Source organism: Pyrus communis, chromosome 2 (genome assembly GCF_963583255.1).
Source record: "Pyrus communis chromosome 2, drPyrComm1.1, whole genome shotgun sequence".
In the NCBI taxonomy this organism is placed as follows: domain Eukaryota; kingdom Viridiplantae; phylum Streptophyta; class Magnoliopsida; order Rosales; family Rosaceae; genus Pyrus; species Pyrus communis.
In genome coordinates this window covers 17,834,716-17,954,095 of record NC_084804.1, presented here as the reverse complement: position 1 = coordinate 17,954,095, position 119,380 = coordinate 17,834,716, and the positions used below count along the sequence as shown (strand labels likewise).

The 119,380-nt window shown below is 38.4% G+C and overlaps 10 protein-coding genes across 12 annotated transcripts; 5 read left to right on the top strand and 5 right to left on the bottom strand.

Moving 5' to 3' along the window:
* Positions 1–14,434: 14,434 nt before the first annotated feature.
* LOC137724129 (type III polyketide synthase B) lies at positions 14,435–15,945 on the top strand. Its single transcript, XM_068463027.1, has 2 exons — positions 14,435–14,618; positions 14,951–15,945. Exons 1-2 carry the CDS (start codon positions 14,435–14,437, stop codon positions 15,943–15,945), a joined length of 1,179 nt encoding a protein of 392 aa, XP_068319128.1.
* A 1,251-nt stretch (positions 15,946–17,196) lies between these two features.
* On the bottom strand, positions 17,197–19,819 carry LOC137725546 (uncharacterized). The gene is made up of 6 exons (XM_068464272.1): positions 19,446–19,819; positions 18,809–19,008; positions 18,306–18,446; positions 18,134–18,214; positions 17,554–17,678; positions 17,197–17,453 (listed from the first exon to the last, which is right to left on the bottom strand). The coding sequence occupies exons 1-6, from the start codon at positions 19,666–19,668 to the stop codon at positions 17,405–17,407; spliced, it is 819 nt and encodes a 272-aa protein (XP_068320373.1). The 5' UTR covers positions 19,669–19,819; the 3' UTR covers positions 17,197–17,404.
* A 1,104-nt stretch (positions 19,820–20,923) lies between these two features.
* LOC137725276 (probable alkaline/neutral invertase B) lies at positions 20,924–25,612 on the bottom strand. Of its 2 annotated transcripts, XM_068463909.1 has the most exons (6): positions 25,350–25,612; positions 24,793–24,847; positions 23,977–24,471; positions 23,097–23,528; positions 21,790–22,348; positions 20,924–21,453 (listed from the first exon to the last, which is right to left on the bottom strand). In XM_068463909.1, the coding sequence occupies exons 3-6, from the start codon at positions 24,406–24,408 to the stop codon at positions 21,158–21,160; spliced, it is 1,719 nt and encodes a 572-aa protein (XP_068320010.1). In that variant the 5' UTR covers positions 24,409–24,471; positions 24,793–24,847; positions 25,350–25,612; the 3' UTR covers positions 20,924–21,157. The 2 variants fall into 2 exon arrangements, with proteins under 2 accessions (XP_068320010.1, XP_068320009.1); XM_068463908.1 differs by lacking the exon at positions 24,793–24,847.
* An 8,073-nt stretch (positions 25,613–33,685) lies between these two features.
* LOC137725346 (uncharacterized) lies at positions 33,686–44,014 on the top strand. The gene is made up of 11 exons (XM_068463999.1): positions 33,686–34,057; positions 34,632–36,243; positions 36,490–37,944; positions 38,105–38,490; positions 39,026–40,770; positions 40,968–41,415; positions 41,657–41,819; positions 41,957–42,060; positions 42,515–42,606; positions 42,693–42,840; positions 43,541–44,014. The coding sequence occupies exons 1-10, from the start codon at positions 33,792–33,794 to the stop codon at positions 42,767–42,769; spliced, it is 6,348 nt and encodes a 2,115-aa protein (XP_068320100.1). The 5' UTR covers positions 33,686–33,791; the 3' UTR covers positions 42,770–42,840; positions 43,541–44,014.
* A 2,091-nt stretch (positions 44,015–46,105) lies between these two features.
* Positions 46,106–46,706, top strand: LOC137726788 (uncharacterized). Its single transcript, XM_068465748.1, has one exon. The coding sequence runs from the start codon at positions 46,207–46,209 to the stop codon at positions 46,594–46,596; it is 390 nt and encodes a 129-aa protein (XP_068321849.1). The 5' UTR covers positions 46,106–46,206; the 3' UTR covers positions 46,597–46,706.
* Positions 46,707–48,754: 2,048 nt separating this feature from the next.
* LOC137725350 (uncharacterized) lies at positions 48,755–50,476 on the top strand. The gene has a single exon (XM_068464007.1). It carries the CDS (start codon positions 49,347–49,349, stop codon positions 50,304–50,306), a length of 960 nt encoding a protein of 319 aa, XP_068320108.1. The 5' UTR covers positions 48,755–49,346; the 3' UTR covers positions 50,307–50,476.
* Positions 50,477–50,483: 7 nt separating this feature from the next.
* On the bottom strand, positions 50,484–51,376 carry LOC137725351 (uncharacterized). The gene has a single exon (XM_068464008.1). The coding sequence runs from the start codon at positions 50,982–50,984 to the stop codon at positions 50,553–50,555; it is 432 nt and encodes a 143-aa protein (XP_068320109.1). The 5' UTR covers positions 50,985–51,376; the 3' UTR covers positions 50,484–50,552.
* A 115-nt stretch (positions 51,377–51,491) lies between these two features.
* Positions 51,492–55,077, bottom strand: LOC137725349 (triosephosphate isomerase, chloroplastic). Its single transcript, XM_068464006.1, has 9 exons — positions 54,762–55,077; positions 54,441–54,467; positions 54,027–54,096; positions 53,512–53,635; positions 52,952–53,036; positions 52,701–52,833; positions 52,441–52,614; positions 51,987–52,069; positions 51,492–51,854 (listed from the first exon to the last, which is right to left on the bottom strand). Exons 1-9 carry the CDS (start codon positions 54,978–54,980, stop codon positions 51,798–51,800), a joined length of 972 nt encoding a protein of 323 aa, XP_068320107.1. The 5' UTR covers positions 54,981–55,077; the 3' UTR covers positions 51,492–51,797.
* A 1,711-nt stretch (positions 55,078–56,788) lies between these two features.
* On the bottom strand, positions 56,789–60,272 carry LOC137725429 (transcription factor bHLH121). 2 transcript variants are annotated; one of them, XM_068464102.1, is made up of 6 exons: positions 60,000–60,272; positions 59,318–59,439; positions 58,384–58,511; positions 57,784–58,287; positions 57,452–57,633; positions 56,789–57,018 (listed from the first exon to the last, which is right to left on the bottom strand). In XM_068464102.1, the coding sequence occupies exons 1-5, from the start codon at positions 60,122–60,124 to the stop codon at positions 57,487–57,489; spliced, it is 1,026 nt and encodes a 341-aa protein (XP_068320203.1). In that variant the 5' UTR covers positions 60,125–60,272; the 3' UTR covers positions 56,789–57,018; positions 57,452–57,486. The 2 variants fall into 2 exon arrangements, with proteins under 2 accessions (XP_068320203.1, XP_068320202.1); XM_068464101.1 differs by lacking the exon at positions 56,789–57,018 and having other exon boundaries at positions 57,281–57,633.
* A 44,064-nt stretch (positions 60,273–104,336) lies between these two features.
* LOC137725886 (proline-rich protein 4-like) lies at positions 104,337–106,665 on the top strand. Its single transcript, XM_068464721.1, has 2 exons — positions 104,337–104,604; positions 105,007–106,665. The coding sequence occupies exons 1-2, from the start codon at positions 104,463–104,465 to the stop codon at positions 106,263–106,265; spliced, it is 1,401 nt and encodes a 466-aa protein (XP_068320822.1). The 5' UTR covers positions 104,337–104,462; the 3' UTR covers positions 106,266–106,665.
* The last annotated feature ends 12,715 nt before the right edge of the window (positions 106,666–119,380 follow it).

Here is a 119,380-nt window from a genome sequence, read left to right as displayed (position 1 = left end):
AATTCCAGTGACGCGAACTCGAATTGCATGAACTTCCGAGCTTCCTTCTCCTCCTCCTTGGTGCGGCAAGGGTCTAGGGACAGGTTTAGGGCCTTAGGTGTATGGATGAATGGTTATGGAGGAATGTAGTAGTGTTTAGGGGAAGGGGATGGTGCGGCAAAGCTTAAAACTAAGGAGAAAGGTGTTTGGTGGCTGTGGCAAGGGTGTGGAGAGGGTTGGACGAATTTCTGGAATTAATGAATGTGTATGAGGGGTGGTCATCTGATCTAGGGGTTAATATGAGTATATATAAGCACTTAAAACCCTAGGGTAATCAGATATGGACTTGAATAACCCAAATCCACAAGGAAATAGGCTTAGAAATCAGAAATAGAAAGGGATAATGCTTCCTAGGTGCGGCAGGTAAGGAGATAAGGTGATAAGGCTTCTAGAATGCCTTGCAAGGCAAGGGAAATCAGCTTTCTAGAAGGAATTGGGGCGCCACTTTTGTAGGAGATAAGATAAGGTTCCTAGAATCATGTTTTAAGGGCCAAATTTGTAGGGAAAAAGAGATAAGGGTGCGGCACCTTTGTAGGGATAATGTTAGGGCTTCTAGAAAGCCTAAAACTAAGGGGATTTGGATAAAACCCACGGCAAAGATAGGATAGGGCATCTAAGGCTTCTAGAAACCCTCCAAGATAAGGTAAAGTGCATGGCATCCCTATAGGATTAGGATAAGGTGTCCTAAAGTGTTTAGGACTCCTCTTTGTGGCTGAAAACCTTGTGCATTAGGATTAGGAAAGCTAATCCTTCTTCATCTTGGAATTCTTCTCCTTCTTGGACTTGGAAAACTTCTTTGTTGCTTCACTTGAGACCATTTGGATTTTGACTTTCCTTCATCAAGTAGGAAACCTTATTTGAGTAGGAAACTTTGTTCTTCTAGGAATCCTAATTCAACTAGGAAACCCATTTTAACTAGGGATCCTAATTCAACTAGGAAACCATCTTCCATCAGGGACTTTCCTACTTCAACTAGGAAACCTTGCTCAAGTAGGAATCATCATCTTCAAGTCTTCAATTTCGTCCATCCTCTTGGCTCCAAGCATATGATATCCATTCCAAGCTCTAATTTGCTCCAAAAGGCTCCAAAATGCATCCTTTTGCATACTTTGCCCTTAAAACCTGAAAATACATAAAACTAGCTTAAAAGACTACTTTAGTAAGGAAAAACACTATAAATGCACAAAAACAAGCTAAACTAAGGTGCATAAATATGCTCCTATCAGCAGCACATGCACATTCACCCTTCATTATTTCCATCCACATGCATTTATCATCATTCACCCAAGCTTTAATTCACATGCAAACACATTCATTTCAGCCACATGCATTCATCATCATAACCTAGCTGTCATTCCACTTCATTGCACATGCATCTTCAAATAAATCAGATTTCCATCATATTCACATGCATTCCATCCTTTAAAACATTGCACATGCACTCCCTTTAATTAATTAAGCCACATGCACTCCCATCCATTTCATCATTGCAGCCAACACATGCTTTCACATGCATTTTCAGATTGTCCCCTTGCACATGCAGCCACATATTCATTGCACATGCAATTCCAACCCACATGCATCCTTTAATCATTCAAACATGCAGCCACATTCCCTCCTAGCTGTCATGTTCCCCCCATTTCACCTATAAATAAGCATCCATTGCATTCATTCTCATTCACACTCATTCATACAGATTTCTGTCATTCACTCTTCCATATTCCCTCATCCATTGCAGAAATGTAGACCATCAAACTCCCTTGTGCCGTGCTCTCCCTTACAATCCAAACACCATCCTTCCATTTCCACCACTCCCCAAACCATTCACACCATCAAACTATCCCTAGACCTTGTGCTACAACGAAGAGGAAGAGAAGAGTGCCTAAACGTTCATACAATTCAAGTTTGAGTTGTTGGAATGTTTAGGTGTTTCTTTGATTTCAACGTTTAATTTCAATACTCTTTGTTTTGTACGAATGAGGAATGGAAGATAAGAAGGCCTAAACGTTCATTCAATTCAAGTTTGAGTTGTTGGAATGTTTAGGTGTTTCTTTGATTCTCTTTGTTTTGTATTGTACCATGAGGAACTAAATCCCCTTTAGCTAGGGGGTGATTCGAATATATGTTTATGCTTGCATTTTGATTTGTTTACTTCTAATTGCGTTTTATAAGTTGTGGATTCAATTTGTTTAACCGTTTGATTGATAACTTATTTATGTATGTTTATTGAGAATGCGCGCTTAATTTTCATGCATGAATATGACGCTAGAATATAAGTGAGTTTCACCTAATCGTTATGAACTTATATTCACAAGTAGTGGAGGTTGCTTATAAACAATCGCGTTAAACGAATTCTTGGCATAAGTTTCATGCGTATTCCATAGTAACGAATGCCTCGTCAACACTTATAATTTTCATAGAGCGTAATGATTCTTGCTTGTATCTCTTCTATGCATTCATGTTGAGGACTTGTGGGGAATGTTTTGAATTGTTGTATGCGCTAACCCATCCAATTCAATAACGTTAGGAAGATTTGAAGGTTAATTAGTGCATCACGGTTAACCCGGGGTGTTGAGTTTCATGGTTTATTGAAATGCAATTGGAAATCATTTTATTATGCAAGTGTAACATATGTGAAGATGAACCCCTTAGCTACCATTCTATCATCCATTCATTCCATTCCATCAAATTCGTTTTACAATCTGTTTAGTTTATTAACTTGTTTTGTTATTTCAATTTTCGTATAAATCTAAATCCCCCTTTACTTTAATGTCCAATTTAGTTAGAAATCAATTTAGTTTGTGCTTTTAAGTGTTTTGATTCATTTTATTTCCCAATTTCGTCCAAATTCACCAAAGTGCTAAAAACTGCCCAGAAAGTGATTTTAAGGCAGTTTTGAGTGTTTTGGGTGATGTTTGAGTCTTTTGGTTTGTTTTAATGTTTTAAGTGTTTAGTTTTACATTCTTTGAGTTAGTTTAGTGTTTTATATTGTGTTTTTACGTTCTTGAGTCAAGTTATTACTTAATTTCATCCAAATTTGTGTTTGTGCTCAAATCTGCCCAGAAAGTGGTTTTTAGACAGATTTGAGTGTGTTTGTGTTGTTTTGAGTCTTTTGGTTTGTCTTAGTGTTTTAAAGTTTAGTTTTGCATTCTTTGAGTCTAGTATAGTGTTTCATATTGTTATTTTACGTTTTTGAGTCAAATCCAAGTGGTTAACAATCCCTCCTAATCCCCGGTCCAGAACGATCCCGACTTATACATATACTACAATTTGACAAAAAGAGGGTTTAATTTATGCGCGTATAATTCTCGCATCAGAAGGTTTAGCCAACCCGGACCCTAACTCGTTCACACCTGAGACCCAGTTTTCCCCAGCTTTTCCGACACCTTTCACGGCGTTTTTCCGGTGAACCACCTTCATCTATCACTTGCATACAGCTCGGCGACCTTCCAACTTGTATCTCCACCCAAATTTGATGGGTTTTCGTTTTCGTTTCTCTGAGAGTGAGCTCGTCGGGTTTCTGGTGTATACAGCAGCAATTCCAACATTCATGAAGCAAATTTCTTTGACCACAACCATAGGTCAACTCCTCTTGAGGTCAGGAACAAAGCCCATACATTGGTTGGGGTGTCGAAGTTTGACTTGAGGACGGATTGAAGAACACCCAAATTCTAGGGTTTTGGCGGGTTCAAGGGAAATTGGAGCTTTTCCCAACCAAATTGGTCTTATCCACAGGTATGAAAATTACTCCCCTCATTGAGATCTACATTCCTGTAAAATTTTGTAATTTGTAGAAATAGTTGATTTTTCCGACGAGTCAGGATGGCCGACCGGCGGGTATAGTGGCGCATAGACCGAGGCATCCCCTAACCTTCCTAGGCTAAATTTGATTCTCCAATTCCGTATGTGAAGTCCGATTAACGAATTTCCGTCGTTTAAGCCTAGTTCCATTAAGGTCCGCCAATTGATTATTATAGCAATCGACGATCCGACCATTGAATCGTCACCAAATCTTGATACATTATAGTAGGTAATATTTGAGGATATTAGAAATGTACAGATCTTCCCTAATAGGATATGTAAGTTACGTGTTTTATTGATAAGAATTCTGAGACATGATTTGATAATTGTTCTAGGCGCCAATCATATATGATGCATCGATATTCGTGCTAGGGAGTTGTAGCGCGGACTCTAAGTGAGTGGGTCTTTTCCTTTTTATAGTGTGTATATATATATATATATACACACACGTATGTATATAAATGTGTTTGGACCCAAATTTACAACATTGGCCCGAGTAATTGAGGCCGAGAAGTAAGCATACCTCCACACCGTTGATAGAAAATGAAGATAATTTTATTAAAAGATAGCATTATGGTTTTTATCATAATTATCTTTTAATAATGATTTATCTTGGCATTTTTTTTATGAAAATTATATATTTCCAAGCTAGGAAACAGTGGTACAATTTAAATTGGCTTGGAATTCATGGACGTGTTGGAATGAATGGGGTTATAGCACGTGGTTTATCTTGGGATACGGTGATTATATTTCATCAATTAGAATTACATTCCAAAGTTTAGTTTGGTGAAAGAACCATCATGCATGTACATGGTCTTTGTTAGGGGAAATGTGCATAATGGATTCAATTGGTGAGGTGATTTGATGGAATTATGATGGGATAAGTCTGCCATGGATAGGCTTTTGGATGGGTGATGGGATAAGTTTTATTATCTTTGAAAAGTTAGCCATTTACCACAGATCAGTTTGAGTTCTAATTGGTTTCTATAAAATCATCAAGAGCCGCGCCAAGTAGGATCATGCATATTTGGAAGAGAATATTCTTAATTATTTTGCAACTTACGACGGCAATCTTAGGGTTACATCAGCCCTATAAATACAAAGGCAATGGCAACGAGAAGGGGACCTCAAATTCAACACACAACTGTCCTGCGGAAACCTCTCAAACATCTCGAGATTTTTTTTATTTTCTTTTTTCGCCAACACATCTTCTGTTTGGATAAACAGCACTGTGAAGGCAACCGGTGAACATCTTCAGTTTGAATAAATGGCACTGTTGTCGTAGAATCAGCTATCCCCGGAGCACCTTCAGTTTGATAAACAGCACTGCATCGAGGTCGATTGGTTATCTATCCAAGTCTCAGTCGAGAAGGATTTTCAAATCCTTATTGGCAGAGGTCATCTCATTAGCCATCTCGGCAAAGTGAGGTATTACAGGTTACTAAATTCGGCACATTGAAAACCGAATTTGATATTGAACTTCGTAGAACTAGCAGCCTTGTCTTCAGGCTCGAGAATCCAAAGGTCGAGACTTGTTCCTTCCTTCGTCGCAATCGCAAGATCAAGGAGTCAGCAACGCGCTCAACGCAACATCAACAAATTGTACTCCTCGGCCAGGCTCGGCCGACGAGTTGGCACACCCCGCATCAACCGAATAACGTAGTTAGCTCATTAGTTACTCAACCTGCGCGCCACGTAGGCTTTGTAATTTTTAGGGTCAACAAAATGATAGCTTCCACAAATGCTCTTGAATTGATTCATGCAGTTTATGCCATGTCTAAAATGTGTGATACTTTAAATGTTGCATTAGTATGAATTATATTTATATTGAATGATGCTACTTAGGCTTAGGTAAGCTCCAGGTGAGTATATTGTGATGATATTGGTTGCATTGCACATTGTTATGCATAGATACATTTAGATCTCATCATTGCTGCACCCCGGTGTTAGTGCTTCCGCCCGAGGCCAGGGCACAGTCCTTCACGTGATGTTCACCTCCCGCATCGCACGCTCATCTCGGATCCAAGTTTAGTGCTAGCCCTGTCGTACATACCACAATAGGTGGTTCCGACTCGTAGATGACCCATGATTATTCACACAGCCTTCACATGATCGTAGCATTTGAGCGTATATAGTTACACCTAGCCCTGTTGTACAGACCACAATAGGTGGTTCCAAGTCGTGTACTAGCATATATTGATGAGCTATAGGTCTAGTCATACGGGTCACATTAGGTGGCTTCGACTGACATATTATTTTATATTGATTTCACCTTGCTTACATCTTTTAGTGCTGAAACATATGACATGGTATACTTTAGTTTTTACTAACCTTGTGCATTGTTTTTCTTATGTATATACGTAGTATTATTTTCTGGAAACTATAAGGGTTTGACGAGGGGTTATAATGTTTTCAAAAGGTTTTTACTAAACTTTATTTTCAGGCCCACTCACCCTTGTTTTTGCACCCCTCTAGGTTCTACTAGCCGAGTTTTCATACCGACGAGGACTATTGGCAAATCTTGGTGTAGACAATTACCATCGATGGTATAATTCTCACTTTACTTTACTGTACTGTACTTATGCTTTGACATCACGTGTGAATTGGGCTCATTCCCACTCACAGTGCACTCTGGTATTTAGGCACTTTAGGATTAAATTTATTCATATTCTCCACATCACTACACTTTATAGCTTCATCACCTTCCAGGTGTCGGCCAGCACAGCTCGATTCGGAGTTCTAGTGGACATCCCGGATCGGGGTGTGTCACCTATGCCTTTCTAGAAATTAGTAGTAGGAAAACTGTATTGCTAGCATACTTACTTCGGATTTCTGTTATTGTATGCGTTGTTATTGAATTTTGATTTTGATAAATTGGAATTGGTGTAATAGGAATCATTATGTGATGATTTGCTTGATTATATTATTATGGATGCAAATTTCCGTTGTCTCTTAATTTGACGAAAATGCACCTACAAAATAAAAACACATTCGATTAGGGCCAAAAGCCTTACACACCCACGATGTATGGCAGGGCTTTGGTCGAAGAATCTCTGATACCAAAGTTATTATTTTGAAAAGAATACATTTTGAGGAGTTTTTGGGTAGCAAATGGCTTAGCATTTTAGTGGGATAAATGAGGTATTTATAAAAGGGTAACCGACCATTAGGGTTGAGAGTGGCCAGCCATATTTGGTGAGATTGGGTGGAGTAATTCAAGATATTATGTGAAATAATATCTTGAAATTACTATGACAATTACTCTAAATTAAATAAGGGAGTTTAAGAGTTACCTTATTCAATGAAATCAATGAGGGAATGATGAGTGGAATTTGAATAAATTCCATAATAATCACCTTTGACTCTTACATGAATGAAGGGAATTTTGAGCCGTTATTGCCCGTTGCATGCGCATGGGAATTTGGGTGTGCCTTGCTCATCTGACAAGGGCAATCTCACCTTTCTTCTCCAAAATTCCACATGTTGCCTCCAGGATTTTTGGGATTATTTTTAGCTCCACAAATGCTCCCACACCTACTGGCTGCTCACAGGATTATTTTTGTTCCTTCTCATTGAGGTTCAAATTCACTGAAAATGCCATGGCAATTGCATTTTTAACTTTCTAGTCTCATACACCTTTTTCATCAAATATAACACTCTTTGACACAAAAACCTTCTTGATTGATAAGTTATAAACTCTTCACAGCTTCCCATAACCAATAGAGATCCCTTTCACAAAAGTTTTAGCTAGTTTTTATCTCAGTTGTCCAGGAACATGATTAGAACAAATGCAGCCAAACACTGTGAGATGTTTTATTCCTGGCTTTCTACCACTAAATGCTTCAAATGGATTCTTGTCTTGCAAGGCTTTAGTTGACATCTATTTAGAAGACATACTGCAGTGTTAGAAGCTTCTCCCCAAAAATTATAAGGTAGCTTCTTATCAAGTAACATGCTTTTAGCCATTTCAATAATGGTCATGTTCTTCCTCTCAGCAACACCATTTTGTTTAAGAGAATAGGCCACTGTCAGTTGCCTTTCAAGGCCTTGATCATCAAAAAAGCTTTGAAACTCTAGAGAAGTCTATTCTCCTCCTCTATCACTTCTCAATTTTTGAATTTGATAACCACTTTGAAGCTCAACCATAGCTTTAAAGCTTTTAAATACACATAATACGCCTGACTTAAGCATCAAGAAATATAGTCAGCACATTATGGTATGGTCATCAATAAATATCAGAAAGTGTCTATTTCCTCCAAGTGTAGCAACCTGCATAGGACTACATGCATCAAAGTGTATCAACTCCAATGGTTTACTTGCTCTCCAAGTCACCTCCTTACTGAATGCCTCTCAATGATGTTTTCCTACAATACATCCTTCAAAAACAGCATTTGATTTCTTCAATTTAGACATGCACAATACCATTTCCTTATTAGCCAACATATGCAAACTCTAAAAATTCAAGTAACCAAATCTTTTGTGCCACTCTCAAAAGTCTTATTCAGCTATTACTTTCAATGCAGATGGCATTATATCCTTCATGATGAGAGGAAAACATATGTTTCCTATCATTTGTACTGCGACCACATGTCTTTCAAGGCTTCTATCTTCAAATATTTCAACTTTATCATCTCTAAACAATAAGAAATAGTCATGCTACAGCGTTTGGCCTACACTTGGCAAGTTTTTATCTAAATCAGGAACAAGCATAACCTCTTTGATATGCCTTGTACTATTTTTGGTTTCAATCACCAAGGTTCCTTTTGCAATGGCTTGTAATATCTGTTTGTTTCCCATCTTAAGTCATGCAATGCCACTTAGTACTACAGTCTAGTGGTATTTCTCTTCACTTGTAACTTTGTCAGTGACAGGTCTTAGGTTTGATTCTTGCCCAAGGTGAATTTGCACCTCATTATTGTTAGCCCATTGTGAAGCTAAGCACATCCCCTCCTCCTTAGTGTAGATAATATCGTTTGTTAAAAAAAAAAAAGTCATGTGGTCACATTTCTATCTTCGTCAATCAACATTGACTTGTGTGAAGTCATGTGATTGATGTATCCATTATCTATATACCAGACATGTTCATTCTTGACAGTTGTTGCGGAATCGCAAGAAAAGAACATACTAGTGTCTTCTTCCCCCCCCCCTCCTTGACATAATGAACCAACTAGACCATTTTACTTGTACAATCTTTGGCAATATGCCCAAACTTATCCCATTTGTGACACTTTGGATTTAAACCAACATTCACCAAAATGTAAATTGGCACAAATCTTGCAATCTCCTTGACTACCATTGTTCTTTACAATCACATTTGGCTTCTCATTTTGTTTCACAAAGTGTTTCTTCTACTTATTCTTCCAAGGCTTCTTGCCTCTATAACCACCAACTTGTGAGTTGTCCTTTGGCTGAATACTTAGGCTACTAAATGCTTTTTCATTCACCTCTCCATCTTCAGCATGTCTCATTAATCTTTGCTCAAAACCTTTGGGTGTTGTTGTAGACTCGGTTGGATCAATCTCACTGATTTTCTTTGTACCTTCAATAACAGATGCAATGTTATCATAAGTAGGAGTTAAGCTAATGTACAGCTTCTCTACCATAATTTTATTTAACAAATCCTCTACATGCATTTTCATTTGACTCACCAAAGCAAATAATCTAGTCAAATAATCAAAAAGATATTCACCATTTCTCATTCTAGAATATCTTGTAATTTCACTGCCATGATCTGAGAATTGTCTTTGTATTCCTGCTTCAACACATCCCAAGCCTTGTTAAATGTCCCCTGATTTGCAATCCTGAAAAAAAAAATTCGTCACTCACTATACTTTGAATTAACCTCAGGGCTTTTGCATCTCTGGAAATAAGATCTTGAGCAACAATCAACTGCTTCCCATCCATTTGCTTCTCATTTGAGGGAAGTTCATAGCTATTTTCAGCACAACCCAACAGGTTGTGAGACTTGAAGATAGTCTTATTCGATGCACAAAAATTCATAGTTAACACCAATGAAGACTGGAGCTCGAAGATCAGCTCTAGATCTAGACATTTTGTTCTTCAATTTACTTGAGCTCTTGGTTGAAAGCTTAAAGAAATTTCACAGATCACGCCCCTTGATTCAATTTGAACCAAGCTCTAAGGTCATGTTAGTGTGTTTAGGGGTGATAAACTCAATTTCCAATAGGATTTAACTCACGAAATCACTGAGAATGTGATCCATCAATTGCAGAGAAATGGAAGAAAGAAGAAGAAGGTCACCAATGTAATCTCTCAAGAATATATCTACATTGAATTCTCTCTCTCTCTCTCTCTCTCTCTCTCTCTCTCTCTCTCTCTCTATCTCTCTCTCTCTCTCTGTTACAAGAAAGCATAAAGACTGTGTGATATAGCTGTTTCTAGGCATAACACCTCAATAACAAGGCCACAAGTGAGTTGCACATGAGCAAATTAAATCAGTTATAAAACTAGACATGTGGCACAATCTATACCATTTAGATGTTATAATCGTGACCATCCATTAGAAACTTTGTGAACTTAAACTTCAAAAAAAACACACCTGCGTTTTTTTTTTTTTTGGTCAAACGATATATTTGTTAGATTAGGGAGCCGACAGGATTTGAACTTGTGGAAATATTTGCGATACGGATGCTACTTCTCCTACAACAAATCACATAAAATAATATTAGTATATCACAATTTTATCACCTCAATTTATTAAATAAAATAAACCAACTAAGATAAAATACTTAACTTTTGTAGGTAGAGAATGCTCTTCGTCGATCCTCGATTAGAACAGGATTTTAGGTTGAGGTGTGTAGTCACTGTCCTAAAGAGTAGATTTCGCCCCTCTAAGACAATGTCTCAATGTAACAGGTTATAGCGTCCTACCCTCCAGGATACAACAACCTATAATCATCGTAAGCGTACACTCGCAATACTTGGATCGTATGAACAACTTGATTTTCCTTTGGCATATGAGAGGTGAAATTATAATAGCATTTGAGAGAATGCAATAAATCAAGAGAGGAGAGGAAGGTGGGATTCCTTTAATTAGGTGAGGTTTGTAGGAAAGAAAATATTTGAAGTCCAATAGCAAGGGAGTAGTCTAGGTAAAGATCAACATAATCCTTACGGCTTGAAGCGTTGTTTTTATATAGAACATGAGAAAGGTAAACATGATTAAGCATGGTCTAGAAACGTTAGACTATATAATTGCCCAATTAATGGGTTAATCAAGATGGCATATTAAAAGAGAAAATGTAATTTATAGCCCCAATATTATAACCCTTTAATGCATCAGTTTTTGGTTTGCAAACAAAACTGAAATTGAGATTAAAAGAAATCATTAAGAATGATATTAACATGAAGGACTTGTATTTTGAAATACCCAATCACAAATTCCAACATAACTCATGTCGTGGTGCAAGAGCAGCATTCTTCTCTCCCACAATTGAAAAACCATCAATTCTAGTTTCTAAGAACTGAAACTTGAACTTCCAGACATCCTATTTCTTCAATCTTCCTGTAGCTACAAGACTTATACTTCAACACATTCCTGTTAGTGTTCCTTAATTTGTTCATTCGAGTATTTTTCCCTGTTCCCATTATTCGCTGTAAATTATTGCATCTTTCTGCGGTGCCCTTAGTCCTTTGTTGAGTGTAATAGCATTAACTTTGCTCAATCTGGTAGGGTGAATCGAATGAGTGATCCTATTATGTGGCCTGGAATGGCTGAAAACATCAAACATAAAAATGAATAAAAGTATGTATAACAATTTAGCGGTACCCCCTCAACTAAACCTTCGTACAATCTACTTTTTCAATACTTCAAACCTCGGATACAAAGTTGACAAGAAAGTCACTCTTGCATTGGCCAATGTAGTTGAACACACTAGATTCCCTAATCAAAGCTTAATTCATAACCCACAATAATATATGTCAAGGCTCAATAGCAGATGCGATATATATTTCCTCGACAATGGAGTAATGTTTGTTTATGGGCGACCTTCGTGCTTCATGCTGTATAGGAATAAAAGTTGAAAATAAAGGATTTATTAAAATATAAGAGTTCTGTACAATCTCTTATTTCTCAAATGACAATTTTAATACTTTATCCATCTTTGTAAGGAGGTATTTATAAGTTTATAAAGGAGCAATACTAGGAAATAAATCAAATGATCATTTGTCTACAAGATAAGGAAACCTAGACCAAATCAAATCATACCAAAACTATAATTAAATCATATAAAATTACTAATTAATTTAAATCCCTAAAATACTTTTGTTTTTATTTTCCAACACTCCTCTAAACTCATGATGTGAAATCATAAGTTTGCCAAAAAGGAAATAAGATCTAATTTGAAACTATCAGCACCTCATTCACGTGTGACCACACATTAAGGGAGCCCGCATGAAATCTTGACTGGTATGCTGAAACTAACACCAATCATTTCGAAAGCTCATCAAATCACAATCCGTCAAAACTAACGTCTCTTTTCAGATGCCCAACCCGAACTAACGCCAATTTTTTTGAAAGCCCAACTAGAACAAACGTCTCTTTTTGAAAACCTGACTACCAAATCATAATCCTCGAAACTAACTCCTATTTTCAAAAGTCCAATTGGAACTAACACTAATATTTTCAAAAGCCCAACTGAAACTAACTCTTTTCAGAATCTCCAGTGACCAAATCCCTTTTTTTCTTTTAATTTTTTATTTTTTTTTTCTTCCTCTAGTGTTTTTTTTTCCTCAAACTTAAAAACAAGTATATTGATGTGCTTACATATTTTGTAGTAAACTTTTCTCTCCGTTGTATGTCTCTACAGGTTTTTGATCTATATGCAATTCGCTTGCGACAAGCCTTTTCAACACCAGTCTTCAGAGGGAACTTAACCTCAAGGTAATAACCATGCTGAAAAATGCTTGGACACGGAAAGTTATTTGAGCAGTTTATATAACTGATATAGCTTCCAAATCATTTCATTAATTTCTGATCTGTACAAGAGACCGCCGCCACTTACGATAGAGATTTGCTTTATCATTATCGCTAATTTCTTTATATTTGATAGAATTACAAATTTATTACAATGGGATTCGCAGTTCTCCGCGTACACTTCAGGTTGGCAAACTGTCTACTGGTGACTTTAATGTCCCCGCAGGATAAAACATCAATGGTTGCAAAGGATACTACCATTAAAGGTATGGAGGTAATCTTTTCACTAAACCACGCCGTTGCTTTCTTCGTAGCATATTAGATCTTGGTATCCCTACTTTTTCATGCGAAGGTTAATGGACTGTCACCTATATGCATATTTGAAATCTGATCTATTATGTAAATAAGCTGGTAAATTGGTATGGTGATATGGATAATCATGACAGTGCTCTTGCATTTTGCAGTCGTCATTACGTTGGAACATTCTTTTCCATAACTTTGAAGGAAATAAAAATTGGATTTCAGGGCGTGGCAGTTGCCTAAGTAGCAGATATGTTGAAATTGGCATCAATATTTGTTAAAGCTGTGACTGATATAAAAAATGGTGAAAAACCAACTGCAGAAGAGTCCTTGCAACGTGTGACAGCCCTTGAACAGGCGGTCACCCAAGTTATCGACTTTGTTATTGGAAAGTGCCTCTCTGATCTTTTGACGATTTCATCCAACTCCAAGCCTTTTAGTTGCTAAATTTTATGGGGTAAAAATGTCCAGATCATTACATTTCTGCAGAGGTTAATAAGTTGTTATATATTAGAAACAATATTGGTGCTAATATAATTACAAGTTCTCTCTTTCGATCTTTCGCTCATATCCTTAGTGAATGCTACCTACTCCGAAAGCATTTGAAGGTTTATTCCTTGTTTAGCTAGATCATTTCTCAGCCAGTGGGACATGCCAAGTCCATGGCTTCAATTTTGTGATTATGTAACAAAAAATGGGGATCTCTGGACCAAAAATGCTGAGAGAGTAAGTACATATTTGATTGCTTTTAGACTTATTTGTTTGTAAGGTCCCTGCGCTTCAATGAAAATCCCACTTTGCCCCCTAAACTTGCAACTGTGTGACGTTGACCCCTATGCTTTTAATCAATTCCGCATCAAATAAACGAAATAATTTTTCTGACCAAATTGATGAGATAAGGTAAAATAAAGACACGAAACAGAAGCATAAGGGGCAAAGTCTCATAATTACAAGTTCATGGAGCAAAGTGAGATTTTCATCAAAGCACGGGGCATGTAAACTAAAAAACCTTGATTTTAAGTGAAAACACCGTACCAGTGCAATGCCCAAACTCCAAACCAAAGTATTACCTACCACCTTTAAACATAACCTACATGAACACCTTGCTTCTCAACTAAACCACTCTATTTATAAAAATTGCACCCTGCATGATATCTTACCACCCCAATTGAAAATGTTAATCCCAAAGTTCTCTTTGATTTTAATATAATGTCAAAATTTGGAGAGGAGCTGTATATATAGGGCAGCCCCAGTTCCTGCTTTACTGGTAATATCAAAAGTTATATATATCAGCATCTCTTTAGAGAGAGAGAGAGAGAGAGAGAGAGAGAGAGAGGAGAGAGATCGGAGAACTAGAAAATGGGGAGTGAACATGTTGTGCAAGGAGGTTTCCCAATGAAGGCGAACGCCGGAAATGCTACAATTCTCGCACTCGGAAAGGCCTTCCCTCACCAGCTTGTCATGCAGGATTTTCTGGTTGATGGGTATTTCAAAGATACCAACAGTGATGATCCAGAGCTTAAGCAGAAGCTGGCTCGACTCTGTAAGTCCGTCAAACTTCTCTCCTTTTTCTTTCAAATATCAACATTGACACTAATAGTTATGCAAACCCTACTCAAAAGAACCCAATTTGGGGATCATAAGAAGTTACTACGCGTATAGACTCTGCATGTGAACCATACGAAAAGAAATGTTCTCTTGCCAGACTTTTCACTTGTACCATTAACTAATCAGGTGAATTTTTTGTTTAAATTTATAAGTCCGAGTAACAGTCTTGACAACATAACACACCAAATATCTTTTAGGAAAATATGACAGTGTTAAAAGGACGGTGATATCATATTGTTTTAGTAACTCTTCAATGGCATTTCACAGGCAAAACAACAACAGTCAAAACTAGGTATGTGGTCATGTCAGAAGAGATTCTGGAAAAGTATCCAGAGCTTACAACTGAAGGCACACCAACTATAAAGCAAAGGCTACACATTTGCAATGAAGCTGTAACAAAGATGGCAATTGAAGCTTCACAAGCTTGCATCAAGAAATGGGGGAGACCTACTTCAGATATAACCCACTTAGTCTATGTCTCGTCTAGTGAAGCTCGCCTCCCGGGTGGTGACCTTTACCTAGCGAAAGGCCTTGGACTTAGTCCCCAGACTAAAAGGGTCATGCTCTACTTCTCAGGCTGCTCGGGCGGTGTGGCTGGCGTTCGTGTTGCCAAAGACATTGCCGAGAACAATCCAGGAAGTAGAGTCCTGCTTGCTACTTCTGAAACCACTATCATTGGGTACAAACCACCAAGTGCAAACAGACCATATGATCTTGTTGGTGTTGCACTTTTTGGGGATGGTGCCGGAGCCATGATGATTGGCTCAGACCCCGAATTGGTATCTGAAAACCCGCTGTTCGAAGTTCACACAGCCTTACAAGAGTTCCTGCCTGGTACTGAGAAGACCATTGATGGAAGGGTCACAGAAGAAGGGATCAGCTTCAAGCTGGAAAGAGAGCTGCCTCAAATAATTGAAGATCACATTGAAGGATTCTGTGGGAGGCTGATGGGAGTTGTTGGATACGATAACAAGGAGTACAACAAGATGTTTTGGGCTGTCCATCCAGGAGGTCCGGCAATCTTGAACCGAATGGAGAAGCGTCTTGATTTGTCGCCAGAGAAGCTGAACGCGAGCAGACGCGCTCTGGCGGATTATGGCAACGCTAGCAGTAACACCATAGTGTATGTTCTGGAGTACATCATTGAAGAGAGCAAGAAGATGAAGAGGGAAGGAGAAGGAGATGGTGAATGGGGAATGATACTGGCTTTTGGACCTGGAGTTACTTTTGAGGGAATTTTAGCAAGGAAGCTTGCTGTCTAAGTTTTTTTTTATATATACTGTCATTAAATGGATGACCAACGTTACTTAGTAACTGCCTTTCCACTGCTGTTCCAGTTGATTAATCAAAGTCTTATGTTCTTAGTTGACAATCTAGTTAACCTACAAATGAAGAAATTCTTGCTTAGAATAAGGAAACATCTCACCTTGAGGAGACAATTACCTCGTACTTGGGTACTTATATTACCCCTGTCCCAGCTCACGTGACTTACCACCTGAGGATGTGATAGGGGCACAACGGGAATAGAACCCCGTGCCGGGTCAAATTTTTGTTTGTAACCTAAGTTATATCTCTTACTTTCTATGTCTCTAGTCACATGTCAAACGATGAGAGAGAAGTGTTATACCCTCTTTGCATTATCTATTCTCTCCCCAACCTGGTAAGTTTTCCACACGAGGATGCATTTGGTGATGCCAATATAAATTCCGTTTTATGCAACAACTTTTCTTTTGTCCGTGATAGAAATAATGTTTATTGGGATGGTATTTGCTGAATTAGCACAGGACATGTGGGACTAGTAGTCTTCACCAAAGTAGGACCAGGACCAAGAAGAAAGACCAAAAAACTGTAGCAAACCCAAATCCCCTGCGACTCGGGCAATTGGCAGAAATAGAATACCAACACATATTTAACCGTTGAATTTAATTCAATACATTAATTGAATGACCAAGGACTGATGGATTAAATTCAACCACCACCGAACATGCATCGACGCTGAGTGCATGTAGATATTTGAAAAAAAATAAACACTGGTTTGATAGTGGTGGCAAACGTGGCATTTGATTGGTTATCAGAAAATCAAAAAATAAGTAGGCAGCAATGAGAATCCACTCAAGTTGGTGGGCAGATGGCGGACAAGTGTTTGAGATGTGACTTTTCAATTGGATGAAATAAACAAGTCTAACGTAGTAAACTTATAGCAAAATGTCAGCACAGACTAGAAAAAACATGAACGAATTTCTGAAAATTCATGTCTGAAGTCTTTTCAAACTACTTGGGAAGAATATAATCAACAACTTAATGAACTGAGCGAGTCGGAACAGACCATAGCTGCACGAGATAAGATATTTGATGGGATTGCAGATGAAGATGGTCATGGATATTGTCGCACCTATGGTACTGCAGAGCGCCGAAGAGGCTCGTCCTGCTCCAATTCATCTATATGCTCGAAGAAATAATCAACCGAAAGGTGTACGAGAGAGGGCATAAATTTAAAGACAAGATGGAGGAGCTAGTGATTAAGCAATTGGCACTACAAGATGAAATTGCTGTTTTGAAGTCAAATATGGAGTAATTCAACTCATCTACCCCGGTATAGTGATACGAGGAACTATAAAAAAAAGGGGAACTTAAACAACCATTCACCAGCCACATTGCCTAGCTAAGTTAAAAGTCTTTGACGGCAGTGCGCTCGCAGACAGAAGCAGAACCAGAGGTAACTCATACAACTCCGGAAGGGAGACGCAGGACAAGCTGCCCTCCGAAAACACTGCCAAAACAAAAATGTCCACATTAAGGGTTGAATGAAAGAATCTACACTTGGGAAAAGAAAAGGAAACTTGGAAATAACATAATGGATTGAGGCAAACCTTTTAATGTAGTAGTAACAGAAGTCTGCTAATATGAAAGTCTGGACAATTTCTGAAATAAGAACCATGGAAGGCCATAACCCATAGCCCAAGGCTACAAGCAAGTGCCCTCGTGTATCTAATACCTGTTAGAGCAATAGATTAAGTTTTATTAGTGGTAGAATCCTACAAGCTCATACCCTTTAGCGACAAAACAATTTATAAAGTATGATTCTTCTAAGACTTTGATCAATGCGCTCATACATTTCTATATAACTGGCACAAGTGTCCTAGCATGGACGGGTGAACTACAACTTTGAAAAGCAACTTATGACGCAACAAGGGTTTCACTCATCAATAAAAAAAATTACAGTAGGAAAGGTTTGTGAGATATTGTTAGTTTATAATTAATATGCTACTTTAAAATATGAGACTAAAGCGACCCAACAAGGTGCCTACATGGGAATTGATTCAAAGAGCATCACAAACAGCATTTAGGAATCAATTCAGAAACTCATCTAACATCATGCAAAATAAACATTTTCCCAAATGCCGCAAACAAAACAAACTAATACAAAGAAAAAATGCATAAAGATCGAACCTGTAGAACCCAATGGGCACAGCTGAGAAACCTTGCGACGCCCAGTGCAAACACGTAGTGTGCTGTGAATGGCTCAACAATCTGAAAGTAGAAATATAAAATGAATCAGGTCAGCAAGCAGTCAAAGCTGTAAAATCATAAACATTCAAGTTTCCATTCTATACAATCTGACCTTTGTGTTTTGCATGACCCGCAACTGAGGCAGTACGGAAACAGCTTCCAGATACACACAAAATGCCCAGGAAATCCTGTTCAACAAATGATGAGAAGTTGATGGATGAATAAACAGAGCTAGTAGAGCACATGGAACCACCTGCATCAAACCAGAAATTATATCACCATAAGAAAGAAAGCAACATAAAAAAGCAAGAAATAGTAAGTAATGTATTGCTTTTATTCAAGAATAAACTTCACAATGCATCAACACAGAAAGAGGTAGTCAATCGATTTTTCCCTGTAAACATGTTCCTAAAATTGTCCATGTAACAAAACAAATTAACATGACCGCACACATAAGCGAATTTTTAATTACCTCTTTGATCAGAAACTCAACCGATAAAGAAAATTAATGCTTTTGCTTAATTTTTATAATGTGAGAATTCGCCATCACATATAAGCATATAACACTTCATAGAAATAAAAAAGAAGATAACATTGATTGAGAGAGAAACTTACAACATAATATATTGCGAAGTTGTCCTTGTCCTCCATGTAACTCGACTTTAAGTTGAACCGGATCATATAAATGACCCAGAGGGTCGTCACCAGCGTAGCTAAATCTAGCAGGGTGTGTATATCATATTCCATAACTACACTACAGTATAATCTCACAGCTAAAAACATAGCTGTCAGTTCCTGCGATTTGAGTGATAGCCCTGCAAACAATTCCAATTCCAATATTTTCCAATCAAACTTTCACGAGTTTCATAGCCTAAGGGGAAAAGAAACACTGGTCTTGTTCCTAATTTCTAAACGGATAGAATTATGAAATTATTTTCTAACAATTATATTACCAATCCAATAAAGCCCAGATTTCTTTTATTTTGTTAAGTAACAAAATCAGATTTTCCCTCCATTGATAACAATTTTGCTCACAAACCAAAACAAACCCAATTCAGGAAACTTCGCATGCGAAATTCCAGTCATCCTAATATCGGAAAATACCAGATTCCCCACAACAGAGAAGCAAGTACCAAAATCGAATCAACAAGAAAAAAATCATTTGCATCAACAATCCCTAATATCCCAAATTTTGCACCCATTCAAACAAAAAAAAAAAAAAAAAAAAACCCTAAAAAGCTCGAAACTTTACCAGCGCAAGTCTTCTCCTTCATGAGCTTGTAGATAAGAACGGAGATTCCAATCGAGTGCACAGCCTCAGCTGCAACAAAGAGGTTGTCGTGATCGTGGACGATGAATCGGAGCAGAACCAGCGCCGCCATGCCCGAAACGACGGCCAGAAAGGCCTGAACTTTGGACGGCTGGCGTCGCGCCCATGTCCATACGGTGTGGATCGGCCTCTTCGGAGCCCTCATGAGGTTTGGTTTTGTTTTGATTTTTCCTTTTTTTTCCCCTTTTGTGATTTTCTCGGGCCCTTGATTTTCCCGGAAAGTTTGATGCGGTGGAGAGAAGGTGAGGTAAAACTAATTATTGTGAGTAGTTGTGGTGCGGAAACAGGTTCCCTCAGAATTTAGAGAGAGAAAGAGGGGAGAGGGAGAGACTTCCTTTCTTAATTGGACTGTTTTGTAATGGGCATGGTTCTGGTGATCTTTTCGGGTTTTCGGTACCCGTACCCGGGTAACACAATCTGATCCGGTATTTTGTCAAAGATTTATACGTCGTTTCTTTCAACGTGGCTTGTTCTCAGTGGATTGGATGTCAAGGCACCGTCTTCAGAAACAACTCTGACGATCGGTTGCTTACCAGATACCGTAACGTAATCAAACTATGGGGAGAAATTAATTCAATTATAAGTCCAAAATTTCACTGTAAGCGAGATGTATTATATTCTATCTTCATCAAAGATGAATTTGAATTACATTATTACTACTTGAGTTTAAGATTTTTAACTCAAAAACGATTTCTCAATTCACAACTTAAAAACTTATTTGGTAAGCTTGTTTTTTGTTTTGAAAGAAATCGTATTTATTTTGTTCTTTTTATTATCTTATTTCTAATAGATTTGTATATTGCAGAACATTTGTATTTGTAAGTGATAAGATATCAACCAAGGCCAAATTAGCAATCCAATTTGTTAGTGTCCATGATCATCTGGTTTCAATTGTTAAACAAAGTCATGTGTTAAGATCTCTTAAAAGCTAGTTGACTGAATTAAAATATTTAATCAGCTCACTGGCAGTAGAAGTAGCCTAGAGACAGATGCATGATTCGAAACCCTCATCCGTAACGAAATTAAAAAGTATGGTTTGAGTAAAATCCAATCCAATCCATAAATCTTAATTACTTAATTGGTTTCTTTATTTTAATTTTGATAAGTTATGTCCCCTTTAAATCTCTAAGTTGACAACAAGAATTACCAAATAAGCAACAAACTTATGTGATTCACCAATCACAACATGCCACCTTGACATTGTGATGGTGTTCATCCGTTATATTCAATGTTGTACAAAATTTGGTCAACCAAATTCTTACTTCATTTTATGCTCAAAGACTTCAAAGGGAAAACTCAAAAGCAGGCCGCAAATTGCTCAAAAAAAGTGCTTGTGCTAAAAGTGCTCATGTGGCTTAAGCATTTGTTTGGGAAAAGTCCTTGGCATCAAATCTCATCTCTTCAAGGAAGTAATGACATAATATAGGAAGGAATTAGTTAATTAGAATAGAAGGTTTTTCACTAGGAAAAGACATATTACAAGCATACTACATACAAGTAGCTTATTTAAAATTGGAGAAGCAAGAAGCCACTACTTCGTCAAGTTGTTGGCCCTCCATCAACTCCCCTAACCCCTGAACCAAACCATTGTGCCGATTAGGTCATCCTTAGGTCATAGGTTGACCGCGGTTGAATTAGCAAGTCCACGAATTTGATCTCCTCATTGCCGGCTTCATCTGTTTGTCATCCTCGAGCGCTATCATCCCCAAATGAGATGGGTCTTCCAACATCATCTTCGCTACCAAGTACCCTGCAACTGACCAGGTCTGGAATTTACGGGCTTGCTTCCCAACATAACGACCAAGTTTCCCATCGTAGTACTCGGGCCAGTTGTCTTTCAGCAACCTGCTCTCGGCAAGTTCAATGGCGCGTCTAGCTATCTGGGGCCTCCCGGTCTTGATGGATGCAGCAGTGAGAAGCCATAAGAGCACTGTACCGAACACAATGGCATGTTACTTGGCAGGAAAATTAAGATGGCACCAAATATAACTTATCATTAACGCATCATTTAATTATGGGGGTGATCAGTATAGCAGGTGTGTCTGTATATAGAGTAATTACCCTTTAAGCACAGAACACAACTACCCTTTTTATCTTAATCCATCGCTAATAACTCATAATCAAAGGAAGGGGGAAGGACGATGGGGACGATGGTAGGCGTTTTTCTTTACCACTCTATTATTAAGACCTATTGGAGGGTTTTTGATAAAAATTCAGCATTAACGCTATGACTTTGTGCAAAGGAGAGTATAGTGTGAAAGCATACCTGGCCAAGACCCCCCATTGTGGTAGCTCCATCTAGTATTTTTCGGGTCGCAGCCTGTTACAATCTTCCATTCATGATTTTCTATTGCTGGATAGCAGACCTTTAGTGGCATTTCTCCAGCCAATTCCTCCCATCGTGATTCTATTAGATCCATTATCGCCATAGCTTGTTCAGGGGTTGCCAAGGACGAAAGAATCGCTACACAATTACCCAAGCAAAACCAACGGAAATCCATTCTGGCAGGACTGACATTCCCTATAAAGTAACCACCACGAGTTGGCATAAAGTCAAAAACCCAGTCCGGAAGAGAATCTGGTATCACATTGAACTTGTTGACTGCTGTATGCGAATATTCTTCAGTTTTATAACGATATATGTCATTTAACTGCTTAAAGTCTAGCCAAAAGTAACTTCTCATGTGATAGCTCAAGGCATGAAGGCGTTTTGATATGCGCTCAATAAACTCCTTCCCCTCATCATCGTGCTTAAGAAGAAGCAAAGCACATCTTAAAGCCATGAAGAAGAGAGCCTGAATTTCGATGGGATACCCGTAAACACCCTTGCAACACATAACCAATACAGAAGTGAGTTGAAAGACTTGAAAAGATAGGCAACACATTATCTAAATCTAAATGGAAACAAATTATGCGCCTCAGAACATAAATGGCAAACAACTCGTAGTGATAAATGATAAAGATCAAGAATGATCAAGAAATACCTCTTATACAAGAAATTGTAATCCAAATAGATTTTATTTATTAAATTTCTGTAGCAATTTCATTGAGATTAATGCTCAAAATCTGATGGGTAGATAAATGATTCTCAAAGGCTAAGTGCACCAAGAATTGCTAGGGTATTAGTTGTGTGAATTGACCTGTGCTATTTTTCCTTAGTAAAGGTCATAAGAACCTAAAACAATTGGTCAGGCAGGAATATGTGGGGGCTAGCATGAGCTGCATGGCAACTAAGTTACTTAGCTGACAACCCTTTACAAGACACCTAATAGACAATATAAAATGCTGCAGTCAGCTCATGAGCAAGAAGGCAATAACCAGTAGTTTTTTATTTGTTTTGGCAGGCAAGAGAATATAAACTCGGGTTAGAAAGAGCATTACTCATGAAAGGATGATTTGAATTTACTTTAAAGAATGTTATCAACTTTACTTACAAACTCCGAAACTATTAACTTATGCATTTGCTGATATTTCAAGGGCTTGACTTACCATTCATGATATCAGACATATATGGCATATTCTATATATACCAGATGATAAATACAGGACTCAACATGATTATGAAAAACGTACCATTCTACGATCAATCATGCAGCATCCATCAGCACAAAGAAGGGTTGGAAATGTATCAAACCCCTCCGATAGGCATAAACTTAGAATAAGCCGCATACCCTTCTGGCATTCAGGCAGTTCAGCCAATGAAGAGTCTCCAGTGGATTTTGTGTATGCTCGAAGCAATATGATCCACCAAAATCCAGAATCAACAGGAGCAACTCTTCCTATCGCACTCTCACCAAAATCTGCTATTAAAGTCTCACTATTCCGGACTGGATCATGTAGTACTTTGAAACTAGCTGGCATTACTCCTTCTCCTAGATGAAACCTATCAATCTTTTTCTCCCATGACTGAAGACGAAGAGTCTTCAAGATAAAATTTTTAACTATTTCTGGTTCACCATTCATGAGAAAAGCCAATCCGCTGGGGACGAAGTCTCGAACAAACACCTTCACAGATCGATAAGAAGAAAAAATAAGAACAAAATTTGTGCTTGCCAACTTCATGTATTGGAAAGTCTGCCTAGAACTAGTGAACCTGAGTTAAAGAAAAGCACAAAGGGGGTAGCTGAATCTATACACTTTTGTTCAACAAAAATAAAAGTATGTCCTGCATAAAGCATCTCAAGGGCAACACATAGACAGCACACATCCACAGTTTGAAACATATTATTGAAACCGTAAAATCAGAATGTTAATATGGAGGTTTAGGATTCAGATTGACAAACAGAAATATGCTAATAATAAAGTTTTAGTTCCCTCTACTATTAGATTCAATACAGAGTCAATGTTCCAACCATTATGATACAGTTAATGAATAATTGAATGTAGCTACTGATTTAACAAAAACCAATAATAGCCATATCTAATCGGAAGAACAAGGATTAAGGGTCTCTACCTGATCATAGTTAAGATTTTCTTCTGTGGTATCTGAGGCAGCAATTGTCCCAACTGGCTGACCACGGAAAAACACCAATGAACGCCTCAAAGTTGCCCAAGCTTCACCAATCATTGGATGCGGCTCAAAGCCCATCTGGGACCTAGGGGTACCCATGAGTGACATTCTACTACAGGGCGAAAATACATACTCAGGAGGTTCAAAAAATCTGGAAGTGTTCTCAGCATTTCTCGATGAGGGATGTGGGGACACCGCAATAGATAGTTCACTGAGTGACCTCTCATCAAATGATCTTTTTCTCTCCATATTCAGAAGGCATGGTTTGTCTAGTAACTTTGAAAAATCAATTTCGTCTATTTCTGCCACACTACATAGTGAATCAACATGTCTCATATCTCCATTGTGGGACAAATCCGCATTGGGCGCTGACATTTCGACAGACTTTAGCAGTGGACAATAACCCAGTGGCTAGTTTTGTGCTCAACAGTCAACACCCTGCAATTCAACCACCAGAATTCAGCATTCATTGCATGCAAAAACGCACTAATCAGCTACTTTCACCCCTCCCAGGTGTGATCTATGTTACACAGACACGACACGCGACCAGGCAACACGGCAAATCTCAAAAAACAAGGACACGAACACGGCTAGGACACGGCGGTTAAAATATAATAAATTTATGATAAATATTACATATATTAAAAATAATACTTATATCACAAACAATTCCAGAATGTAATAAAAACATGCTTCCTGCATATCCATAAAAAATAATTAACAAAACAAGAAAATGCTTTATTCGCAGGGACGACGTACCTGTCTGCCTGATTGGTTGGTTGGATCAAGATACTCACTGATGATTTAAGGTTATCTATTAGGGCAAATTTTAGGTATTACAAGTTTCCAAATTTACAAACTGCCCCAAAATGATCAACAAATATGCAACAGGAAAGTTCACACAACCGATTACAATCAGTAATACATTTCTTTACAACTATGCTAAAATATAATGTGGTGATCAAATATATCATTATCTTCTCAATCCATCAAATATATCATTATCAAATATAATGTGGTAGTCCCTCGTTGATTTACCAGAAAACCAGAAAACTGGGTTTTCGATTTCTTAAAAAAAAAAAAAAAAAAACAAATAAGAAGCAATATTCAATTCATCAATCTGATCATTCACAAGAAAAATACTCAAAAATCCATTCGCCAGAAAGAACATCAATCGCCGAAAACCAAAATCCAAAAAATGATTCAAGATCCAATCAAGTGGAAATCAACGATGATCCAAACCCATATAAACATGCATGCAATGCGGAAATCCTAATTAATTAATTGGGTTTTCAAGAACAGAGAGAAGAACTAACCTCGATGGAGATTTGAAAGGCCGCCAGAGCTTTCAGTTTCAGATGTATAAAAAATGAAACCAAAGAAGAAAGCTCGGTGGTGAGAGTGTATTCTTATAGAATTTGGTTGGGTACTCCTGCCATGAGGCGGTGGTGGGGCCACTCTGCGGCAGTCGACCGGACGAGCCGGTGAAGGCTTTCGCGTAAATTGGTAGAGGTGACTGGCAGATGAGCTATTGGGGCTCGAGTTTTTGTCTACTACACATCACCTCCTTTATGAAATGAAATGAGAAATGATAGACCTCTCTCTCTCTCTCTCTCTATATATATATATATATATATCTCTTGCTTTTGGTATGCGGGGCTCTGCGATGTACGGAAGATATTTGGTAACGTGGGTGAGTCTGATTGACTGCGATGGGTAACTCCGTTATGTCCGTCAAAATGGAGATTATTGAATAATGAGTAATAAAGCTACACTAGCGTGTTAGTGATGTTACGGTCACAGTTAAAATTGTTTTGAGTATTTGTAACTAGTTATATGCCCATTATATGTGTGTAATTAAATTTGTCTATTATTTGTTATAAAATATCCATATTACTTCTTAAAAATAAAACATTTGCGCGTGGAACTTTGAAGAAGGGATGAAGGGGTGGTTCTGAAGTGGAGACGTGGATTAAAAAAATTAAAAAAAAAAACGTCAACCATTTTTTTTCAACTAGCCCACATTGATGTTCTTCGGTTGTGCAAGAGGCGACGCTAGTTGGTTACTTTTAGTGTCGAGTCTTTTTCCCTTTGCACTTCCGAGTTTGTTTTTTGGTAGCTTGCCTCGTTGTGGGCTTTCGTTGTATTTTGACATCTTTACCTTGGTTAATATATCCATTTTTTTATTTTTAAAATAGGATATGTTATGTTTACTTAGCTGTGAGGTTCGTGTAAAAGATAGAAAATTTGAGTGGTATGTAATTACTAAATTGCCATGTCTTTAATTTTATTTAGCTTTGATGAGAGGGTTAGAATAATAATTTCATAGATTTTGGTTGACAAATAGAGTTCTATTAATATATAGCTTAGATAAGTAATGAAGAGCTATGAATGTGCACTACGATTTGTGTCAAATTATACATTAAATATCATCTATAGGATACTTATAATTTGTTGAAACTCATTAATGCCATGTTGGCATTTTATTATGATCGAAGCAAAAATTGTTGTTGTCAAATGTGTAGATGAGAAATTGACATAAAAACAAAAATGTGTATATGAGAAGTGATGTTGGTATCATGATTTGGGTAGATTTTTTTTGGTAGAACATATTTTATACTAAGGGGCAAGAGAGTTCGGTTAAGTCGCTCAATGAGCAATCTAAACTAGAATCAAATTCATCATCCATGAGATTTGAATCTAAGACCTCTCCAACTTACAAGTGAAAATGAATATCATCAGACCACAGTACTAAGGACGATTTGAGTAAATTTTTGTATTTATATACATAAAAATATCAATTATCTTCTAATCTGGACATATTTTTATGCATTTTTATCATATATTTCTTTTGAATTTTGTACACTCGAACGAGTTATATGCACTAAATCATATTATTTTAATTTCGAGGCATTTAATATCCGAACTACATGATACAATTGGTGTGGAAGCTGTTTAATGTGCTTAAGGAGAATTTAATTATTAGTCTTATGATTTATCATTTTTTTAATAAGGGATATGTGACACACCCCGATCGAGATCAGGGCATGCTGGCCGTCACGTGGAAGTGACGTAGCCACGTGCACAGTGCGGAAGCTAATAAAATAAAAATGGAAATAGTAATACGAATAAATAAAAACCGATTTTACATAAAGTAATAACAAGTGCAATGTAAGTGCGACGCTAAGTTCAGAGCATAAAGCCTAAAGCAGTCCAAATGAAAATGACGCAACCACAGTACACCCAAAGGTGGCCCTACGCTGTGATCGTCTGTCAGAAATGTCGGGAAAGTCCTCTAGGAAACCACCAAACCTGCTAATCAACTAGAACCTGGAGGGGCGCAAAACAAAAGCGTGAGTGGGCAAAAACAAAGCTTTTCGAAAACCATTTAATAAATACGTTCTAACCCCTCGCCGTAAAACCTGTATACTTTCTAGAAAATAGATATAAGTATATGTATATATATACCAATCATGCTCAAGAATATGCCATGCCAAAACCTCAAAATGAAATGCAAGTGCTCAGGTATAAATCATATCAATAACATATAATCTGGCAGCCGGAGTCACCTAACGTGACCTGTACGGCTGAATCTAGAGCTCAAATCTCAATCTCACTAATTGAACCTGCACACGAGTCGGAACCACCTAAAGTGGTTTGTACGACAGGCCTGGGTGTAATACATATAAACGCTCAAGTGCTACGATCACGTGAAGAATGGGCGAATAATCGCGGGTCACCTACGAGTCGGAACCACCTAGAGTGGTCTGTACGACAGGACTGTGCACCTAACTTGGATCCAAGCTGAGCGTGTGGTGCGGGAGGTGAACATCACGTAAAGGACTGTGCCCAACTCTGGGCGGGAGCACTAACACCGGGGGTGCAGGTTATGAGCTCTCTATGTGCATCTCAATCACTACTGAATGTAAACATGAATTACACTTACCTGGCACTTACTTGTGCGTCCGCAGCACCAATACACACACATATATATAAATGCAGTAACCATGCATAACCAACGGCAATATAATATATGGCATATAACGAATAAACAATTCAAATCATTTTCTGGGAAAATATAAGTATATAGGTATATACGGAAAACCAAAAGCCCACTCACTGGTATGTGGAAGGGTCGTAGCCCCCCTGCCTCGAGTGACCACGCTCGTCCTCGAGATAGGTATCACCTATATGCGAAACAACTACAAAAACGTTAATTTTAAAGCACATAACCAACCTTTAGAAATAACTTCTCATACAATGCTCAAATGGGGTGTATGAATACACGAACGTGACCTACTCAACCTCAGGATCATCCCCATATTTTTAAAATAATTTTTCACCGCCGCACGCGCCCCCACGCGCCAGCCACGCGCAGGCACGTGCCTGGCACGCTGACGGCGTCAGTTGACGCCGTTAGGAATATTCCGTTATTCCTAACGGATTTCGTTAAAGGCGTCAGGAATATTCCGTCAGACTTGACGGAATATTCCGTCGTCTTCTCCGGTGCCGGAAAATCGGGAAAAATTCAAACTTTGATATCTTCTTCGTTTTTCAACCAAATTTCACAAAATTGGTACCAAAATGAAGCTTACAACGAGAGGAACACAATCATACTACTTTCAAGGGCTAAAATCCACGAAATCTCACCTGCAAAATCACCCCAACTCCGGCCAACCTCGAAACTCGTGATCCCGACGTCCAAAACCTTCAAACGAACCACCCCGAGCCTCCTAGGGACCTCACCAAGCTTCCTACAAGCTTGAAATTCCCAAAAACGTGAGAAATCACGTGTGCATGAACAGTACCAAAATCGGGCATCGTGGGTTCGACGTGAAAACGAAGGTGTTCTTACCTGAAATGGGTATGGTTGGACTCCTACAAGCCTCACGAGTCTGAATATGTGCTTGGATTCTTCGATCTGTGAAGGTTTGATGGGTTTGGGGTGTGTGTCCGTACGTGTATAGAGAATGGGATGGGAAAGGGGACTCGGGATAGATGCAGGGAAAAGAGGAAACAGTGAGGGTGAGTGTGGGGATGAGTGTGTGGTGCAAAACCAGCCACACCAAGCCAAAAAGAACAACTACACAACGAAAAATCACGTTAGGGGCAAAATCATCTTTTCACGCTACGTTTTTAGAATTTCTCGGGACGGGCTGTTACAATATGTCCATTAGGGTTAGTACGGGCTAGTCTAATATTGTTGTACTTTTAAAAAAAAAAATTTGTTTATGCATTTACTGTGAGAATAAACATTCGTAAATAAACTTGTTAAGTGTTGGGTAAATATTTTTTTTTATAAAAGTGCTTTTAACAAAAAATAGTGTATGAGTGTTAAGTAAACTTTTATATAAATTGCTATGAATATGTTACATGTCTAAAAAATATATGGTATTTAATGTGATATAATAATTGTCAAATAGAATAATGTAAAGGCAATGATTGTAATTTTGTAAAATATGTGGTGGTATACTTGCCCTTTGAAAATTCATTAGATGAGCATTGATTACTATGCTTTGAAAAAAAAAAAAAAAAAAAAACACTTTTTAGAAGCATGGTAGACCTTGGTTCTGCTTTTATATGCTTTTTCTACTGACATTGAAAGCAGTTTTTTTTTTTTAAGTTTTTTTTTTTTTTACCAAACGCATTTGATGTTTAAAATTTTTTTAATAATCTTTTTTTTTTCAAAGCACCACAACTCAAACCAGCCCTGTATATATTAGTGGGTTTTTTTTTAGTGAACTGAGTCTTATAATGGACTAGATATAATAATTTGGTTTGAATTCGCCTTTGGCTAGAATCGGATATAAGACCCTTCACTTACAAGTAAAAAAGAATACTACTAAACCGCAGTACTGGATGAATTTTTATCAGCCTTTTGAGCCTTAGTTGTCGTGAGTTATATAAGGAGATTATTGCTACTTATTTCTTGATTCAGACCAAACATATACACGAAGGTTGCGGCAGAGGGGCAAGGAGGAAGAGTAGTATAAAGTTTTTCTTTGCTAGGGCTATGTTGTAGCCTAATTACAAATACTTAATTTTCTTTTGCCATTTATTATCGAGCTTTTATTTTTTATTGAGTATCTTTTATTATTTATAATGCGCTTGATTTTGTATTTAAATGCGTAATAACCATACAGGTTTTAATTAAGTTGATTTGATGTAAGTTAGATTAGATGCCACACTTAACTTGAGTTTAGCATCTTGCAATTGATGCCGTAAACTACTATTTGTAGATGCCATGTAGTTATGATTTGTGTGATTTCCAACGATTTCCATATAGCTTAATTAGTTCTTGTTTAAATTCGCCTAAATGTCATAAAGAGTTAATATGTAACAATACTTTTGGTGCGACAAATGTCATGGACATTTGAATTATTTAGAGAAAAGTGATCATTAATATTGGAGAATTACTTGTTCGTAACATAGTAAGAAGTTTAAGTAGAATTGACTATGGTGAATTCGATGCTCTAGGTCTTGCTTTCTTGTGTTTTCAAACTATTAATCCATGCGTTTAATTTCATAGTTAATTTAATTTCTAGTTTAATTCACATTTTCTATGCTCAAAATCTAAAATCAATAACACACTTTCATATCAAAAAGTTGAAGCAAGAAAAAGTACACAGCTGGTTAAGAATGCGCTACAGTACGAGATGTACGTAAGTACTCAAAATTTAAAATTAGTAACACACTTTCATATGAGAATGTTAAAGGAAGTAAAAGTATACAACTAGTTAAAAATACCGCTACAGTACAAGATGCATGTAAGTCATTTTCTATCAAATGTGTGTATTTGAAAGTGATGTTTGAGAGCCATGATTGCATGACCTGAAATTGTATATGACAACGAGGGAGCTTTGGGACTTGGACCTTAAAAGACATAGAAGGCCAACTGGGTTTCTCCTGGCCCTTTGCAATAATTGAAAATAATGAGTGAAGATCTTCATTAAATTTTCTTTGTGAGGATTCAAGGAATTCTTAAATTACATCCGTTTATCATGCATCGTATTGTTAGAAATTATTGTAAATTTTTTATTTAAAATTGAATATAAATAGTATTTAATAAAAATTAATCGTACGATATACAATAAACGAATGTAATTAAAGATTTCCGAGTATCCCCACAAAAAGGATCTAACGAAGATCCTTTCTCGAAAATAATGCAATTTGCAAAAATGCAGAGAGAGATGTCTTTCAATCTTTGTCTTTGTGCAAAACAAGGAGTCAGCAGATCCGCTGGTGAACCTAAACCGCCTAAACGGTGCCGTTTGTTGACTCCCCCCCACCCCCCCCCCCCCCCCCCCCCCCCCCCCTCCTCCTCTCGCTCTCTCTCTTTTTGGCATCAAGTTAAAAAGTGGAAGCACTCACGTGATCAATCAACCACCAAATTTAACATTATTTTAAAAAAAAAGTTTAATCCGAAAAATTGGTGTCGAAATTCTTATGTGAATTGTTGACCTAGTTGTCGTACGTGCGTGGGTTGATGACCACGTGCAAGCTACTTGACAAGGTTAAGTAGTACATGCCTACCTCATGCCCGGCATGCTTTATGTGTGAATACACGACTTCAGACTATGTTTACTTATTCAGAACAAAATTTACAAAGAATCGAAGTAAACTTGAATAAGAACAAGACAGAATTAGAATTATCAAGAATGACAGTTAGATATTTAAATCAAAGTTTTTATCATCTGTTATGAGTTATAATGAAAATGAAGTTGATCCTTCATTTCCCTTCGGAGTCTAATTATTGATTAGAAGTGAGCCGCACGTATCTTTTTAATCCTCTACTTTTTTTTTTTTTGGTCGGACTCTTGAGTAGCATAGCTGAGGAGGGGTAAATAAAATTTGGGACCTCGTTGCATGAATAGATGTTTTAAACTAACTGGCTACAAACTCTTGCTAATGTTGATAAACAAGGCTCTCAATAATCATCCCCTTTCCATGAAAATTAACATGCCTTAACTGAATCCCTAATAAGCTCATATTTATAGGTAGGCTCATGTTCATTCTAGAATGTTTATAGATTGAGCAAGGCTCATCATATTAATTCAAAATCCTAACATTTGGCTTTGCCAAATAAAGGGATTGTTGAGACGTTATGGAATTTTTGTAGAATGTGATGAATAAAAAGTTTAAAGACAGTCACTTACACGTTAGTCGTAAATCTAAGTAAATTCTACAAATTTTCATTAACGATTCACACTCACTGACTCTCACAAGAGAAAGATGGGAAATTGGATACAAAATTAGAGGTGAAAAGACAATACTACACCTAATAAACTAAGTTACAAGTCCTTCCTAGAAGTAGTATTATATTTACTAAATGTTTTTGGCAATATATTTACACTAAGGGGAGGGGATTTCAGCTAAACAACGTAACTGGTCAACCATAACAATTTATCATCAAAGTCGCCGTGATGTCGTCCACATAAATTGAACTTAAAACATCACACTTATAATAAATAGAATTCTATTAGACCGTAGTATGGTATGAAATACTTTCGAACTAGCAAATAGTGAATTGTGCTAGTAGATAGAGTCATCTTTACTCCACTGGGTTTCGGTTTCAAATCCTCTCCCTAGAATAGTATTGTCGTTTGTAGTTAAAGTTATTATTTTACCCTTTGTTATATTTCACAGACGCACTAAATCAGGAGCATTTTTTATAACTAGCCATATATTTGCACCACAAAATAATTTTTAGCCTACCTTTTATTATTCTTACAAATTTAACCAAAAACTCATGCAAAAGTACTAAATTACCCCCTTCCTTCTTTTTTTTTTATCTCTTCCCCCTCTCGACCTCACCAGTCCACTATACCCCCACCCCAACCCAATTCACCCTGGCTTTTCTCCCAAATCCACCACCACCATTGCCGCACCCATTACAACCGACGCCGCCGCCATATCTTGCTCTGTTATTCCCCTTGGAAATCAAATTAAAGTTTAATCTCTGTTATTCCCCTTGGAAATCAAATTAAAGTTTAATCTTTCTACGCTTGCATTTTTTATGGTTGGATGTTGTGTTCAGTTTTTGACTGGTAAAGTAAACTCTACGAATATTCTTTTTCCTCTTCATGTTTGTCATTCCACTCCGTTTTGTGAATGTGCTGTTAGTTTTGTTGGTGAAGAGGACAATTATGATGTTTCTTGCCACTACTTCTATGGCTTTTTGTTGGAATGATTTACAAAAAATGAGAACTCAAAATATGCAGAAATGCTTTAATGGAGGCAAATTAGAACAACTATGATTCTTATTTATTCCACATATCATATAAAACGATGGGATAAGAAATTGCAGATTTAGATCTTAAAGTAGATTCGCCATGAGCCTACTCTGATAACACCGATATTGTCCTCACTTGGCCACCTGCTCAATCCGTCAGGTGTGAAATTTTAATATAAAAGGTCTCGGTGTTAGTTAGAGTGGAGTAATTATATTTAAAGGGGTTGTTCTCAAGCTCTGTGGCCGATGTAGGACATATTAATTCTAACACTCCCATGCATGTGAGACCTTATTTTCGCATGGGTTTTTGGTTAAATTTGTAAACTATGTTAAGAGTAGGCTAAAAATTATTTCGTGCTACAAAACACGGTTATTTATCAAAATATCCCATAAATCAGCACGCTGCCGTTTCATCCTTTCTTCAACCCTCCACCCCGCCCTGACCGAGTCCATTAAACCCTACAAGTTCAACTTGTTGTATATCCGTTAAACCCTAAAAACCACTGTGAGTGACAGGAGTTCAACAATGGCCGGCTCCGAAGCCACCCCTAAAGCTCAACGATCGAAGAACAAAAAGAGAAAGCAGAGGAGTCTTGGAGCATCCGAAAGGCCTTCCAAAACGCAGCGTATTATTGTCTCAGAGAAGGAGAGTGAACCGCAAGAAATGATTGAAGTTGGAGCAGATGAAAAGCAGGAGGCGAGTGAACCCAGTCACGAGCTCGAAGAAGGCGGTCCATGGCGGAACCTGGAGTTGGTTTTGTCAATCCAGAACAAAGAAATTGATCTTGAGAAGTGAGTATGAGTATATTTTCTACCTTTTCGTTTTCTTTATTTGCTTTAATGTGTTTAGATTGCGAAAATGTTCGAATTCAATCAATTAATAGTTTCGGAAGTGCAGAAATTTGATTACGTTGAGTTTGATGGATGTGATTTATGTTCCTGCAAGTTTCTCAGCCGACAGAATGGAAAATTTGATTTTGATTTTGATTTTAATGAGTGAAGTAAACTTAATTTAAAATTTTGTGATCAAAGGTTGGTTCTTGGCTCAAATATTTCGATATTTGAGTGTTTTTGTTTATTTATTTTACGAGTAGGTACCGAGATTAATGAAATGCAAAGTCGATGAAGCTTTGTCTTAGAAGGGGAATCAAGGAAATTATAATCCCATTTGAACCAAATTGGTTGAATTAGACTTAATCCATCAGATTTCCTTCCGCAATTGAGAGTAGAAACCAAGATTCAAGTTTCATGTTGTCTTCATTTCCTCATTAAGTGAACGAAAGGAGGGTTAAGATTTAATTCTGATGAATGTACTTTCTAATCTGAAAGAAGATTTAATTCTGATAACTGAGGAATGAAAATGCAGGAAGGTGGAACTAGCTTATGGTTTTGTGATATCTAGAGCGAAAGAAGAAGGCGGCAAGAGTAACCAGGATACTCAAGCAGTCAATATGTCACGTTTAATAATTTTTGTCAATGATTGGATCCAGTCATTGTTGATTTCTTCAGGAAAGAAAATTCAGAGTGGTGGAGAGAAGCATCAAGCCGAAGTTATTGACACATATTTGGATGTTAGATGCTGGGAAATTTTCAAATTCTGTTTGGAGGAGTCTTTGAAAGTGAATGTTTCTCTAAATTTCTCACGGAACCTTTTACACTCTATTGATTTGATTGCAAGAAATGCACTGTCCTTATTGAACAAAACATCTTCACGCTCGACTTTGTTTTCCAGTAGTGAAGGGTTACAATTGTACAACACTGTGCTTGATTGCATAGCTTTGGTGTTTTCATCCCATGGAGGCTTATCAAATGAAAATTTAGATCTGTGGGTTTCAACTGTAGGTGCAGTGCTTGATCTAGTCCACAAATTTTACGGTGAAAATCTTGCCTGTGGCAATGGAGGTGACTTTGTTTTCCGATTTGTGAGCTTGGTGTTTGAGCCATTTGCCAAGTTTTTGAGGGCCCACCCAGCTCGGAAGAACGGATTTCGTGATTTTATTAATAAACTCCTTGAGCCTCTGTTGCATCTCTTGGGTCTCTTGCATCTTCAGATTGAGGGAATTAATCCTGATTGGACAAGAAACTTATTGAAGCTAGTTGAAGAAGTATTATCTCATGGGCTGTATCACCCAATCCACATTGATGGATTTTTGAGCTTGTGCAGTAGTGAAAAATATGCCACATCCAATTCTGGGAAGTCAAAGGACTCCAAAACAACGCTCAAGAGTTATCACAGACATTTATTTGATAAACTGGAAAGAATTTTAGCTGGAAAGAATGCTTTGGCAGTGGAAAGCATAGGAGAACTATTTCGCTTGCTCATCGATCAAGTTAAAAAGCTAAAAAGGGCTTCAGTGCTGACTGAAAATACCAAAATGATGGGGAAGACTGAAGGTTCAACTAGTACTGCACTAGCTGAAAAGAATTACTGCTCAACTAGCTTCAATGCGGAAACACGAAAGTCACTTCTTGATTTTTTTGTACTGATTATGGAGCCTCTTCTGCTTGAGATTAACAGCTATATTGAAACTAAGCTGGAAATGGGACCTGTATTGTTGGATGTTCATTGCACGCTTAAATCTGTTAATAATTTAGTTTTTGGCTTTATGCATGAAAAGGTTTATGTGAGAACGGAGGATACATCTACTAGAGCTTGCCTTAATTTCTTGAAGAAGGTTTATAATATGATTATATCATTGTCCTCCAATTTAATTCAGTCATCAAAGTATGATGTAGTTAACGGGACACACGTGGATGCTTTAACTTTAATAGCCAACGAGGTGCTTTCTGCTGTGGGGTATCTAATGGAAATTGAATATGAGGTTATAGAGAATGATTTAGTAAGCTTGTGGCTTCTGATGCTTTCTCACTTAGCCATTGGGATTTCACTGATGGATGTTCCGGATCGGTGCTCATTATCTTTCAAGATAACCGATATTGGATGTCAATTAGTTGTTCTCTATAGTCAACTTCGCCAGGTTAGTAGAATGCTCTTTGATTAAGCATTTGGCCGCTTTTTAACTTCTGCATGCATATACATATACCTGATTATATATGTATTGCTGGTTCCGAAATCAACTATTTTACTAGTTCCACTCACGAATTTTAGGGGGCGGGTCATGAATTGTCAATTTGCCACAGATCATTTCTAGAACTGAGAGTCTGTTTTGTTCCCTTGAGGTTTTGCTGTTGTTTAACCCCGTCATTTTACTATTGTACTGCAGGTGAATAATACCATTTTTGCATTGTGTAAAGCAATAAGGCTTTTAAGTTCACATAATGGTGATGGTGAACGAAACTATACTAGATTTGTGATTTCTTTACATGGTGAAGCTTATGCAAAATCAGTGGAAATGTTATTATGCTCGCAAGAGTTTAAGATTGCAATCCAACAAGCTATAAAGTCCATACCAGAAGGCCAAGCAAGTGGGTTTATTGGGCAGTTAACTGTCGATATATCAGAATCTCTAGAGTGGATGAAAATTAGTTGTTCAAAATCTGATGAAAAGGAAGTTGACAATTGGGATGTGCAAAGTAGCTCGCATGGTTTTAATCTGGAAGCTGAGCTTTTGGGGAGAGGGTTGTCTGAAATGTATGCATTAGTGCTAGACTCACTATTTGCCACAACTGGAAACTGTAATCTCCTTGGAGTTTCTATAAAGGACCTTATAGCATTACTTTTTCCTTGCATGGGCCATCTGGTTTCACAACAGCCAGATTCTTTAAACAAGTTCCTTTTTTCTGTCATGGGAAAAGGTTTTGATAATGAGACAGCTGAGAACAAAACTAATTTGCTGATATTTGGATTATCCACTCATTGGGTTTTTGTGTTCTTCTTTCGATTGTATATGTCCTGCCAAAGCTTATATAGGTCAGCAACGAGCCTTATGCCTCCAGATTTATCAAGAAAGATGTCAGCAGCAATGGGAGATTCATTCGCATCATACTCTGGTAGTGATTGGATGGAGATGACTGACTGGACCAGTGGGGGATATTTTTCTTGGATCAAGCAACCTTCAGCTCCTCTTCTTGTTGTTGTTCAATCCATTTCAAACATCTATTGTAAGAACTGTGCAACAGATTCTTGGTCTTTGACTTATGTAATGCATGCTATGGCTTTTAGAAGGCTTGTTGATTTGAATAGGCATATAAAGTCTTCTGAATATGTGATGCAACATAACAAAAATCTGGTGCAAGTCAGGTTGCCTGAAGATGCTGGCTTGTCAAGGTGTCATAAAAGAATCAAAAAGTTGGAAAGGCACATCTCTGCCTTGAGGGAAGAGGCGGCAGGTCTTACTGGTTTTCTGATGGAGCACCTTTCATTAGTGTCTGAAGATCAACGGCCAATCTTCACTTCTGATGATACAAGTTGTACTAAAATGGTTGCCCAGGAAACTGATGAATGGGATTTCAGTGTTTCTGCTTTGAACAAGAAGTCACTGCCAACTGCAATTTGGTGGATTCTTTGCCACAATATTGATACCTGGTGCACTCATGCGACTAAAAAGAATTTGAAGACATTCCTTTCTCTTTTAATCCAAACTTCCCTTCCCTGTGTAAGAAGCAGCTTTGGGGTGGTTAGAGAGCACAATAACCATGCAGCTGACAGGATGAAGAAAGTAACCTTGCATCAAATCTCATCACATTGCTTCATTGACTCCATTCTGTATGAGCAAAGAGTAAGCTTCTATCAAACATCACATGGTGCTTCATTGACTCCATTTTGTGTTAATTCATGTTTGTTACACTTTTTTATTCTCTTATTGAGACATACACTATTCTATGTGCCTTTATAGAAAAAAATTTCTACCCAGGTATTTATTCTATTGCCTCTATTAGTTTGTCCGCAGGCATTTTGCATCAAGTTTTTGCCGTGCATTGGAGAATTCAACAGTACAATTCATCAGTGACTTTTCATCTGGCGATTGTGATTTCAAATCATCACCAAATTGGGCGAAAGTTTTAAATGACCTGGAGAACTCATCAGTGGTTGTTTCCTCTAATAAACATAACATATTTGACCGTTCCTCCATAGCAAATCCGGTCACTGGTGCTTCTGATAAGCTTCTTACAGGAAGTTGCAAGGAACAAGAAGCCCTACAATTGACCATCATGAAATTTACTGCTTGCCAGAGTTTACTTAATCTATTGTGCCACATGCCAAAAGGTCATTTGAGTTCAAGATCAATTTCACTTTATGTGACTTCTATACTCAACCTTGAAAGGTACAAACATTATCCCATCAACATCATTTTTTATGGTGTGATGTGGCACCAATGGTCCCCCATAATAGCTCTTGTTGCTATATTTTTTTTCAATAAAATATAAAATATAAAAATCTTGTGGTGAGCAATTATTTCACAAATTTGTATACTCGTTAAGACAGAAATATCCACTAAATTGAGTTAAGTATTAAGATGGAAACCTATCACAGATAGTATGATATGGTGGTTGTCCATTTTTTCTTGCAGATAATATAATTGAATACATGCAATAAAAAGTAAAGAGGCTAATATGTTGTTTGTTGTAAAACTGTTTCAGAAAGCGTTTTGCGCAGAACTGCTCGTCACTGACAAACTCTTTCAACTTCTGAGCTTTCTTTCTATAGTCTCATGTGCACCTTTTTTCCCAGCAGCCTAAAGAATTCATTTCTCATGGAAAACATTTATGTGCTTAACAATTGAAGCTTTCTGATAAGTGTAGTCTTTGTAGTCATTCGATGAAGATATTTGTTAATATTACCTGTTCTGTGTTTTTCAGGCTTCTTGTTGGTTGCTTATTAGATTGTCAGAATGCATTGAACTCACATCATTATCATGAGCTCTTGAGACTGTTTGTATCTTGCCGGAAGGCATTAAAATGCATAATTCTGGCTTGTGAAGAGAAGACAGCAGCTGGTCAAACCTCACATGCTTCCGTGTTACTTGAGGATACATTTCCTGTGTCATGGCTTTACAAGTCAGTTTATGCAGTTCTTGGGATTCAAGAGTCATTTTCAAAAGATAATCGTCTCCCATTTAATGACATGATCTTGTCGCTGATGGATCACACATTTTATGTGTTTCTGACATCAAGTAAATATCAACTTAATCATGTTGATCATCGTCCTAATGCTTCCAAACTGAATGCTGAAACTGTCCATGAGCATAGTAATTCAAGTGAATCTGATCAGTGCTTGGATCCTTCCAATTCTATTGATGCCAGGAAAAGTGTAGCCATTATTGCTAAGAGTTTGACGGAACAGATGCAAAGCTTACTATTGAATTTGAAGAATGGCCCTTATAAGAGAAAAGTGGGGATTGATGTTGATGCTCTGAATTTGAACAAGTTTTCATCCTTAATTTCTTGCCTTAGTGGGTATTTATGGGGCGTAGTATGTGTTGTGAACCATACAAATGTGAGAAATAGTGATCATGAAGCAAACTCATCAAGGCGGAAACTTGAACCCATCTCCGAACTCAACCTCTGTATAAATGTTTTTGCAGAGTTTTCTAGTCTTCTCTTACAAATGTTGCTTTTCGACAATAATCAACAGTCCAGAACTTTATGTGATGCTCAAAATATTCAAAAGACAAAGGTAGAGTCCGGTGCAGAGGATTTTTTACCGGAAGGCACTGGTGTTGAGACTGATATTGCATGTGGTGGACTGCATAATGAACGTGGAGTAGCAATGACCTGCTCAGCATCACCTGACATCCATGATGACTCGGGATCTGGTAGTGTCCGTGGAAGAAAGTTGCACTTGAAAGGTGCTGTTTTGGCTTCCAGTGCATTGACTGATGTTGATTCATTTGAATTGCAATCTTTAAATAAGCCTTTGTTGAGACGCCTTCTAAAAGGTGATTACCCGGACGCAGCATTTTTGCTCAGGCAGTTGTTTATTGCATCTTCAGCTATTTTGAGGTTGAGTTTGCATATGAATAGTGCTCCCCTGTCCTCAAGCTTGGTGCATTCTTTTACCGGCATCACACAAGTCCTGTTTTTGGAATCAGTGGACATGAATCATGTGCCACACTTCTTTTATTTTGTGTGTTTAGACGGTGTTCTGAAGTATCTGGAAGAATTGGCCAAGCATTTTCCTCTGACTAATCCTACGCTATCCAGAAATTTGTATGATAAGATGGTTCAGCTACAGTTAAGGGCTTTGGGGAAATGCATAACTTTACAGGGAAAAAGAGCCACCCTAGTATCTCATGAGACAGAGTCAAGCACCAAAATGCTCCATTCTCCTATGGGATTTTCTGAAGCATCTCTGTCTGGCTGGCCATACTTATTGGATGAACTTAAAGCTAGGTTGAGGTCATCGTTCAGAGTGTTCATAGAGAGACCATCAGAGTTGCATCTTTTATCTGCTCTACAAGCTATAGAGAGAGCACTAGTTGGTGTGCGGGAAGGGTGCACCATGAGTTATGACATACATACTGGAAGTGTAGATGGCGGAAAGGTTTCTTCAGTTGTTGCAGCTGGCATCGATTGCTTGGATTTGGTTCTGGAATTTGTTTCAGGTAATCAACACATCTATCGATGGAATATTCAGTAATTTTGGATCAAACAGTTCTACTATATTCTCTAAGGTGTCTATCACCGCTATGTTATGCATAATAGTCATGTTGGCTATTAGTACATATTTTATATAGATTTCAAGTGCATATGATTACAGTTTGTTGGGACTTGCTTGACTGAACATTTATTTTTCTTTCAGGACATAAACGTTTGAAGGTCGTTAAAAAATACATCCAGAGCTTCATTGCTAGTGTATTCAATGTTATTCTACACTTGCAGAGTCCACTAATCTTTTATGAGCGAGTGATCCAGAGTAAAGGTGATACTGATACTGATCCAGATCCAGGAACAGTTATTCTTATGTGTGTTGATGTACTGGTTAGAATTTCTGGCAAACATGCTCTGTACCAAATGGAGCCCTGGCATGTAGCACAATCGTTACGTATACCTTCAGCACTTTTTCAAGACTTCCATCTCTTAAAACTTTCAGAAGCTCCTATTCCTGATGATTCTTCAACAATTCCAAATAACCAAGTCTCTAATCCAGTAGCAAGTTCACATTTCTCTGGCATAGATAGGCAATACTCGGTTGACCTATTTTCTGCTTGCTGCCGATTGTTACATAATGTTCTGAAGCATCACAAAAGGTAAGTGTATTCCTTTTGTATGAAAAACCTCACGACTATTAACCTTGGGAATAAGCTGGAAAACATAAAAGTAAAGGCTGAATATGAAGAAGAATCGTTTTAAGCTTTTGATATTCATTTTCTGCAAATTGATTATTGAAGAGGGTTGAGATGCATGCTGAATTTATTTTCATTTTTTTTGTTTTTCGTCCTCATCAAGTAGACTTAGAATATAATTGAATTGTTGTTTTGTAATTTCTAGTGAATGCGAACGGTGTGTTGCTATACTTGAAGCTTCTGTTCGTATACTTCTTCATTGTTTGGAGACAGTGGATGCTGATGCAGCTGTGAAGAAAGGTTTCTTTTCATGGGAAGTGGCTGAGGGAGTGAAATGTGCTGGTAGTCTCCGAAGGATTTATGAAGAGGTAGGTGACTTTTCATATACATGCCTCACTAAAGTTATCTTTATCGTCTTACATTTTGGGTATATGTTCCATTATGTCGAAAGGGAGAAAACACAATGAGATCTTTCTCACCAGATTTTGTCATATCTATTTTGCAGATAAGACATCAAAAGGATGTCTTTGGTCCGCACTGTGCCCAATTTTTATCTAATTACATATGGGTTTATTCAGGACATGGCCCCCGTAAAACAGGCATCAAAAGGTAATTTCTGGTACCTTAGATTATTTGTTGTTGTAATGTTCGTGAGATTCTTGATGAGCTCAAAAGGCATAACTGATAAGATAATTATACACTTGTATGTCTCAATTGTTTTTGTTATGAATTAGTACATTCAAAATTAGTACGTTATATCAACTCCCGCTGGCCTTGGGTTAAGGTGGAAGAGGGGTGAGGGTGTTGATCCTATGTTTGTAAATCACTTTCTTCCCATTTTCTTCCCTCTTAAAACTTTTCCAGAAACTTGAGTTTGAACTTTGAAGTGATGTTGCCTTCCAATTTTTGTACAATGGGAGAATAATATTGTAAAATAGATGCATGTTCAAGTGACCCATTACTATCTCCAAAAGCATTAACCTTTGGAGCGAACAATCTTGGATTGACCGACATACATTCATGTCATTCAGACTACCTGAACGATTTTATGTTTAATTTTCAGGGAAATAGATGAAGCTCTAAGACCAGGTGTATACGCGCTAATAGATACTTGCTCACCAGACGATCTTCAACGTCTTCATACCATTTTTGGAGGTAAAACAATTTTAACTTTATCAAGGCTAAAATGTATGACTTGAAGGGCATTTAAATAGTCCCACATTTTCTTCTTGTTTGTGCAGAGGGTCCTTGCAGAAACACTTTGGCAACCTTAAAACATGATTACGAACTCAATTTCCAATACCAAGGAAAAGTCTAACCGAAGCTCTTTCCTACGGTGGGCTATACAGGCATCGTCATTTTGACATGACTACACAACTCTCCTAACATGTAAGTTGTAACGAATAGGGTAAAATGTAATGTATGATTATAAATTTGTAGTCATATCTTTCTCATTCTTTAAGCTACAAATGGCAGCAAATCCTCATTGAAGTTACAAAGCTCTGTTCATAATACCGACTTGGGCCTAACATATCTATGTTAATGGGCTGTCATCCCTTTTTGGGTCAGAATTTTGTTGCTTGTTTGAGCATAAGTTTAAGCATAAACGGTGCAACTTTAAACGTTTCCTCATTATTTGTTGTCATAATATGTGGAAAATCTTGTCTTATCCAATTGTTTGATTCATGTTGTTGTGGTATTAGAGCCTATGTACGAGTGTAAAAAGCACTTTTGCTCAAAAGTGTTTTTGTTAGAACCGCACTACGTACGACCTCTAACGATAGGATCATGATCATGATGTGTTTCTCACCTAAAATGTACTCTCTACGCACACTCCTTATTCAGCTGGTCCCCTTTCATTTGGGATATTTAGTGATTCCATATTCCTAAATGGTATGATTAGGCAGCTGGTTTGAAAACGATTGATTGAGCAACCACCAAACCATATACTGAGTCCAAAAGAAAGCACCAGAAACTTGTGCGGTTGAGACCTATAAGATATACACGCAAGTCCTTGTTTATATTTGTCAATTGGGTTTCAAATTTCAATTTCCATGTGCTTTTTTTTTTTTTTTTTTTATCTCTGCAGAACATCAACTTCCATTGACAGAGGCCATTGAATCTTGATGGGACATCACTGTTGCAGAAGAGAGGCCCCCTCCTCATTCCCGGTTCTGGTTTTCTTGGCGGTGGCCGCTGTGCTTCTTCTTCTGTCGTCTTTGATCTCCTTCAATGTTCAAACCCCCACGTTTGAGATCAATTGGGGGCTCATAGCCATGCCGTTGCTGTTGCTAGCAGTTGTGCATTGGTTGTCGTCGGGAACTCCCAAGAAGCAGTGTTTTATGCCCCCACCGTGTTGGAAGTGTGCGCCCCCTTGCAAGTGTGGCTACTTCTGAAAATGTGCCGCTGTAGTTTCAAGAGAGCTGGTTTGTCTAGTTCTCATCTTAGACTCTTCTTGGTTTAATTATTGTATGTAATGAGTTAAAGTTGTTGGTACTCAATCAAATTTGGGTAAAATATGCTTGTAACATGATTCTGAATTCGAGAATATGATTGTAGATTTCGCATGTGTTTTTCTTGTATTCTTCACTATCCTCAGCTGGTGACTCGATACCACAAGCGAATCGAAATACTAAATTTTCGTCGATTAGCTCTTAGTCCAATGATAGTTCCGTTCTTATTCGACCTCCTCTCCAAAATCCTATTGATTTTTTTTTTTTTTTTTTTTTTTTTGGACAAAAAAAATCCTATTGATTACAGCTTACTCTAACCCTTGGGAAAAACATAAAGGCTCAAACTCTAAAACCCTCCCAATCAGCCCAAGAACGAAAGGGGAGATATTGTGGTTCATGGTCTGTAAAAGAAACGTTGTTAGGTGCTCTGTTTCATGTCCCCATTGAGCCTAAACTCGTACACTGATAAAAGATGTATGGATTTTGAAGAAGAGAGGACCCATCAGAAAGTAAAGCTGAACATTTGATTGAATGAAAATTATATTTGCTTTGTGTATTCGAAGTGAGTTGTTTTTTCTTTCTCAAATCAAACGTTTAACTTGATCGTGTTGAGTGAATTCACGATTAGAAACGTTAAAATTTTCTTTGTTACCCTGATTGAGTGATTTCCCCATACCTATCCCCGGTTCTTTCCATCCACCCTTGTTTCGTCCTGCAACATATTCCCTAGTCATCTGATGGTCAAGAATATTCACTGGTCACCTGCTCAACTGCGTCAGTATCAACTGAGTCAACGTCCGCACCCTAATGTTTTTCTATTATTAAATTTTCATGTCCAGTGGAGGAATGGGGTTGTAATTATCATCGGGCTCAGAGGGTTGATATTTTAAGTTAAAGTGCCTCCACCGACTTTTTGCTAGGGCACACAGAGGGGATGGATGCATGCAACGGATTGGAAGCCTCCACCGACTCTTTGTTGGGACACATAGCGGATGCATGCAACGCATTGGAAATATGAAAAGTAACGTAATTATTTATAATTTGTCATCCGAATAATATAAATTGTGTGACATAAAGTATGTGTAACAGTTAAACTTTATATATGAAACAATCTGTTTTGATACAATAAAAAAGTATGAGATTTCATTATTAAATCAATTAACAATATAAAAAATAACTTAATTATTTTTAAGTACATATAACATCCTCTTTTTTCTGACACGAGATCAACGCTCTCAAGTTGATGACCTAATTGAAGGGAAGCTTAGCAATAGCTCTTAGTAACAGTGTAGGTACTATTTTTCTTTTCAATTCCAGAGCATGTTAAAGTTCAATTTCCTCCTTTCAATTAAAAAAAAAATGTCGATCAAATTTAAACAAAATTAATATTGGGAAAACATATATGTATTGTAGGAATATTTTTAATCAAACCCATATTATGGGATTCATTTGCGGATCACCTTACAGAAAATCAATCTCAACAAATTCCCTTGTGACATAGGCAACGATTAAAATCGTCAAACCTTCTTTTCCTTTTTCTTGCACAAAAAATGGTAGAAGCTTAAAATATGTAAAATAAACTATATATATGTCTTTATCAATCACTGCATTTTTATCTTTATAATATTTACTGGAATCTCTTTCTTTTTGGCCGGTGCAGGTATCGTACGAGAGTTCATGTGCTTGAAAGCAGACACGTATGCATAAGTTAAACAACTCTTCTTATCTTATTGGTCTTGTTTTCCTTGTCGACCGTTGCATTGCCCTCCACTTCACCCATCAAAACCCCACAACTTTACCAAGCCATATAAACAAAGAAATCTAAAACTAAATATCTAAGCATATACTCTTAACAAAGAAACAATAATATTATTTAGATATGCAAAACTGACTACATTAATGATGGGTGAACTTTTCTAATTATGATTTGTATTAAATAATGCGTCGATAATGTGAACAATTTTGCCTTATCAAGAGCATTACTCAAAGAAATACTTGATCCTTTATTTTTTTATTTTTTTAAACAAATCAGAGTTTAATAACGTGCGCAGAATTTTTGTTTTTCTTAAATTACTTGTTTATGCGTGTGAGTCGGTGGTTTACAATAAAAGAGAAAATGACCTTTTTATACAGAAAACCCAAGCATTATTCTCTACTTAATTCGAAAGTTGCATACCTCCAAAACATTTACTCCCCAACCCACCATCTTTTGTCTATAAAACCACAAGACCTTCAATCCATAACAACCTCTTGAATAAATCTACTCTCTTTCCAACAACAAAAAATCTTCCCTCCAAATCACATGGCTTACTATAGAAGAAGCCAAACCAGCTCCTTCTTCGAAGGGTTTTCTCTAAGCCCTCTGCCCTACCCAGTTCTCCTAATCCTGGCAGTGATCTCCATCTTCTTGGGCATCTCATGGTACTCCTCCTACGAGTCAGCTGTGGAAGAAGCTGAAGGGCAATTCAATTGGGTGCTTTTGCTCACACCAATATTTCTCATCCTCATTGTGAAGGGGCTCTCATCTATGGATCCTGATTGGCTCTTCTCCATGTCGCCGTGGGACCGCCGCCGGAGGACTCACCATATACCTTCAGAGGGAAGCTCACCTTGGGGTGTTGCTGCTTTCATTATTCTCTTGCTTGTTTTGCTGCAATACCAGTCTTCTTTTCGTGATAGCTGGCTCATTTAATTAGCATGTGGATGTAGTAGGATTGTTTTTTTTTTTTTTATGCTCTGAGTTCAAGTTTTGTATGTGTATATTGGAGTTGTATATAGTGAAGTTTGATCTTCTACTTCAAATTTCCGTGTTGCTTTTTACTTTCATACTAATCACGATAAAAATTTCATGAAAGAAAGAGATGCAAATGTTTATATTGTCTGATTTAGCATTTAGACTCACAGTTCAAGAAAAAATGTAACATAATCGGTGATTTGAAATGAAAGTGTGTTATGTTGTCATAGAGTTTGTCAAAAAAAAAAAAAAAAAAAACGTTTCCCTCTTTATTCCATCTATATGTAATATGATCATTGTGGGTTTTAGATTCTTCCGTTATATGTTTCTCTAATTGTTTCATTAGCCTAATTTGCTTGCTTGGGAATAATAAGTAACTGTCCAAAGTACGTATTATAGGCAAACTTTATACTTAAGCTAGGGTTGTTGTAATTTGTGAGTGATCATATTTATAGAAACATGAAATAGGTAACATATTTGAGTATGTGAAAAAAAATTATCCCACATCAGAAAATTAACTTAAAAGGAATTTGATAATTCCGGTCGCGTTGCCAGTTGATTTTGGGATGAAACGTTCAAATATTCATAAAGTTGTGTTGAGGCATCGTGATACTTGAGTACAATCAAGTAAGTCAATTGCTTGATCCGTTTGCTCTTCATATGAAGTTTGTCCTATTAGTTGGACGAGGGGCCAAATAGACTGGTGACTCATATTAATAATTAATAAGAATGTTACTTGTTACACTCAAATGCATATGACTAAAATAATTTGATCTTACTTATACGAAGAAATATATGAAGCAAGTACATGAACGGTTCTGATAAAAAATAATTAGAGAAGCAACTTATGTCCTTCAAAGTTATGAGATAATAATTGTCAAGCCGGCCAGCCAAAAGACAAGGAATTTAGCCTGGTAATGTTCTCATATTGTGTATTTCGTTTTCAGCTATTTGTTTACGTCTGGCTTCTTTCACATCTGTAATCAAACTTTGAAAACAACCCTCCCTAACCCATTTAATTATAAATTAACCCTAAACCAACCCTGCCGACACCTGTCTTTGTCGTCCACTGCTCTAAGCAAACCGACCTTTGAATAATCAGGGATTTTTTTTTTCAGAAGAGATATTAAGGAAATAAAAGTAGCTTTTAGAATCTCAAGTGCAGAGATAAATATTTTTAGACGCTTTAAGAACAAATCTCTTATAGATAATCATAATCCTTACCTCAAATAATATATCAGGCCAAATTAGTAAGTGCATATTTTAGATTCAGGTTTTTATTACAAATAGTCTTTGAAATTGACCATCACTATCAAGATGATCCTTGAAATTGAACATCAATCAATGTAGTGCCAGAAAATAGGTGTCGCAAATCAATGTGGTTCTTTCGTCACAATTCTATTAAGTGCTGATGTGACACATAAATGGATCTCATAAGTCATTTTTTCTCATAAATGATCATTGAAATTGACCCACGACATGAAAATGGTATCTAAAATTGACCTGCGACATCAAAATGGTTCCGAAAATTGAAAATCGATCAATGTAGTCTCGTAAGTAAATGTCCCAAATCAATGTAGCATTTCCATTACAATTATGTCAAAAATTTGATTTAAGTGCTGATGTGACACATAAATGGAACACACAAGTCTAATTAAATTAAAAAAATTATAAATAAGTTTAATAATTTAATAGTTAATAAAAATTTGTGAATCCAAAAATCCAAAAAAGGTGTGGTTATCCTCAGAACGACTTTATCATGAAATATGAATGGATTATAAACGTCATGAAAGTATCTTATTACTTTTCAAGAAAATGGAAAACAAATGACGGACAAATGGTGGGATTCCATTGATCAAATGTAGCTGTTGATGAAATGAGAAGGCAAGGAATAGTGAACTTTGTCTTGGTTGAAGCAATCCATATGGAATAATGGACGTCATTAATAGAGCATTAATCATAACAATGGAAGAAGATATTCGTCAGGGCTATCTTATTAGGAGAAAAGAGCAGGGATCGCATGAAATTGGATGAGATAAAATACAATAAGGTCTTGTGAGAGGTGAGGGTATTCTTATACAAAGTTTCTATAACAATGCAAGCACATATTCGTTACAACTGTCTGATTAGGGCAATTTTTTCTTGAGTAGGGATTGGAGGAGACTGGATGAGACCAAATACAATAAAGTACAATGCTCTTATAAGAAGTGTTGTATAAATGACGTGGAAATAAAAGGTCTCCGTACACCAGTTTGCTTTCTACCTTTGGAAATATTATGGAAAATTAAATGAAAACCAACAGGTCATATAACCTTGGAGAGCCAAACAAGTGGACCAATCAAGGAAAAAAACACAAACGCATACAAGTGGATCAAAACAAGAGAAGAATCGATTATAACTCTCCACCAATAGCTCAATCAATGGAAGACTTTCCAAGCCCTAAAAAACAACACATTTGAAGATAATAATATATCAACAAGATTTCTGCACAAAAGAGAATAATCAGTTTCTACTACAAATCAATAACTTAGACTCTAATAAAAATTATTCTCTCTAAACGTTACGATGCTTCCTTTTATATCCCATAATCTTAATATTTCTCTGCTCAGCCTAATCCATCATTTTCATCCTCAGAACAAGAAGAAGAGGAAGAGCATAACCTTAACTCTTCTTCTCTTCTTCTTCTTAATCTTTAATTCTTATTAACAATGGGTTCCTGCTTCCCTAAACAGCTCGAACGCCGGAAGGCGATCTCAACGGAGCGGAAAGCACTACGCGATCTCCACCAAAGCGTTGGTGAGGACTTCCCAGCATGTGCCTACAGGCCTCCAGACAGGAAAAATTGGATGGCGGGTATCAACCCGAAAAAAGTTCACATAAACAAAATTGTATGGCCGGGAACTCATGATTCTGCAACCGACAAGATTGGAATTCCATGCATCACTAGGCCTTTTGGACAATGCCAAACAATGTCTATATACAAACAGCTTGTCACAGGCACCAGAGTGCTTGACATTCGGGTTCAAAAAGATCGCCGGGTGTGCCACGGAATTCTTATCACGTACCATATTGATGTTGTGATCAAGGACATTAAAAAATTTCTGTCCGAAACAAAGTCTGAGATCGTACTCCTTGAAATCAGGACGGAATATGGGCACCAAGACCCTCCTGATTTCGATAAGTATTTGGTGGATCAGCTCGGAGAGGTCCTTATCAACCAGGACGACAATGTGTTCAACAAGACTATTTCAGAGTTGTTGCCGAAGCGAATAATATGCGTGTGGAAGCCGAGGAATTCACCTTCCCCTGCGGCAGGGGCGCCTCTGTGGAATTCTGTCTACTTGAATGATGATTGGATTGACACGGATTTGCCATCAACGAAATTCAAGAACAATTTGAAGTGTTTGAGTGAACAACCTCCAATTTCATCAAGGAAATTTTTTTACAGGGTGGAGAACACAGTGACACCTCAGGCTGATAACCCAATTGTGTGTGTTAGACCTGTGACCCAACGGATTCACGAGTTTGCGAGGTTGTTTATTACGGAGTGCTTCTGTAGGGGTATTGCAGATAGGTTGCAAATCTTCTCTACTGATTTTATAGATGAGGATTTTGTTGATGCATGTGTTGCTGTTACGTACTCAAGAATTGATCACGGGAAAGCCTGATTTTTCATCTTAGCTTGTGTCATTTGTAGCTTGTCTTTGTTGATGGCAACCTTCTGCAAATATTCAACGTGTAAGGTTGTGTATCCATACCGTTGACACTTTCGGATAGACACAATTGTTGACACTTGGTCTATCCATACCGTTGTGTATTTACTTTAAAAGGGAAAATAAAACAATGTTAAAATGCACAGGCATTCGTTTATCCAATTCCAACCCATTACATCTTTTAGTTAACAAACGATTTAATCAATCCGACCTCCCACCAAACCACTTGGAATGAACCGATGATTGGTAAGATACCAACACCAGAAGCAGCACCAACAAGATGGCAACACCCCACGGCGAGCTTGAGCTGCCACCCCTGCCTGCTCGTTGAACTGCCTCGCGCTGTGAAGGCCGGTACCCAAAGTTGAACCATCCGGTAGAAGAAATCGAAGAGTACGAAGCTACCAAAAATATCAAGAAAATAGGCAAGGATATTAGGAAAAGGTGGGCGTTGATGGCTGTGTGTTGCATTTGGGACTTGTAGTCGGTGTACTGAGAAAGCCATAAGAAAGCAATAACAATGGCAAAGATGGTGAGCAAATGTAGGGGAGGTGCAGAGATTGAGGTTAGGGTTTGGCCGGTCCAACCTTGCTTCCACTGTGGGCCCCTCCTCTTAGGGTAGAACCACTCCATCCTTGTCTTCCTCCTTCGGTCTCCTTGCAGCTAGGGTTTCTCTGTGTGCGTGTGTGTGTGTGTGTATAAGAGGTAAAAAGAGAGGGTGTGAGTTTTTTGGCTTGAGTTTTACACTAGGTTGTGGGTTTGGCATATATGCTTTGAGTGTAGGCTTTGCTTCTCACAAAGTTTTACTTTGAACAAATGCTCTCCCTAGATATGCAAGTAATGGTTGGTGACTAATCATGTGATTGATTGCCTAATTGGCGTTGATGTCTTTGATTAGTTGCTCCTAAATCCTGGAGAAACTTTTCAATGTGACTCTCACATCGGATTTACCGATCCAAGCTTTGATATAACACACGTATCTAATTACTAGGAGTAGACCCAACATCCATTAAATACCGACCCTATCATCTAGCTATATTATAACACCGTGGATTAGTAACGTCATGTGTCAGGTAACACACCAAAAAAGTTTCTTGTTTTACAATATTGATCCACCAAATTCAGTACGCCAGAATTCAATTGAGATTTAGGGCAGGAAAGAGAGGACCCCACGATGTGGATTTGATTACGAGAGGACCCTTTTGTTCAAAATGTTTATGCCACATAATATGACTTGTATTGCTCTCTAATGTCCACACAATAAGTGACCCATGGAAAATGGATAGAAGATATATTTTCCTATCTTTATGGAGGGGGAAAACACTTCAAAAACGACCCAGGAAAAAAAATTCCTTATGATAAACTGGCTCATACATTTGTTACAATATGCTTCAATCTCAAGGTACCTTCGCATCGGCCCTTTATTTGATCTCGGAACCACCATAATCAAGCAGCAACTTTCTTGGCTGTCACAGCGTTGACGATAGTAGCAAATTCAGGGCCCTGGAGGAAGAAAACGCAACTTGTTAGTGTCATTTATGTAAAAGTTGCAACCAAAAAAAGATGGTTCTAAACCACGTAATGCTTTTCGCCTTCGTGTTTGAAATCTCAAGGCAAATAATTGCAGGGGTATACCTTTAGGGAAGCACCGCCAACAAGAAAACCATCAATATCTTCCTTCTTTGCAAGCTCAGCAGAATTGCCTCCATTTACAGATCCTGAAATCATATCCAAATTCAGTTAAATCTACTACCAGCACTCAGATATTCATCCAGATCTAAGACTGGAATATCCTGACCAGCTGACAGCTAAGCGGAATCATTATGTTCAAATGATATTTACGACAACGACAAGTTTGAATGTCTCCTAAAGTTCTTTACATCTTACAGTCAAAGCATCGAGGATGCCATTATTGCCAAGCCAAACACCAAACTCACACCAAATTTCAAGGTGAAGTTAAATCCATATATCAACTGGCCCCTCTTGAGCCACTTTCGGAAAGTGTATAACTAATTTAAGTTGCTCAACCGCAGTGGTGCAATTTTTAACACACAGACCCTCAATCAGAAAGTTGCAGGAAAAAATTTACCTCCATAAATAATTCTTGTTTTAGATGCAACTTCCGCTGACACATTCTGTTTCAGCCAATCACGAACAGCTACATGTACTTCCTGAGCTTGTTCTGGACTGGCTACCTTACCAGTCCCAATGGCCCATACAGGCTCATAAGCAACAACTATCTTATCCCAGCTGGGTACTGCATCTGTGCATACGAGACATGTTAGGGTTATACAAAGGATAAGCTGAATACCTTGACTACACAATCACTAAAAAGAAGGGTGAAGTTACCTGCAAAAGCCTTCAGCTGCTGAAAGCAGACGTCAAAAGTTTTCCCTGCTTCCCTTTCTTCTAGCTTCTCACCAATGCAAGCAATTACTCCAAGACCCTCATTCAACGCATAGGCAGCTTTCTTTCCTATAAACTGTAATAAAAAACTTGAGTTACATTTTGAATACTTACAATAGATCAGAAAGTTCATAAATTTTTTTATTCAGGACACCTCCGTTAAAATTTAAACAAAAGATTTTCAAAGCATTCACCTGGTCATCTTCACCAATCACATGTCTCCGTTCTGAGTGCCCAAGAATAACCCAAGTGGCTCCAATATCCTTCAATTGTTCCACACTGCAAAATGAAAATGGTACTAGTAATTATGTAAATTCATTAAACTGAAAACATGGACGAAAGTGTGCTAATGCATTCATAAGAGAATCATCAGAGACCCATGTCACCTCAGAGCTTAATACACTACTGTTATAAGATATGGATGTTTGAGTCACAATCTTGAAACAGACCACTCACTTTCCTTGAAGTACAAGGACTTAATAACCCTGTGGAATTGATTCTAAATTCAAACAGGACTTGAATAATGTTTTAAATTCATTTATATTGAAGTCTTCCATACATAATTGGAGAAGAGCTTCAAAAGGGGGAAAAACAGAAACTATGAAACTGCTACCCAGCAAGTTTAAAATGTCATAATGAGAATAGTCTCCAATCAACACAACCATAGATCATACATCCATTGCAAAATGAAAGTACATGTATATGTGAAAAAAAAAAAAAACTACTAGTAATTTAACAAGGAAGAGAAACTGACCTGATTTCTCCTGTGAAAGCCCCACCTTTTCCAACCCAGGAATTTTGACCAGATAACTCAATACGATCTGTTAACGAGCTCTTCACCTGATCTAAGTAAAGAAATGGTGGTGCTACAACAACATCTGTACATGTTACCAGAAAACCAAAAGTTAACAACACTAAACTTACACTCTTAAATGATATCAATACAAACTTGATTTTACACATATGAAACCATTATGTACATGCAAAGAAACATGTTGGACTTGCCACCCTTGAACATCTATGACCAACACCTTTTTGGCCGTTGTATATGGTTCCAAGTTTCTTACCTAGATACAATTCTATCGCTGCCTTATTTTCTGAAGTCATATCACCCAAACTTATTTTTCACTTCCATTCATGCAGAGTTATCTTTCTACCCGATTTTGGTCATTCTTCATGTATATGTAAAGACAGGATAAAAGCAATATTTTAAATCAACTGCAAACTGAAAGAGGTATATAATGAAGATTAAACATAGCATTATCTCACCGACATCCGGTTCCAGTTTTGCGCTGTTCAAGTCAGCAACTAGCTTGCTGATGGAGTCTTTTGTGCCATTCTAAAACACAGGAAAAAAGAAGAAGAAGATAAAAACGTCAAAAGAAGAACGGAACCATACTAAAAGGGTTTCAAATTTGACTACTTATATACATCTTCAACATCCAACAAAAGAGGCTAAGAATATAGATTAAACAAAACAGGTTATACAAATTTTGAAAAACTTATTAATTATGTATCACTGAAATTAACAACTAAAATTAAAATACCAGGGCAGCATTGTGCCGGCTTTATATTTAAAATCCATTGAAAAATGGTAGTTTTTTACAGATGCTCTATCAAGGAACCGCGCAAATTCGTTGAACAAAAAACAAAGCAAATAGACAATGCAGCAAAAGTACTTACACACTTCCAGTTTCCACCAACAAAGAACTGCAAGAAAAATGAAAGATAGAATCAATTAGTCAACTCCGGAAAGGAGAACCTATAAATATGAATAACTATGAATACATCGTGTGAAAATTTCCAGAAATTTATAGTGAAGGACAACTGCATTCTGAGAATAAGTACTAAAATGTTCAAAATTTCTAGGAAAATCCAATAGAAAATACGAAATTTTAATCGATTAAGATCGAAGGTCCATCCTTTCAATTTTCTCGGAAACCAAACAAAAGACAAGGACGCGATAACAAAAAGGAAGCTGGAGTAATAGAACTAATAATCTACCTTTCCAGTGCCGGCCATGGCGACGACGCCTCTGGAGGCCTTGCGGGAGGAGGAGGAGGAGAGGCGGAGGTGGGAGTGGAGGTGCTGGAAGAGGGATTGGGTAGCGGAGAGAGAGTGAGAGGATTCGAGCTTGGAGCACGACGGCCGGAGGCCGGAGTAAGAGGAGAGGGATTTAGGGCCTGAGAGTTGGGAGGCTAGAGATGTGGATGCCACCGCCATGGCTGCTAACTCAGTGAGTTGGGAGCTTCCGAGTTGGGGGTGTTTTACTTGTTTGGTGCGAGTGAGGTAGTGAGTCAGTGAGCGAGAGAAGCTTCGCCACTTGTGGTGGTTAGGTTTTATGGTAACCAGAAAGGGTTGTTAGGATAGGAGCCTTCACGCGGTTGCTAGACACGTCAATTGCACGCGACTTCAATTTTTTTTTTTTTGTTTTTGACCAGCTAACAATCTAGCTTTGGTTTTTTAACCGGTGGTTTGTCAGGTACCAACCAACGGTCGCCTAGCTTATTCCCCTAAAAAAAAGAAAAAATCAATACAACTGTCAATACAACTTCATACCTTCAACGATTCATGCTGAGCTATCCTGCCGAAGCACTTTCCCACCAAAAGACCAATCACAGAACGACATGTGTCAATATCAAAATAAAACTTCTAAAGTCTCATATCAATTGTGGACGAAAACTGAAGACCTTCCTCAACTATAAAAGAAGACCATTCTTCTATAATTAATCTCTAATGTCATTATTGTACTTAAACTAGTCATTAGAACCCACTAATGATGAGAACTCCTTTACTCTGTAGACGTAACCAAATTTAAGGTGAACCATGTACATTTTGTGTTTACTTCTATATCTGTCTCTTTACATATTATCTTCATTAGGTGATCGGAGTAATCGAGCTCAGGTAACAAACTTGACACTTTATGTTATGAAAAAATCTCGCTGATTTTGTGCATCAACAAAAATAAAGAACGAATCGAAAAGTAAAAATGTAAGTATTTACACGTGCATTTCAAGTGTGACTTGATTCTCTCTCCTAACGTGGTTTATCAACCTAGGTGTCATCTCAAAACAACTTTAGGCTTATCCACTATGATTGTAGGTAGAGCAGCTGTTGCCTATTCATTTTTCTGTGTTCATCTAAGAATGACGTCAAAAACAATGTCATTGGATGGATTTAACTATAATTTATGATAAATATTATATTAAGGATGAATGATATCATTTTGGACATTCAAACACGTAGAATGTGAGATATTGAGAAATTTAATTGAGAGAAGTTAAAAAATATTTTTCTTAGCACTTGAAATTCTCTGTTCGGTTCTCTCCTTCTGAAAATTGATTGTTGACAAAAATTAAACAAAAAAGTTTGAGTAGAAACCAAGAAACGGTTGGAAAACAGTTGAGATAATGAGGTCATGTTTGCCGCTTTATTTTGTCTTTTCATTGAAGTTAAGCAAAGCGTACTAAAGCGACAAAGAAGCATATTCAATTTGGATATATTTCGGTATTCTTGCATTCATTGCAATTGCATCATCATATTCTGCACCCAAACTACAAATACACTGGCATCCAAGAAGTACGCCTTCCACTCTCTCGAAATATATTCTGAGTTCAGATCTCATGAGTCATAACAAGTTCCATCAAAGCATCTCACGCGCTCAAATTTCATGAACGAGTGTTGTCTCTATTGAGTTGCCTACGTTGGAGTACGTTTTCTCCTCTCCGACCAAATTTCGCCGTTCACTCAAAGAGTTTGGATTGGATGCAAAACTCATTTCATCCGTTTATCGAATTTGTGGCTTTCATTGGACATTTCTTTGTATTCATGCAATGCAAGCACCCCACTCTCGTATCCCTTTCAGCATTTAAGGTCCTCCAAATGGTTTCACCAATCACAGCCCCCGTGCCATCTCGTATTTTGCCCTTTTTGGACCTCAACCTCACAAGATTCACGATTACGACACGCTTCCTTTTAATTTTATCCCAAAATATCTACAGATCAGATTCTTCTGGGAAAACAACGTAAAACTTTCAACCACAGCCGCTCATCTGCCTAAGAATTAAGAAATGATAAGTTTTGGTCTCTTTTGTATTATACAGGCTACAATTTCATGCTTGAAAGTCACGTCCAAATGTATTTGGACGTAAATTATACTCCGATCGACTGTGATCGAAGAATTATGTGCATTATGATAGTTCATCTCGGTCGTCCCCATGGCGCCCATGTAGCCGAAATTCACCTTCTCCCTCATGATGAACTGCAAAAACCGTAATAAACCAGAACCAGATACCATTGATAAAAAAACTCGACCCTCTCATTAGAACATTGAAACATTATCTGCATCCAACGAGTTCTCCCACTACTTCATGCATTATGTTCCATGCTAATATGCCAATACATGAACTTAACCAGGAATGATGTAAATCCTTCCTATTTTCCACGGGATATGCATATTAGAGAGTTTTGAGGATGTCGTTAGTACATTTTATAACCGACCTGATGCAATTGATACCATAAAATAATAACAAACTCTATTCTCGTTAAATGAAAAAAACAGTTGGTTATATTCTTTGATGGCTAGGTCTACACGTAACACGTTCTTGAAGTGAGATGACTCGTGCATTTTTCATAGATACTTTCCTAATCATAAGACAATGGCTTTAAAGAGAATAAATAAAAATAGAACCTGCCTTGTTCTGTTCTTTGTTAACCCTTTTTCTCCTTTTCAGTCGTCAGCCTTTTTGCCACCAACTACACTATTAGATGAGCTATCCTGTACACTACGAGAAGAAGAACATCTACTTGAAGAACTGCCTTCTCTGTTTTCCAGCCTCGCTGACTTTTTAGATTTTCTTCGTACTGATGACAAATCCTACAAAACAATGAAGTTAGGTAAATGAGGACTGCCATTCCCAAAAAATGTAAAATGAAACCAACAAGGTCCATCGTAATTGCGTTAAAATGATTGTATAGCTTTATATCTTTCACAAAACAACTTAAACATTAAAAGGCTACAGCTAACCTGATCTGAAGTAGATCCGGGAGTCTTCAACTCTAGTTCTGTAGTGACATCGATTGAATCATCACTTTTGTGAACCTGGCTCTCCCCGGGTGATTTGTTTATAGCTTCTTGTTTGCCTGAAACTTGAGACTGGCTTCCTGGATGCACTACTGGAGATACATATTGGGTGGACTGCTGCTCAACCAGAGTATTAGGAGTAATATATGGAAGATAAGTTGAGCAGGGGTTCGGAATGACCCCAGGATTCTGATTTCCAAAATAATGGTATGGCTGCATATGTGGATGCATGGGCATTGGTCGTGCAGGCATTTGCATGGGCATTGGCATTGGCATTGTCATCGGCATCGGATATGGATATGAAGGTGGAGCCATTACAACTGAGTGATCCATAGCACCCCAAGGGAACATAGTCCTGAGTCTCTGCTGATACTGAGCATTAAGGTTCTCAATGTCAGATTTAAGAGATGCCTTCTCTTCTCTAAGGTCATTTTTCTCATGTGACAACTGTTAATAAAATAAAATAGTGATTAGGTGTCCAATAAATGAATCCAACATATCTGGACATAATTCACCAGAGTATAGAGATAATTACTAAATCACCTCACGAGACTCTTCGGTTAGAGAAACACACTCAGATTTAAGTTTGTCTACTTCTAATGTCAAATCCTTCAGCACTTGAATTGTATCTGCTATAATGGTTGCTTTGTCATTTTTGGGTCTGTCCGGATCTGCATTTTACACATATAAATCAACGCAAAAATATGTGCTACTCATGTCTCCAGCAAGGAAAGAAAAAGTGAAAATCCATAAGTGTGCATCATACTAAAAGTTATGGAAGTTATGCAGGAAGCATAAAGAAGTTCATCGGTAAGATATAGTCCCCCATCAATCTGGCCCAAGTTTCCAAACTTCTAGATCATAATCCCCAAACTAGAGTTCAGAGCATAGTTAACTTGACTCAGGTTTCTCATTAGAAACTTTATCTTAGAAAGATACTAGTTATCCATAAGGGTCAGATGAAAATTTCGGTGACAAATACTTCTCCGCATAGCACTGACTCCAAAAAAAAAATGCGATACAAATGTACTAAGAAAATGAAGCATTTCTTAGAACTTAGAAGGCTGTTTGCATAACCAGAAGAAGGAAATTGAGCAGACATGCAGTGAACTGCGGAACACAAAACTTTCATATGCAAGTCTATAAAGAGTAGGGGGTTAATAAATGCGTGCCACAATTCGAAAATGGCACACAGCTCTGTAAGGAAACTCAAATATAAGTAGTCTATCTATACATAATTCACTATCACGAAATAATATAAAAACAGAATTTGACAATAGGCTATAGCAATACTCATCTGGACAGAGTTACAGATATCAAAGTATCAAAATCTCTATCTATGGTTATCTATGTCATAGCTGAACTTCATCACATTATGAGGCATTCGGAAAAGAACCAGTTATTAGTCGATTATTGATAATTCACAACAATTAAATAGTTATTTTTATATAGTGCTTTTATATAGTGCTAAGCTCACCCAAGACATTTCCCAACTCAAGAAACTGCTCATTTAGTCGATCCCTCCTCAACTTCTCCCGGTCAGCCTTCTGAATCTTTCTAGCAGTTAGACAATCCTTAACTTCCCCCTCAGGCCTTTGGCTGCAAACAGTAATCAATCATGATGCTTTAACATACATTGATCACAAGGTAACCCACCAATAATCTCAGTGTACCCCGAAAGTCAACTACTTTTAGGTAATGGAAATGCAGAAAGTCAACTAATGAAAAGGCTTTTTTTGCACACATTCATTTGCTAAGTGGGTTCACAACAGAGAAGTTGCACACAGCAAAACACACAATAATCCGTTAAACTAGCAAGCAAGGGGCTTGTAGCTCAGTTTGTTAGAGCATTCTCCCTCGGAACCTTCTGGGGCCCCAAGTTTGAATCCCCATTACAACCAAAAGCTTAAAAAATGTGTTTAGCACAGTAATTAAGCAGAATGTAAGCAAACCCATGTAAAAAAAAAAACACCATTTGGACTGGAAAGCAAAAGTTATTGAAAATTAGCTCAGCTAGAAACAAACCCAGAAAAAGATAGCTATATATTTCTAATTTTCAACATTTAATCTGATGCTGCTGCGATAAAAGGGCAACAAACATAAATTTTCATAAACATAATATATATATAGGATCTGGAATCGTAAAGAGCAGGACGAACCTTGAATTGGGTTGGGAGCGAGTGGGGGGCACGCCGCGATCGGAAGCGGGCTGCGGAAATTCGGCGGCAAATGAGAACGGAGGCGGCGCGGATTGGTTCAAGTCCTCGTGTTTGAGCTGATCCATGAGAGAGAGAGAGAGAGTCTGTCTACATGGTGGAGGAAGTAGATGAAGAGAATTGAAGGCAGCACATTGTTTTCAGGTGTCGTGTGCAAATGCAATTTGTAAAGTGCGAATCTTATCTGCCAGAACGTCGTTTTTTTGCTTCTCTGGTGACAGACTCGCAGTCGCCCGGTGCCACCGGGCATTTGACTCCCTTTAATTCTTCTTTTTTCGCATAATTTTTGCTTCTTCTATTTTTTTAACATATGTATTTTGGTAATTTTGTTACAAAGTTAAATAAATATAAAACTTATATGGAGGAAACTGATAAAATATATTAACTTATATAGTTATTATACCAAGATTTTCTGTAATAAAACTCTCAAACTTGACTTGGTATGCCTGATAAAGTTCAAGTTTTAGAATAATATTATTGTAGTTAAAGTTTTTCATAATAGTTTGAGCGAGTGTGGTACCTATATATAAAAATGAGGTAGTTTAATACTTATATGCTATTGTTACACTAGCGTAAATTCAATTTACTGGTATACTACTCATGAGTGGTATTAATTCATGAGTTTAATATATCATTATTATACTTAAATTATTCGGCCCAGTGTAGAAATGTAGCTTCTATATGAGTTCAATACAATGGTATTGTACTTTCTTTTTTTCTCCTACTATGGAAGGCCTAATAGTCTGTATTTCAAACAATACTTTTTACCAATTTACTATAAGATGATTCTATTATAAGAACCAAGAATTCAAGGGTGAATTTCATGAGTTTTTTAATTTTCTAAAATTCTCATAAAAATTATCTATTTCTAAAATCCATTTATTATTAAACAATGTATTGAATCAATGAACTCTCTCATGAAATAAAAAATTAAAAAAAAAACTTCTTATTTAAATATTTTCAATGAGGTTATGAGTTCAAATGTATAGACAACTTTTTTTCTTTTAATAACAAAAAGGATCTTTTAGTTTAAATATTAATTTTTAGATTATTTTAAACTAAAGTATTATTATTTTAGTTTAGGTAATGGGTCCACGGATGTCCCGACTAATTGGGCTGAGGTGGAGAAGGATTTTTGAGTTATGGGGGATCTAATTGCCCAATTGCTTAGACAATTGGGATGGGGTGGAATTGCTCTAATGAAAAAGTCAACCAAAATAACTTATACATACCATTATAACTTAATATAATTACATAATTATCACGTAATTCTACCACGGTTTATGACCGGCCAACTTTTTCACGACCGATCAATCCAATTTTTTGGCCGCGGCCAATCCAATTTTCCGATCTCAATATCATTCCACCCCTTTGTGCCTTTAAGTAGTAAGGAATGTTAATTCCTTACCCTTTAGGATTACAACATTTAATAGGTAATCTACTCCTAAGATATATTTCCATATCTATTAGGATTTACACAATCACATTCCTATTCCAATAAGATTGCAACATATATGAAATTTTCCAGCAACCCAAAAATTGATATCGGTGCCAGTGGCATATGAGTTAAGTTATTGGAACAAAAATGTAAATATTCCTATACTTATAAATGCACTGGCCACAAATTATGGCTTTATCCAAATTAAACAGGATGAGCATGTTATAGTTTTCCTTAAAATCTGTAAAATCTGTCTTTAAACTTGAATTTGCCTAATAAAAAATATATATGTCCAGTCTCAACATAAAATGTCACGCCCCATATTCGTGGTGGGTGCAAAACTTAACTCCATCCTCGGTGCGCGAATAAATAAATAAAAATGAAAATAGACGAAATACGTGGTTGAAAATAAACTTCTTTTATACAAATAGCTCCAAAAACTTTACAATTATGCTAAATAAATAACAAAACTCTATCTCTCTTGTCTTACTTACACAACCTCAGCTTGTCTAGCCCGTCATATAGATATATTCCTCCAAAAAATTAAAGGGTGAGGGTGAGGAACAACCACTATCACTAGTAAATAGAATATGTAATATGATAGTCAAGTGATAATGTTTGCTCACGCTAGAAAATAGTATAATTATATCAAAGTTTTATCATATATCGTGCCACATAATTCCACATCACATCATCCATTCACGTGTTGGTTATCCTTCATAATATGTAGCCCACTGCATGACCCCTATATTGGCCATTTTGCCCTACCATCCCCGTGCCCCATACATTTATCTCTCAAACGACCCAACACTAAAATTATCATGCTCCATGAATAGTCTCAACAATCCACATAACGTATTTATATATACACCTCAAAATATATACAAATATGTGACATAATATATACAAATATTACGCATTGCAAGACTACTACCATACATCCATGCAACGTGGCTAAAGATTGGCATAAATAATAAAAGGGAACTGTTATTGGCACTTCAAAAATCTCATTCTACACTCCTCGCAAGTGTATTTTTCTTTCCAAATATAGAAAGTTTGAAGTGTAGAATGAGATTTTTGAAGTGTTAATAACAATTCCTATAATAAAATTGTGAAATGGACTACTACTTATAATTTTATAGAATAAAAAAAAGGCGGCTACAACTTCCTGCTAATTGGTGGGCTTTGGCGGCTATAAAAAAGTTGGCATGAAGGTGCAAGTGTTGTAGAGAAGTCTGATAAGAATGTAACGCAAATATAACAACTAAGCTAGGTGATAGTGTTGCCATAAAGTGAAGTTGTCAAATGCATGGCTCAAATGCCACCTAGTATATAATCTAGTGGCATTTTTATTCATTTGTAAGTGAAAAATTTTAGATTCAAATCTCGTGGATGACAAATCCAATACTAAATTAGATTGTTCATTGTATAACTTAACCGAACTTCCCCTTCCTTTAATGTAAAATATACCATTGTGCTAAAAAAAATGCATGGCTCAAATGGAGGACACGTCCACTAAATAACTTCCTATAATCATCAAAATAGAATGCTCAGTCGCTCAATCTATTTCAAGATATGAATGAATTGCATTGCTAAATAAAAATAGGTAGAATTGTTTTTCTAGCACAAAGGCATCACGGGGAAACCCCAAGCCAAAGCTAGAAGATAATATGTATATATAAGAAAATCTAATAAAAAGTCTTTTTAAATGATAACTATCTATTTTACACATGTTATGCATGTGCGTATTAAAAGTTTGAAAGTAAAATTTACAAAGTAAAAGAATATAAAATGGTCGCTAAAACTTGTTAGTGGCGATCTTCAAATGGTGTTTCGTCGATAAAGAATTGTTCATATTTAGCGACTGTTTTTATAACTATTTTATCACTAAAAATTTATCTTATTTGGGAGAAAAATGTGAAAGAAAAGATAGGGGCAAATGATATGGTTACCTAGTTGTGGACCTTTAAAAAATAGTAAAATTATTTTGTATTTAATTTCTATGTTGCCCACAATTCTTATTTTGTTTATTTTTATTTCGTTTTGTTGACAATATTAATTTGGTATTTTCATCTTTTTTTGGTTGACTAAGAGAATTTTATTAATAAATAATTTAAATAATGAATATATAGTTTAAAAATACGGAGTCTCACATAAAATTAACGAATACTAGAATATATGAATCTACATATATATATAAGAGAATGGAGCCATCCATCTACGATGTGCGAATTGAAGGCAGCGCATTGTTTTCAGGTGTTGTGTGCAAATGCAATTTGTAAAGTGTGAATCTTATCTGCCAGAACGTCGTTTTTCGCTTCTCTGGTGACAGACTCGCATTTGTCTGGAGCTATCGGCATTTGACTCCCTTTTCTTCTTCTTTTTTCACATAATTTTTTGCTTCTTCTTTTTATTTTTTGACAAATGTATTTTGGTAATTTTGTTACAAAGTTAAATAAATATAAAACTCATATAGAGGAAACTGATAAAATTATATTAACTTATATAGTTATTGTACTGAGATTTTCTGTAATAAAACTCTCAAACTTGACTTGGTAAGCGTGGTAAAGTGCAAGTTTTAGAATAATATTATTGTAGTTAAAGTTTTTCACAATAGTTTGAGGGAAATCTTTAAGGGAATGAATCTTTATTTTATTATTATTTTTTATATAAAAATGGAGATTAGTTGTGGGGTTCACACTACATCGAACTTTAAAGATCTGAACCATTTATTTTTCAAGTTGCACCTCATAGATCATCTTTGCAAAATATTAGTCAAATCAGAAATGTTTAAGACATCTAATTGAGTTCAAAGAAATTAACAAATACTTTGTTATATAAGAAACAATGAAATTTTATCTTGATAATTAAATAGGCAAATAGTTTCGGATTGAATTAAATTTTTGCAAGGATAATTTGTGAATCGAGACTTACAAAATAGACAGTTCGAATTGTTGAAGTTCGATGGATTGAGCCCCACACCTAATCCCCATTTTTTGAAAGGGAAAAAAAAAAAAAAAGGATCCCTTTGCTTAAAAGGCCTAACAATTTGAGTGAGTGTGGTACTTATATATGAAAATGAGGTAGTTTAATACTTATATACTATTATTACACTAGCGTAAGTTCAATTTATTGGTATACCACTCATGAGTTTAATACATTAGTATTAATTCATGTGTTTAATATATCATTATCATACTTAAATTATTCGGCCCACTGTAGAAATGCAACTTTCATATGAGTTCAGTACAATAGTATTGCACTCACTCGCCTATTGTGGAAGGCCTAATAATGTGTATTTCAAACAATTTACTATAAGATGATTCTATTATAGCAATCAAGGATTCAAGGTGTGAATTTCATGAGTTTTCTAATTTTCTAAAATTCTCATAAAAGCCACTTAGTATTACGATTTAGTGGTATTCCTCTTCATTTGTAAGTGAGAGGTTTCATGTTCGATTCTTGTCAAAAGTGAAGTTGAACCATATTATTGTGGCAAACTCATCATAAGGCTTAGCTCATTCACCAACCCATTGGTGTAGATACTATCGTTTGTTTAAAAAAAAATCTCATGAAAATTATTTATTTCTAAAATCCATTTATTATTAAAGAATGTATTGAACTAACAATCAATGAACTCTCTCATAAAAATAATAAAGAAACTTCTTATTTGAATACTTTCAATGAGGTAATGAGTTCAAATGTACAGTCAAATTTTTTTAATAAAATATAAAGGATCTTTTAGTTTAAATATTAATTTTAAGATAGTTTTAAGTAATGTATTACTATTTTAGTTTAGGTACTGGGCCCACGAGTAGCCCAACTAATTGGGCTGGGGTGGAGGGAGTTGTGAGTTCTGAGGGATTTAATTGCCCAATTGCCTATAATTGGGATGAGGTGAATTGCTCTAATGGAAAAAGCAACTTTATAAATAATATTATATGACCGACCAACTTTTTTCGTGATCGATCAAATCCAATTTGTTGGCCCGTGGCCAATCCAGTTTTTTGATCTCAATATTATTGTTCAACAATGACTTTAAAGAAAAAAGTTAAGTGATGAATTTTCCCATAAGTTATCTAATTTATATATATTGTGCATCCATGTAAACAAAACAAAAAACTTACCCAGCAAAACATAATTGAAGATGTTTAAAGTTGAACCTATTGCTATTTTTTATGTCATTGTTGAACACTGACATGAAATTTTCCTGCGATCGCAAAATGAAAAACGAAAATAGAAGAAATACGTGGTTGAAAATAAACTTCTCTTATACAAATAACTTCAAAAATTTTACAATTGTAAATTAATAAATGACAAAACTCTGTCTCTCTCGTCTTACACAACCTCAGCTCATCTAGCCTGTTTTATAGATATATTCCTCAGTTCGTTTAGAAAATAGTATAATTATATCAAAAGCTTTATCACATATCAGGTCACATAATTCCACATCACATTATCCCTTCACGTGTTGGTTATCCTTCAAAATATGTAGCTCACTACATGACCCCTATATTGGCTATTTTGCCCTATTATCCATGTGCCCTGTACATATATCTCTCGGATGACCTAACACTAAAGTTCTCATTCTCCATGAACAATCTCAACAATCCACATGGTATATTTATATATACACATCAAAATGATACACGAAATCACACATGCTTGACTTGAAAATGGAAAGATATTTGAAAATAGAGTAAAATCTGATGATACTTCAGATTTTCATTTGTTACAAAATAAAGAATTTTCTAACACGCTACATAAACCACTCACCTCGATCGATAACTAAAACCTTAGCAAAACAAGCCTACTAGCAATCTCCACACCTCAAATCCTAGGTCTCTCTTTCTTTTTTCTCTGTATGTTTAACATAATATATACAAATATTACGCATGCAAGACTACTACTATGCATCCATGCAACGTGACTAAAGAGTGGTGTGAATGAAATTGTGAAATGAACTGCTATTTATAGAATAAAAAAAGTGGCTCTGACTTCTTGCTAATTGATGGGCTTTGGCAGCAATAAAAAAAAGTTGGCATGAAAGGTGTAAACATATTGTAGTGAAGTTTGATAAGAATGTAACGCAAATGGAGGAGGGTTCTCTCCCTTATTAATCTCTTTCTCCTTTTCTCTCCTCTTACTTAAACAGTTACGATTAAGCCACGTCAACATCTTATATTGATTTTATTATAGAGATAAAAAAGACAAAAAGCAAAGTGAAATGAGGGGAGGGAAAGAGATGGGAATAGGAAGGGAGAAAATCTTACTCCAACGCAAATATGACAACTAAGCTAAGTGATAGTGTTGCTAGGTTGGCAGCAAAGTGAAGGTAGAGTGCTCAATCGCTCAATCTGTTTCAAGATATGAATGAAATGGAATGCTAAATGAAATAGGTAGAATTGTTTTTCTAGCACAAAGGCATCACGGGGAAACCTAAGCCAAAGCTAGGAGATAATATGTATATATAAGAAAACCTAACAAAAACCGTTTTTAAACGATAATAGCCATTGTACACATGTTATGCATGTGTTTATTAAAAGTTTGAAAATAAAATTTACAAAGAAAAAAATATAAAATGATCGCTAGTGGCGATCTTCAAACGATTTTTTTGTCACTGAAAAGTTGTTCATATTTATTAACTGTTTTTGGATAATTACTTGTCACTAAAAATTTAGTGAAAATGCCCCTCATTTGCTGCCCAATTCTCAGCCTTCTTCCTTTGTTGCACAGTGAAATTACGTATTTTGGTCATCGTGGGAAGGAAATGAGGCTGGGTGTACGCATGTTAGTCATCTAGGAAAAGCAGGAGGCTGGATGTACGGGTGTTGGCCATCTGGGAGGGGAAGGAAGTGTTGGTGATGGTGCAACCACCCTCTGATCTCTCGACACTTGCTTCCCCTTAATATCAACCTGAAACCAACAAATCCCAAAAACCCTCAAGCCTTCCAACAAATCGAAAAAAACACCATCTTTGCCGAAAATTTTGAATTTTCTCAGGAATTCTCGACTATTCCTGAGATTTTTTGGTGGGCCTTGGTTCTCCGGTCTTGTATGTTTAAGGGTTTTGGCTTTGGTAGCAAATGAATATTGGTGATTTCTAGGGTTTTGCGGTGCTTAATGGTTAGGGATTTGGTTTCGGTTTAAGCAATTTTCAACTTGAATTCAGTACATTTTTTTTTGTCAAATTTGTTTGACGGCATGATTTTTTGATCCTTTACTGAATGGTTGTTAAGAAATGTTAGAATTTTTAGTTGTTTTGATTTCTTTTGAATTTCATTTTTATTTTATTTTTAAGCCTTGAATTTTGTAAGGACTGTTTCATTATTTAGAGATGTAGTTTCATCTGGGAAGGAGGCATGTTAGTCATTTGGGAAAGGAATTTTTCTTCCCTTCCTACTTGGGTGTTTGGGCCCGAAATATTATTGCTGGGCCGAGCAGCAGGATGTGCTCGGCCCAAGGAGATGATAAATACTATGGGCCGAATAATAAGGCCCGGGCCAGCTGGCAGGGTCGGCCAAATCCCATCAGAGGTAATCCGGATAAATAGAAAGGTCGAGGAAATCCTGATGCAATTAGGATTCTCGACCAGCAAGGAATGAAGTCCCGAAAAGAAGGAAAATTCAGAATCCCAGTAGGAGTAGGATTGTTCGAGGAAGAGGCGAATTGGGAAAAGGACTCCCGATCCAAATCGGAGTCAGATTCAAGGAATGGGGGACTATAAATACAAGAAATCATGCAACAGAAAAGGATCTTCAGAATCAGCATACAATTGCCCTGCGCAAAACCTCTCAAACACCTTTAGTTTTTTTTTCCTTTTCTTTTCCTGCCGACACACCTTCAGTTTGGATAAACAGCACTGTGGAAGCGCCCGGCGAGCACCTTCAGTTTGGATAAACAGCACTGCTGCCGCAGAATCAGCCGACCGAGAAGCACCTTCAGTTTGGATAAACAGCACTGCGTCGAGGTCGACCGATTATCTATCCAAGTCTCGGTCGAGAAAGGTTTTCGAACCTTTGTTGGCAGAGGTCACCTTGCTAAGCTTTCTCGGCATAGTTAGGTGTTACGAATCGCATTGCTCGGCGTACAGGACGCCGAGTGGTTTTATGATTGGATACTCGCAAGTAGGTTTCAGGGTTCGGCATTCCGACGGCCGAACTACGTTTACCATCAAGACATACATCACGTTCGAGTACCTGTGCCCATACACCTTGGTCTCGATTCGACGTGCTTATACTCTCACGAATATAATCACGGTGACCGAATCGGGCTCCGACGATTATTGAACTCCGCAGAATTGGCAGCCTTGTCTTCAGGCTGTAGAACTCAGAGACCGAGAGCGTTCCTTCCTCGGTCGCAATCGCAAGATACAGAAGTCAACGACGCGCTCCAAGCGACATCAACAAATTGTACTCCTCGGCCGAGCTCGGCCGACGAGTTGGCACGCCCCGCATTCAACCGAAGGACGTAGTTAGCTTACTAGTTGCTCGGCCTGCGCGCCACGTAGGTCTTGTAATTATTAGGGTCAACATTTTGGCACGCCCAGTGGGACCATTTGTGCTAAACCTTCGGAGTTCATGACCATTGAGACACGGTCTACGAAGCAGAAAACAACCATGGGAAAGTCAACGACTGACTTGCCAGTGCAAGGCCTTGGGCAGGATTTGCACTCTACAAAAAATCCGATCATAATTGCGCCGCCCGAGGCCACAAGTGTAACACGCCGAGAGAATGAGGTCTGTCTCGGCGGGCAACCTTACAACCCCGCAGTCCCGAATCAAACAGCTGGGATGTTCATGGAAGGGATTGTGGAAGATTGTGATGACGATGGTGGGGAAGGTTCCGATCCACCAACTAGGACATTCCTTCGGAGACGACTAGATGAACAATATCGTCAGGTCGAGCAGTCGATTGGTCAGAAGATGAATGATTTGCTAGACGCAATACGTAGTAACAGCGATACACAGACCAGAATGCTTGAACTACTGGTTAGTAAAGCCTTCGAAGATGGCCAGGTCGGCCAGCCTCGGCAGCTCCCGACGAATTTGCCCATCCCAGCCGAGAGAGGGTCCGCTCGGCCACAACCAGTCCTCTTGGAAAGAAGAGGACCAGGAAATAGAGCCGAGGGACCAAGCCAGGGAGAAGAAGCCGCTTCCGTAAACATCACCGAAGTCCAGAGAATGATTGACTCGGCCCTGAAGAAAGGGCCGAAGTTTCCAAAATTTATCCATCCATACCCAGCTTATGTAGAAAGGTTTGAATACCCACGAGGATTTAAGATCCCCGATTTCAGCCTCTTCGCCGGAGAATCATCTTTATCCTCACTAGAACATGTGGCTCGGTTCACAGCGCAGTGTGGGGACGTCAATAGCGATTTCTACAAACTACGGTTGTTTAACTTTTCACTGACAGGCTCAGCTTTCGCCTGGTACATTAATCTTCCACCCAACTCCGTGCAAAGTTGGGAAGAGTTGGTCGAAAAGTTCCATGAACAATTTTATCGGCCAGGGATGGAGATGTCCGTATCGTCGTTGGCCAGGATGGCTCAAGCATCTGACGAATCTCCAATGGAATACCTAACAAGGTTTAAGTCGGCCAGGAATTGGTGCCGAGTACCACTCCCGGAGGTGGAGTTCGTCAGGATCGCCCTTAACGGATTAGACGTGGAGTACAAAAAGAAGTTTCTGGGGGCAAATATTCGAGATATGTACGAACTTGCTCAACACGTCGAACAATATGAGTATCTGCTCCGAGAAGAAAAGATATCCAAGTCACCATCCCGGGGGACGTTGTATAAGAACCCCACGGTGAGCTATGCATCGGCCGAAAGTGAAGACCCTCAGTATGTTAGTGTGGATGCGGCCGAGATAATAATAGACAAACCCTATGTTTGCAAGGCCTTGGCGCAAGTAAATACCAAAGACGCCAAAACCCGTTTGGCCACCGAGGAAACGAGCAAGTCATCAAAAGTATACACTTTTGATATCACCAAGGCTGATGCAATTTTCGATCAATTATTGGCAGCAAAAATCATCAAGCTTCGGCCGGGACATACTATCCCTAAGGCCGATGAATTAAAAGGAAAGATATACTGCAAATATCATAATTCTAATAAGCATGCAACCAATAATTGTGTTGTGTTCCGGGACACAATTCAAAGTTGGATCGAAAAAGGAAAGTTGAAATTTCCGGAAAAGATGGCGGTCGATGTTAATCCTTTCCCTTCCACAACGATTGGTATGGTGGATGCTCACCTTCCCAGAAACAAAGGGAAGGCCGAATATGTCCCGGTGCAGCATATCCGTAAAAGGAATGGTCAAACAAGACTAAAGCTTGATATATTTTCAAATGCACCACCAACGGAACAATCGGTGCGACCCGCCGATGAGCCGATGACGAGGTCAAATTCCGACGAAACTTGTGGATCGAAGGTTTTATGTGACCATTGTAAAACAACAGTTGAACCTGGGAAGAAATCTTCAACCCCACCAACGGCCCCTACGGCGTCATCAAAGGGATTAGGTCCACGACGTCAAGTGTTCGACCGACTCGGCCCACAAGTAAAGCCGAAAGAACAGACCTCGGTCAGGCGGCGTCTTGACTTCGCCGCACCCTTCTACAATGAGGATTATTATTCGCGCAATGCCAACAGTTCGGGCTCGCCAGTTGATCGCAAAACTTTCAAACCACCAAGGACATCGGATCAACGCTGGTACAGTTACAATTCTCCGACAGGTTTGTATACGGCGCTGTCCAAATCCCAAAAACGTCGTCGTCAACGGATAGATTGCATGGCTCGGCGAAGAGAAGCGCAGGCCAGCCCGGCCAACAAATGGCAACCAAAAAAGGCCGTGGAAGATAGTAGCGAACGGCCAACCCCGACTATCATGACCGAGTTAGCCGAAGGCAAGAAAGTAGCGGATGTTAATTTCGAAACCACCATTGAGGAGGCTGAGAAACGTATTAAGATCCTTCTCCGGCCTGGGGAAACGAGAGCTCGTCTAGAGTACTTTACACAAGAGGCCGAAAGGAAACTGTCTCCGTTACCACCGCGCGAGCCGTTTATCAAAATACGGCGCAACTTACACCCTCCATTCCTCGGTGCATCCATGGAATACATGCGAGAATTTCATAAGAAATACTCCGCAAATGATTTGTACGGACTCCCCAAGGCATGTCAGGAAGCCCTCGACTTAGCGCTGACTTGTCCCGATGCCGAGCAAATTATCCAGAAAACTTCTGATCCAGCCATTAAAGCTCGGTTTCAACATATACGGGAGGCTCGGGTCCTGGGTTTTGAGGTCGATCCTTATACAGATATCGACACCGCCGAATTACCCTTCTCGCTTGAAGACCTCCAGCATTTACGTTATCATTTCGAAGTTTTCTCGGCTGTATCGCTTTTCGGCTCACGGCCGACGAGGAACAACGGATAGCACGGTTGGATACGTATCTAGACACGAGGAACGCCCGTATTGCCTATGAAGAACGAGCCCGTGTAACCAAGGATCAACATGAATCTTCGGCAGTCAACATTGTCGAAGGAAATCGCCCACCCACATTCGATTTGGTTCCTACTTCTCAGATACCGGCTCTTACCGAGGAACTCAAAAGTTTAATTCAGGATGTTCCGCCAACTACTACTGAGGCTAGTTCTGCAGACGACGATGACCACGAGCCAATGGGTCCCTCGGTCCTCGAACATATGGAGATCAGTATGGTCCACGTCCTACCAGCCGAATTCCAGCCAGGTACCCACCAGTCGAATTTCTTGGACGGGGACGTAGTTACCGAGGAAGCAACGCAAGTAGACTTCGTCGCAAACGACGACGATAGAGAAAACCAAAGCGGGGACAACCTTACGGCAGCTTTGGCCGAGCTATTTCCCCGCTCCCCTTCGGTTAATCTCCAACACCTGAAGCCGTTGTATGTCACGGCTCATATCGAAGGATTCCCCATTTCTAAGGTGTTCGTCGACTGCGGCGCCACAGTCAACATTATGCCAATCTCCGTCATGAAGGCTTTACGCCGTTCTGATAGTGAACTCATTCCGTCAGGGATTACTATGAGCAGCTTCGTCGGTGACAAGTCTCAGACCAAAGGCGTACTTCCGTTGGAAGTTAGCATTGCCGGTCGTCAACATATGACAGCTTTCTTTGTCATTGATTCCAAGACCGATTATAACGCATTACTTGGTCGCGACTGGATCCACCAAACCAGTTGCATTCCGTCATCACTCTACCAAGTCCTCATCTTTTGGGATGGCAAATCGGTCGTGGTCCACCCAGCCGATAACCAGCCATTTGAAACCAACATGATTCAGGCTCGCTATTACGATGATCACGTCGGCTACATCACCCTCCAAGGCCTTAACGAGGATGGGCGGCCGACGAGAATTTCGGTACAGAAAGTAATTGAGGTCGGCGCCGAGACTGTCCAACAGGATTCGGCGAGACTTGGCTTGGCAGATCTAGTCACCAACGCCGATGATTGAGCACACCACGCAAGAAAGGCGTCAGGCCGCGGTTTCATCTACAATGGAACGTCTGCTGGCCCATTGGTACGCCATTACCAAGCAACCGCACTCGGGCGTCAATTTAATCGAATTTCTGGCCGAAGCAGATAACGGCCCCGTTCTTTCTTTCGATAAAGTTCAGGCTGCGCCGGCCGAACTCGAAGACCATCGGCCTCAAGTCAAGGACCCGTTGGAGGAAGTTAACGTAGGCACGGCCGAGGATCCTCGAACATTGTTTATTAGCGCGTTACTCCCACCGTCCATGAAGGTCGAACTACGGAAGTTACTCCACGAATTTAAAGATTGCTTTGCGTGGAGCTATCATGAAATGCCCGGCCTCGACCGAAACCTTGTAGAGCATGAGCTACGCATCAAGGAGGGGTGTAAACCTTTTCGACAGCCTCCTCGACGATTTTCGAACGAAGTACAGCTCGGCATTAAGGAAGAATTAGTTCGGCTTCTGAAAGCCGGATTTATTAGGACCGCACGGTATGTCGAATGGTTGGCCAATATCGTCCCCGTGTTAAAGAAAAGCGGTGCCCTTCGCATTTGCATCGATTTCCGTAATCTAAATCTGGCTACTCCCAAGGACGAGTATACAATGCCGATTTCAGATTTATTAATTGATGCCGCAGCTAATCATGAACTGCTCTCTTTTATGGACGGTCATGCGGGTTATAACCAGATTTTCATCGCCGAAGCTGACGTCCACAAGACGGCTTTCCGATGCCCGGGGGCACTTGGTACTTATGAATGGGTCGTCATGCCTTTCGGCCTCAAGAATGCCGGCGCCACATACCAACGAGCCATGAATATGATCTTCCACGACTTAATCGGTACAATCGTCGAAGTTTATATCGATGATGTGGTCGTGAAATCCAAACGTCGTCAAACACATCTGGACGACCTGAGGCAAGCGTTCCTTCGCATGCGCAAGAACAAGCTCAAGATGAACCCGGCCAAGTGTGCTTTCGGTGTTTCGGCCGGTAATTTCCTAGGATTTTTAGTGCACCACCGCGGTATCGAAGTCGACGAAAATAAAGCTCGCGCCATCATTAGCGCCCCACCACCAACGACAAAGAAGCAGCTCCAGTCGTTACTCGGGCAGATAAATTTCCTCCGTCGCTTCATCGCCAATTCGGCGGGTAAGATGAAGGCATTCTCTACGCTCTTGAAACTTAAGGATACCGACAAATTTGAATGGCGCGAAGAACATCAAATGGCATTTACACAAATCAAGGTGGCTCTTTCAACCCCACCCGTGCTCGTTCCACCATGTCGCAACAAACCCTTGAAATTATACATTTCGGCAGCTACTGAATCCATTGGTTGTCTCCTCGCTCAAGACAACAATGGAGGGCGTGAACAAGCGATCTTTTATCTTAGCCGAAATCTGAATTCACCAGAGCTCAATTACTCCCCTGTCGAAAAACTGTGCTTAGCTTTGTTTTTTGCTGCGTCCAAGCTTCGGCATTACATGCTCCCATCAGTAACGCAGGTCATCGCCCAAACAGACGTAATTCGATACATGCTCACTCGGCCTATTGTCAAAGGCCGAATCGGGAAATGGACGCTCGCGTTATCCGAGTTCAGTCTTCAGTATGTACCCCAAAAGGCCGTCAAGGGGCAAGCTCTCGCCGATTTCTTGGCCCAACACCCTTCTCCTTATGGTTCTGAGGGAGACAACGTCGATATAGGTTTCATCACCACGCGCGATAGTCATTGGACTATGCATTTTGATGGTTCCAGCACTTCGACCTCGGCGGGTGTGGGAATTGCAATTCAATCGCCTGACCACTGCCGATGGTATTTTTCCCTCAAGTTGGATTTCAGCTGCACCAATAATCAGGTCGAATATGAAGCCCTCATTATCGGCCTCCACGTTTTACACGATCTACGGGCCTCCCGCGTTCTCGTCCTCGGTGATTCCGAACTGGTGATTAACCAGATAAACGGCCTGTTTCGTTGCATGAGTTGTACTTTAGCGCCCTATCACATGGTCGCCACCTACCTGGCCGAGTCGTTCGAACGGATCACATTTGAACACATTTCACGCATCCACAACACAGACGCCGACGAACTCGCCCAGATCGCCTCCGGAGCACAACTCAAGGGGGGCAAGCTAGGCCGAATTGCAGTCACAAGTCTGCGCTCATACCCAGCCTTGATTAATCGGCAAACTCTCCAGCACGCACACGTAATACGCACAAGGGTAATGTCTCTCCCATCCTTACTAGAACGAGGAGATCCCGTGGAAATATGTGCTGTCGAAGTAGAACCAGATGATTGGAGAAGGACGATGTTACGATACCTCGATAACCCCAATGGGAAACATGACCGAAGAACGAAGGTCCACGCCACGAATTACGTGTCGTACCAAAATGAGTTATACCGCAAGGGCGAGGACGGGTTACTACTATTGTGCCTCGGCCCACAAGAGGCCACCCAAGTAATGGCCGAGGTACATGAAGGAATTTGTGGGGCACATCAGTCCGGACGAAAGATGCGTTGGTTGCTCCGACGACACGGTTATTTCTGGCCCAATATATTAAAAGATTGTATCGAATATGCACGGAGATGCGTCCCATGCCAAATTCATGGACCTGTACAGAGAGCCCCGGCCGAATTACTACACTCGGTCACTAAACCTTGGCCGTTCAGGGGTTGGGCAATGGACGTAATTGGCAAAATCACGCCATCATCAGGGGCAGCGAAACACGCGTGGATAATGGTAGCAACTGACTATTTCACCAAGTGGGTCGAGGCAAGGTCATACGCCGAATTAACTGCTAAAGAAGTATGCAACTTCGTAGAAGAGAATATTGTGACCAGATTCGGCGTGCCAGAAACGATCATAACTGATAATGGCACTATATTTACGGCCGATAGGTTTAGGGAATACGCGGCAAGTTTGAATATCCGACTGGAGCAATCTACGCCGTATTACCCACAGGCAAACGGGCAGGCCGAGGCAAGCAATAAAGTGTTGATCGGCATCCTTGAAAAAATGGTAAAAGAGAAACCAGGGTTGTGGCATTTGAAGTTAAATGAAGCATTATGGGCATACCGAACTTCACCCCGGTCGGCTACTGGAACCACTCCCTACGCGTTGACTTATGGACACGACGCTATGTTACCAGTCGAATTGAGTATAAGCTCGTTGCGAGTAATTGAGCAGAATGATTTGTGCAGTATTGAATATAGTCAAGCAATGCGACAAGAGTTAGAAGACTTGGAAGAAAGTCGAATCGACGCGGGTAACTTGTTGATAGCACAAAAGAAAATTGCCGAGCGAGCATATAATCAGCGTGTAAGACAAAAAACGTTCGGCGAGGGAGAACTGGTTTGGCAAACTGTGTTGCCTGTTGGAATAAAAGACCCCAGATTTGGCAAGTGGTCGCCAAATTGGGAAGGGCCATTCATCATTCACAAAGTCCTCGGCAAGGGGGCATATCATCTAAGAGATCGGACGGGTTCAGTTCACAAATTACCGATTAATGGAAAGTTTTTAAAGAAGTACTATCCAATTACATGGGAAATGCAAGAGTAAGACCATTGTATTGAGAGCAAGACGACCATTGTATAGCAAAACGACCATTGTATTGATAACAGAAAATCATTACAAGTACAAATACAATGATGAACTCCTAAGGGGTCGAGGGGAGGTAAGTCTCAAGGGCAGCTTTCAGCTCCAGCCACTTCGCCTCGCTCAAAATTATCTCAGCCTGCCGCGTTTTCTTGTTGCACTGCAGTTGCTGGATACGCCGTGCGCCGGCAGCGAAGGCCGTCAGCCGAGACTTGTTAGCCTCGAAATCCTTCTCAAGCTCGGAAGCAGCAGCCGACCTTTGACGTTGAAGGTCAGAAATCTGACGCTGGAGGTCAGAGATCTGGAGATCAAACTCGGTCAGCTTTGCTTTCTTTGCTTTGAAAGCCTCCATCTCTACTCGGCCAGCCTCATGCGCAACCTTGGCCACCTTCAAATCGTCCTCGGCCTGTAGGGCACGCTCAAAGATAAGAAAGTGTTGCCGAGTCCGCTCCAGGAGGTCGGTCAGGAAAGAGATGCCCTCCGGGCTCAGGTGACCACCGCTGGCAAGGTCATTAAGACACTCCCCAACAGAGTCAAGGCCCTTGCTCCGGAGAGCTTGGGAAGCAGTCAGAGATAGGACTTCGTGCAGCTTCACGAAGACTTCGGCGGGCGTGTCTTCTGCCGATTCGGCCGGAGCTGCAGAGGAGCCGACCTCCCCGGTCGTGCTTTGAAGCAGAGCGTCAAGTTCCACTTCCCACGATGGCTGTGCGCATAAAAGGAAAATGTGAGGGAAAGTAAGGCGTGATATGGTGCATAAAGAAAAAGGGGATTGTTTTAGACCTGCTGAGAGGAGACTTCGGCCATGCCCTCTGGGTCATTGCTCGAACCCAGGGAGCTTAATGGCCGAGCCCAGTGCCTTAGACCGCTACGCAATTCACGCGGCCGATGGAGTTTATCTACATTTGATGGCCACGACGGCGGCCAGGAAATATAGACAACGCCCCTCGGCGCGTAAAATTGCCGGTGAAATGAATGTTCAGGCACCTGACATTTAATATCGTTTCAAAAACAATGTCACAAAAAACTCAAAACACAAAAGAAACAATACTTACAAAGGCCGAAGAGACTTCCTGTGGAGGAATGGGAGGGTCTTCGTCCTGCGGGTGGATCGGTGACTCAGCCGTGGCCTCAGGATCGACCATGGGTCTCTTGCCACGTTCCGCCGCAGTAGGACGTGGTCGAGCGGTCACCTCGACTACAGGAGGAGGATGGACGGGAGGAGAGTTGACTGGTCGACGGCGGCGTTGCAGCGGGACTTCGTCACTCTCGCTCTCGACATCCTGAACAAAAAGAGAACAGTTAGCATTACGATCAGAAACCTAAGGAAGCAAGTGAAAACAGAATTATACCTCCAAAACGACCGGTGGAGACAAGGGTGCCTCAGGTGCCGCGACCGACTCCGAAGCTAGAGCGGGTGCGGCGTTTGGATCTGCCGGGGAAACAGCTGGAGGATTCGAGGTTGGGGAGGCCGCGGCTGCCGGCACAGATGGAGAGCCGGCGGGAGCAGGCGTCCCAGTAGTATCACTAGGAACGACATGAATTTCCCGGTCGCCCTTCTTCGCCAATTTCTTGACACGTTTAGAAGGGCGAGGGGTCTCCTCCGCAGGCTCGGCCTCTCGGTGGGGGCGCTTGGAAGGCACTGATCGCTCGGTGACAAGGATTGCCTTCTTGGGCACTAGCTTCTTCGCCTTTGGCACCGCAGCGACTACTTCGACCGCCTTCGACCCACGACCCCCTGGAGCAAAGTAATTAATAACAGGGACGAGAAATAAAACAAAAGGAGGAAAGAAACGGAAATACTACCTTGGGCCGACTCCTTAGGGTGAGTCGAGGATGCTGATCTGGGCCGATCGCCGAAGATTTTCTTTACCAGATCTTCGGCCGGGGCGCCGAAGAAGTCTCCGGTATATTCTTCCCACCAATCCCCGAAGGTGTCAATTCCCAAAGACTCAGGAACCGTCGGCCGAAGCCGAAATTTCTTGCACTTCTCCTGGAACTCCTGGTCTGACGTCTTGCATTCCCTTTCAGAGGAACCAGTAAGACGTCCCCGACTTAGGAGCGACCGAGAGGCGAGCAGGGGGACTGGACAGCCTTGAAGATAGCCGAGCTGCCGGGCGAGAAAATGAGGGTGATAAACCTCCCAGCTGGCTCGGCGAGCATCGCAACCAAGAGGAAGGTCGCGAGCCAAGACAAACGACCCCCAGCGCTGGCGGATGCCCGCATCCTCAGATTCGGCCCATGCTGCCGTAGGGAGTCTAAGCGAGGATGGGTACTCCTGGCGCCGACACACCAAGAACTCGTCATCCGAGAGGACGTCGAGGCTGAGGAAGTGTTTGAAAACCTCGGCTGCCCGGTGAGGTGGCGCTGGTCGAGAGGCCAGTTGAAGGCCGAGGGCGGCCGTTCGCTGGAAGGCAGGAACCTCCGGTCGAAGGGTGGAGAAGTAGACCTGCAACCAGAGTTGGAACACCCAGAGGGGTCCGTTCTGGTGCGGGTCGATCTTGCCAATGGTCGCCTCGGCCAGGCAGCGGTAGAGGTTGGCAAGGATGGCTGGACTGAGCGCCAGCAAGCGACCATTAGCCAGTGCCTGGGCCACCGGCATATTCTCCACCAGGCATTTATTTGACCTGGTACAACAGATGAATTTGTTGTACCAGTAGAAGAGGAAGGCCTCGTGCTCTCCCTTCCTAAGACCTTCTTCGCCTCGGCCGGCGAAGTGAAGAATGAGCGTGTTATAGTTGAAGAAATTCTTGTGCAGCTTCTGAACTTCTTCCCTTGAGGGCTCCCGGTCGTCCCGGCTTAGCGTCTCGACGGCCCTTTCGTCGAATAGTGCCTTCAGGTCGAGAGGAGAAGGGTATCCGGAAAGGGCAGCGTCAATAGGAAGGCCGGTCGGGGAAGTCCCAAGGATGGCCGAGACGTCAAGGATTGTGGGGCCGAGTGGGCCGAAAGGCAGGATCATGGTGTTGGTGGCCGAACACCATAGACTCAGGGCCGCCATAAGCAGCTCCTTATCCATGGCAACCTCCATGGTCGACAGGATGATGGCATCATAAATACCCAAAGCCTTCCATTCCTTGGAGAAGAATGTGCTCATCCGGTCGACCCAGGCAGCCCAAGCCGCAGTAGTCGACAGCCAGGCTCCCTGAGGCCGCGCCAGAGTCCATTTCGACCAGTCGAACCCCTGCAGCAGGGGTGTTAGGCACTGTTCCTTGAGCAGGTTAGTGACAGACGACGGCACTGTGTCTCTGAAAAGGGGACCCAGAATTTGGTGGGTCGTGGCCATGTCTTCTTCAAATCGTAGCGTCTTGACGGCGCTCCGGTCGACGAAATCCTTGCACTTGTTGATCTCATCAGAGAACTTTGAAATGAAGGAGGCCATTTGTGGAGAAGTGATGTTTCTGGAAAGAAGGTATTGCAGAAGAACTGGAAGGTTTGATTTGAACGAACAAGGATGAGGAATTTGAGATTTTAGAATTTCTGAAAGCGTAAAAGGCAAATGGCAGAAATATGGGTATTTATAGGCCTTTCAGGATGAATATCAAACGTCTGGGATTCAAAAGGCACTGGTTCAAATTGGGGGGAAATTTAACCGGGAAAGGCTCAATCATTTCGGATATTTTGGGAAACTGCGAAGAGGGGATCGAGGAGTCGAAAATCCAGGACGCACGATTGCGTGCGACGCCAGTTTTAAGGCATTAATAAGGATGAGACGTTTCAGTTAGCGCACGGTTTCGAGGCCCACGATTGAAAGTTTTAAGAGCGGCGGAGAATCGACACGTGGCCACGCTTTGGGGGCAGCAAGAAAAGTGCAATCATGCTTCATAAATGCGCAGGAATAACGGTCATTAAGTTCAAAAAAGCAATAAACGTTTTCGCTTCTTCAAGGTCGAGGCCCGACCAAGAGCTAACAGTCGGCGACCTCAGAAGCGAGGGGGCAATGTTTGGGCCCGAAATATTATTGCTGGGCCGAGCAGCAGGATGTGCTCGGCCCAAGGAGATGATAAATACTATGGGCCGAATAATAAGGCCCGGGCCAGCTGGCAGGGTCGGCCAAATCCCATCAGAGGTAATCCGGATAAATAGAAAGGTCGAGGAAATCCTGATGCAATTAGGATTCTCGACCAGCAAGGAATGAAGTCCCGAAAAGAAGGAAAATTCAGAATCCCAGTAGGAGTAGGATTGTTCGAGGAAGAGGCGAATTGGGAAAAGGACTCCCGATCCAAATCGGAGTCAGATTCAAGGAATGGGGGACTATAAATACAAGAAATCATGCAACAGAAAAGGATCTTCAGAATCAGCATACAATTGCCCTGCGCAAAACCTCTCAAACACCTTTAGTTTTTTTTTCCTTTTCTTTTCCTGCCGACACACCTTCAGTTTGGATAAACAGCACTGTGGAAGCGCCCGGCGAGCACCTTCAGTTTGGATAAACAGCACTGCTGCCGCAGAATCAGCCGACCGAGAAGCACCTTCAGTTTGGATAAACAGCACTGCGTCGAGGTCGACCGATTATCTATCCAAGTCTCGGTCGAGAAAGGTTTTCGAACCTTTGTTGGCAGAGGTCACCTTGCTAAGCTTTCTCGGCATAGTTAGGTGTTACGAATCGCATTGCTCGGCGTACAGGACGCCGAGTGGTTTTATGATTGGATACTCGCAAGTAGGTTTCAGGGTTCGGCATTCCGACGGCCGAACTACGTTTACCATCAAGACATACATCACGTTCGAGTACCTGTGCCCATACACCTTGGTCTCGATTCGACGTGCTTATACTCTCACGAATATAATCACGGTGACCGAATCGGGCTCCGACGATTATTGAACTCCGCAGAATTGGCAGCCTTGTCTTCAGGCTGTAGAACTCAGAGACCGAGAGCGTTCCTTCCTCGGTCGCAATCGCAAGATACAGAAGTCAACGACGCGCTCCAAGCGACATCAACAAATTGTACTCCTCGGCCGAGCTCGGCCGACGAGTTGGCACGCCCCGCATTCAACCGAAGGACGTAGTTAGCTTACTAGTTGCTCGGCCTGCGCGCCACGTAGGTCTTGTAATTATTAGGGTCAACATTGGGTTAAAGAAATTTTTCTGGTTGAAATCAGTATTTAAAGAATTTTTTGTAAGAGAATGCGTTGATGGAAATTTTTTGCCCAACAAATTTACTCACAGAGCTTCCTGTGAATTAAGTCTTGAACTTTTGATTGAAACTTTCTTAGAGTTTTTAACATTTTTGTTACTACTGCTTTTGTTTTAGATTTTTCTTTTGTATGATTTTTATGGGATGTTGATTTGTGTAGGCACTTGGGTGATCACAATATTCCCACTCGGATGAGCACAGGAGAGTTCAAAAAGAGCTTTCAAGTGCTACTCAGAAGGTAAAGTAGAATATGCATTCCTTTTTCCTTATTGCTTCTATGTTGGCAGGTATGGAGTTTCCTTACAAATATTTAAATCTGAACTATTGTATATCACTGTCAATATCTTTATTATTATCCCAATTCTCATCATACGATAATCAAGTTAAAAGTAATGCATGCTCAAAGCATTGGTTGTGGCATAACTGGTAAAATGAGGGTTTTTTTTTATGGCAAGAAATAGGACGATTGGTCTTAAGAGAACCAAAGAGGATGTTAACATTACCGGTAAATTACACTTTACCACCTCATGTTTGAGGTCTATTACAACCTCATACAATATCTTCAAAATATTTCACTTTCATACCTCATGTATTGTTTTATTTCAATATAATACATCCGTTACATTTTCCATCCATTGGTCATTTAAGAGCTGATGTGGTTGCCAAATTTGTGTCATGTGGCCAAAAAAATAATTTTTTATACATTAAAAATATTATAATAATTTACCCTCTTTATTTAGAAGACAAAAAAAAAAAAAAAACAAAACAAAACCCAAACCCACACCCAGATCCCCTTCCTTCCCCCTTTCCTTTTTGCAACCCCCGACCCACTTCTCCCTCCACCTCTCCAATGGCTTCCTCCTCCCTATCCCTCCTCTCCCCCCCCCACAATGCCTCAAGAAGCTCGTCGCCGACAAGGCAGTCGAGTACGTCAAATCGGGAATGGTCCTCAGCCTTGGCATCGGTTCCACTGCATCCTTCATGGTCTTCAAGCTCGGCGAGCTCTTCAAATCCGGTGAATTGAAGGACATTGTTGGAGTCCCGACTTCTAAGCGCACAGAGGACCAAGCTCACCAATTGGGTCGACGGCGCCGATGAGGTCGTCCCAAATCTCGATTTGGTCAAAGGGCGTGGCGGAGCTCTGCTGAGGGAGAAGATGGTGGCGGCGGCGTCGAAGAAGTTTGTGGTGGGTATTTTGGATGGGAGGGGAGGTGAACAGTTGGGTTTTTTGGGGTTTTGGGTGGGGTGGAGTGGGGGATGAGGTGTTTGGGTTGCAAGGAAGAGGAATGGGTTGGGGAAGAAGATGGTTTTATTTTTTTTTATTTTTATTTAAAAATTTAATTTTTATTAATAGGGTAAATTATTATAATATTTTAAATGCATAAAAAAAATTTTTTGCCACGTGGCACAAATTTGGTAGTCATGTCAGCACAAATGTGGATCTCATATTTGACACGTCATCATTTAACGGTTTACTTAACGGATTTTCTAACAGATGTATGAAATTGAAATAAAATGATAAATAAATGTATCAAATTGAAATGTTTTAAAGATGTTGTAAGGAATTGAAATTGACCCCAAACTTAAAGAGGTAAAATGTAATTTACGCTAACATTATTATGTGATGATATTTAGGGATATATGATTATGTAACTTAAAATTGAACATAAAGTATCTGCCCATGTCCAAGATAATAATTGTTATGTGCTGTTGAGAAGAATTAGATAATGTTTTCACTTTTTAGCTTTTATTATAGTGGATCTTTCTTTTTCATTGTTATAAAGCTGTGGTACAGAACTTTGTGACTTTTTCTACATTAGGTTGATATAATTCATCTCTAATTTATTATGAATTATCATTTTAAGCAATGCTTAACTAAAACTGCTATGTCGTATTGTATAAATTTTGGAATTAAATGATAATTAGAGATCACAAAGAGAGATGAAAGCATCTTTAATGGTGGTTAAGAATTTTGTTATCACATGATTGTTTCCTCTCTGATCACAATTTGGCTTCTAGTTTCTCAGAAAAAGTTCACACTTTTTTTCCTTCAACAAAACAGCTCAGATTCCAAATTTATCCAACAATTTACTGATTTTGTATTTTTTTTTTGTTTAGACTTATTTTCTTAAAACATATGACCCAACTTTTTGTCCTGGAGAGAAGAGCTTATGCATCGACTTCGTTGAGTGTTGTTTGCAAGAGAAAGTTACAGGTTACTTCATTTAATTAGTATTTAATTTTACCTTCAACCTCGCAAATTTTTATTATTTAATGAAATGACACAAGCTTTCTTTTTATGCAAAAACCTTTAATTAACTTGGAAATTTTCTGTTTCACCCACGGATCAATGCCAATGACAACAGGTAAAGGTGTAGTTAATTGTAAAAACTTCTTCAATATTCTTAGACATATCCTGATAACACTAAACATAATTAGAAAATTTTAATTTATATTCAGTATATATGTTTACAAAATAGCTCCCATATATGTATATATTATTTGTCATTCCTTACTGGTGATTTATATTTTTGAAACGATTATCTGTTTGTAAATAGTGATTGAGTGTTTACAGTTTTACTTATACATTTTAAGGTATTGGAAAAAAAAATATGTACACTTATTAAATTTATTAGAAGTTTCAAATGAATTGTGGTTTTCTTCTGACTGAAGTTCAAATTCATTGTTACTTTTGGTTTTTGAAGTGTTTCCCAATTGGGAATTGGCTACTCTTTATTTGGTTCTCAATGAAAAAGAATTTAGGTGTTCTAGGTGATTAGTCAGCCAGCTACATCACGGTATTTACTTTCAATGTTGAGTATAATGAGGGGGCACAGTTAACACATTTACAAAATAGTCCTTTCAAATTAATTAACAATCTCCTTAGAGCAGTTCCAGCCTGTGAACCGTCCCCCAGGCAATACACTATGATATTCATTCAGTGAACAGTAACTGCCCTTAATGAACAGTAACCGTCTTTTGCATCTCCACCGTTGAACTTCAATAGCCCTGATAATAGGCAATAAAATATTAGTATTTTTTTATTTATAATTAATATTATATTATTTAATTTGTATAAATTAATATTATATTATTAATTTATCTTTTCCAATCTCTTCCCGAAACTTCTACCATTTTTGTTTTCTTCTTCCTTCCCACTCTCTCACTCCCCTCTTCCTCATTGTTTTCCCTTTTCGAGATCTCTCACCCACTTTCCTCTTCGAAAATTAAACAAATCAAACTCCAAAACCATGAAACCTTAATCTCTGGGACTAAAGGATCCTAGCTATACCATTGCATGCGTCATCGGACCATCACGGTGTAAACCACCATTGAAGCCGAGTTGGAAGCAAGCGAGTCGCCGAGAAGGAGCGAAGGAAGCCAAGGAAAAGCCCAGGCGAGAAGCACCAATGAACCTCGTCGTGGATAGCGAGGGTTTGATTGAAGACGCCATGTCTGCACCATCTTTCTCTCTCTCTCTCTCTCCTCCTCTGTGAACTTGAAGAAATTGTATTGTTTATTTTTTGGGAAGAAAAGGAGAGAGAATAAAGAAATGGGAAGGCCTAGTGGTGTGGTGGAGTCATCGGCGTTGGCGAGAAGCTCGCCCTCCGTCTCTGGGATATCGGCATCGAGATCGACCTCTGCGAAGAGCTGTCCAGGCCCATCCATCATGTGGCTAACGTTGCCCAGGCGTCAGCCTTGCATCACATGCCCTTCGGGCTCTCGAGCTGGCAACTCCTGCCAGGCCTCTCCCTCGGGCCTGCTCGGGCTCCATCGCCAGTACACGCTGGACCAAGTTGCTCGGGCTTTCTCGCCCTGTTTGAGAGCCAATCCACCGGGCTATTGCCCATGGTGGAACTGCTCTTACACATACTTTAACAAACATACACATGCATTTAGGTTGAAGCACAGTTGAGAATCTTGAAACAAGAGAATTCAATCATTTTAGAGGATCAGGTTAACCTGTGATTATATAGTTACATTTTGATAAAACCTGGTTGAAAACTTTCAGTTTATTATTATTTTCTTCTTCTGATTCAGCTTCTTTTTATCAATTTGTTTTATTTAGTTGGAAAATTAGGCCTTTATTTATTTGTTTGGTACAAGTTTTCTATTAAGGTTTAAATAAGATTGTTAAACTTAGTTTTGTTGCGTTGCAGCGGAGTTTATTTACATTTTTAATAAACGAATTCCAGTTTGTAACGCTTCGGTTCCTTCAATTTCAGCTATTTAATTGTTGCGTTTCTAAAATTTTCACTCCAATGATTATAAAGAGGCTTTTGTAAACTGGGAAGAACCCCTGCATGTATTGTTTCTATCACATAAAACTATTCCTTCCCAGCCATATTGTTTCTATGGCATAAAAGTATGGCCACACAATAAAAGTATATAGTAGACACATAGGTAAAAGACACCTTGGAAATAAAGTATAGTAATTAATATTTAATTAACTAATTGATAAAAGTTGGTGATCCAGATTTAAGGCTGCACAAACCAAATTTGTTGAGGGTAGACTTAAATTTGGGCAAGAACCACAAATCTCTAATTCTTTTCAATTTTTGTTCATTGTAGCTTTAGTTTATTCTAAAGTCATGTTTATGGAAGAAAAAACGAACTCCCAACTATGAAATCCAGGAAAGGTAGTAATCTTTTCTTTCTTTGTCAACTTAGTAAAAAATGATTTCCTAACCATTGTTGTTTACACTTATTTGCTTACAATGTGAAGAAGTTGTTCATTGTCTGATCGATCTTGGCCTTTGTTACCGCCACAATTGATACACATTTTAATTCACTTTCTGTAAGTAATGTCTCGGTCTTTCTCCACATTTCACACTGAATTATTAATGGGAATTCAATCTGCTAGGCTTTCTACACCCATAACATTGTTCTATACATAATATCTCATTAACACGGCTAGGATCCAGTTTTAGTTTCTTTGGACCACATTTTTCTATTAGCTAAACCTCAAACTCCTGCTTAGAGTTGAAATTTGTATCTAAATTGTTCAAACTATTGTTCTGATGTTCCGGATCTTTAATTTTTTGTGTGCTCTTAAGACCAAATACATAAGCATCCATCTACTCTTATATTTTTTAGGTATTTTAAGAATAATCATTTTTTGCTTTTTTTATGATTTTATATCATGTGCTGGCCAACACCAAGAGGGCAACGAAGTCATAAAGTACAGTGACGTGGAAAATGTGAGTAAATTTAAACCTAAAAGTGTCAAAATGTAAGAGTGCGCTAGTGAGCAGGAATGAACCAATTCCACATGTGATGTCAAAGCATAAGTGACGTACAGTAGGGTAGATTGAGAATTATACCATTGAAAGTAACCTCCAATACCAAGATTTGCCAAGAATCCTCGTCGACATAGAAGTTCTGCCACTAAAACCTGGAGGGGCGAAAAACAAGGGTGAGTGAGCCTAAAAATAAAGCTTTGTAAATTTATTTTTGAAAACGTAATAACCATTCGCCGTAAAACAAGCATAGTTCCAAAATATACATACTACATATAGTATGAAAATACTTACTGTAGCTTGCAATATCCCAAAAATTCAATACATCACAATAAATCATATATAAACATCTAACGTCTGGTAATCACATAATCCTGCATAAACAACATATCATATCAAGTGCTCATTGACACATGTTGACACATGTGTTCATGCAAAGATATTCTGACATGAACATGATTAGGTGTAATAATGATTTACGCTCTAGTACTACAATCACGTGAAGACTAGCGTTATGTGCATCACTACGAGTCCTAATTGCCTATAGCAATTTAGGATGGGACGGGCACCAACAATAGATCCAAAGTGAGCATACGATGCGAAGTGAACATACAAGTGACAGATTGGCCTTGGCCCAGGCAAGTACTAACACCAGTGTAACACACGATGAGTAGATAACGTAATTAAAATCAGACAACAGCAAATTGATAATTCACGTCACCATAATACTATTCATGGCCATAAATATAATTAATGCATCAATAATAATATGCATACTTGTGCATCCCGTAAGATGTAGTAAAATTTCAAAATTTCTATCAATGCGCTAAATCTTATAAACGTTAAACTAATCTACGTGTATCGTAGAAAATTCTTTATGAAATATACAAATAGAAACTAACAAACATATATACTATATAAAAGAAAAGACCCACTCATAAGTACTTGCAATGTCACATCCTTCCGAGCTAAGAAAGCTAGAGTCTCCGATGGTAAATACACCTAAGCATAACGTTGGGGCTCATCAGTAAAACCTAATTAAAGCGAGTAAATTTGGAAAAACGGAGTGAGAATTTGGAATCAAAGTGTCGAAATACGCTAAGACGGGTACCTGGCAAATTTTGTAAAAAGTCAATGACAAAGTGAACGGTGAACCCTAAAAAGTCAAGTGAGCCACCCCAGCGGTCAACTACATTAAAACTTTAGAATTTCACTATACGAATGTCAAAAACAGACTCGAGACGTCGAAATTAGCCTATGAGGGTTTTCGAGAAAATTTTGAAAAAGTCATCAAAAGTCAACAAATAGTCAACAGTTAACTTTAACGAAATATTCCATCCTTAGACAGAATATTTTGTTAAAGTTAACTGGAAAGTTAGGAATATTCCCTCTAATTTCCTAAATGGGTCTGGGTCGGCTGGTTCAGATCTGAGTTTGGATCTGGTTCGAATATAGGCTTGGATCCGGGTTTGGGCTTGGGCTTTTTTTTTTTTTTTAAACGGGTCGGGTTGGATCTGATTAGGCTCATGGGTTGCACCCGTCGGAGCCAAACGTAGAAGAAGGCCGGAAATTGAGAAAATTATATCAAGCTCGAATCTCCACTATTTTCAATAATTTATAACTCAAAATGAAGCTAAGGAAGAGGAGAACAAGGATTTACCAATTCGAGGACTGGCCGTGGCCAGAGTTGGCTGAAAAACAACTCGAAGCCGTCAGAATCTTGGGAACTTTTCTTCCTAGTCAATCTGCACCAAAACTTGATCAATACACACATCTAACCTAACAATAAACTTAGGATAGCTAGATAAGAAAGATTAAGGGAGTCCTGAGAATCACCTTCGTTGGAAAAATTGAGGAATTACCGAGAAAAATCAAGAATAGTAGCAGCGGCCATTGTGTGTTTCGAACCATAAACTTGACGTCCTGAGCACGTTAAGGGAAATGATGGTGGTCTGGGTGGTTTGTTGAAGGAAGAATGGCGAGGTGGTGGTTGTTGGGCTCGGTATCGGCGTTCGTCTGAGTCGGGGAGAGGGCTAACGAAGGGAGAGAGAGACAACAGGAAGAAGAGATGAGGGAGAGTTTTCAAAAAAGAAAGAGACACGGGAGTAAGGAAAGGAATGGGGTGTGGGCCCCACCGGCTCACAAAATTAGACTTAAAATATCCCCTAAATATGAAATTACTAATTTACCCTCGGTATTCAATGATTCATAAAATCTTCATTATAACTCAAAATTTGATTCTGCTTCCGCCCACGCATTCACAACGTCGAGTACTGCACATATGTGCTAAAAGAATGGATCATATGTGTTGCTATATGACGGTCAACGAAAGTCAACCCACTCGCTTCTAGGGCATGTTCGTCGATTCATTATTTTAAAATTAATAAATTAAGGACTGGTTGTTACAATCTACCTAGCTTAAAAAAAATTCGTCCCTGAAATTTGAAATAACTTGTTGTACATAAAATACTCGAAAAAGATAGGAAGGAAAAACAAAAAAGAGATAAAATATATATATATATAACGAAGAAATCAAGTCAGAGTGGTTGTACATAATACCTTTATAAAAACATAAGGTCAAAAATAGTTGTACTGAAATCAAAATTGAACATAGAAAAATTTCACCTACGCACTCGTAGCGTCACGTACTCCATGAATAACTGTAGTATCTTTGGGTCAAGCCCAAACCATAAATAAATAACTAAATGAATAAATAAAAATAATAACTTCGACGGGCCTACTCATCTACTTGCTTAACGAATCCAATGAATAAGTTATCGATATCATAGTCTGCAACCTGTAATACTGACAATTCACTGTTGTCACGATAAGCAAGAAATTTTTTCTCGAGGGTACAATATTACCATCTTGCCCCTCAATGGGAAATACACATAAATCATTCGGTTAATGCCTTAATCGCGCTCACGTACTACCCTTTTGGGCGACTTCGTTAATGGTACAGAATTTCTTACATCGTAATCTCGATCCTTCGAACATCTGTTTGCAATATTTTCTGTCAATCATGTACTGTGCATAGAATCTCTACGCAATGCCTTAAACGGTACCATACCTACCAGAAATAATAACTATCGTAGTGCGTAACACATACAGAGATAGGTGTTTATCATAACCATGCTAAAATTGCAGGACAAACAAAAACAATATGTTCTCCAAGGTCCAGATAGTTCATTCAAACTGGCCATAAGTTTGAGGGTGAAATGTAGTACTGGACAAAAACTCAGTACTCATAGCCTTCAAGAAGACTTCCTAAGACTTGGAAGTGAAACACGCATCATAGTGAGATACAATAATGACATGCACACCATGTAACCGAACAATGTAGTCCACATATGCCTCAGCAAGTAGATTCATTATGAACTTTCCCTCGGGTTTAGTGAAAAATTATGCCAAAAAGGCTAAAAGAAGATATAAGAATTTGAGAGTCAAAATAAGTCCATCAAATCTAGAGTACAAGATAACTAGATTGAATGCATAGCATCCCGTTACAACGATAGCTTCTGGAATATACAATCACCAAGGATAAAGATTCATCTAGAAAAGTATTTGATAGGTGATTAAGGAATTAATGGTCACAACTAAAACTTCAATGTCCAAGCAATTCTCCTAGACGATCTGTCTGCTAAAGAAAAATGATACGAAGTGTGGTAGGATAGACACGTACCCATGGTTGACTAAAAAGCTTTCCATCACAAGGAGGTGAATATAGAATCACAGTCAAAGTAGATGCTGATCGAAACGCCAGAAAATCCAATAAATTCAAGATTGAGTAATTTGACCAAGTGATCCAAAATGTAGTCCTTTTGAACCAACAGAAAGTAATTGACTTGTCAAGTCGGTCGATAATCACCAAAACATCATCAGAATCTCTATATGTACAAGATACTTCATACATGGAGCTTATGGTGATATTTCCCCATCTTCATTTGGATATAGAAAAGGGATTATAACCACTCGAACGATTTCTTGATGATTTGTAAGTAACCTCATATCAACACTTGTGAATTATAGTTGAAATGGGATATGTCTTTTGCTGCAGTAAATAGTAATTACGTTTGCACAACCGAGGTGACACACAATAGTTTAATCGTAGACGTTGATTTGGTTTTTCCATCGTTGCTGTCAAAAATTTAGTTCCTTTCAAATGAAGATGTATTTGAGAAGTATAAGGTGGGTAAAGATTTTGGACACGTTTCTCCACAGAGAAGTGTCATCTGATTTTCAAATGAAAAAGATAATTGTTGACTCTAAGTCATGAATAAGATGGTTCATTTCGTATGGTTTCAACCGTCGGGAAGCATAAGTGAGACTCCGCCACGCTACATTGATACGCAGTTAAAGCATTCAGTAGAACATCATAGTAGATTTCAAAATAATCGATGTCATAAAAAGCGTAGGAATAATGTTCAGGAAGAGACAACACTTCGGTTGTCAGAAATTTTATTCACATGTAACATTACAAACTAAACTAACTTTCCTCAATCGACAAGTGAGGAAAACGCTATAGCTGAAAAATCGTTAACAAACTGTCGATAAAATCGAAAAGACTAAAGATATCTCGAATGTCACAACACTTTGTGAGGATTTCAATTTTCTTCAGTTACAACCTTTTGGGAAAAGGAAAAGAATATTGTCTATTGAGTGCACATCTCCCAAGAAAAGTACCAGTCTAAGAAAGCTAACATTTGAGGAATTGGTATAAAGCTGAGTGTCAATGTTTCGAAATTTCGATTTCATTGCTGAAGTAGGTGAGAAAATCGTCGGTAAAACAACTACGAATTCGTCAAGCTATGGACGAAAACTCAGGCTCTAAAAGTTGGTCGGAAAGACCATTAACTTGAAGTAGGGGTTAACGGTTTTTAATCATCCCCCGATTGAGTTGGTAAAATCTAGGTAGGATCCTAAGGTTTGGTCTATCGTCCTCTTGACTAGGTTTGAGGTTCCCTACATAAAGTGTTGGGTTGAATGATTCCTAATCAATAAGCTTTTATAACTAGGTTTCTCAAAGTCGAAGAAATCGTTCAATAAGATGCAAGGAGAATAAGTGTAGTACGAGAAAGTGAATCGATGGTGTATTTTACTTCACAATTTGGTGATAACCTAGGTAAAATTTTAAGAAATGACACCAGAAATATACGTTCTTGAAACGTACTATACTACTTCTTTTCTCTACGACTCATACTAATAGGTCTTCATAACTTTCTCGATACTCAAATCGCTCTTACAGCAGAAATTTAAGTTGTGCTTCGATTCTGATGTTTACCTATGAACGTGATAAAAAAGATGACTGGTCAAAGAGGTTTTGGTTATCTAGATGGGTGATAAGGTTAAAACAACTACAAGTTTACTGTCCTCTTACAAGGCTTGCTTCTAAGTTTCCACGATTTAAATTTTTTCGACTCAGGTTGTCACTGTTAATTAGTCTATCAGTCGCGCCGCTAATTAACTCGCGTATGATATTTTGATATTGTTCACTACCCTGAAACTGTGAACTGGTATTTTGGTAAAAATGTATCACTCTTAGATACTAGCATGTGTCCAATACCAGAAATCATACCGCCTGAATACTAGTTGACAACTTCTAGATATCGGAAAGTACCGTCAATTGGTAACGCCACCATAGGTTGATTACAGGTTAGAGCTGCTCGGATGGATGGTCTCGGATGATTGGTAAGAAATTGGTCCTGAAAGTTGGATTCGTTGGTTATAAGGAAAATTACTTACTGGTTCTATGATTTCTGCTATTTGAAGGTATAACAACTCGTACTCTCATGCCTATACTCCTCGAAATGACGAGTACAACATCGAAAGGAAATCTGGGAACTAGTGTTGGTTGGAATGTCCCAAGGCTGGAAAAAGATTTGCTAATAACCTACTTTAAATCGGGGTTTAACGAAAAAACAATCTTTTTGCTGAAGGTTCAAAATTATAACAATGCTTGAAAGATTAGTATAGTCGGGGACCAAAGGTGATTGTCCCCCAAATGTTCTTCCGTTGAGTGCTACCACTTTAGCACCATATTGCCACTCGAGACATTTCTGGAAATTTTGACGAAAGTAAAACTTCGTAGGAATTCTAACATGTGGTATACTAATTGTTGCTACCAAAGAATCAAAACTGATTGTGGTTTCCTATCTTGAAAGGTTTGGTAATGATGGCGAAAGAATAGTGATGAGATTGATAGGTAAATCTCCGATGGTGCACAATTACCGATACATTAGCCCTGCATCAAGGCCATCAACTCAATCCAAAACAGGACTTTTCCTTGGTAGCAAGGTACTTTATTTAAATTTAGAGGCGGTCGCCAAAATGTTCTTCTAGAAGATTGATAAGTTGTCTAAGTAACCTAAAACTTAATAAAAGCTAACACGTTTTTCGTGCTTGACGAGATGGCAAGATTCGAAAATTAGGCTCAAGAACCGAGAATGCTTACATCACAAATGTGATGAACATAATAATGCCCAAACTGACTCACCTCGACCCAGAATATCCACCAGGACTCCGAATCGAGTGTGGTGGCCGACACCAGAAGGGTGACAAAGCCATAAAGTGTAGTGATGTGGAAAATGTGAGTAAATTTAAACCTAAAAGTGCCTAAATGTAAGAGTGCGCTAGTCAGCGAGAATGAACTCATTCCATACGTGATATTAGAGAATAAGTAAAGTACAGTAGGGTAGATTGAGAATTATACCATTGAAAGTAACCTCTGATACCAAGATTTACCAAGAATCCTCGTCGACATAGAAGTTCTACCACTAAAACCTGGAAGGACAAAAAACAAGGGTAAGTGGGCCTAAAAATAAAACTTTGTAAAAATTTTTCAAAAAAATAATAACCCCTTGGCGTAAAACAAGTACAGTTCCAAAATATACACTACGTATAGTATGAAAATACTTACCGTAACCTGCAATATCCCAAGAATTCCATGTGTCACAATAAATCATATATAAACATTTAATGTCTGGTAATCACATAATCCCGCATAAACAACATATCATATTGAGTGCTCATCGACATATGCTGATACACGAATTCATGTAAAGATATTCTGACATGAACATGACTGGTTGTAATAATGATTTACGCTCTAGTACTACAATCACACGAAAACTGGTGCTATGCGCATCACATACGAGTCTTAATTGCCTATAGCAATCTAGGACAGGACTGGCACTTACAATAGATCTAAAGTGAGCGTATGGTGTGATGTGAATATACACGTGAAAGACTGGCCTTGGCCCTGGGCGAGTACTAACACCAGTGTAGCACACAATGAGCAGATAATGTAATTAAAATCATACAACGGTAAATTGATAATTACATCACCATAATATTATTCACGGCCATAAATATAATTAAGGCATCGATAATAATATGCATACTTGTGCATCCCGTAGGATGTAGCATAATTTCATAATTTATATCAATGCGCTAAATTATAAATGTTAAGATAATCTAGACGTATAGTAGAAAATTCTTTATGAAATATACAAAATAGAAACTAACAAACATATATACTATATATAAAAACAAAGACCCACTCACAGGTACTTGCGATGTCATATCATTTCGAGCTAAGAAAGCTGAAGTCTCAGAAAGTAATCGCACCTAAGCATAATATTGGGGCCCGTTAGTAAAACTCAACTAAAACGACTAAATTTGAAAAAATTGAGTGTAGATTTGGAATCAGAGCGTCCAAATGATAGGAGCATATTCATGCGACTTAAATGGCTTGTTCTCGTGCATTTACGTTATGTTTCTTTAGTTATTTTAGTACTTTAAGCTATTTTCGTGTGTTTGTAGGTCCAAAGGGCTAAAGGAGCAAAAAGATGCATTTTGAAGACTTTTGGAGCACTTTTGGGCTAAGGATGGATAGCTTATGCTTGGAGCCAAAGTGTTGGACAAAATTGAAGACCTAATTAAAGACCAAAGTGTTGGAACCTTGTTCCCTTTAGTTTTAGGACATTTAAACCTTTCCTAATCTCATTCATCCACCACACATTCCAGCCCATTCCTACACATGTGCCATGCATCTCCACAATCCCATTCATCAACACATGCATTCACATGCTTTCACATGCATTTTCACATGCATTCCCTTGCACACTCCAACCATTGTCGTCCACATTCACATCAACACATGCACCACAGAAAACTCCTTTTGTGCCGTGCCTAATTCCATGCATTCCATCCATATTTCAGCCATGCACATTTAATCATTTCACTCCACTTAATGCTGTGAGTTCCCATCAGATTTCCAACCTAATTCACATGCATTCCATCCTTTAATTCACCCACATGCACTCATAATCATTCACACCTTGCATTCACATGCATTTCCAACCTAATCACACACCCACACAATCTGCAATCATTCAAACAAACACCATCATTGCCATGCATCCCATTCCATCTCCCATTTCAGATTGCATTTCATTCATTCCAACCAAGCCACATGCACTCCCTTTAAATATATTCAACCTAGCTGTCATTCCACTTCATTGCACATGCATTCCCTTCATAAATAATTCACATGCATTCATCATCATTCCCCCTTTAATCCACATACACTCCCACCTTTTAATCACATGCATAAATCAGCCACATGCATCTCCCATCACCATTTCAGATTTCCACCCACCTCCTAGCTGTCATGTTCCCTATTATTTACCTATAAATAAGCATGCATTTCAGCCACAATTGATTCATTCTCATTCACTCATTCATACACTCTTCCATATTCACTCATCCATTGCAGAAATGTAGACCATCAAACCATCTTTGTGCCGTGACTCTCCCTTACAATCCAAACACCATCCTTCGATTTCCACCACTCCTCTTCCATTCCTCCACCACTCCCCAAACCATTCACACCATCAAACTATCCTTAGACCTTGTGCTACAACGAAGAGGAAGACAAGAGTGCCTAAACGTTCATACAATTCAAGTTTGAGTTGTTGGAATGTTTAGGTGTTTCTTTGATTTCAATGTTTAATTTCAATACTCTTTGTTTTGTACGAAGAGGAAGAGAAGAGTGCCTAAACGTTCATACAATTCAAGTTTGAGTTGTTGGAATGTTTAGGTGTTTCTTTGATTCTCTTTGTTTTGTACCATGAGGAACTAAACCCCCCTTGGCTAGGGGGGATTCGAAATAAATGTTTATGCTTGCATTTTGATTTGATTACTTCTAATTGCGTTTCATAAGTTGTGGATTCAATTTGTTTAACCGTTTGATTGATAACTTATTTATGTATGTTTATTGAGAGTGCACGCTTAATTTTCATGCATGAATATGACGCTAGAATATAAGTGAGTTTCACCTAATCGTTATGAACTTATATTCACAAGTAGTGGAGGTTGCTTATAAACAATCGCGTTAAATGAATTCTTGGCACGAGTTTCATGCTCATCATAGTAACGAATGCCTCGTCAACACTTATAGTTTTCATAATGCTTAATGATCTTTGATTGTATCTTTATTGTGCTGTTCACGTAAAGGACTTTTGGAGAATGTAGTGAATTGCGTTGCGCTAACCCATCCAATTCATTAACTTAAGGAAAACTTGACGGTTAATTTAAGCGGACCTAATTGACCCGGGGTGATGAGTTTCATAATTTATTGAAATGCAATTGGAGATCTTTTTATTATGCAAGTGTAACATGTGTGGAGATGAACCCCTTAGCTATTCTAGCATCCATTCATTCCATTTCATCAATTTCATATTTACATTCTGTTTTAATTGCAATTTGTTCATTTAGTTTAATTTTGTCAAAACCTAAATCCCCCTTTACTTTAATGTCAAATTAGTTAGAAATCAATTTAGTTTGTGTTTTTAAGAGTTTTGAGTCTTTTGAACTTGTTTGAATCTTTTGGTTTGTTTTAGTGTTTTAAGCATTTAGTTTTGTATTCTTTGAGTCTAGTTTAGTGTTTTAAACTTTGTTTTACGTTTTTGAGTCAAATCCAAGTGATTAACAATCCCTCCTAATCCCCGGTCCAGAACGATCCCTACTTATACTTATACTACAATTTGACAAAAAGAGGGTTTAATTTGTGTGCGTATAATGATCGCACCACCAAATACGCTAAGAAGGGTAGGTAAATTTTGTAAAAAGTCAATGATTAACCCTAAAATGTCAACCGAGATGCCCCAGTTGTCAACTACAGTAAAACTTGGAATTTCACTAAACGGATGTCAAAAACGGACTAGGGACGTCGAAATTAGCCTAGAAATGTTTCCGAGAAAATTTAAAAAAAGTCAAGAAATAGTCAACAGTTAACTTTAACGAAATATTCTGTTAATGTTAACTAGAAAGTTAACAGAATATTCTTTTGGAATATTCCTTCCAATTTCCAAACTGGGTCCGAGTCGACTGGTTCGGAACCAGGCTTGGATCCGGGTTTGGGCTTGGGCTTTTTAAAGAAAAACGGGTTGGGTTGGATCCGATTAGGCTTACAGGTTGCACCCATTGGAGCCAAACGTAAAAGAATGCCAGAAACTGGAAAAATTATCCTAAGCTCTGATCGTACTCGAATCTCCATTATTTTCAGTAATCTAAAATGAAGCTAAGGAATAGGAGAACAAGTATTTACCAATTCGAGGACTGGTTGTAGCCCAAGTTGGCTAGAAAAAGGCTCGAAACTACTAGATATTCGTCGGAATCTGGGGAACTTTTCCACCAAGTCGATATGCACCAAAACTTCATCAATACGCACGTCTAACCTAACAATTAAACTTAGGATAGCTAAATGAGAAAGATTAAGGGAGTCCTGAAACTCATCTTCGTCGAAAAAATTGAGGAATTGCTGGGAAAAATCAAGAATAATGGCAGTGGCCACTGTGCGTTTCGAACCATCAACCTGGCGTCCTGAGCATGTTAGGGGAAGTAATGGTGGTTTGGGTGGTTTGTTGGAGGAAGAATGGTGAGGTGGTGGTTGTTGGGCTCGGTCTCGGTGTTCGTCTGAAACGGGCAAGGTTCTAAAAGACGTTAGGCTCTAGTCGGCCGTCGAGTTGGGGCCTAGCACCTAGGTAGCTAGACGGGACCTAGGCGAGTGCCTAGGAGGACTAGGTGGATTTAAGTAAATCTATAATATTTCGTGTAAATAAGTGTCTACTTATACTTAAAATATATATAAGTTCTTCATAAACTACAAAATAGAATGACATATATATTATGAAGTATTGGAACATAATGAAAACATAGGGAACAAGGATATAATGTGTGTTATATTAAGTATGCAACAAGTCTCTTACAAGATTGAAAAAATAAAATGTAAAGTGAAAGTGATATATTTTCTGTCTAATTGAGTCGTGACCTAGGCGGGTACCTAGGCAGGTCTGGGCAAGCTAAGCGAGTCTTTAGGCAGTCTAGGAAGACGCCTCAGTAGGTCTAGGAGCCTTTTCTTAATTTTCAGGTGCCTAAGCGTAATTGGGGCAGTGGTCAGCTGCCTAGTGCATAGGCGGGGTCAAGCGGGGATTTTTAGAATAGTGTAGACGGGGAGAGGGCTAACAGAGGGAGAGAGACGAGAAGGAGAAAAGATGAAGGAGAGTTTCCAAAAAAGGAAACACGAGAGTGAGGGAATGAGTGAGGTGTGGGTCCCACGTGACTCACAAAACTAGACTCAAAATATCCCCAAATATGAAATTACTAATTTGCCCTCGGTATTCAGTGATTCGTAAAATCTTCGTTATAACTCCAAATTCGATTATGCATGCGCTCACGCGTTCACAACGTCGAGTACTACACAGATGCGCTAAAAGAATGGATCATACGTGTCGTTATACGATGGTCAAAGAAAGTCAACCCACTCGCTTCTAGGGCATTTTCGTCGATTAATTATTTTAAAATTAATAAATTTGTAAAATTAGGGACGAGTTGTTACATATGGTATGAATCAATGTTTTCCTTGCTACGTTGCAAATTATTTTACATTTCTTGGTAAAAAGTTGTTAAACAATGTGGTAAGCTTTTTGACATTTTGTTATATAGTTTCATATGTAGAATTTGTAAGTTTGAATCTGTTTTTCTTTCCAGTTATATGTTTGAGATATTGCATTCTCCAACTAAGCTATTGTAAAGCTTTTGTATAAAACGTTTAGTTGCTGAAAGTGTTTGATCGATTCTAACAATTACTCTACTAAATTATGTCTAATTTTTTTAATGCCCTACCAAAATAAACAAATCATTTTAGTTAGTTTAGGTGAAATCATATAAATTTTAACATTAGTATATTTTAGTTGTTGTGCATATATCTCAAAAAAACACTTATCTTTTGTGTCTTTTATAAATTTGTATTTATTGTGTCTTTCATATATAACTCTTATACTCTCTTACTAATTTTTGTTACACAATTGATCACTCACAGGTCATGCTATTCTTCAAGTGGTTCAAAGAATTCCAAGAGTTTCATTCACCCAATTTCTACTCTTCATGTAAAAATTCTTTCAAAAAGCTGAAACATCATTCAATGTAAATAACATTAACCTTCTTTGACAATCCCTTATGGCTTTGAAACAGATTTTTTTCATATGGTTTCTAATCCCGCAACAACATATGGGCAATGTTTCTAGTGGTTACCTAGTTGTGTGGGCTTTAAAAAAATAGTAAAATTGTTTTGTATTTAATTACTATATTGCCCACAATTCCTATCTTGGTTATTTTTCTTTAGTTTTGTTAACAATGTTAATTTGGTTTTTTCACTCTCTTTTAGTTGACAAAGAGAGTTTTATTAATAGGTAGTTTAGATAATGAATATAGATTTTGAAAACACAGAGTCTCACATAAAATTAATGAATACTAGAGTATATGAATCTACATATATATAAAAGGAAAAGACAAAAATGATGAACTTTTATAATACCCAAATTGACCTTCTCTCATTAGAAATTTAAAAAACAAGTAAATAAATATTCACAAAAACAACCCAACGTAGTGAGATTGTGGGTGATTAGAAAGTTCATTATTTTTTTAAATATATTTTTAATAAAAAATAAATATTAAATAAAAAAGAGTTCCCTGCCACATGTGTATGATAAGAGGCTAATGATAAGAAAGTGAGATAAAAATAAAGTTGTAAGAAGAATAAATTATGGTTTGTTAAAAAATATATGAATAAGTTTGGGGTGTTGCGAGAATTGAACTCACGACCTCTTGCATCTGAAACGAGAATCATACCACTAAACGGGCCGGGCTGGGTATTGCAAATATGATCACTGGAACCGAACCTAAACCGGCCCGTTTGAAACTGGTCGGTTCGAGCCGGGTACACGGGTCCTTTTTTTGCCCACTCAAACCCTTTGTCGGCAGCGCCGCCATCCGATTTTGCTTGCATTTCAACTTTTGAGTAACATGATGACGGCAGCGACGACGATGATGATGATGGATGATTGGACGGCGATGATGGGGATGACACTGAGTTTTGAACCGGCAGAGACACTACCCAATACCTGCTCGCCATTCAATCCACCATCATAGAAAACCCCTAAATCAGAAACCTTGGGCCCTAAAACAACACAATTGACCCTAATCCCCAAAATAAAAAAAAACCCTAACCCAACCGCGTCGTTCAGCATCGTCATGTCTCCGGTGAACGATTTGCACATCATTCGTAGCAAAGCTTTGTGCACGTTCAGTACTTCTGCTCTCGCCAACTCAGTGTCTCGGCTCTGCCCCTCTCAATCCCTTCTCTTTCTCTATCATCGGGCCGTCTTCTCTGATCTGGACCCATGCGCCATCTTCGTCCATCTTGGATGGTTTCATTCTATATAATTATAGGAAACGGGCCGGTTTGAAATCGAAGTAAAAACAAGCCCAATTTATATTACCGCAGCAGTGCCATCCCTTGCATTATAGAAACGGGCCTGAAGATTTGGACCCGCCCCGCCCCATATATATCACTGCCCCGCCTCGTCCTTCCCCATTTGTTCTAAAAAAAATTGGACCTGCCCTGTAACTGCCCCAACCATGATTACCCGCCCCAACCCACGGGTTCTCTACCCATTTGCCCACTCCTAGGTGAGTCTGCTTGACTGTGGGTATGGGTAGTGTGAAATTTCTAATAGCCTCTTCGGATCCGGAAGGGGTGGATAATCATGGCTTGCCACCAGTTGACACCTTTTAAAAACAAAAGAAATGCTTAAAAAGCTTTACTTTAGTTTGCCGTACATTTGTAGCTAGGTTTGAACTTATGAGAAAAGCATATTTACTTAAGACATAAACGAGAGAAGGAAAGAATCAGATAACTTAAAATGGGAGGAAGTGAGGAAGTGAATCAGATCATCTAGCTCCATTAATTGATATGATTCTTGATTTTTTTGTTTTTTATTACAGGTTTTAAGGGAAAATTCACATTTTTGCGATTTTTTTATGTGTTAGTTGTTAGGATGCCAAATGGCATCTCTGCATTGGATATTAATTTGTACAGTTGTCATGCTCATTGGTTATTGGGTAACTAATAATTGTAAATTTGTTTAAGGAGAGCCTTTGAATTGCTTGTATACTAGCAATTGTACCCAAAGCTCCATGTTGAAGATATTGATTAGTGTTTTGGTTCTTGAGTAATGACAATTGTTATTCTTGTATATACGAGTCAAGATTCGTTGTCTAGCATTTGTAAACAAGTTATGTAAAATGATTCACTTGTCTGCATTTGAGTAAATATCTGAAATTGAATTGATACATATTCTTATTCGTTGCACATAAACTTGTTCTTACTTGATATGCGTAGTTTACAAATAAAATATGTTGCAGATGATTCCAAATATAATTTAATCTTGAATCTAGGCACGCTAAAGAAATGAATAATAGACAAAACATGCCACAACTGTTAGTATACAAATTTTTAAGATTTTTCCTCTCTTCCTTACACGGTCATATCAATGACTTAACACTATAGGTACCCTTAGGAGCGATTCCACCCATTACCAAGGGCAAGGGCAAGGGCTTCTAAATTGCCGTTAAACTAAAAAATGTCCTCTGGCGGCCAACAAATCAGAGAACAAGTGGTGAGCCAAGCCAAACCCGACCCAATGCCCATGCAAAAATCGCCCGGCCTTTCGTTCCGCCCACATGCCTTTATTTTGTACAAAATACCTACAGCTGTCCCTTGTACGTACACTTAATATAGGACTCGAGCCCACAAGTGGAATGATGTCTAACTAACCCCATATTGGCAAGTTTCTTGTTAGAGCAACTCCAGTGGGGAGAGTAGCCCGTTGGACCAACCATTTTTCCAACCCAATAGCCAGAGCTGCAAGCTCCAGCCCATGCGGGCGTGTGGACTAAGGGGGGGCTCGAGTGAGAGGCCCAACTCGAATTGGTGGCTCAAGAGCCTAAGGCTATGTGATACTTGTCTGACGTTAGCCATATTTTAAACTTAATAAAAATATAAAAAGTTAATTAAAAAAATTAAAAAATTAAAAAAAATTAATAAAAAATCTGAAAAAAATTTAAAAATTAAAAAAATAAAAAAAAAATCAAATTTTCTATATTTATGTTAACCTTATCTTCCAACTTACACCACAATTTTATATTTTCTCAAATATTTTGGGTTGTAATTTCTTATTTAATGACACGTGGTACAACGAGACTGATTAAAAATTCTATCCGAAATTACAAATAAAGTTATTTTTTATTTTTTATAAAATAAAAAAATACTAATACTTTATTGCCTATTGCCATGGCTAATCAGTTTATGGGAGAATATGCAAAAAGCAATTACTGTTCATTAAAAGGCAGTTACTGTTCATTGAATGGGATTGAATAGGAAGTTGCACTAGGGGACCTTCGTCACGCTGGAGTTGCTCTTAGGGGCTTGAGTTAATTTTTTGTACGAAATACCAACAAATTTGCCTGTGCCACTATGCTCTCTGATTGCTCTCCTTCGAGCAACTCAACTTTTTCCATGTGCTCTACCATGTGCTCTATAATTCCACAATTTTAGAACCCACCCGACCATACCCATTTGAATAATCAATTTCATAAAATTATAGCAGTTTTTGAATTTTGATCTAGTTGGAATTTAATCATTGAATTAAAAATTTGTGAGTATTAGTTTTTGTATTTTTACTGTGTGTAAAGTAATGGTAGGAGGGAAGAGAATCCTATACGCCCTTTGTTATAACTTCCGTCCCTAATTTTCCTCTTAAAATCCATTAATCTGACTAAAAGTTCTAACAGTGTTATTAGGAACATTGCTCCATATTGTGACGAGTTTTGAGACTAATACTCACATATTTTTAATTTAGGAACCAAAATTTCAATTGAACGAAAGCTTCTGTTAGACCAAATACAAATATAGTACAAAATCAAATTTCTCTAGCTAATTTCAAATTTGACAAAGAAAAGAGATGAGGTTTCAATTTGAACTTCCAGCTCCATTAGCCTCCTATTGTAATTGAACAGGCACATGATGAGTGTGTGTCCACATTTAATACATAATTTGGACTTTTGGCGAGAGGTTGTTATGAAAAATTGGTTGATAGTTTATTTGATATGATGATCGCGTGAATTAGGTATGTGCCTGCAAATGCCACCATTTGTTTCCTCTTTTAGTCTCCCAACTGTGACAAATTAAGCCACCAAGCCCCAATAAAAGAAAATAAATAGGGGCTCATGAGGAAAGGGTGCGCCCTATTGAAGATTGCAATTCGGAAATTTGACAGAATAAATTATAATTTATATTGAATATTTCACTTGTAATCACAGTTGTCTTTTGTGATAAAAATCAACATTTGTCGAGTTGTGCAAGTAATTAAGTTGAGATAATATCGGTGCAAGTAATTAAGTTGAGTCAATATCAGTGTAATTAAGTTGAATGGTTCACCTCTCATTCTTGACCGAGTTTGATTCTCGTTTACATTCCAAGAGTTGATGTATTCCAATACGTGCATAAATAATCATGCATGTGTTAGACGGTGTAGGCTTGATATACATTTTATATGTTTGTCACTCTTATTCCACAAGCTGGGCTATTCATGCATGTGCATAAATAATCATGCACATGTCAGAAAGTGTAAGTTTGATATACATTGTTGACTCATTCCCTTACAGTTTAAGTATTTAGGGACATGCGTTGATCATATAACATAAATTACTTAGGTAAATTAAACGTGGGTTTGTGTAAAAAGCATGGTATTAATGGGATCCGAGTAAGTAGGTTTAGACAGATAAGATATGCAGTTGGGAGCTATTCATTGAATGAATGACATTGTGATATGGGGGATGAAGTCGGTATGCACGTTACGGTCCTTTTCTTCTCCCCTAAACGCAAAGACACCCCTAAAGAAAGGGTCCCTAGGGACCCTAACCTCATGTGAAGCCCTTAAATTTCAGTGTCGATGTGCTTTTAGATCAAAGTGCTTATAAACCCTATATAATAAGCTTTGTAAAGATGGGTAATACCAACAGCTTACAGAATAAGCCGTTTTCTTCTTGAACTTTCTCTCCCCCGTACGTCTGTGTTGGGGGTAGTGTTCCCAATGAAGATTTTCCAAAAGTGCTTCTGGCTGTGTGTGCTTTTTGTGAGCTTTAGCCATGCTGAGCAGACAATTGAGGTAGTTGGGGTTGGAGAATGCACTGACTGTGCTCGGAATAACATTAAGACTAGCCAAGCCTTTTCAGGTAACAAAATTTCTGGTTGCATTTTCTTTCATAAGTTGCTAATATTTTAGGTATTTTTGCATTGCCATGCACATTACTGCATGTGTTGCAATATTGCATGAACTTCAAAAGTGGGCAGCAAAGTGACTATATTTGGAAGAGTAATGCTAGTGAGACTAAATTTGTAAATAAAATTTTGTAAATTAAATTACATGGAAGTTGATGATTGAATTATTATTTAAGCATTGAGAAACGTGCTCATAAACTTAACAGTTTCACTGAAGTTTCATTTCCACTTTCTATGTATGGAACTTATTATAGCTTAGAGCACTTACTCTTGTTTTCTTCCTCTTGTGAACAAAGAAACCAATTAGGGTTTATTCTCGACCTAAATTGTTATTAAATTTAGCTACAATTTTACAGGTCTTCGTGTAACAATTGACTGCAAGCCCGAAAATGGGCACTTCAAAACAAGAGGTGTTGGGGAGCTTAATGAACAGGGAGAGTTCAAAGTCTCACTTCCTAAAGAGATTGTGAAAGAAGAAAACCAACTAAAAGAGGAATGTTATGCCCAACTCCACAGTGCATCAGCTGCCCCTTGTGCTGCCCATGACGGCCTAAAATCCACAAAAATAGTCTTCAAGTCCAAGGCAAGTGATGGGACACAAACCCTTGGAGTGGCTGGTGGAAATCTCAAATTTTCACCTGTGACTTGCACTTCTGCCTTCTTTTGGCCTCACAAGAAGCATCCACTTTTTTCCAAATTGCCACCTTTGCCTAAGTTGCCACCTTTCCATAAATCTCACCCAATTTTTGGACACCCATTGCCATTCCCTCCTAAGGTCTTCCCTCCAAAAGTTCCAATCTTCAAGAAGCCTTTTCCTCCACCAGTGCCAATCTACAAGAAGCCAGTCCCTCCACCAGTACCAGTCTACAAGAAGCCTCTCCCTCCCCCCGTACCAGTCTACAAGAAGCCTCACCCTCCGCCCGTCCCAGTCTACAAGAAACCTAACCCTCCACCCACCCCAGTATACAAGAAACCTAACCCTCCACCAGTCCCAGTATACAAGAAACCTTGCCCTCCACCAACACCAATCTACAAGAAACCTCTCCCTCCACCCGTCCCAGCCTATAAGAAGCCTCTTCCACCACCAGTTCCAGTATACAAGAAGCCATTTCCACCACCAGTCCCCATATACAAGAAGCCGCTTCCACCACCAGTCCCAATATACATAAAGCCACTTCCACCACCAGTCCCAATATACACAAAGCCACTTCCACCACCCATCCCATTCTACAAGCCAAAGCCACACCCATTCAAGCCTCTCCCTCCATTGCCAAAGATTCCTCATCCATTCTTTAAGAAACCACCACTCCCGCCACTCCACCCAAAATATTATTTCCCTCACCCAAAGCCCAAGCTTCCTCATCCATTCTTGAAGAAACCACCACTCCCGCCACTCCACCCAAAATATTATTTCCCTCACCCAAAGCCCAAGCTTCCTCATCCATTCTTGAAGAAACCACCACTCCCGCCACTCCACCCAAAATATTATTTCCCTCACCCAAAGCCCAAGCTTCCTCATCCATTCTTTAAGAAACCACCACTCCCGCCACTCCACCCAAAATATTACTTCCCTCACCCAAAGCCCAAGCTTCCTCCCATCCCCAAAATCCCATAAATAGTTCCCACACCCAAAGATTGGCAAGTTTCCACCCCTGCCATCTTTGGTTCCTAAATATCCTCAGGCCATTGAAGTACTATATATTCTTTCCAGTTGTAAGTAGGAGCTAGCATCAACGTTGTGTGGTTAAGTGAAAGCATGAAGCAATTTAAGATCACAATAAATTAAGCCTTCAAAAGTACCAACTGTTCAAACCTTGAAGAGAAGCAAATATCAGAGAGATAACTGAGAGAATGGAAGACTGTTTATTTATAAGTTATTATTTGACTTGTTTGGATTGTGTTTCTTTACCTTGTAATATCACAATTGTTTTTGAAAAATTTCAGGTGGATATTACTTATGTTACAGTGTTACTTTTCATGTTTTTCGTAGTAAATATTTACTATTCTGTTGTCAATCCCTTTGAATTTACAGTGGTGGGAATTTAAGTTTCATGTATTGTATGTCGGTGTCATATCGCATACAAGTTAACCATGACTCATCAAAAAAGTAAAACCTTATGAATCAGATTCTTTAACTACTAAACCTTTCATTTCATTAGACATTAGTTGTAAGCATTTATCATTTGTAACACATCCAATTTTTTGATACAAGTGATATTAGGAGGACGAGTGGTTTGAAAGTATGGGCAATGCTAGATTGCTTGTGACATATAGATTCAATGCGTTTTCTTCTCCTATGGGATTTGATGACAGAAGCACAAGATAAATAGCAGTTAATATTGTCGATTTCGAAAGGGCCTATCTAGTTCACATGTCGACGTCTCAACCAAATGTAAAAGGGTACTGCATGCATGCAATTGATGCAAGGATTGATCCTTGGCTTAGGTCGTTTTCCAAGCAGAAGATTTTCCATGCTGTTTTCAAGTTTGTAAAAGACACTTTGAAAAGTATATGGCCCATAAAATAAGTAGCTCAATACTCTGTACTCATTTAGAGTTAAGGTGTTTGGTAAATTAAAAAAAATGGATTATTTTGAAGGCATTGACAGCAGAAATCACTAGAAAAGCTAAAGCCGCTAAATACAGCTTTGAAAAACTAACTTTTTGTCAAAGCATGCAAAGCTATAGTGTATCTTTAATGAAACTTTCTGAAGTTCAATAACACCCTCGTCATTTTTATAAAATGACAATCGCTGTCCCTCTGCATGTGCCGCCCAGTCTCCCGATCATCCCTCTCCTTCCAGATCCTCCACACCCCTACTGAATCTCCTTTCTCTTCCTGCGCCCCTCTCCTCCCTTCTTTTTCCTAAGACTTCCTCCGTTTCCCAAATCAGCCCAATTTGAGCAGCACCACCAGCAACCCTTGTCAATGGGGCTGAAACACTTCGCCCCCTCCCAGATCCACCAGATCCAGGCCCAATCCCAACCCCAAATCTTTTGGGATAATTACCACCAACAAGTTTCTCAGCCGTCGTCTGGGATTAGTCGATCTGAGCGGGAGGTTCAAGCATGTGCAGGTTCATTACTGCAGGTGCAGGTGAGGGAGAGGATAAGGGGTGGAGAAAATGAGGGAGAAAGAGAGGAGAGAGGAAGGTTCATTTCTGCAAACCCATAAGAGAGAGGACGGAGAGAATGGAGAGAAGATAGAAAGGTTAGTTTCTGCAAAATTCAAAGGAGAGATGACGGAGAAAATGAGGAGAGGAGAGATGGGTGTGTCCTTAGAATATATAATTTTTTATCTTTTCTAACAAAATAAATTATAAAATCATATTTAACATCCCAGTCTTTTTAGTCATTTAACACAATCCTAGCAAATTTACCAAAAGTTTGTCAAATTCTTAAACACTATTTTTTTTTTTTTTAAACACTTTTGAAATAAAAGTTTACCAAACACTCAACTGTTTTATTTTACAGCATAACATAAGCAATTTTTTTTTTTTCAAAACACAGCAACACCAAAGATAATTTATAAGCCAGTATGGGCCCCTTTGAAGTTATGAAAGAAAATTTATTCCTCGCAACTATTACCATATTCATAATAATATTAATAAATAATTATTAGGGCTGGGTTTGGTTGGCAAACTGTGCCAAATTTCTTGTGCCACCTATCAGCCACATATACATAATTACCAAAAATTAGTTACCGTTAGCCAACCGTTTTCTTGTGATTCCCAAAAATTGGTTTAGCCAAAATTATTGGCTGGTTCAGTTGGTAAATGGCACAACCAATGGTTTGTAAATAAGTTACAAAAACAACAGCTCAAGACCATACACCGACCCATAAACAACAAACCAAAAAAGAGAAACCTAAATTATTGGCTGGTTCGGTTGGTAAATGGCACAACTAATGGTTTGCAAATCAGCTACAAAAACAACAGCGCAAGACCATGCACCGACCGGTAAATAACAAACTTGAAAAGAGAAAAATAAGTTGCTGCTGCAATTTTGCAATTGACGATAAGCCAACATAATCATGACTTAACAAATTAAAATGGAAATCAAATCAAAACTTAATAAGTCAACAACAATGTCAGCAAACATAATCCAAATGGTTATAAGTTCACAAACTCAAAAGTCTAACTAATATAATTGTCTAAATTCAATTGTAGCAACTAATGCATAAACAAAAAACTCAAAACTCAAAAGTACGGTTCTAGTTATAAGATCCCCTTATTATAATCCCAAAACAAATAACTTGTTGTTTTGATAATGCAATATCACTGAAGTAGTAGAAACCAATGCATATGATAGCGATTTTACCACTTGTAAAACAAGGGTTAAACCATAGAAAATTCTTGCAAGAGAACAAGTGTTTGTAGTATAGAATGGCTCGAGTAAGGTTGATCTCCTCAGGGACTGATATAAACAATTTATGAGTTTTTGTGTATTTAACTTAGTTAACTCTAAGAACTACATTAATTCGACGAAACTAAATACTATTGTACGTAACTTAAACAATTATCTAAAATGGGAATTGGCTTATAGGAATAGTGATCCAACTAAATAAAACAAGTAAATATAGAAACTCAAGATAATACAAATAATTGAAGAAAATTAGATTGACAAGGTGCTAGAGTTCAACCTTTACCAACAACACTCCTACATAGTTCTTCCAATTGCTTAAGTAATTGAAAACACACATGTTTTGAAAGTTGGGTTTTCCTTGTCTATGTTTTACTTGTGACATTCAAGCTAAAACTCATACCACTACATGCAATTTATTCATGATATTTGGATTAAATATAAACATGAGTGATTCGTTTATCTTGGTGAAAATTCTTTTGTTAAACCATGTAATCCCTAAAAGTATGATATTTACCTTAGGAGAAATTGCAATCCTCAATCACAATAAGCATAGCCAATTTTAACGTGATATTCGTTCAAAATTGCATCTGATGACTTTTCTAAGCATCCTAATGGTGATCAACCATCAAGGCACATAGATTGTTTAATTTAGTGATTGACAATATCAAAGCAAGCATGTAACAACACTTAAGCAATTGAAAGAGAAATCTATGAAATTATGTTGAGCCTTATGGCCTCACTCTAGCAAAAAAAAATTAGTTACACATACTTTTTTTAATACATAAGGAATTATCCATTAAAAATCAAAGAAAGAAAACAAACCCTTTTCACTAGATGAGCTCTCTGATCATCTTCTCCTCAAAGAGAGGAGCATGCTTTTTCTTCTCTTCAAATTTTGAGTTGCGTCACCCCTTCCCCTTTCCTGCTCTCTGTTTTCTCCCCTCTGCCGTATTCTGCACTCTCTACAGAAAACTCCAATCAGTCTATTCCTCTTCTGCCCTACTCTCTGTTGCCGTGTGTTGATTATTTTATTAGTCAATGGAGTGGGTAGTTGTGCTCTCCACTTTCTCCTCTCGACTTTTCTTTTGCTCCAAAGGCTAGTGAGTGGAATTAAAACCCACTTTTCTGCTGAGTGTTGATGACAAAGCAAAGTACAAGGTGCATTTACTTTCTTATTTTGTTAGTTAGAGTGGGCAAAATTGGTCATAACGTTTGGTAGACTAGGGGGCGTTTGTTGCGCCGGACTATTTCGGACTGGATTAGCTTCAAGGACTAAGCTGGACTGGCTTAGAGTAGACTAAATTGGACTAACTTAGTGAAGCGTTTGGTGCAGTATTGGACTAAGAAGCTAGATAATGACAAATTCTAATATTATATTATTTAATATATAAATTATTAATATTTTATTATGATCTTATCTTTTTCTTCATCTTTTCCTACCATTTCCGTCCCGCTCTTTTCCTCTTCTCTCATCGTCCCACCCTCTCCCTCTTTTTTTCCTCTTAGACCTCTCAATTCATGTCTCTTTCTCATTCCTGGTCAAACTCCTTATTGATTTCAATCTCTATTTCTATGTCCTCACTCCCTCTCTAGCAATGCGTTGTTCGAATGGAACCTCATGGCTCCAATTTTCCTGACGAGTTGCAGGTTTCCCGATGTGTTTTCCGGCCAACCCTCGTTAAATTGGATGAAGTTAGTACCGCCAAAAAATTCATTACCATCCCTAGATCGAGATCTTAGCTTTGAATGCTCAAATCTGTCATGGATTTGAAGAAGCCCAAACAGGCCGAGACTTCCAGGCCATTTTCCGGCCACATTCGACCACATTTTGGCCTCAATTCAAGTAAAATCGTAATCTTGTCACTCCCAGCTTCAATTTGGTATATTTTATATGAAAGTTGGTTGTGAAATGGATCTAAAAGAGAGTCGGAAAGTTAATGATTGATCTAGGTAACCGGAGATGATGAGGAGTCTGTCGGGAGTGGTCGTTGAGCATGACGAGGACGAGAAAGAGAGGATAGTCTTAGCTAGTCCCATGGTTATTGGGGGGTCTCGCTAAGACCTCTTAGTGAAGGGTTTTGTCCATGCTAGTCCCCTTTAGTCTCATTAATGTTAGTCCCAGCATGGAACAAACACAGTATTGGACTAATAGCTAGTCCAGTCCAGTCCAGTCCAATTTAGTGAGGGCAAACAAACGCCCCCTGAAGTCCTTAGATTTCAATGAATGAGATGTCCTTAGAAAGCTTGAAACGTCTGCTTTCTTCATTCTTAAACTAGGAAAAATTGGTTGGGAATTTTTTTTAGCTGAAAACTTGATATGATCATCTTCAATCTCTTAAATCAGCTCCAACTGGAATTACTCAAAAATTTCACCGTTTGCATATTTTTCCACCAAACTCGATTCTGCTGCTCCTAGAAACACAAAAAATGGCAAAACCATCACACAAACTTAAAACTTCCAACTAAACTAGACAAGAAAAGAAATATAAAAGGGGGAAATATATAGTCTAAATATTGGTTCATCAGCATATGAAATCTTCCATGAATCAATTCTTCAAAGCATTTGGAATTGATGTTCTTGCTTGAGATGTAGAACCATCAACTATTACAATTCAAATGTTACATAAAAAAAATGTATGATTAGAATAAGAAGTAATATTGAATAATAAATTAAAAATATCAATAAACATTGAATTGAAGTACTATAATTAGAAATAGAAAAAATATAGAAATACTTGCATTTTTCTAGTTCTTCACATGTCAAGAATGTAAAAAATACCTAAAATATCTAAATAGAAAGGAAAAAAAAAAAAAAATATATATATATATATATATATTGGTAGGTAGGCATATTGCTGTTATACAAAATCCAATATTAAAGTCATACCATTAATTGTCGGTTCGGTATAATGTCAACCGATTATGAAAAAATGCCAAAACTATATCATATCATTATGAACTGACTGGTATGGTTCGGTTGGTAAATCGGTTTATGGAAAAATTTCCCAGCCCTAATAATTATACATATATGATGCTAAGGAAGAAGAGATTCGAAGACATGACTTTAAATTATAGGGTGAACTGCCAATTTAGTCTTTGAATAATTGCATGAGTGAAAATTAGGTTCCTAAACTATTATTTTTTTTCAGAAAAATCAATCATTAAATTATAAAAATCTGCCAATTACAGGGTGAACTACCAATAATTATACATATATGATGCTATGGAAAAAAAGATTCGAAGACATGACTTTAAATTATAGGGTGAACTGTGAATTTAGTCTTTGAATTATCGAATGAGTGAAAATTAAGTCCCTAAACTTTTTTTTTTCTTCAAAAAAATCAGTCATTGAATTATAAAAATCTGTCAATTACATCCCTAATATTACATTCGAATTTACTATATTCAATTTTCCATCAATTTAAATCACTTACTTGCATGTGATACACATTGGAGGGTAAATTGATAATTTTTCATAAAGAAATAATGTATGAAGTTAACTTTGGAGGGTAAATTAGACATTAGATTCGCAACCTATATGAAATGTTAAGGGTTTATACGCTCTATAGTGTGTCAAATGACTTAAGTTGACAAAAAATTAGATAAAATAGCTTTGAATATAATAGAAGGGATGAAATTAGCAATTCTTAATGAATTTAGGGACTTATTTTATTGAAAAAATAATTCAATGACCTAATTTTCACTAAAGTGATAATTCAGGGACTAAATCAACACTTTACCCTAAATTATATATGCTAAAACTCATTTTTGCCTAAAACACTGTTTATTGAATTTGAGTTTTATGTTATTGTTATAAATAAATAAAACATCATCAGATGTTATTATTATTGAAATTCTAATATTCGTATTCATTGTGACATCCTATCCCGAAATTTATTGTTTTTTATTCTTAGTCGTAGTGAAATTATCATAATGCCCCTGAGATGCCACGTAGGCCTTACACGTGGACCTCAATTTTCCTTTCACTTTTCCGGTCTTATTTTACTAGTTTCAAATAGTACTCATTTTTACGAAAACGGAGCCGCAAACGGAACTCAATTCGGAATTATAACGAACAAGTTATGTTCGAAACTATGTAAAAATACCTGAGGCAATTTCAAATTCGAAATTCTTGTATAGTGTGCCACTAGTTTGGCCTAATTTTCTGATTGGGTGCATTTTTGCTCACCCACATCAACTGTGTTGTATGCTCACCACATATTTTCTAGCCTGCCATGTGTCATCCCACTCAGCCATAGTTAACTTTTGTAATTTATTTTTTAAAAAAATCAAAAATTAAAAACTAAACATAAATAAAATAAAATAAAACTCAATAGTAAAATAAAACTCAATAGTCACCAAAGCAACAGCATATCCCCTAGGCACCGGCCAACCCTTCATCTCTCTTGCTCCCTTTTTCACTGTGTCCCATCTTTCTTCTCCATTGTTGTTTATTGCATCTTCATCAACGACGGCTCCGCTTGGAGCCATCATGATCAAGTTGTACAGAGAGATGGAAATTAGAGGAACTAGAAGTGACGGCTCCACATAGAGCACATCGTCTGGTGGGTGGGCCCACGCACCACTTACCATCTCCTCCGTCATCGTGTTCGAGAACCGTCGCGAATCCTGCCTCTCTCCCACCTCCACGACATTATTTGGGGGTTGGTGGGCAAAAATTTCCTCAATTTTGCTTTTTTATTTTCTGGGTTTTGGAGCTGAGGGAAGGTGGAACAATGTTGATGCGGCGGAGGGACGAGGAGAGATGGGAGGGAAGAGGAAGATAGAGATAAAACTGTTGAGATAAAAATATTAATTAAAAATTAAAAGGTAAATGCTAAAATGATGATTACATCATAATAATAATAAATGAAAATTTTAATCAGGGTCAAGTAAGAAGACACAGTTTTAGAGATATATGGTGAGTACACACCACACTTAATGTGGATGAGCAAAAATTCACCCTTTAGCCTTGTGGGTTGTGTGCGTTGGAAACTAAGAAAGTTGGTTTAAGTGTGCAGCAAGTGGACAATTTAATATTGTTTTATTAGGTTTTGAAAACCCATACTTTTGTGCCATCATCCATCAGACATCATTTACATTTAAAAAAATATATATTTTATCTCTTTCTTTCTCTCTCTTACACACACACGCCATATCTCATCACTTTTCCCTCGCGTCTCTCTTTTCCTCACACATCCTACCTTTCCCTTTTTTTCCCAATATCAGCCGACTTACTCATTCTCTATTTTCACCTTTTTTCGCTCATTCACATCTCTCTCTCTCTACCCACTCAACTCTTCATCACATTTCAAATTCTCTCCCGTAGCTCTCTTCACTCTCTCCCTGTGCAAAAAAATTCCCCAAAATTCCCTCAAAATTTTCTATAGGTCTCTACAACTCACTTTTAACCTTTGATCGTGAGAAAACCCAAAGGAAAACGAAGACCCGGTTGCGTAGCTCAATGAACGTTGGCGAAACTTTCACTCCTTCGACCACGGTAAGCCTAGATTTCTCACTCTCAAACTCTTCCTCGAAATTTTGGTAAATATTCTTACCATGCACGCATGTTTCTATGTGTTTAAAGGACAAATATCTAACCCACCATGTTTTCCGGCAAATTGTAGGATTTTTCATGCTAAACCTCACCAAACCTTGTTGATTTGGTCGAGTTTGAAGGTGTATGACGACTTCCCACAATCTCTAGGCCACGGATTTGAGCTTGTATGCTCGAATCCCTTTTGTTCGAAAGGATCCATGTCGGGCAGTAGCTTTTAGGCCCTTTTTAAAGCAACTTTGGCCAACTTTTGGCTTTAAAATGTGTTTCCTCTCGTTCTAAGCTTCGTTTTGATATATTATGCGTTAAGTTTAGTTGTGTAATGGCTCCCAACGAGGTGTTTGAATTTCTTTCCAAATTTCCGATGAAAATCTCATTCTTGTGCAAACTAAGGGAAATTAAGTTTATTGCATTAATTATTATTACTTTAGTGATTAGTGTAGTAATTTTCCGTTTAGGAGAGGACCATCTGAAGGTGTACTACGGGCAGAATAGTTGGACGGTTACAACATGGATGTATCTTTGAGTGAGTCATTTCGTTTCTACTTATATATATATATATATATATATATATATATATATATATATATATATATATATATGGAAATGTGATTTTTCCCAACAACTGCATTTATATACTATGATGTGACATGGTGTGTTTAGCTTTACAAATAGATTTTTCATACACTTTATGTTTTTAATATTATTTGTGAGGATAAACTTGTGGCATAACATTCTTGCGTTTTATCTGCTCATTATTGCATGTTTGCACAATATCTCTTAGTTATTTGTACTATCCTGGGCCAAGGACCAGCTTCGTGTAATTCACATTCATCGTTTACATTCACTTTGGATCCAGAGTTAGGTGACAGCCTGTCCTTTTGTGTGATGTTTAGACTCGTATGTGATGCGACTAGCACAGCTCACATGATGTAGTACTAGAATGTAAAACCTACACTCAGCTTGTTCCATTGTCTAAATTATCTCTGTAATGGACTTGTGCGCCTACATAAATTAATGAGCATTAATTCCTTGTAATAACGATTTGAGATTTAATATTGAGATACCTTCTTGTTGTATCTTGCATCTTTTGATTCACTTCTGCTGCAGGGTACCGTATTACATACTAGTATTATAATATTTTAGGGAAACTTTATACTTGTTTTACAGCGAGGGTTATACATTTTCAAAAACAATTTATAAAACTTTATTTTCAAGCCCACTCATCTTTATTTTTTGCCCCTCCAAGATTTTAATGGCAAAGGTTTCGTGACGATGATGATTGCTGGTAAAAGCTGTCATCTAGGAGACTTCTATTTTCGGTATAAATGTCCTTACTCTTCTTTTGCTGGAATTTATCTATGCTCTGACATCATTTGTGTGATATGAGTTCAATCTTACTCACATGCGCACTCTAAATTAGTCACTTTTAGGTTTTAATTTATTTATATGTTCCACATCACTACACGTTATACCTTCGTCACCTTCCAGGTGTCGGCCAACACATCACGATTTTGATGTCCAGGTGAACATTCCAGGTCGGGATGTGTCATTCATACTTGAGTTTTGTGTTTTCGTTATAAAAACATATTCGTATGTTGTTATTATTGAAATTTAAAAACACTGATTTTAAGCTTCATCCCATAACCCAACCTCATATTCAGTATCTACTAATGCTTCTAAATCCATAGACAAACTGACTCAGGTTAAATTCGTTTGTGCCATATGGATTCAAGCCAAAAAATTTCAAACTTACGATTATTAAGCAGGGGATCATCTGGAGGAGGAAGGAGCAATCGTCATTCCTTCTCGATCTCATATGATGTGCCCACTACAACGAGTGTCACTAGTGGTAGAGCCATGATTTCGGATTAGGAGGGGCCTTTAAAAAATGTTAAAAAAAAATGTTGCAACACTGCTAACAACACTAGCCCTAAAACAACGTTGCAGCACACTCGCAAAATCCATCTCTCATGCTCACTAATCCATTTCTTAGCCATCGTCTCATGCATCATCTGGTCATCGTCTCATCCAATGTTTGGTCATCGTCTCAACCACTACTTTGATGTTCTAGATTTTTGGTCCGATTATGATGTTTGTTTGCTTGGTGACAATGGTGTTGATTTTTCAATTTATTTCCATTTCATCAGTACGTTCTAACCATTTGGGAGCCTTGTTAATTGGCAAAGAAAACAATCTAATAGAAAGGGCTAACGAGAACACGAAAATCACACATGGATGAAAGCATAATTCAAGTTTTTCAACAGCCACTAGTACCATGTGAAAAAGATTAAACTCCAGGAAAACCAACTCTCTTACCTACCCTCTCTTTCCCTCTGGTTATGGCTCTAGTCCTTTAAAAGAATCTTAGAAAATCAGAAAGGTAATCTAGTTTTTCTCTGTCAAAAAAAATTTCAAGGGAAGCCGGAGACCATTACGGTCCCTTCATGGCTCCACCCCTGGTTGTCCCTGAAGCAGTATATGCAGTACCTGTTCCTGTTTTAGCATCATCAAGAGCACCTCCAAAAGTCTCACTTTGTTGTTGGGCTTACCTTAACAAGCTAGAGATCCCTGAGGTGTTATTAGGTACCATATTTATGAAAGGGTAATGCTAGGTAGACTAAATTTTTAAACAAAATTTGTAAAATCAAATGATGTGTCACTAATACGAAATAAGCACATTAATAAACATTTAAGTAATAACCCAATCATCAACAACCACATCATTTAGTTTACAAAATTTGGTCTTCCTAGCAATACCCTTTATGGAGTACTCATGCCCAGGGCAATCAAGATCTTCTTTGTGCCACCTCATCAACTTTACAAGATTTTGGACTGATGGGTATTAAGGCAATCTCCAACTAAATGAGTTATGTTTAGCCCCTGTCCAGATTATAGCCCTATAATAAATTATTTTTTAATGAATAGTGTCGGGCCATATGACACACCCCGACCAAAGTCAAGGCATGCTGGTCGTCACGCAGGGGAGTGGATCATGTAAGCCTTATATGTATATTCCCATCACTACCTAGCACGAGACCTTTTGGGAGCTCACTGGCTTCGAGTTCCATCGGAACTCCGAAGTTAAGTGAGTTCGCGCAAGAGCATTCCCAGGATGGGTGACCCACTGGGAAGTTCTCGTGTAAGTTCCCAGAAACAAAACCGTGAGGGTGTGGTAGGGGCCCAAAGTGGACAATATTGTGCTACGGTGGAGTCGAGCCTGAGATGTAGTGGAGGCCTGATCCGGGATTTGACATCATATTTATATACTATCTCCAACCGAAGGATGCTATTTTTTAGCCATCTCAATAATTTATTATTTTAAGTTTGTTCTTTAATTTTATTGGTTAATTGAATTAAACTACCATATTAAAATAAGGTTTGAATATGTTTTGAATGTCACTTGTCGCTAAATAAATAAGCCTCCGGATTTCTTATCCATTGGTTGAAGATGTGACATTTGAAAAAAATATTGAAATTTTTAAATTTAGATTATTGGAAGAGGTAAGGGAAAAGGATGTGAAAATGATGTAGAAATGACTTAGGTATTTATAGGAAAAAAAATTAGAATTTTTAATTTCAGCCTTAAAAAAAAAAAAGGGCACTTAGAAACGGGCTACCCGTCTGGGTAAGAATGCCGAACCAGGTGGCCATAGGATAAAGCTTGGCCTGGTGGATCCACCTTTTCTTTGGCCCAACCTTCCATTGGAGTTGAATTTTAGAGCATTTTTGGCCTAAAGTCCTATAACCATCTTCATTGGAGATGGCCTAATCTTCTTTTTTTTGGGTGATATATTTCATAACAGTTCTCTCAAAACCTTGAAGAACTATTCATCACTCTGAAATTTGTTTCAATTTATTTAGCTAGGCAAGATATTCCAATACCTTTCCCTTTCAATTCATTTGAAACATTAACTATCAAAAAGTGGTTAATCCATGTCCTTAGTTATATTTTTCACCTCCCAATGTTCATTTCCATTCTCTTGGCACGGTAATTTAGAATGGTAGTTATATGTTTCGTTGATCACTTGGAAGTCTAGTCGTTATTTGGGCACATGATCGTGAGGTAAGACTCAAATGGGTTCGGTTATGTGTTCATTTTGTTAACACCTTCTTAGAATTAGGAAAGTTATATATGTTGGAAAATTTAATATTATTTTTATTATATTAAATTAAATAATTGAATGGAAATTAGAAGAGATGCTTTTGGTAGAAATATGCGTCTATCCTAATAAAGAGCTGTAACTTTTGACTCTTCATGAATGGTCACATGTTTTCCAAAGAGGTATCTTAAATTTTATAAATAGGGAAGCCTCTATAAACAAAAGATAACTTTTCATTGTTTTACATAATCATACATATAGTGCACTAAATATTAGAGTCTCGTTGAGTCCATATGAGAGAGTATTCAACACAATCGTGGTTCATGGAGCTTTATGATTTGGAGTGCTACTATTACAAGAATGTGGTTGTTGTATCTTGGGAGACATGCGCCGATCAACCATGGGCACCGTAGTGGGGCGTACACTTGTTTTAAGGACAAAATGTCTAACACTTACCTCGACTGTATTTTCAGGTTTTTCTAATCTATTATGTCATGTTCATTTAACATTAGTTACTCATGTGCATGCATTACTTTGATATCTAATTACATGAATTATTTATTGATTTTTCATGTGATTTAATATAGCAATTGGACCTTATTTTACCTACAGTATATTGTATATGGAACCATCTGGACTGCTCCTCCCACCTTTCCAGAAGAAAAAAATCCCCATGAGACTTGCTTTGTTGAAGTGGCTTTATTTC

Bases quoted from the DNA above. Each gene is read 5' to 3' on its own strand.
- LOC137725429 (XM_068464102.1), bottom strand. From the start codon at position 60,124: ATGGATCAGCTCAAACACGAGGACTTGAACCAATCCGCGCCGCCTCCG. The intron at 58,512-59,317 runs GTGAGCTTAGCA...TGTAAAATGCAG, and splicing joins TGAGTTGGGAAATGTCTTGG to ATCCGGACAGACCCAAAAAT. The intron at 58,288-58,383 runs GTGATTTAGTAA...TTTTATTAACAG, and splicing joins TAACCGAAGAGTCTCGTGAG to TTGTCACATGAGAAAAATGA.
- LOC137725349 (XM_068464006.1), bottom strand. From the start codon at position 54,980: ATGGCGGTGGCATCCACATCTCTAGCCTCCCAACTCTCAGGCCCTAAA. The intron at 54,468-54,761 runs GTAGATTATTAG...TTTTTCTTGCAG, and splicing joins CCATGGCCGGCACTGGAAAG to TTCTTTGTTGGTGGAAACTG. The intron at 53,037-53,511 runs GTCAGTTTCTCT...TTCATTTTGCAG, and splicing joins GCTTTCACAGGAGAAATCAG to TGTGGAACAATTGAAGGATA.
- LOC137725886 (XM_068464721.1), top strand. From the start codon at position 104,463: ATGAAGATTTTCCAAAAGTGCTTCTGGCTGTGTGTGCTTTTTGTGAGC. The intron at 104,605-105,006 runs GTAACAAAATTT...ACAATTTTACAG, and splicing joins GACTAGCCAAGCCTTTTCAG to GTCTTCGTGTAACAATTGAC.
- LOC137725546 (XM_068464272.1), bottom strand. From the start codon at position 19,668: ATGAGGGCTCCGAAGAGGCCGATCCACACCGTATGGACATGGGCGCGA. The intron at 18,447-18,808 runs GTAAGTTTCTCT...GGTTTGATGCAG, and splicing joins ACTTCGCAATATATTATGTT to GTGGTTCCATGTGCTCTACT. The intron at 17,454-17,553 runs GTTTGCCTCAAT...TTGTTTTGGCAG, and splicing joins TGTTACTACTACATTAAAAG to TGTTTTCGGAGGGCAGCTTG.
- LOC137725350 (XM_068464007.1), top strand. From the start codon at position 49,347: ATGGGTTCCTGCTTCCCTAAACAGCTCGAACGCCGGAAGGCGATCTCA.
- LOC137725351 (XM_068464008.1), bottom strand. From the start codon at position 50,984: ATGGAGTGGTTCTACCCTAAGAGGAGGGGCCCACAGTGGAAGCAAGGT.
- LOC137725346 (XM_068463999.1), top strand. From the start codon at position 33,792: ATGGCCGGCTCCGAAGCCACCCCTAAAGCTCAACGATCGAAGAACAAA. The intron at 41,820-41,956 runs GTAGGTGACTTT...TCTATTTTGCAG, and splicing joins TCCGAAGGATTTATGAAGAG to ATAAGACATCAAAAGGATGT. The intron at 42,061-42,514 runs GTAATTTCTGGT...TTTAATTTTCAG, and splicing joins CGTAAAACAGGCATCAAAAG to GGAAATAGATGAAGCTCTAA.
- LOC137724129 (XM_068463027.1), top strand. From the start codon at position 14,435: ATGGGGAGTGAACATGTTGTGCAAGGAGGTTTCCCAATGAAGGCGAAC. The intron at 14,619-14,950 runs GTAAGTCCGTCA...GGCATTTCACAG, and splicing joins GCAGAAGCTGGCTCGACTCT to GCAAAACAACAACAGTCAAA.
- LOC137725276 (XM_068463909.1), bottom strand. From the start codon at position 24,408: ATGTCAGCGCCCAATGCGGATTTGTCCCACAATGGAGATATGAGACAT. The intron at 22,349-23,096 runs GTACGTTTTTCA...ATGTGTTGCAAG, and splicing joins GCATGATTGATCGTAGAATG to GGTGTTTACGGGTATCCCAT. The intron at 21,454-21,789 runs GTATGCTTTCAC...TGTTCGGTACAG, and splicing joins CAATGGGGGGTCTTGGCCAG to TGCTCTTATGGCTTCTCACT.
- LOC137726788 (XM_068465748.1), top strand. From the start codon at position 46,207: ATGGCTTACTATAGAAGAAGCCAAACCAGCTCCTTCTTCGAAGGGTTT.